This window comes from Carettochelys insculpta, chromosome 10 (assembly GCF_033958435.1).
Source record: "Carettochelys insculpta isolate YL-2023 chromosome 10, ASM3395843v1, whole genome shotgun sequence".
NCBI lineage: Eukaryota > Metazoa > Chordata > Testudines > Carettochelyidae > Carettochelys > Carettochelys insculpta.
In genome coordinates, this window is record NC_134146.1 from 44,576,444 (window position 1) to 44,711,796 (window position 135,353).

The 135,353-nt window shown below is 41.0% G+C and overlaps 1 protein-coding gene across 4 annotated transcripts; it reads left to right on the forward strand.

The window, feature by feature from the left end:
- Positions 1-19,866: 19,866 nt before the first annotated feature.
- Positions 19,867-120,801, forward strand: ATP11B (ATPase phospholipid transporting 11B (putative)). Of its 4 annotated transcripts, XM_075004680.1 has the most exons (31): positions 19,867-20,134; positions 40,179-40,295; positions 41,262-41,351; positions 44,041-44,121; positions 51,149-51,256; positions 51,474-51,602; positions 52,502-52,605; positions 54,023-54,070; positions 58,894-58,958; positions 59,488-59,569; positions 61,342-61,492; positions 66,185-66,382; positions 67,181-67,339; positions 67,583-67,758; positions 69,498-69,566; positions 70,703-70,776; positions 70,861-70,964; positions 74,144-74,325; positions 75,217-75,420; positions 76,295-76,448; positions 82,049-82,151; positions 86,000-86,145; positions 86,759-86,818; positions 89,342-89,469; positions 89,892-90,030; positions 96,222-96,287; positions 96,583-96,686; positions 97,960-98,125; positions 102,824-102,909; positions 111,147-111,280; positions 115,650-120,801. In XM_075004680.1, exons 1-30 carry the CDS (start codon positions 20,108-20,110, stop codon positions 111,247-111,249), a joined length of 3,423 nt encoding a protein of 1,140 aa, XP_074860781.1. In that variant the 5' UTR covers positions 19,867-20,107; the 3' UTR covers positions 111,250-111,280; positions 115,650-120,801. The 4 variants fall into 4 exon arrangements, with proteins under 4 accessions (XP_074860781.1, XP_074860782.1, XP_074860780.1 ...); XM_075004681.1 differs by lacking the exons at positions 102,824-102,909; positions 115,650-120,801 and adding an exon at positions 99,028-99,104 and having other exon boundaries at positions 111,147-111,281; XM_075004679.1 differs by lacking the exon at positions 102,824-102,909 and having other exon boundaries at positions 19,869-20,134.
- The last annotated feature ends 14,552 nt before the right edge of the window (positions 120,802-135,353 follow it).

Consider the following 135,353-nt stretch of genomic DNA (forward strand, 5'->3'; position numbering starts at 1 on the left):
TCAAACCATCCTATATAGCTCTGATTTAGCTGATGTGAAGGCCTAGTACAGCTCTCTATTGTGCACTGGATCTGGGCCGATCTTCCTGCTCAGTTGTTGTAGATTCTGGAAAGATGCAGAGAGCCACTCTGAGCCTTTTAATTCTCTGAATCCTGCAGAGTTATGTATAAAGGCACAACTGGTTTTCATTCTCCACTGTATGTTTTCAGTTTTCAGCTGCTGAGAGTCCACTGCATTGGCCAGTGGCTGCCAGTGCAGATATTTCTTGGGAGAGAAATTCTGGTCCCTGTCCCCACACTCTCCTGGTAGAGTCCTTGTCTCTGTTTGTGTCCCTTTGACTGGAGGGTGTTCCCTTTCTCTGACCCACACACTGCATGAACCAGTGACACCAATGTAACCTCACACACCTTCTGGGTGTGGTGCACTGTCCCATCTACTAGGAGTGAAACCACTTACAGAGAGAAGAATAAGTTTTCCCTCCAGCCTGAGCTACTAACCATTTGGCTTTTAGCTCATGTGATAGAGGCTCGTATACTACTCTGCAGCCACCCTCCCCTGGAATTCCAGCCCCATCTTGGGGTCACAGGACTGACATGGAGCTCTATCTAGCCCCGAATCTTGGCTTCAGCAGCCAATGCCAGCTGTCCCAGAGGGAGGAAATAGAACACGCGATCATCAAGTGATCCCTCTCCTATCATCCATTTATAGCCTCTGACAAACAGAGGCTAGGGCAAGGGTCAGCAACCTGCGGCTCTGGAGCCACATGCGACTCTGTAAGGAGCCATTTGCGGCTCCGAGCGCTGCTGCCACTGGCTCCACGTGTGGCTCTGGAGGCTGCCGCCACTTGAACAAAACCCTCTGTTAAAATGGAATTTTTTTTTTTGTTTAAGTGGCAGCAGCCTCTGGAGCTGCTGAGCAGTCGGCCGCTACAGTGGGGAAGCCAGCAGGGCTCAAAGTGGGGGAACTCAGCCTGCTGGAAAGCTGGGGGGAGGGGCAGCTGAGCCTGCCCCTGCCAAAGCTGTGCAGCCACACGGAGAAGGAGGCGGCAGAGGGAAGGTCGGAGCCATGGAGGAGCAGAGGCAGCACGTGGAGCTCGTCAGCTGAGGCAGGTAAATCCTGGGGATAGAGGGACAGGTTTGGGGCCAGTTTGAGGATGAAGGGTTTAAACCTAGGGGAGGGGAAGGTTGGGGCTGAAGAGGTTAAACCTGGGGTTGGGGGTGGATTTGGGGGTTAAGGCAGGTAAAGCCTGGAGATGGGGGTAACAACTTTCTAACTGATACAAATCATGTGTTCTGTCCTTAAAATAGGGGTGACAAAAAGTATGGTTTGATGCTCTTTATTAAGGACTGTCTATATTCACATGAACTGCAGCTGTTGAAGTATTGATTTTGTAATTGAATTTGGCAATGAAAATGCTCTTGTCACTATGTCAGTTGCAGACTGCTGGGCTAAGGTCACCATTTCTATCCATCCTGACTAAGAGCTATTGATGAATCTAACCTCCATGAATTTATATACTTCTTTTTTGAACCCTGTTAAAGTCCTGGCCTTGACTACATCCTGTGGCAAGGAGTTCCACAGGCCTACCATGCACTGGGTGGAAAAAATCTTGCTTTGGTTACTTTTAGACCTCTACCCATTAATTTCATTTGGTGATCCCTAGTTCTTATGTTATGGGAACAAGTCAACAACTTTTCCTTAATCACTTTTTCCATACCAGGCATGATTTTATAGACCTTTATCATATTCTGCCCCACCCCCCGCCCAAGTCTCCTCTTTTCTAAGCTGAAAAGTCTCAATCTTTTTAATCTCTCTTCATATGGCACCTATTCCATAACCAGCATAAATTGTTGCCCTTGATGTAAAATATTTTCTTCCCCTTCCATTTCCCAAGCAAATGATCTGGAAGTGGGAGGAAGAAGTGTAGAGAAGACAGAACCATGGCCCTGCTGCCTTCCACAGTAATTTGTGGAGTGAAGCTAGCACACTAGGGAGAACAGTCTGCATCATCCTCATTAAAAGGCAGGCTATTCTCTGCTTCCATATGTCAAGAGACAGAGTCTCTCCTGCTGCACTGTCTGGGGAGGTGAACATTTGCACAACACTTTCTTTAGCATTTTATCTGAATCACGCAATCTAATCTGTAACACATGTATCAAGTGCTTCCAGTCATGTCATGTGATGAAACTATGCTTTGATGGGATCTGTCATACTACATTACCATTCTGAAACATTGATAAGTACACACAGAAAACAATTGTTGTACCTTTACAGATTTTTCAGTGAGTTGATCATCTCTTTATTTATTTATTAGCAGAGGTACCGACCTTTGCTTCGCTTTTTAACTGCCCTCTTGTGGCCTGCAGGCTGTCTGGGTGGAGAGCCAGGCTCCAGGGGCTGCCCCCCAGTTCCAGTGCCCACTGCAGCTTACAGGCTGTTGAAGTGGGGGCCAGGTTTGGAGGCAGTCCCACCCTCCAACAACGCCTCTGCAACCTACAGGCTGTCTCCCTCCAGCTGCCTTCTCCAGGCTGTTGGGGTGGGGAAACAGGGTCTGGGGGCTATCTACGCTCCAGCTGCCTTACATATTATGCAGGCTATCAGGCCAGGGGGAAAGTTTTGGTGGTCTGTCCCCTCAGCCTGCAGGTCGTCTGGGGAGGGCAGGCTCCTGGGATTGACCCCCCCCACTCCAGCTGCCCCCCATGCACCTCCCCTACATGGCCTCCAGCACTCCCTCCTGTGACCTGCAGCTGTCTGGGGGCTTCTTCTCCCCTGCCCTCTGCAGCCTGTGGGTTTGGGGCAGAGGTTCTACTTACCCAGTCTTTGTGGCAGGCTCTGCTGTTTTGTCTCTTGGTGCTTGGCCCCTTGTGCTACTTTCAATATCATGTCCATCCTGTCTGTGCCCCTCCTTTTTGTCTTCCTCCTCCTTCTGCCCCCTCCCTTTCCATGTTCTGGGAAATCCTAGGATTTCAGGCATTTCCTACTGTCCAGGAACAACCAAACCCTGACCTTGGTTTAAGTTAGGGTAAGAGGAAGATGCATACCAAATGTTGTGGTTGTATCTCTTACAGTTTTAGGAGTAGTTTTTGAACAAACATAGCGCAGGCAGACACTAAATATATATACATAAAGCCATTCACTTTTCCTTTAAATGCTGCTGTTTTTCAAGAAATACAACTAATTAAGAAATTAGGACAGTGAGAATAATGTGAGTTCTCGAAAATCTGCCTTACAGTGAAAGATTTAGATAGCTAAGTCTATTTAGCTGATTAAAGAGAACATTAAGAAATGACTTTATCACAGTCTGTAAGCAGTGTTGGAAAGACTAGATTTTTATCAGTAAACAATTTCACAATGAACACCAACCAATGAAAAATATTTCCATCAATAACTGAAATGTGCAGATAAACAAAATTAAAAAAAGATACTGTTAGAGTTTGATGTTAAAGACATTTACTTTCTATATTTTGATATTTAATGTTGATGATTTGTTTTAAGGATTATAAAGTTTTTAGTTTTTGAATCTCATCCTGGTCTGAAGTGAATAGGATGAAACTCAATAAGAGGAAATGCAAAGTACTCTGGTAAGGAAGGAACAATCAGTTGCACACATACAAAAAGTAAAAGACAAATGACTACCTAAGAAGGAGTATGGCAGAAAGGAATCTGGGAATATTAGTAGACCATAAACAACCTATGAGTCACCAGCATAGCACTTGCAAAAAAAGCAAACATCATTCAGGGATGTATTACCAGGTATGTTGTAAGCAAGACAGGAGAAGTAATTTTTCTGCTCTACTGTGTGCTGATTAGGCCTCAGCTGATATATTGTGTCCAGTTCTGAATACCACATTTCACAAAAGATGTGGACAAACTGAAGAAAATTCAGAGAGGGTCCACAAAAATTATTTAAATTTGAAGACACGTAACCAATGAGAGAAGATTGTGGGGGAAATGGGATTTTTAGTCTAGAAGACAGAGGGAAAAGGATAATCATTTTCTAACATATAAAAAGTTGTTAAAAGGAGGAAGGAGAAAAATTGTTCTTTTTGATCTCTGAGGATAGGATACGAAGAAATGGCCTTAAATTGGACTGTGGGTGGTTTAGGTTGAACATTAGGAAGAGCTTCCCAACTGGCAGGTTAGTTAAGCACTGGAATAAGTTGCCTAGGGAGTCTGTGGAATTTCCACCACTGGAAATTTTTAAGAACCGATTGAACAAACACCAGTGAGGAATGGTTTAGATCAGAGATGGACAACCAAGAAAGGTGAGTGAGCTGCATGAATGACCATCTTTCATTTCAATGCGTCTCAGCAGCCCACAGCCCACTGGAGTTCTACCTGCAACCCACAGACCTCCTGTCTGCTCAACCATCCCCATGTGCCTCTCATGCACTGGGGAACTAGAGCCCCACACTTCCTATGCCTCCCTCTCTCTCCCAGCACTTCTGGAGCACCATGAATCACCTGATTCATGCGCCAACCCCACTTCTTCTTCTCCCTCCCAGAGCCTGAACAGCTGATTTGTAGCATTGCATCTATGGTGGGGTGCAAGAGTAGCAGGGACAGACTGTGAATCAGTGAACTTGTGGTGATCCAAAAATGTGGGGACGGGAGAGGAGGAGTTTGGGGCTCTAGTGCCCCACTGCGTGAGAGGTGTTGGGGGGAGAGGGCAGATGGGGGTCTGCAGGCCATGGATGGAGCCCCAGTGGGCCACCTGTGGCCTTCAGGTTGCCCACCAGAGGGCTGGATAATATTTAGTCCAGCTGTGAGTGCAGGGGACTGGACCAGATGACCTTTTGAGGTCTCTTCTGGTCCTATGAGTCTGCATATAGCTATTTAAAGAACTGTTTGAAAAACTATCATAACTCCATAAGACATCTTTAAAAGAAACATACAGGCTGAACTGCTGAGCTAAAACATAAGTGCAGTTAATATAAGAAATAAGGGCTGGATTTCTTCACTCACCAGGCTGTTGAGAAACTCAAGGCAAAACAAATTAGGAACTATTTTTCACTTCTCCCCGCATTCTGTGAAATCATTTGCCACTTCCTGACTTGCTAGAGACACCCAGATGTGCTGGCTGTTTCTGGCATTTCTGACACTGCTTGGCCAATGAACCTAATAGTAACAATGATATCACAAAACAAACTTAAAATACAAGCTGCATGAAAAGCAAAAAGTTAAACAAGCAGCAGTAGAAGGTAAAAATAACTTGAGTCCAGATCATATCCCTCATCAAAATAGTCACGTGAAGACAGGAAACCCATCAGAGTCCTCAACCGTTTCCTTCAAATTCTTCCATTGAGGCTGTGAGGGATTTGTCTCCTGCAGAGAACAAATTCATGGTCCAGCCTGCTTCCAAGCCTCACATATCATCCACCTGCAAACCCTGGAGCTGCACCTAGGTTCTGAACCCTTGCCATTTTGTGCTCACAACCTGACATTGAAGCTCCACTGGAACTGTGCAGCCAAGAACTCCCCAGCTGGCATCTGCCTTTGGGAACATCCCATTAAAGGTCTCATGAGCACACAAGGGGTTCATCAAGAAAGTTAACATAACTTCTGCTTGCATTGTCTTTCTGTGAGGATTTGTGCCGAATATCAGGTTGAAGGCATCTCATAGAATCATAGAACCATGGAATGCTAGGACTGGAAGGGACCTTGAGAGGCCATCGAGTCCAGCCCCCTGCCCTAACGGCAGGACCAAGTACTGGCTAAACCATCCCTGATAGACATCTATCTAACCTGTTCTTAAATATCTCCAGCGATGGAGATTGCACAACCTCCCTTGGCAATTTATTCCACTGTTTGACCACCCTGACAGGAACTTTTTCCTAATTTCCAACCTAGACCTCCCTTGCTGCAGTTTAAGTCCATTACCTCTTGTTCTATTCTCAGAGGCCAAAAAGAACAAGTTTTCTCCCTCCTCCTTATGATACCCTTTTAGATACCTGAAAACTGCTATCATGTCTCCCTTCAAACTTCTCTTTTCCAAACTAAACAAGCCCAATTCTTTCAGCCTTTCTTCATAGGTCACATTCTCTAGACCTTTAATCATTCTTGGTGCTCTTTTCTGGACCCTCTCAAATTTCTCCACATCTTTCTTGAACTGCGGTGCCCAGAACTGGACACAATACTCCAGCTGAGGCTTAACCAGAGCAGAGTAGAGCAGAAGAATGACTTCTCGTGTCTTGTTCACAACACACCTGTTAATGGATCCCAGACTCATGTTTGCTTTTTTTGCAATAGCATCACACTGTTGACTCATATTTAGCTTGTGGTCCACTATAACCCCCAGATCCCTTTCTGCTGTAGTCATTCCAAGACAGTCTCTCCCCATTCTGTATGTGTGAAACTGATTGTTCCTTCCCAAGTGGAGCACATTGCATTTGTCCTTATTAAACTTCATCCTGTTTACCTCAGACCATTTCTCCAATTTATACAGATCATTTTGAATTATGACCCTATCCTCCAAAGCAGTTGCAACCCCTCCCAGCTTGGTATCATCTGCAAACATAATAAGCGTACTTTCTATGCCAATATCTAAATTGTTGATGAAGATATTGAACAGAACCAGTCCTCAAACAGACCCCTGCAGAACCCCAGAGTACACTTTTCCAGCAGGATTGAGAACCCTTAAGAACTACTCTCTGAGTACAGTTATCCAGCCAATTATGTACCCACCTTATGGTAGCCTCATCTAAATTTTATTTGCCTAGTTTTTTTTATAAGAATATCATGTGAAACCGTATCAAATGCTGTACTAAAGTCGAGGTATACCACATCTACCACTTCTCCCCTAGCCACGAGGCTCGTTATCCTATCAAGAAAGCTATCAGATTCATTTGACATGATTTGTTCTTTACAAATCCATGCTGGCTGTTCCCTATCACCTTACCACCTTCCAAGCGCTTGCAGATCATTTCTTTAATTACCTGCTCCATTATCTTTCCTGGCACAGAAGTTAAGCCGGCTGGCTTGTAGTTTCCTGGGTTATTCTTATTCCCCTTTTTATAGATGGGCACTATATTTGCCCTTTTCCAGTCTTCTGGAATCTCTCCTGTCTCCCATGATTTTCCAGAGATGATAGATAAAGGCTCAGATTCCTCCTCTATCAGCTCCTTGAGTATTCTAGGATGCACTTCATCAGGCCCTGGTGACTTGCAGACATCTAATTTTTCTAAGTGATTTTTAACTTATTCTTTTTTTATTTCAACTTCTAACCCTACCCCTTTCCCACCAGCATTCACTATGTTAGGCATTCCTTCATCAGACTCCTCAGTGAAGACCAAAACAAAGAAGTCATTAAGCATCTCTGCCATTTCCAAGTTCCCTGTTACTGTTTCTCCCTCCTCACTGAGCAATGGCCCTACCTTGTCCCTGGTCTTCCTCTTGTTTCTAATGTATTTATAAAAAGCCTTCTTGTTTCCCTTAATGCCTGTAGCTAGTTCAAGCTCATTTTGTGCCTTAGCCTTTCTAATCTTGCTCCTGTATTCTTGTGTTGTTTGCCTATATTTATTCTTTGTAATTTGTCTATGGTTCCATTTTTATATGATTCTTTTTTTATTTTGAGATCATGCAAGATCTCCTGGTTAAGCCAAGGTGGTCTTTTGCCATATTTTCTCTCTTTCCTATGCAGCGGGATAGTTTGCTTTTGGGCCCATAATAATGTCCCCTTGAAAAACTGCCGACTCTCCTCAGCTGTTTTGCTTCCCATGGGACCTTACCTTCCAGCTCTCTGAGTTTACCAGAATCTGTCCTCCTGAAATTCATTATCTCTATTTTGCTGTTTGCCCTTCTACCCTTCCTTAGAATTGTGAACTCTATGATTTCATGATCACTTTCATCCAAGCTGCCTTCCACTTTCAAGTTCTCTACCAATTCGTCCCTATTTGTTAAAATCAAATCTAGAACAGCTTCCCCCGAGTAGCTTTTTCAACCTTTTGGAATAAAAAATTGTCTCCAGTGCAATCCAAGAACTTACTGGATAGTCTGCGCCCCACTGTATTAGTTTCCCAACATATATATGGATAGTTGAAGTCTCCCATCACCACCAAATCCGGGGCCCTGCATGACTTGGTTAGTTGTTTAAAACAAGCCTCATCCACCTCTTCCACCTGAGTAGGCAGCCTGTAGTAGACTCCTAGCAGGACATCGCCCTTGTTTTTTACCCTTCTTAGTCTAAGCCAGAGGCTCTCAACATATCCATCTCCTACGTCCATCTCCACCTCAGTCCAAGTGTGTACATTTTTAATATATACGGCAACACCTTTCCCCTTTCTTCCCTGTCTATCCTTCCTAAGCAGGCTGTACCCTTCAATACCAACATACCAATCATATGTATTGTCCCACCAAGTTTCCATGATGCCAACAATGTCATAGTTGTATTTATTTATTAGCACTTCCAGTTCTTCCTGCTTATTACCCATACTTCTTGCATTTGTATATAGGCATCTAAGATATTGATTTGATCTTGCCTCCCTGTTTTGCCCTGACCCTCTTTTTACTCTGACATTGTTGCCCATGCTCCCTCCCATTTCTGACCCATCTTCCAGGTTTCCATGTTCTCCACTTACTTGCGGGCTCTGCTCCCCTGCCCCCGTCGAACCTAGTTTAAAGCCCTCCTCACTAGGTTAGCCAGTCTGTGTCCAAATATGGTCTTTCCCCTCCTCGAAAGGTGAACACCATCTCTGCCTAGCAGTCCTGCCTCGAATAGCAACCTGTGGTCAAGGAAGCCAAAGCCTTCCTGGCGATACCATCTTCAAGGCCAGGCATTCACCTCTAGGATGTACCTGTCTCTGCCTGGGCCCCTACCACTGACAGGCAGGATTGAGGAGAATACCACCTGCATCCCAAACTCCCTCACCCATGCCCCCAGAGCCCTGAAGTAAAGAAGAACTCTATGTGGACTCCCCCTGAGGGTTGTAGTGAAAGTCTAGATTTCTACATACAATGCTTCTGCAACCATGTTCAGGCTGACATTATACACAAACAATACCAAATGAGAGACAATCTCAACTATGCTAAACGCCATGCTGTCCACAGTCTCAAAAATAACCCAGACATCATAATCAAACCAGCTGACAAAGGGGGTGCTGTTGTCATCATGAATAAGTCAGACTATGAACAACCAGACAACTCTCCAACACCACATTTTACAGACCTCTGTCCGCTGATCCCACTTTGGAATTCCAAAGGAAATTACAACAACTACTTAAGGAACTCCCTGCTGCTACTCGGGACCTTATTCACTCAGAAACACCATCTGAGCCCCAGCCTGGATTATTCTATTTACTTCCCAAAATCCACAAACCTGGAAACCCTGGACGCCCTATCATTCTGAGGATTGGCACCCTCACCACCGGACTATCCAGTTACGTGGACTCCCTCCTGAAACCCTATGTCACCAACACTCCCAGCTATCTCCGAGATACCACCGACTTCCTGAGGAAATTACAAAACATCGGAAAAGTTCCTGATACAACCATCCTTGCCACAATGGATGTAGAGGCTCTGTACACTAATATTCCACATAAAGACAGATTACAAGCAATTAGGAATATGATCCCTGATGTCACCACAGCCAGTCTGGTGTCTGACCTCTGTAACTTTGTTCTCACCCACAATTATTTCCAATTTGGGGACAATTTATACCTCCAGATTAGTGCAACTGCTATAGGCACCCGCATGGCCCCACAATATGCTAATATATTTATGACTGACCTGGAACAATGATTCCTCAGCTCTCGTCCCCTATTACCCCTCCTCTACTTAAGATACATTGATGACATCTTTATGATTTGGACCCATGGTATAGACTCTAGAAGAATTCCACAGAGACTTTAACAATCTATATCCCACCATCAATTTATGTCTTGATTACTCCACGCAAGAGATATATTTCCTGGGCACTACAGTACTTATCAAGGATGGCCTGATCAGTACCACACTCTACTGGAAACTCACTGATTGCTATACTTACCTGCATGTTTCTTGCTTCCATCCTGCACGCATAACTAGATCCATTGTTTACAGTCAAGCTCTTAGATACAATTGCATTTGCTCTGATCCAACTGACAGAGACCAAAACCTACAAGATCTTTACCAAATATTCATAAACCTGAATTACCCACCAGGAGAAGTAAAAAAACAAATCGACAGGGCCAAACGAATACCCAGAGACCAGCTACTCCAAGATCGGCCCAAAAAAGCCAAGAACAGAACACCACTGGTCATCACCTACAGCCCCCAACTCAAACCACTGCAATGAATTATTAAAGACCTACAACATATCCTTAATCAGGATTTCACACTCCAGAAGGCCTAGGTGACATGCCTGTTCTCCCAACCTTATGAGAATCCTCACCAACAGCCACAGTCTATACCCCAGGAATACCAGTCCTGGAACCTTTCCTTGCAACAAAGCCCACTGCCAGCTTTGTCCACATATCTTCTGTGGAAATACCATCACTGGACCTTACCAGGTTACTCACAGAATCACGGGCACTTTCTCATGCTCCTCAACTAACATCATATATGCCATCATGTGCCAACAATGCCCAGATGCTTTGTACATTGGACAGACTTCTAACTCCCTTAGACAAAGGGTTAATGGGCACAAAACAGACATCAAAACACTCCAGATCCACAAACCAGCTAGTCAACATTTTAATGGAGTGAACCATTCTGTTAATGACTTAAGAGTATGCGTGTTACTGAAAACAAAATTTGTGCACCACTTTTCAAAGTGAAACAGCCGAGCTGTCTTTTATATTCAAATTCAGCACATTAACGTGGTTTGAACTGGGATGGGAATTTTCTGAGTCACTATAGGGGCTCGTCTGCATACTTGGCTTAATCTAATTCTTGACCTTTCCCCCCACCCCTCCACTCTCTGATTTGCTCACCTTGATCATTTTTTTCTGATTTGTCCTCCTTGATTACTGGTTTTGGTTCTCTGTGCCTTAAATATTGAGTCTGTTCTGGTCTGGCTATGGTCTGAAGAAGTGGGTCTGTCCCACGAAAGGTCACCTAATAAATTATTTTGCTAGTCTTTAAAGTGCTACTTGACTGCTTTTTGTTTTGGTAGTATATAGACTAGCACGGCTCCCTCTCTATTACTATTTGACCTGCTCAGTGTCATTAGCTCTGATCCTAGCTTGCATCCTCTTGCTGGTCCCTTCATCATGCACTTCTCCCTGAACCCACAAAGAACACGCCATGGATACAATGAAATGAGGCCACAGAGGCAGAGCATACTTGGTGGTTGCATGGTCTCTCTCTCTTTCCCCTCCTCCCCCTCCAGATCCAAACAATATGATCTGGCCTTCATTAATACTGAAATAATTTTTCAAAGAAAAACTAATAATACAGGTATGCTTATCTCTCTGTTGCAGTTGAGTTTTTAAATATGGTAGAACATTTTTAACTTGTCGTAATCCTTATAGTAGCTACCAGCATGGACAGCTATAAAAACACAATCCTCCCGCCTCAGCAAACCGATCTCAGAAGAAGGTACAGTCTATCCATGTACTAATTTGTAACCTGTCCAAAGTGCTATTCTGGCAGAAGCTTTCTCAAGTGTAAAATTACATGTCTGACATTTAATGATAGATCTACTAATACAGTACATGGCATAAGGAACTGCAGAATACATTAAAATCAATTACCTTCTTTGGAAAACTGGATGATATTTACTCACCCTATTTGTGGTTAGACTAATGCTGATATAACTTTAATTATGTTTGTGGATATTTTATTTTTCTAGTTTCTATTTTTGATTTATTTTTGGTTCTGTTGAAAGTTTAGGACTTTTAAAGGGCATAAAATGCTCTTTTCTGTTTTCTGTTTCTGTTTTATTGTAACATTTAAAATTCCTTACCATGCCATAGAATTTGCATGCAAATTGTTCCACAATTTGCAGGTGTTCAGAATCCCAGGTTTTGGTTTTGCTCTTTATATAGAAGCCAGATACAAAATTTAGACCTGGATCTGAACTGCTGCTATTTCAGATATGTCAGGATATGGTGTTTGGGTTCAAGCCTGTTTCAGCTAAAATCAGTCCTGTTAGGTAAAGAAAAAAATGTGTGTCTGAAACCTATTATAAGTTGAATAGTATCAGAGAGGGAGCCGTGCTAGTCTATATACTATCAAAACAAAAAAGCAGTCAAGTAGCACTTTAAAGACTAACAAAATAATTGATTAAGTGAGCTTTCGTGGGACAGACCCACTTCTTCAGACCATAGCCATACCAGAACAGACTCAATATTTAAGGCACAGAAAAGCAAAAACAGTAATCAAGGTGGACAAATCAGAAAAAAATTGATCAAGGTGAGCAAATCAGAGAGTAGAGGGGTAGAAGGGGAGGGGGGGTCAAGAATTAGATTGAGCCAAGTATGCAAACAAGCCCCTATAGTCACTCAGAAAATTCCCATCCCGGTTCAAACCACGTGTTAATGTGTCCAATTTGAATATAAAAGATAGTTTGCAGTCTCTTTCAGGAGTGGTGTGAAAATTTTTCTTCAGTAACATTCAAACTCTAAAGTCATTAACAGAATGGCCCACTCCATTAAAATGCAGACTACCAGGTTTGTGGATCTGGAGTGTTTTTATGTCTGTTTTGTGCCCATTAACTCTTTGTCTAAGGGAGTTTGAAGTCTGTCCAATATACAAAGCATCTGGGCATTGTTGGCACATGATGGCATATATGGTGTTAGTTGAGGAACATGAGAATGTGCCTGTGATTCTATGACTAACCTGACTAGGTCCCGTGATGGTATCTCCAGAAAAGGTATGTGTACAAAGCTGGCAGCAGGCTTTGTTGCAAGGAAAATTTATTGTAAGTTATGGAAGTCAAGTCTAGTTTAGTGGTTAGCATATTGGCCTTGTAAATCCAGGCTTGTGAGCTCAGTCCTTGAGAGGCCTTTCCAGGTTCTGGGGCAGGTTAGATTTAAAAAAAAAAAAATCTGTGAGAGATGTTGATAGGTCCTGCTGTGAGTGCCTGGGAAGGGACTTGATGACCTCTTGAGGTCCATTCCAGCTCTACATGACATGTATGTAAAGTATCAGTGTTATGGGGGTCACACAGAATTCCTTTTGTTTTAAAAAAAAATGGGAGCTGGTACTTAGCCAACTCCCCACCCCCTCACCCCTGCTGGGGTTTTGCACTCCAGCCAGCTCCTGCTGCAGGGTTGCCAGGGACCCCTACCCCAGCAAGGGTTCCCATGGTGGGGACTGACAGCAGGGCAGTGGGGGCTCTGGCTCCCAGCCACATGCTGCTGCAGGGATGGCAGGGGCACAGAGCCCTGATGGCAGCCCTAGCATTGGGAACCTCTGCAAGGACGTGGGGGGTGACCCCACAGCCCTATAGCAGGGAGACAGCTGGGGCACTGAGCCCCACCAGCAGCCCCAGCTGCAGAAACCCTGTCTGGGGGAGGGAGGGACTCAGCAGCCCCATGGCTGGGAGCTGGCTTGGAGAACATTGATGTGGAGGTGCCAGTACACACTAGCAGCACGTACCGCCATAAAAATACTTTGGAGCCACCAGACCAATGTGGCACCTCCTGCTGGTCACACTGGGAATTAGCTCCGGTTGTTGTGTGCCACCTTTTGGATGGTGTCTTGCCCATCATTTCTCCACTGTCTCCACCTTCTGCCTCTGACCTGTGTTGTTCCCTGGACTGCAGCACCCTCTTTTGGACACAGCCCTCCAGCAATGTCCACCACTACATTTTCAAGGACTTCCTGAGGTATCAGCAGTCGTCAGTCTCACACCTACCAGAGCAGCCATATTTACTTGCTATTGCAAAACACTTCCATTTAATTTGTGTCTTTAGTACTCCCTTGGTGTCTATAAGTATCTTGGCTATCAGTTCCAACTGATGCCATTGTGTCTGTATCATGAAAAATTCATCTGTTGCAGAACTCCATCTCAATTGTTTTTGATTTAAGCAGCTCAGGAAGGTATTTTGAAAGCAAGGATACGTTAAAGTTTTTTAAAGACTGGCACGTGGCTAAAAACAGAATGAGGAACATTACAATAAAAGGTTTTAAGTTCAACTTGTATGCCCACAGTTCTGGATTGAAATATTTGCATTAATTTAACTGCTAGTAATGGAATCGCTTAGTCAAATCTGGCCTGTGTCAGTTCATGATCAAAAGGGCTGCCATCAGAAGTAGCTTGTGATATTCTCTTCCCTAGTTTACTCAGGAATGTTCCCATGATGGAAAAACCAGCCAAGCTATTGTCAGGTGTATGACTTCATCTTAAAGGCACTCAGAATTCAAGTAATTCTGATAATTTGACAGCTTGACTGGGACATGATGCTGTGAATTAATCTATCATGACAATCTGTTGGTGAATATTTAAATAGGTTGGTAGTCAACAGTAGAACTCTGGAACATAATATACATGGACAGCAGGAGAGAGCTGGTAAACTTGATAGCCAAATTAAAGTGTAAATTGCATTCTTATTTTCTTAATCACAGTATTAAAATTCATTCCTCTCATAAAATGAAATAATGGTAATAAAATGCTTTCCACTTATATAGAATTTAACAAATAATTTTCAACAGGAAAAGAAGGAAGTCTATTTGGTAACCTGCAGATTAAGTCCTAGAATCATTACTCAAGCAAAACACCCATTCACTTAATCAGCAATTTTACATGAGTAAGGATTTCCACCCTTATTCACATGAGTAGTCCCACACAAATATTCGATACTCAGTTATTCACATGAATAAAGATTTCAGGACTGTACTCATAGTTTGTAGTTATTATTATAGAACTGTGTTGTAATTTCGAATAGTCCCTACATCAGGAAGCATAACATGGGATGTTAACCTCTAGATTCCTGGTTGTTCCAACCCAGCTCATGCCAGTAATGTCTATAAGTTTTTGGCATGAGATGGCTGTTATGTGAACTTGCTAAGTATCCAGTTTACAGCTGTCTCCATCACAAAAGTGATAGTTACAATATATCTTCTAGTACTTCTGTTGGTCTCCCTGCAGTGAAGCTAATAGCTGACCGGAAGCAAAGACTAAGCAATCTGTTCACCAGAAAAAATGGTCCCTGTTAAACACAGTTGAAAATAGCGCATTTCAATCGGGTGAAAAATGTTTTTTCTAGATGAAAATGTGTTTCATTTTAAAATTATTGGAGCTTCATTAGAAATAAAATCCATGATTATTTTTTTTGAAACCTGACCCCAAATTTTTGTTTGTCCTGTAAGTTTCTGAGGAAAATATTTTCACAATGTGATAGAAGCCCAGTTATCAAAAGTATGTATTTATAGACTAATAGTTCTAAGTCTACAACTGTAAACTGCTTATTCAAATCAAAGGTTGTATTTAGGCAGTGGTGAGATATATTTTCTTAAACTCAGAGATGGCACTGTGTTTTTGAGTTCTGTTTAGTTCTGCAACAAACCACACCGATGAAAGGGAATTCAAAACATTAGTCTGTTGAATACTTCCCCTCCCTCTACCATCTTTCCATCCATCACAATAAACACCAACATTTAACCAGAAAAATTATGATTTTCAGCTGTTTTTATTGTTGTGGTTATAAATACTGATAAAATCCCAGGAACAAAATAAATAAAACTGAAAACAAAGGGGCCTAAAGATATTGAAAGAGGAACAGCAGCTGACAGAACAAGAGAATCACATGATTCACATACCTTGTTAGTTTCATGGTTTTAAAGTTTTTTTTTATTTTGTTAATTATCTTAAAAACCACTGAGTTCTCAATATAACAAAATAAGTTTCCTTCAAAAATAACTTCAGTGTTTTCTGAGGTACATGGGACTTTAGTTTGGCAAGGGAACGACTCAGTGACAATATGGATGATGCAATTGTTGATGACCTGTGTTACCCTTTGTTAGGATTTTGGACAAGTGCCATATGAAAAACTTGAAACTGATATATCAAAATGCATTCTCTATCTTGTACATTTTTAATGATGTACTTTCAGCTTCACTTGTGTGGTGCCAGGTGAGTTAGTCTTTTTTGAATATTGCCAGCAAGCTACCTGGTATGACCTTGTTTTATCCATGGGTTTAGATTGTATATATAGTAGCTGACACAAGAACTAAGTCAATCATATTTACGTTTCCTTTTTCTAACTTTATTTTCTTATTTTTAGCAGAACTAGTATCAAATTGTGGGTCCTGGAGTCTGCTGAACTCAAACAGAACTCAAAACACAATGCCCTCTCTGAGTTTAAGGAAACAATATAATTTCCATTATAATAATTGGTTTACTGGTATAGACTTAGAACTATTACCCTATAAATGTTTACATTTAATAACTGCAGCATACCATTTGAAGCACATACACTCAGCTTCATTCTTTCCTCCTGTTGTTTTGCTTTATAAATTTTTTTAATATTTTCTTGTGTTCTCAAATTTCTGGGGACCCACAATGGGGGGACAGACCACAGTTCACCACCTGCACTTGTGAGTCATACTCCCATACCTGCCCAGCCCATCCTTGTACTCCTTATCATACTTTCCCATCCATCCTCTCTACCCCCCGGAACTGCCACCCCCATGTCTCTCACCCCCAGCAGCCCTGCATTCCATTCACCTCCATACACTGCTGCACTCCCATTATGTCACCATACACCCCTGTGTTCCCCACATCCTCATACACTTTGCAGCCTTTTGCATCCCCCTGCGCCCTCATCCACCCCATCCTATCTCCCTCATCCACCCCCATATTTTCCCCTTCAGCCCACCCTCATCCCCTCCAAGGTTGAATGATTTAGGCAGTCCCTGGAAAAACGTATGAAAAAGTCTCTGTGTAGGCATGTGTGTGCATACATTGTATCTGTGTAAGAGAATGTGTGACTTTATGTAGGAAAGCGTGTGCATTACTGTGTGAATAAAATTTGCAGCCTAATTCTCTGACTTTTATTCTTTTGGCTGGCTTGTGCACCAAACAAAACAAAACAAAACAAAACAATAATGACATAAAAGATGTGTGTATTAATTTCATAACCAGTTTTTAAGAGAAGGAAACTCTAAAAGAAATGTATTTCTTAAAAAATCGAATTTTGTTGATTAGAAGTGCACAAGAGCCAATGTATCGAGCATTGTTCCCCACCTTTATCTAGCTACATTATAAACTCTTTGTTGCAGACTCTCTTTTTATTTAAACAAAAAGCAGTCAAGTAGCACTTTAAAGACTAGCAAAATAGTTTATTAGGTGAGCTTTCGTAGGACAGACCCACTTCTTCAGACCATATCCAGACCAGAACAGACTCAATATTTAAGACACAGGCTACGTCTACACGTGCAGCCAACATCGAAATAGTCTATTTCGATGAATAACGTCTACACGTCCTCCAGGGCCGGCAACGTTGATGTTCAACTTCGACGTCGCTCAGCCCAACATCGAAATAGGTGCAGCGAGGCAACGTCTACACGTCAAAGTAGCACACATCAAAATAGGGATGCCAGGCACAGCTGCAGACAGGGTCACAGGGCGGACTCAACAGCAAGCCGCTCCCTTAAAGGGCCCCTCCCAGACACAGTTGCACTAAACAACACAAGATACACAGAGCTGACAACTGGTTGCAGACCCTGTGCCTGCAGCATAGATCCCCAGCTGCCGCAGAAGCAGCCAGAAGCCCTGGGCTAAGGGCTGCTGCCCACGGTGACCATAGAGCCCCGCAGGGGCTGGAGAGAGAGCATCTCTCAACCCCCCAGCTGATGGCCGCCATGGAGGACCCAGCAATTTCGACGTTGCGGGACGCGGATCGTCTACACGGTCCCTACTTTGACATTGAACGTCGAAGTAGGGCGCTATTCCTATCTCCTCATGAGGTTAGCGACTTCGACGTCTCGCCGCCTAACGTCGAAGTTGGTGCCGCTACTTCGAAGTAGCGTGCACGTGTAGACGCAGCTACAGAGAACCAAAAACAGTAAGTAAGGAGGACAAATCAGAAAAAGATAATCAAGGTGAGCAAATCAGAGAGTGAAGGGGTGGGGGGGCGGAGATCAAGAATTAGATTGAGTCAAGTATGCAGATGAGCCCCTATAGTGACTCAGAAAGCTCCCATCACGATTTAAACCATATGTTAATGTTCCGGATTTGAATATAAATGTCAGTTCATCCACTTCTCTTTCTAAAACGGAGTGATAATGTCTCTTCAGTAACACACATACCTTGAGGTCATTGACAGAATGCCCCATTCCATTAAAATGTTGACAAACTGGTTTGTGGATCTGGAGTGTTTTGATGTCTGTTTTGTGCCCGTTGACCCTTTGTCTAAGGGAGTTAGAAGTCTGTCCAATATACAAAGCATCTGGGCATTGTTGGCACATGATGGCATATATGATGTTAGTAGAGGAGCATGAGAAAGTGCCCGTGATTCTGTGAGTAACCTGGTTAGGTCCAGTGATGGTATTTCCAGAGAAGATATGTGGACAAAGCTGGCAGCGGGCTTTGTTGCAGGGAAAGGTTCCAGGACTGGTGTTCCTGGGGTATAGACTGTGGCTGTTAGTAAGGATCCTCATGAGGTTGGGAGGTTGTCTGTAGGAGAGAACAGGCATGTCACCCAGGTCTCTGTCAGTTGGATCAGAGCAAATGCGATTATACCTAAGAGCTTGACTGTAAACAATGGATCTAGTCACGTGTGCAGGATGGAAACTAGAAGGGTGTAGATAAGTATAGCGATCAGACCAAAAACTACAACAACTTTACCAAATATTCATAAACCTTAATTACCCACCAGGAGAAATAAAAAAACAAATCGACAGGGCCAGACGCATACCCAGAAACCAGCTACTCCAAGATCAGCCCAAAAAAGCCAAGAACAGAACACCACTGGTCATCACCTACAGCCCCCAACTCAGACCACTGCAAGGAATTATTAAAGACCTACAACCTATTCTTAATCAGGATGCTACACTCCAGAAGGCCCTGGGTGACATGCCTGCTCTCTCCTACAGACAACCTCCCAACCTCATGAGGATTCTTACTAACAGCCACAGGTTCAGTTGGTGGAGGCAGTCGGTGTTGCCTCCCTTTCATCCCACCACTCACAAGGCCAGTGGTGGGAATGGCAGCCTGCCCCAGGCTGCTGGGCCATGCCAGGCCACCCTCTCAACACGCTATGCCTTCCTTCTGTGCAAGTGGCAGGAATTGGAGAGGTGCTCTGCTTCCCACCACTTGCGGAGAAATGAGGCCCCGTACGCTGGGAGGCTGGAGCATGCTGATGCTCCTGCTGCGTGTGTGGCTAGTGGTGATGTGGCGGGGGACACAACCCCAGCTGCATCACCAGCCTGACCCTCAGCCCCAGGTAGTCCTGGTGTAACCCACACACCTACGTGTGGTATCCAGACCACTTCACAAAGAATGCATCCTCTACAGCTTAAGCTCAGAGCCAGCTGGCCTTCAGCTCAAGCTGTACCAGAGGCACTTGCACTAAGCTCCTGAGGTCTCAGGTTTAAGTCCCCCTATGGGCAGGTACCCAGTGCCTGAGGATAAGCCTGTGGCATGGGGGAGTTTGTCTCCACCCTGGACTTGCAGGGGGGCGGGGGTTGCCCTGTGTCCCCTTCAGGATGCCCCTGCTTCCCGCTGGGAGGATACACAGACACAGGGAATTTTAGGTGCCAGGCTCGGCCTGGGCAGTAGTCTCAGGCTCGGCCTGGTAAGTGCTTTGTAGACATCCACGCCCAGCAGGCTTCTGCGGCAAGAGCTGTTGTACCAAGGGGGTTAAAACGAGAGCAGCGGGGAGACCCGCATACCGTAAAGCACCAAGGGACGGGCTGGAATTTTTCCCTCCGCTCCTACTTTTAAACCCCCTCAGCTCACCCCGCCCCCAACTGTCCTTCCGGCCCCTCCCCTTTCGCATTCCTGATGGCGTCACTTCCGGGAGGTGGAGCGCCCCTGCTTGGGTGACAACGGCGGCTGGATGATGGCGGCTGTCCGGCGGCTGCAGCGGCTCGCGGGGCTGGGTGGGCTGCGCCGAACCTAAGCAGGGTCTCTGCGCCATGGGGAGGCGCAGCAGCGGCTGGCGGCTACACTGAGGCGGCGGCGGCGGGCTCGAGCGGCGCCTTCGAGGGGAGCCTCCACGCCGGGCACTGACAGGCCGGGGGGATGTTACGGTGGATCCGCCAGCAGCTGGTAGGTTGCCCACCCCCTCAGCCGGGCCGTGCGGTGGGGCAGCGTGAGAGAGCGGTGCCGGGTAGCGCCAGGTCATGCCCGGGGACTGGCCCGAGGGGACGGGGCGCCCCTCCTTCTGTAGGGCCGCGGGGCCCCCCCACTGCTCTCCCCGCAGGGCAGCCCCATCTGAGGGGGGTAGCTGCGCAGCCGGACCCTCTCCAGGCCTCGCCTCCCGAAATCCCGAGTTTCGGCTGAACCCCACCCACTCCTTCCGTCCTCCGCGGGAGCGCCCTGAACCCGGCGTCTCCCCCATCGAACGAGGGAGGGCAGGTGCAGGCTGGGTTGAAACAGTGGGAGACTCAATCTGTCACGCCGCGGTCAGGCGGAGCTCCCCCGACCCCAGCCGGCAGGTGTGAGCCAATTTGAGGGTGAAACAGGCTAGTCTTTCCTCCTGGACGTGGAATCTCTGTCAAATAGGGTCGAGGGAGGAGAGAGAGTGTGGCAGGGCGGCTGACGTCTCAGTGGACTTTTGTTTTGTCTGGAAAAAAAATATACTCCTGAAGCTCGGGGGGGGGGGGGGGTTGGTTTTGTTTTTTGGGGGGTAAAGGGGTTCTCCCACTGTTAAGAGAAGAACGGCAATGCCTTTTTTCATTGGGTGCTCGGTTCCGGGACTCTGCTTTCTGCTTTTAACACAGGTTCTTTTGAAGTGCCTGTTTTTTAATGCTTTCCTGTCTCATTTCTCAATGCTGTACATAGGCTCTTAAGGGCTGAGGTAATTAAACAAACATGTTTAAATCTAATTGGTAACAGCATAAAAACAAAATTTCCCACTTCAAGTCAGACACTGGGTTAAAAGCTGCTTAGTGTCAGATTACTGTTGAAAAGAGACGACTTCAAATGAGCAAGAGTTGGTATACCTGTTGAACTGCATACAGTAGGGACATAATGCAACTGTACAGAACCATACTGTCCCTGCCATTCCAGAAATAATCATATATTGAAGTTTGCTGTTTCCCTTTAAATAATTTGTCACTGAAATAGCCATGAACAGCACTTGAATGCCTTCCGATTCATAAAACAAAGTGAAATACAAAATCTCAATTAAAGAAATGCTTACAGAGTGTCCCAAAGATAGATATTTCCATTATTTAAAAAAAAAAAAAAAGTCCTGTGTCAATTTATAGCCTAACAGGTATTTTGGACCATAAGGTTTCGGTGGGCAGAGAGTCAGTTCATCAGATGCATCTAACAGGGCTACCCCTCTGATATATGATTATTTTTAAACCCTTTTGTTTTATTTCATTGCAGTTATGGTTGATATGTTCTGTTTTATATAGTGTGTTACTGTAAATGGCACTTTTCTCATTATATATTCTAGTTTAATTGCATACCATCACTTCTTTATAGAGAAGACCACAGCCAAGGAGTGGGTTTTTAAGAATTTTGTTCCCCTGACTAGATTGCATGTGTTTCCTACTGTCCTGCGGTAACCTGAGGTGGGTGCCTCAGTTTCCCCTAGGCACAGCATCAGTACACAGTGCTAAGGGGAGTTTCCATGTGACAACTTCTCACACATAGGACAGGCCCTCCATGCTCTTTGTAACCTGGACAAGCAGGTAATGCCTTTTTTTCGCAGGGAACAGGACAAAGGAGGGAGGAGGGCTGGCTGCTTTGAATTAGAACTGCACTGTGGAGTGGGGCAGTCTCATTGGTCTGGAGAGGAAGGACGGTTGCCTAGGGTCCCAGCTCAGGGACACCCTCTGGGCTTCCTCTATCCAGAATGAATTGTAGTGATTGCTTCAGGTTTCTGTGTGACAAGTCTGTTCTGCTTGGCATCCCTGTCAACTAATAAAATCTTAAGAGTGACATCTGACTGTGTGTGGGGTATGGAGCCTGGTGAGCCATCTCCCACCCCATGACTTTCTTGATTTTTGGGCATCTTTTGCTTCTTTTGAACTAGTTTATGGCTGTGACAAGACCTGTAATTTAGGTTATTTCTGGTGTAATTAGTTGAAGCATAGAGCTGGCAGGGACAATGCAGCTGCTAGTTTTGACTATTTTCATATCTGTGGTATGATGATGAAGTTCTGTGTCCCTGGAAATTAATTGTTTTATCTCAGATATGGCTGTACACTTCTGCTTTATTGCATCCATGCCCCAAAGAGTTGCTAATCTGATTGTGACATCAAGATTGAAGGGTTTTATACAGAGCAGCTCTCTTCCTTGTTTACCTTGAAGATGGGACTGTAGAGCCCAATGTCTAGTCTCTTTCTCACAAAGTGTATCTTGGAATAGTATGTTCAGTTCTATGAACTTGTTTATGAGGTGTGGTTTTGTTCTCCTATTGCACTATAACACTGGACAGCTCTTCAAAGATCTGTTTAATCTTGGAATAGAGAGGTGTCATAGTTAAGGCCTACCAAATTCATGGCCCATTTTGGTCAATTTCATAGCCATGGGATTTCAAGTGTCATAAATTATATGATTTCAGCTATTTACATCCTAAGTTTCATGGTGTAATTGTAGAGGTTCTGACTCAAAAAGGAATTGGGGTAGGGGCTAGCAAGGTTATTGTGGGCAGAGTTCTGTTACTGCTGCCCTTACTTCTGTGCTCCTGCTGGCCATGGTGCTTTTCTTCGGATCTGGGCAGTTGGAGAGTTTTGGTTCTTGGTTACAGCAACGAAGGGTCCTGTGGCACCTTACAGACTAACAGAAGAGTTTTGAGCATGAGCTTTCGTGAGCACAGACTCGCTTCATCAGATGACGAAAGCTCATGCTCAAAACTTTTCTGTTAGTCTATAAGGTGCCACAGGACCCTTCGTTGCTGTTACAGATCCAGACTAACACGGCTACCCCTCCGATACTTGGTTCTTGGTTAGTAACCCAGCTCTGAAAGCAGAGCCCTCATTTTCAGGAGCAAAAAATGTGAGGATGGCAGGGTATGGTATTGCCACCCTTACTTCTACACTACTGCCAGTGGACTGTCGCCTTCAGAGCTGGGTGCTTGACAAAGACACGCCACACTCTAGCCCCCCAGCTCTGAAGGCAGTGCAGATGTAAGGGTGACAATACTATGACACACCCAAGCAGTAACCTTGTGATTTCCCTCCCACCTCCCTAGCCAATGTGTCTGATAAACTTTTCCATCCATATGTGGGTTTTTTTTCTTGCATGTACAGAATAATTTTTTGTGCACTGAAGCATGTGTGAATGTGGACCACCAGCAGAAACGAAAAACATAGCTCTGCTGGTCAGCTGGGCAACATCTGAATCTCTTCTGAGCATCCACCCAGGCACGGAGCTTACGGGGAACTGCCTACAACTCTTTTGGGTCTGGACCCCCAATTTGCAAAACACTGATGACTTTTTTGAAATCTGTATAGGGTAAAAGCATATAAAAGATCAGATTTCATTGCAGGGAGGGTGGAAGGGAAGGATGGGAGCAGATTTCACAGTCTGGGATGCTTTTTTTCCAAGGCCGTGAATTCAGTAGGGTTCTAGTCATAGTCTGCATGCTCAGGAGAATTGTGGCTAGAAGAGTGACTTAATTTGCAAAAATGCTGTGGCATAGAGCTATTCTAGATTTTAAATGACTTAAACTGCTGTTTATTTTTCAAGTTAGAGACTGAGTTGTCTGAGTCCACAGCTTATCTGTTGCTGGTATTGAACACCACATGCAACCTGACAATGGCAATTTTTTTAAAGAGGACCTTAATTTATACATGTAAAATAGTGCAGCTAAAAATTTAGATGAATATATTTTTTTAGGTAATATGAAGAAGCTGTGATTTCTCATAGCTATAAGATTAACAAATTACCCCAGGACTCTTTTTTTTTAATAGTTTTTGTCAGTGTTACTATATTAAAATTTTATTCTAAAAAGTATAAACATCTGTGGCATAAAATTCAGCATAACAGATACATTTTATAAATGCTTCTGAAGAAGAGAGGGAGTGATTAGTTAAAGTTGCTTTGGGCGTTTTTCCAAGCATATGGGTAGTGTGAAAAACACAGGAATGGATTCAGGGAATATAGGGAGCAGTTGTAAAAGGTTTTGTCAAAGATGGGGATTGCAGTGGATTATATAAGAAAATAGAAGCAAGTATAGATTTATAGAATTTCAGAGGCGTGGAAAAGATGCTAAATCTGAATTTGGAAGAAGGCAGCAATTAAAGGAAGCAGTTGGATAGAGCAAAAGGAGAGGAATATAAAATTAGTACCTGTAGCAATGCTTTTTGGAGAAAAGATAAAAGGAGCTTATGCTGTTGAAGGTGAAGCCATGGAAACATTGAGAAGTTTAAACAGTGGAGGAAATCAGGATGCAAGGAAAAATCAGGAAAAGAGGAATTGAGAAAGGAGTATGTTGAAAGAGGGTCCTTAGAAAACAAACCTAGTTTTTTGTCTGTGAAGGTCTATGCACACCTCTGAATTTGTGCAGATAAGTGATTGGCCTAGATATCTTTTGTGTTGGGAGAGCTCTGGAGGCCTCATGCATGGGAAGGCTGTAAATAGAAATTAGCAGTAGTTTCTCAGGGGGACTAGATTTGAAAAGACTGATGATAATGTTTGGTTTTTAGTTTTTTTACGTAATAAAGTGAAACATGTAAAGCAGGAGGAGCAACGACTTTAAAAATGAACACAGTATGGTGCATAACAAACATATTAACAGTCACCACCATGAAGAGTAACTGGTCTACTCTGTTCCTCTGTTCTTTCAAGGAATTAAAATACACACATACATGCTAGAAGACTTACTCAGCATTGCTTGGGTCCTTCAGGGCAGAGGGTTGGCAATGTGGGTAATGCAGGAGTCAGAGAAGAAGCTTGGGGATGGGGGGGGACTCAGGGCAGGAGGCTGTGGGTGTGAGGAGTGCAGGAATCAGGGCTGGGTGTGAGAGGGGGCTCAGGGTGAGGGTGGCTTCTGGCTTCTTCCCAGGGCTGGCCTGGGAGTAGGGGGCCATGCACTAGGGGGTCGTGCACTCTGCCAGCCTGAGCATGGCCCAGGGATGGAGATGGGGCAGGGCAGCAGCTGCTGGCCAGTGGCTGCTCTCTGGGGCTCTTGCTGCCTCCCTGCAGCGATTATTCTTCCTGTGTTTGTTTACCTTCCTACCACCCCCCATGATCTTGGGTGGATGTAACTGTCCCTGCTCTCACACCCATCCCTTTCCATTTGATATGAAACAGTCACATTCTACACACATCTAATCCTGGCACTACCAAATCCTGACCCGACTTAAGTTACGATAAGTGGAAGCTGTGTGCCAAAATTGGTGGTCCTAGCTCTTACAGTTTAGTTCTTGAATAAACAGACTCCCAGATGGACAGATAGGCACATTTCTAAAATATATAAATGTATAGTCTTTCATTATGATGTGTGAACATATCTGTTACCATTTTGCTGCACATGAACAAGTATTGGGGGGTATAAAATTAATCTGCAGAACTTTTTTCAGAAAAGGAGAGAGAATACAATTTGAAAACAGACTTTTGTTGTCTGTGTAATCTAAAATCGCTGTTTTTTAAAAAATATAGTTTTCCTTGAAGCTAATGTATATTTCTTACACTACTTAAAGCACTTTTCAGAATCGTAAAACTCTTCATAAATATTTATACATTATTTTAAATACTTTTTTTCCAGTAAACTAGTCATATAATATAACTGTTTCCTTAGAGATAAAATCATGGCTGAATACCAAGCAAGAATGTTAATAAGAATAGAGGTTTATGTTCAGTGTACACCCATGAATGTGTAATGACAATCACTTAGTTTCATTTTGCTAGGTGCAGTACTATATTTATTTATTAATGTAATGCTCATAACTGTGTTAGCTTAAGTTGGAAAACTTGTTTAAAAATGTGGTATTCTTAGGTGTCTTTATTTACATACTGCCAACCTGTAACAAGTCATAAAATAGTTTAACCAAGTTGTCCGACTAGCTCTCAGTTAAAGTTTATGTTCATTGCAGTGAGAGAGAAGATGAATGAGGGACCAGCACGCTCCGTAGTGTAAGAACAGTGTGTGGCAGATGAAATGTGCTTTTGTAAATTAGGAGTTTGGGGGTTTTCTCTTTATATATCCTGTAATAAGTAAGCGCTTTCTAATGTTCTCTTATGCACATTAATGCAGTACTCTTTTGAAGTACACTAAGGAGTTGTCAGTGGTTTCTAGCAGGTGCTGTAACCTACATGGACAAATTAACGCCCAAAACACTAGCATGCTTTAGAAATCAGACTTCATTAGTTCTATTGCTGCTCCGTGTAGAGACAAAGCCTTAGATCAGTTGTTTTCATTTTTCATTTGGTCTGTGTCTACACGGGCACAAATCTTCAAAATAGCCATATTTTAAAGATTACTAATGAGGCGCTGAATTGAATATTCAGTGCCTCATTAGCATTAGGATGCTTCCGGCCGTGGTGCTTCAAAAGTGCTGCTCAGCACAGCTACATGGGGATCCTTTTCGAAAGGACCCCGCACCTTTTGAAATCCACTTATTCCAATCGGGATAAGGGGATTTTGAAAGGTGTGGGGTCCTTTTGAAAAGGACCCCTGTGTAGCTGCACTGTGGCTGGAAGCATCCTAATGCTAATGAGGTGATGAATATTCAATTCAGTGCCTCATTAGTAATCTTTGAAATGGCCATTAGCATGGCTATTTCAAAGATTTGTGCCCGTGTAGACACACCCTTGCAGAGCCCATTAGAAGTCTTAGGGGAAGTCTGCGGACCAAAGGTTGAAAATCATGGCCTTAGGTACAGGTTACCATTGCTAATATGGGTTTTTTTTTTGGTGGGTGTTTTATTTTTGTTTAAATTGCTGATGTTTTATCAGCATTTATTGGTTAAAACCAAAAATCAGAAGCCCTCTTTCTAACTGTATGGCAAGGGGGGCGGCAATAAGCAGTGTACAGGCTTGATGTGGCGCATCAGGGTTAGCTCCTGGTGGTCCACTAAGTGCTTTGTTTATCTGTGCATCCACAGGTATGGCCGCTCACGGCTCTCATTGGGCACAGTTTGGTGTGGATCAGGCCACCACTTCCCATAGCTCCTAATGGCTGGGAATGGCAAACTGTGGCTAGTGGAAGCTGCAAATGGTTCTACCTGCAAACATTAAGGTAAATGAAACATTTGGCCCTTGTCCTGGTGAACTTCATTCAACCTGCAGGCCACTTATTACCCACCCCGATGTATGGCCTGATTTGGCCATAATGCTATTTGGGCAGCATTTATTCATGTTTGTTTGGCTAATAAAGATTGAATTTAAGTCATTGCACTGTCACCAGATGAAAGGCATGACAAATTTGCGATAACTAATGTCTTTAAAATAACATACTTTCATTTGTATGACTGGTAGCTGGACTATTATTTTAGTTCTCGGAATAGAAAGTGGAATGTATGACAAACTCCATGTACCCAGCTAGGTTAGTATATGATCATAAACAGTATACTGGAGTTTACTATTTATAAAATTACTGTAAGATTAAAAGAACTACACAAGGACAAAGGAATATGTTTAAAAATGTGAAAATATGACCCAACTAATGCAAACCATATTAATTTAATGTTACTGCAGTCTGGATTACTCTGAAATCCAGGTGGTGGTCTTTGCATTGTTATTTCTCCCTATCGTTGGATGAGATGGCTGACTTCCTTGTAATTTTCTTCCATTTTAAATCTGGTTGTTTCCTTTTATAATGGAAGTAGAAGAAAAATACAGAATTTAAAATAATTTTTTATATATTTTAATTAAAGCATCAGTCAGTAGTGGATTACCTGTGTCTTGTTTCTCTTTCCTCTATGTCCTGTGTAGTCTTGATACCACGTAACTAATTCTGTAGGAACCTGGCTTTAATCTCAATGCTTAACAAGACACAAAAAATCCTTAGTTGAGTGAATGGGTATTGGAGAGCCAGCAGGTAAGAGCAGTAACAAAATTGATTTGACAAAGCAATTCTGGAAACACAAGGTCATTTCTGCTAGCAAAGCCCAGGTGACACATTTGCGACTAGGCTATATTGTTTATGTAACATGTTTCTCTTCCAATGAAAGATTTTTAGGAAAAACTGAAACTATGTAATGAGAATAGATTATAGGAATGACAGCAACACTATCACTTTCTTATTAAAAAAGTCAGTTTATCTGGCCTTCAAAATTCATCAGTTTTGTTATGACTTTTTGTGCTTTCTTTACAATCAGTCCTGGTTACCAAGAGGTCTTTGTAAACAGAAGCAGTCACCTTCTTGCTTAGATTGCTTTGCTTTTCCTTTCTTTTTTTAGTAATATCAGAAATCCACTGTGTTTAACATCAATATTGCTTCCACATAGATGCTGCATAGTAAAATGCAGCATCACTGAATGGCCATAATGAAAGAAGGGTGGATCTGAAAGAAGGCTTAAAGGGTAACTTAGGCAGGCAGTCAAGTTCCACTTAAATTGGAATTAATGCAGGGCATTTTGGTTAACACCCTTTTTTTTTTTTTTTTGGGGGGGGGGGGGGCACAAAACCTCATGAGAGCAGTACATTTTCCCAAATATCATGCATAATTATTGTCCTCCTTTAGAAGAGTGCTTGAATTTTTAGCCTCACTTGGAACATGTTTTCCCATCACAATGCTGTCTGATCTTGTGGGCTACAATGTGAATTGGTGGTTATTCCTATTTACCACATTTTGTAGAGATACAGAGGAAGAGGAAATTGCAGAAAGACTACATGATAGTTAAATTTTCTTTCTTCTTAACATTGCACCAGAGCATCTTTTAGAACTGGAAGGAATATAGCTGCAGTACTTTAAAAGAACAGGAACAAATTTGCTTGGAAACACACAAACCTGAAGGTACCTGGATTTCTTCACTCTTTTTAGTTAAAGTGTGCTTAAAGCTGCAAGAAAGGTTTCCTCTAACCTATGACGTGAAAAATTTTGTTTGCCTTTAGTACAGTGATCAGCCTAGAAGAATAATTAGCTGGCTGTGAGAATACAAATTTGTGAAGACTTCTGAGTATAAATTGTATATGTAAGCAACTACTTTTCTGATACAGGAAAACACGTCATCTAAACAAAATAGTTTTCAGAAGACAGATTTTCTTAAATTAATCTGACTAGGTTCAGCAGGCTATCTAGCAGATCAGTGGATTTTTTTTCCCCAGCGGGTTGGGGTTCAGATTCCATTCATCCTGGATATCAGAATCACTCTCCTTCCCTTCTCACTACAGGGAAGTGGCCTCTTGTAATGGTCTCAGATTTACTCACTTTTTGTCAATACATGGTGGTGGTAGTGGGCTTGAGAGGGAGCTCTCTTTCCTTGGTTAGTGTTGCTGGTGTGCATGCCTTTTGAATAAAGCAAGAGTTTCCAAGTCAGGTTTTGCCCTCTTCTTTTTTTAACCCAATTCACTGAAAAATCCACTTACTCATTAAAATTTTAAATTGACTTGCTTCTTTTCTACAACAAATGATAAAGCCTTATACCTTTCTCACAGAAGTTTGAATGAGAAGAATTACAGATGGAAAGTGGGAGATAATGTAATGTGCATAATGTTTGTATATCACATAATAAATGCTAATGCAGATCATAAAGTTACTGTACAACAGCAAATCTGTAAATATTCCCATATATATTGTAATAAATTTTTGGCTGGGGATTTTATATGCCATCATTTGCTAGCTTATTTTCTTCATGGGTTTTTTAACACATCTTTTGTTTCACAATGCTTATTAGAGTCATCATTAGTCTTCTTGCTAAAGAAGAAATGTCAGTTTCTTAACTTCAAGATTTACAAAACCACAGCTGAATAGTTTGGTGAAATCAATGTAGAGTTCCATCTTGTGGGGGTGTTTTAAAATTATGTAACACATTAGTAAACTAAAAGTAATAACCAACTGCCTTTCTTGTTTATTTTAAAAATTGTATGTCTTTGGCTCCTCTTTCAGCGATCACTGGTAATCACAGAAGATTAAAATTAGGAGAGAGCTCAGGGGGATATCTAGTCCAGTCCCGTGCTCAGAACAGGACCAACCCCAACTAAATTATTCCAGCAAGGTCTTTGTCAAGCTTGGTCTTAAAAACCTCTAAAGATGTGGATTCTGCCACCTCCCCAGGCAACTCATTCCAGTGTTTCACCACTCTCCTAGGGCTCGTCTACACTTGCCCCCAACTTTGAAGGGGGCATATTAATCAGGGCCATGGGATATTACTATTGAAGTGCTGCAGTGAATATGCAGCACTTCATCAGGCTAATTTTCTCCCATGGCAACTCTGAAGCTTCAGACTTCAAAGTGCCAGCATGCTTGTAGCCGCGGGCACTTTGAAGTCCCTTTACTCCTCAAAAAGTAGTGCTACAAGCATGCCAGCACATTCAAGTTTGAAGCTTCGAAGTTGCTGCAGGGGAAAATTAGCCTTATGAAGTGCTGTGTATTCACTACAGCACTTCATTAGTAACCTCCCATGGCCCTGATTAACATGCCCCCTTCGAAGTTTGGGGGCAAGTGTAGACACAGCCCTAATGAATTAGTTTTTTTCCCCACTAAAATACAACCTAGACCTCTCCTATTGCAACTTCAGACTATTGTTTCTTGTATTGTCATCTGCCACCACTGAGAACAGCCTAACTCCTTACTCTTTGGACTCCTCCTTCAGGTATTTAAAGGCTGCTATCAAATCCCCCCTCATTCTTCTCTTCAGACTAAATAAGCCCTCAGGCTCTCCTCGTTAGTCATGTGCCTCAGACCCTACTTTCAAGAGCTGCAATGTGCATGTGTATGAGACAGTCCTTAATAAATACATAAAAAATAATAACATCAAGCCATACTTTTTGTAACCCCTATTTTAAGAACAGTGCATACACAATAATTTGTACCAGTTAGAAAGTTAAATTACTCCCATCCCACAAACCTGCCCACAGCTCCAGGTTTAACCCCTTCAGCCCCAGACCCCCGCCCCGCCCCAAATCTCCAGGTGTTACCGGCCTCAGAGCCTGAGTGTAGCTCTCCTTCATGGCTGCCACCGCCTCTCCCTCACTGCTTCCCCTGCTTCTTCATTTTCTGCTGGGCTCCAGCAGGCTCAGACAGCTCTCCTGCAAACTTCCCCCATGTGCCTGGTGGGCGGTGGCCTCTCCTGCCAGTTTTCTCCTCCAGTGTCCCTGCCTTGCAGGCTGAATTCTGTGCATGGCCCCCTGACCTGCTGGCTTTCTTCTCTACGTCCTTCTGCCGTGCTGGCTGACTTCTACAGGACTCCCTGCTGCAGCTGACTGCTCAGTGGCTCTGGAGATTACTATCACTTAAACAAAAAAAGCTAAATTCCATTTGAGCAGCGGCAGCCTCTGCAACTGCAGGAGGAGTCAAGCCGTGGCAGTACTTGGAGCTGCAAGTGACTCGTTAAAGAGCTGCTTGTGGCTCCGAAGCCACAGGTTGCTGACCACTGCTGTGGCAGAAAGACAACATGGCACATTCTGTGCAGATCACAATAGCTGAATGCTCAGTGTCCATATTGTACTCCTAGGAGCCGCCTCATATTTTTCACTTCTCACAAAACCTGAAAGACACAAAATCTCTGTGAAGTATCGGAGGGGTAGCCGTGTTAGTCTGGATCGGTAGCAGCAACGAAGGGTCCTGTGGCACCTTATAGACTAACAGAAAAGTTTAGAGCATGAGCTTTCGTGAGTTAACTCACTTCTTCAGATGCTGAAGAATTCTTAACTCACGAAAGCTCATGCTCTAAACTTTTCTGTTAGTCTATAAGGTGCCACAGGACCCTTCGTTGCTGCTAAAAATCTCTGTGGAAACTTTTGCCCAGGCAAACTCTGTTTGCTACTCATTGTTTGCAACTGGCTGCTTTTTTTATAAGGCTACTGGCTCAAAACAGTTGCCCCAGTTCAAAGCCTTCCCTCCAACCAATCATTCAAGGTCCACCTTCTCTCCACTGGATGGTTCCCAGGCAAACTCCATCTGTTTGCCTGTCCTCTGTTACTTATGTTTTTTGCTGTGGTGTTTAATGGCAATAGTCTGCTTATTTCTCTGTCTGAGAATTGTCTATACAGTGCTACTTAATTGAATTCAAGTTCCCTAAATGAAAAAGAAAATCAGTGGCAAATAATACATCAGCTACTTGTGCGGGACTTGTATGCCATTACATGTGTGCAGAATTACTCTTCCCCACAATTTTATTTGTTTCCCCACAGAAAAATGACTTTGTGATGCAGAAGCAAAGGAAAGCAAAAGAGCTCCTCCCCATCAGTGTGGGCATCTCGTTTTGGATACCCAGAGCAGTCAGTGGAGAGAAATCATTGTGAAGAGTGAGGAGGGCAGGACAGGAGTAGGAACACATTGGCTGATGACTCTTGCCCTGTACTGGGCTCAGCTGCTAGTCCCGACTGGAATGGTGGTGCAAGAGGACAGAACTTGCTGTTCGCCTGCAAGGAGCATCTGGTTTGGGAATGAGTGTGACCCATTCCCAAAAACATCCCCCAGTTGCACAAAGCCCCATGCCCCTCTTCCCCAATTCTTGTGCACATCACTCCTCAGCTGCTTAGGGGAGTGGTAACTACGAGGAGCTGCTCCTCATCTACCCAACCCCTGAGCACTGCGACCTTGCCATACCCAGTTTGTCCTGTCAAGCCTCACTAACGCCATGCACCCAGAAGCGCCATTCTGCTAAGTCTTACCTCCTGTATTTGGAAGCCCCCTGCACCCAGACCCTTAATGACCACCCTCAGTGATTTCACACACACACTGCCACTTGAAACCCTACCCGATGAGTCCTATCCACTTTACACCTGAATAAACCCCTGCAAAAGGACTCCCACCCCACTAAGCCAACTCTCACAGCATCTGAATCCTCCTGCTGAGCTCCTCACATTCAAACCTCTCTGCTGAGCCTCATCCACCTTCACCTGGTCCCTCCTACAGAGTCCCATTTCCTCCACTAAGCTGCGTGTATGTAACCAGATTCCCTCTCACCAACAGCTGTATCTCTCCACATGCTTACATCTTTCCAGAGCCAAATATTGTGGGGGAGATGTTTTAAAAGCATTATGCAGCGTTCAATGTCTTACTTCCCTTGTGGCTTTGATCTGTTCATCTCATTTGGGAGTTTGTTTGTTCTGCCGTTCCCTACTCTCAGTATTTCTCAGTGAGAAGTTTTGATTTACAAGCTCCATTTATCCAAAATGCTGGTATTATAAAAGCATTCTTCTGTCTTTTTTTCTGTCAGCAAAGAAAAATCCCTTCGTTGTTATTAAATATTTTAGCACTTCAGCTTCATGTTTCTCTTCTCCCTTGCAAAACTCTGAGCAGCTTCTTTCCCTCTTTAGTTTCCTATATGTGTTTCCAGTCCTTTCTGCTAACTAAACCCTTTGTATATTTCTACACTACAAAATAATTGTGCTTGTCCAATAGAGCTAAAAATGGCATTGTATAAGTTTAGGCTCTGGTGAATGCCCAGGCTCTGAGACCTGCCACCACACAAGGTTTCAGAACCTAGTCTGTCCTGAGCCTGAATATTTACACTGCTATTTTTTGTTTTACTGTAATAGCCTCACAAATTAGTTGACCCAGCCTCTTAGAGACTCTGCCACAGATTTTTTTTTCTAGTGCAGACATACCTTTTGTGCTCTTGTCCCAGTTTTTTCTTCGTATCTTCTTTCTTGCCAGCATGATAGGGTCCAGGTTTGCTGTGTAAACTATTCTGTTTGGTACCATAAATAATTTCCCAGCTGCTTTATATTTCTCATTGCTGCAAAACTTGCCTACCCCTGAGTATAATGCTTTTAAGATCAATGAATGAAAAGCCCCATGTAACGTATGAGAGAGCCCTTTAGGATTGAAGCATTTTATCCATGTTTTGTTGCATTTATATTTATCACATTGTCCATCACACGTTTTTGCTGGCAATCAATTTCATGCTTATAAGTTGCCTGTGAATGGATGCGTCTCTGATGGGTTTTGTCAAGCATTGAAAGTAATTTTAATGTGACGGTTTTCAATGTGCTTAACATTGCTGCTTTAATTTTAAGGTCTGCCTTTATTACCTATGATTATAATTTTTAATCAGTAAGGATTCCTCTTTTGAGGTTTCTTTTTTATTATTATTATTATAAAAGCCAGCTTTATTCCCTCTAAAGTTTACAAAGCGGAAGGATTGAGCTTTTTCAACCCTATCTGTTACTAGTAAGGCTTTGAAAAATGTATCCATATTTAGTAGACATGAGAGCTAAGCCAACAAAAAGTGGAAAATATCTTATCTAGACCTAGACTCTGACTTTGAGGAATGCCAAAGGGAAAAGATAATAAAAAACTTAGCACGTATACTTAGATTTTTTGCTATTTCTTGTTCTGTCTCGTTGGGTTTTTAATTTCAACACTTTGTGGCTTTACTGGGGGCTGGCCTTTGCAGATTGTCCACTTATTTCCCCAGTTCTCGTTTGGCGTTGGCTTTTGGTAGTTCTGCTGAGTTTGGATTAACGAGTTGTTGCAGTCATTTCTTTGCCCAGTTTATTCTATGACTTTGCAGATGATAAAGCTAGCTTCGGGTCATATGCATTCTCTAAAACCTTGTTTGTTACCAGTGACCGTCAGAGTTGTCTCCTGTTATCCATCAGCTGAAGAATTCACTCGAGTGGTCTGACCTAGTGGCACATATGATAGCTGTGCTGCGTTGTTCCCCCGCCCATGTCCATCACTGTGTTGCTGGTTTTGGTCAGTTTGTGTCCTCAAAACAGTTTGGTCTCCTTTCAGATTGTAAGATTTGGCCACCAAATTTTAGAGCATATACATCTTTCTTGAAACATAATACTTGCAGTTTCCCTTCTCTAGCTCCTTGTGAGAATGGGCAAAAATGGCAGAGCAGGCAAGAAGCAAGCTTAATTCCAGAAAGCAGGGTAATGGTTGTGACACACAGGGACAGACAGGGTCTCCTATAGTACTTCAGAAGTCTAAGAGCAAGATTGTAGCAGATGCCTGGTACTTTCCCTCCTTGCCGTGTTGGATCCTGTTGCACTCAAGCACTGCTGTCCTCTCCCTCCTCCACTCACATTTTTTGATAATGACTGTTTTTGATCTACCACCAAAACTAGGGCAGAGGCAAATACTGGTGTGGTTTTGCTGGCTCTGATTCTTGTGCAGCTGGCGGCGTGGCTACATTCGCACCAGAAGTAAAAAAAAACAAGTTCTCAGGTGCAATATCTGCTCTTCGACAAGGCTTTGTACAGCAGGCAGCATTATGGGTTTCGTTTTTCCTCCTAAGATTTGTATAACTCTGATCAGCAGATCTATGAAACACAGTACTCCTATGATTTAAATCTCCAATGGAAAAACACATTGATTTAACTCAAGTTTCCAACTGATACTACTTCACATATTCTTAAACAGTGGTGCAAATGTGATCACTAAAACATGTTAATTTGCAGCTCAGTACAGCATTTTACAACATCTATAAAGGGTATAGTTTGTGTAACTCTTCTAGACAATTTGATTTTTATTAATTCAGAAAATCATAATACTCATTACCTGTGTCAGGCTGCAGATGCTGCCATAGAACATTAGAAATGGTAGAAACTAAATCACAAAAACACAACACTTTTATTGTATTAAACGAAATCTCAGCTGTTACATTAATATGTCATATTTGCAATTGCAGTAGTCTCCTGAGTTGCCAGCAGACAGCTATCCTTAAATTTTTTAATTTCAAATTTTAACTCTGACAGACAAATCCTCAGAACACTGAGGATATGGTGTCCTTAAAACTTCTTCTAGAAGCTCTCATCTTCCTGACACCTCCTATCATTTTGATTCATACGCTGAAATAGAAATACGAGTTTCCCTGCTTTTTCAACTCCTGGTTGATTTCTTAGATTTGTGTGACTAATTCCAGACTATGGAAATATTCTCTCTTTGCCTGCAGAGGAAGCTACTCCTGTGGATAGTTGGCTCAGCAACTGAGGGAACTCTGTTTAAAGGTCCTTGGCTAATGATTCCCCCCAGTTCAGGGGAGTGACTTGGTTCAGAACATCATCAGTACGTAAATACTGATTATATGTTTTTGCTCCAGCCCTGAAATTTATTATGACTGGAATAACTGAGTGATTTTGAGATTGCAATGCAATGTCAGCAGCAGTATCTTCAAAAGTTCAGCATCTGCCTTTATATTTGATGTTAAGAATGTTCACAAGAAATGAGGTGGAGTTGTTATTTGACCCATTCACTTCTTTGTTGCTTGTAGTTTAACTTTTTGGTGAGGTATTTCTTTCATCAATGCCTCCTGAAGTGCCTTCCAAATTTCAACAGCATCAACAATGCAGCAGCAATTTCTCTGACATTTTGTTTAAAGCTATGGGTAATAGGTTTCAGTATATTGAGCATATCCTCTGCATTCCTTGTCAGTCCAATGTGAGATATTTCCATTTATTTAATTACGGCGTTCTGCACAAAGTTTTATGAGACTAGGCCAATTCTGAATAAATTGTTCAAAATGATCAACCACCGATTTCCATCAAACATTTTGAGGGAGAATTAGTTTGGACCCACCTTCTCTTTCGTGAAGCTGAAGCAAAACGTTGTGGAAGAATTTTGCAACTTCAACGTTTTTTTTATTCCTATGGAAGATGTACTTAAGTCTTTCCCTATTTTAGCCATTAAATTGGCACCACAACTATATGCTGTTAACCAGCATACAGGAAACCCCCTCTGTACGCAATTTCAACATACGCGTTAATTGTATTAATGCAAATGTCAAAATCCTGAGCTCCAGATGAATGCTTCCTCCAGCTGGGGGGGGGGCCCCCCACCCTCCCTCCTCTCCCCTCTCTCCTGCTGAGCCACCACAAACAGTGGGGGAGTCGCAAAGGTGACCAGGCTGCTCCTGGCTCCAGGGGCTCGGAGAAGGTGGCAGGGACTCCCCTCCCCCAATTTGTGCAAAATTTGAGTTACGCAGGGGTTGTGAGGAATGCAACCCCTGCATAACTTGGGGGTTTTACTGTAGTTCTGTTTCTTCTTCTAAGTATCATGCCGTCTTTGCCACCTTTGCAGCGTTATTTGTGTCAGAACTGTGCCTGTGACCATTTAATTTTTGTGCACGGGTTATTACAGCTTTCACTGCCACTTCTTTTAAATAAGCTGTTGCGGGGGCATTTCCCAGTGTGTCATGTTTTGAAAGATATGCAACCACATCTTCTGTTTTCATACAGGCCAGATATTACTGGATCATTTTGTACATTGCTCCACCTACTAAAGCTTAAACTGGCAAATTTCCCCTCAGTATTTCTTGCATACTGTTCATGTTCCTCCCCATACACAGTATGTAGCAACCTTCCATCAGTGTCTGCTCTACCAGATGGAATGTAGCTTGGTCATAAGGACTCAACCATGTCAACAAAGGTGTTTATTATTAACAGTGTGACAAGTAGAATTTGTGGCATAAACAAACAGAACAGTCTTTTCATCTATGATATTCTGATATTTGCTTGTCCTTACTACAGACTCATCCAGGGTGATGGTTTTTACTGGATGATTGAAATTTTTTGTTTGCTGCTGCTACTTTGCTGTCTGAAATGTTTAGTTGAAGTACTGGTGCTAAAAGTTCCAACAGATAGCTCTGAAGTTGTTGCTGATAGACAATTTAAGTCTCTTGCAGTTAAATAGTATCCTGGAAGAAAAAATCAGAAATGATTTTGAATAGACTTTTTCTGAGTTCTTCTCACTCTGGCCATTTCTACACATGCCACTTTCTTCGAAAGTGGCATGCTAATAAATGGCCCAAAATATCTAATGAGGTGCGGATGCAAATTCCCTGCACCTCATTAACATAAGGTTGCATGAATTGGAGTCTGGAAGAGATTCTTCTGGATTCCAAAATGCTGTTTAGAAGCACAGTCTCCGGGGAGGTCCTCAGGAAGGACGTCTCTCTTCTGGAGGTCCCTTCTTCCCAAATATTTTCAGGAAGAAGGGGCCTCCAGAAGAAGGACTTCCTTCTGGAAGATCCCCTGGGGGGGCCGCACTTCTAAATGGCATTTTGGAGTCTGGAAGAACATCTTCTGGACTCCGGATCACGTGACCTTATGCTAATGAGGCATGGGGAATTTGCATCTGTGCCTCATTAGCATATTTTGTGCCATTTACTAGTGTGTAGAAATGGCCTCTGTTGTTCAGTTAATAATTTACATTTTTTTCAGCAAGGATGCAGGTCCAATTCCAAGTTACGAAAAACCCTAAGTCTGACTGCACTTAGAGTCCACTTAATTTTGGAGTAAGCCCCATTGAACTCCATTGACACTTCAGTTTTTTTGAGAAAACAAGTATGGGATGGGATTCTCTTGGGAAGGGTGAGTTACGCTGAAGTAAAATAGGGAATACAGTCATGGCATCACCATTATGGTCTATGGTCATCCAAAATAAAGGGCATGTATTTCAGAATATAAAATAAGAAAATGACACACAGTAGCAACTGGCAGCTCTAGATTTGTTACTGAAGCTTTCTGTAATGTATATGTGGATGATAGGTTCTAAACCAAGTTAACTAATTAAACAAGTCTTAAAGATTAGCTGAGTTAAACATATTTTCTAGCAACATCCAACAAAGGAAACAGCTTGGGAATTTACTTGTTAAATCACACTTCCACTGAAAGGCAGAGAGAGAGTCTCAAAGAATGATCCATTGGAAAGTGAATTTAAATTACTAACCAGTCAATTCCACATTGTTTTTAAGACATAGCCATGTCTTCATCGACCTCAATAAGCAGTTTTACTTACAACGTTTCGTTCTTGCAGTGAGGTCCCACATCATCTCCTTGCGCTGCTTACACTTGACACGTTTTCCTTCTTTATCCAGGGAACAAATTTCTTCAAAAATTTTTCCATGACAGTTTTTCTGTGGCAAGTTTGTGGGGGAATATAGGAAGCTGTGTCTGTGCTGAGTACCTTCCCTGTTTCCTTCCAGTCCATTCCATTGTTCCTTTCTATGCTGCCATCATCCTTCCCTGTATATTTTCTCTGTCTTAAGACAATGTCTTAACTGCTCTGCTATGCTTGACCCAGATATACCGCCACATAAGCATAGAACAAAAACTATCCTATCCAACCTATCTTTGCATATCAAACAGTAAACTCTTTCATAGCTGACAGCCCTGGGATTGAGAGAGTGCCAGATATTCAAACATCCTGTATAATGGAGAGGTATACCTAGCAATGCATAACACTAAAGGAAAAACAAAGTTAGATATTAAGAAACAAATACTTTATTTACCAACCACAGTAGTATTATACACTGTAAAGTTATACTATATTTGCTGCATTTATTTGTATTTACTTTCACTACACTGTACTTATGGAAAACATAACTAAGCGTAATGTAACTAAAATTTACTTATGGTTCAAATGCTGGTTATTTGAGAGTTCCAGGTAATAGAATGCCAGATATGAAAGAGTTTACTGAAATTTAATCTGCTGAGAAACAGTAATTGAAGGACCAGAACTTTCAGGAATCAAGATCTGGTGTTTAGGTTGGACAGATTAGAGCTATTAATTCATCTTTATGAGAATAAATGTAGATATAGTATGTTTGTGATTAGATTTCATTGGAACTGTTATTTTTAAATGAGAAACTTAGTATTTTGATGATTTAAAAATGAAAAAAATTATTTAAATAAAAAAGCTAATTTAAATCCAATCAGATTTCTTTTTGTTCTTTAAAATAATTGTTGGTTTTTATCCACCTTGGCTCCTACTATTGTTGTAATTGATGGACCTGAATTAGTGGGGAAAAATGGGAACTTTTTTAAAAATAAAGTCTTCAAATGTAAGCAAGGTTTACTTATTACTTATTTAAGGTTATTATAAGGTTTACTTTATTTGGGAAAGAGGGAAAATAACCAGCAAACAAATAAAAACAACCACCAACTTCCTGTCTCAAATATATTAATCTTTGTGTCGATTTCATAAGACATTTCTAAGACTTTTGTTAAAATTTGGATCCCAATTTCAGCTTAACCACAGCAGAATTTTGTGTGCTGTCTGTGGTCCAAAACTACAGTTTTGATATAAAATGTCCTGCATGTTGATCAACTGATTTTTACTTTTGCCTTTCAGGGTTTTGACCCACCACATCAAAGTGAAACACGAACTATTTACATAGCTAATCGTTTTCCCCAGCATGGCCATTATGTTCCTCAGAAATTTGCAGATAACAGAATCATATCATCGAAGGTAAGTACCAATGTACTTTGTCAAAAAAAAAATTGATAACAGTAAAAGTGGTGATCAGTCTTTAAGGAGTATCTGTGCATCTCGTGTGGGGGGGGTGTATATGTATATTTATGTAGATATTTATAAAAATTGTAAATATATATAATAAATCTTTAAAGTAAGTGTGTGTGTATCTATCCTAGTTAGGTTCATGGTGCACACACATAATTTAAAACAGCAAATGACTTCAAAACCAAAGTTAGAAAAGTGAGGCTCCTTCTGTTCTTCCTCTCTGTTCCCATTACCCAGCCCTGCAAAATCAAAACCTGATTGCACACTGACCAATCCTCAGAAAAGAGATGAGCCTTGAACCATTATATCCCCTGGCAATTTTCTGGATCATTTTCATGTATTTACATCTCTGTTTAGATAGGGCATCTCTCAAATTGCTAATCTCAAGCCTGTTACATGAAAAAGAGCAAGTTAGTGTGCAGAGCATTGATGTGCACCCAGTCTCTTTCTGGTGCATAATCTGACCATTGGTTGGGTGTATGGGCGTAGTTAGTCAGGGGAAATATCTTAGCTGGCTAGAGTGTAAGGACAGAAGGCAGCAACAAGCAATGTCTGGTGCAACAGCAGCCTCAGTAAATCTTCCCCCTCCGAATAACCTCCACTTGGCAAACCACTAATTGGCTCAGTGAGAAGGAGAAAACTGTCCCCAGGGAACCATTTTGACATCCGCCCCCAACCCTAAACACCTACCAGTAGGTAGGAAAGTGTCTTCAGCTGGCGTTGCTGCATCTAGCGGAGTTACCTCTGTGGCTGGGCTTCTCCTAGCTGCTAGCCCATAAAGGACCAAATTTTGGCTCTGCTTCACCCCAAAGACAGAGAAGACTATGTGATGCTTAGACGGAGGAATTTTGGGGAGAGAAACTAGAGGAGAATGCAATATCACATTATATAATCAAATTTCTCTTTTCTTTACAGTACACGGTGTGGAATTTTATTCCAAAAAATTTATTTGAGCAGTTCAGAAGAGTAGCCAATTTTTATTTTCTTATTATATTTTTGGTTCAGGTAAGTTGAATAAAACTTAAAATTTCATGAGAGACTTTATAGTCTGAATATAGAGCTGTAAATCAGAATTTTTCAGATTGACTAGCATAACTGAGAATACATTGTGTACCTTGAGCAAGTCACTTAAATTTTATCTGGTTTTTGCTTGTTTTGTTTTTTAAAGGTGCTGTAACTACTTCACTGGGGTTTCGGAAGCTTAGACTGCTCAAATTTAGGCTCAGATTTGAAATATTTTCAGTATTTACAATTTTTTAAACATTTTAAATTTCCTTAATTGAATGTGCATGCTTCAATCAAAGTCATTTCCAGTGTCTGTAATATAGTTGTAGCACTGCACTGATTGTTTGAAAAGTTGTCACTGAAGCTTGACAAAGAAGAGAGGCTGGAGGCATATGTAAGAACATAAATTAGAGGCCCCTTCTTTTGAGGTCCCTGGAGGAGGCGGCAAGTAGTTAATTGATTAAAAACAGGGACTGAGGATAACTTTTACCCAGTTAGGGTGCATGCAGGGGGCCCAAACAGAATTGCCAGGCTTCCGGGCAAGGTGTGTGTGGGGTAGGGCTGGCTCCACCTTCCTGAAATGTATGGGGGCTCTGGCAAAAGGTACGGCTGAGGACTGGCCTCCCCTTCCAGTCCTTCAGCACCTTATGGAGTGTGCTGCCCTAGGCTCCAGAAGCTGTTCAAAAGGCCTAGGGCTGCTCTGGCTGGGAGCACTGTGCTCTTTTAAATTTCCAGGCCATGGAGCAGTTGCCCCCTCTTACCACCTATCAGCTGGCCTGAGTCCGTGATTTCTTCGTCCCCATGCACTGAAAGAAATGTATTGGTAGGATAATTATTTCTTTAATACATTTCAGATGAAGGTCCTTCTCAGTTTTATAGAAATCAGTAGCATATGAGATTTCGGTGGCAAAAAATTTATATGCTGAGCACTATCTTTGAGGGTCTTTTTCAGTCACCAGATATACAGTTCTAAAATCTCCAAATTCATCGTTTTAGGTACATGAAATAAATGTCGAGAAATTTACAGTTGACAGCTTGTCAAAGTATTCTGTTTCAGTAAATATATACATGAAGACATGAATTAAGGTCACTGTCAAAGCAGAGAGCCTACTTTGTAACTTGTTGGGGGATTCCCTAGATTCCTAATGCTGCTACCTTTTAATATGTAAGGCTTCATTATTTTAATGAGATCTCTTTGCAAACAACTCCATAATCATATAATGCTTTGGGTATTCAAAGCACTTTATAATAACTAGCTACAATTATATTGCCTCTGGGAGCTATGTAAGTGGTACCCCATGTTACAGATAGGAAATCTGAAGCATTTAAAAGACTTGACCACAACCACAATGATTGGAACTTGGCAATTTCTGACTGTCAGTACTGTGCTTATTGTTACAGGCCATTCTACTTCTCCTTGCACCTGCTCTTGTGAATTCAGAAAAAGTAAACTGGGACATTTTTGCTTTTGTATTAAAATGCCTATATGTAGCATCTGTATGATTTAAAGTTGTTCCTCTTCCTAGTGAACTCTAATGTAGTCATAAATGCTTTGTTCAGTCTCTCTGCATAATTCCAGGAATACTGATTTCGCACTTTTCTTGGCAGTCTATTCTGTTAAGTTACTAGAAATTACCACGAGGAATTTTTTTTCCTATTTTCCAATAAAGCATAAATAAATATAGATAATGCTCAAATTTGGCATTAATATTAAAACCTTTTAAATATGCTTTTGTGACATGGTCCTCACAAAGTGTTGCAGGTGTAGCTTAGTCATTAGCTCAAACTCCAATACACTAAAGTTCTCTTGAGTCAAGATGAGTGATTGTGCTGTCAGCCCACATTTACATTCATTTGTTGCGATTCTCCACATGAACAGACTGAGATTTAAAATGTAACCATGATTATATTTTGCTTGTGATTTTAAACCCATTTCCTCTCTTGATAGCTAAAAGTGCATGAACCCAGTGGATCACGTTTTTATAACGCTAATTTTTGTGTTTTGCAATATCTCAAGGTTCTGTCCAGAATGCGGTGTTAGCAAAGATGATTTTGGAGTAAATTGATAAATTAAATAGCGATAAGACACCATAGCTAGATGGTATTTGGCCAAGAGTTCAGAAGGACTCATGTATGTGCTATACGTGATAGTATACATACTACACTTCATATCAACTTGAGTACCAGGTTCCTGGAGAATAGTTAGTGTGATACCAGTTTTTTAAAAAGGCTCAAGAGGCAATATCATCAATTACATGTTGGTAAACCTAACTTCAGTACCAGGCAAATTCGTTGAAATGATAGGAAGGAACAGAATTATTAGGCATGTAAATGATTTGTTGGGGAAGAGTTGACTCGGCTTTTGTAGTGGTAAATCTTGTCTCATTAATCTGCTAGAATTTTTGAGGGGGTCAGCACATGTGGACAAGCGTGATCCAATGGACATAGACAGAGTTCCTTTCCTAAGGCTTGTAAGGAGTCAGGATAAGAGGGAAGGTCCTCTTATGAATCAGTAATTGGGTAAAACACAGGAACAAAGGATAGGAATAAAGGGTCGGTTTTCAGAAAGAGGAGCGACCCTCACTGCCTTACATAATTGTGCTCATGTGGTGTAAAATGTTACTGCCTTTGGTTTTATAAAATTTTAAGAATTCCCTGGTACTAACATTCTCATTATCTTTTCCTACAGCTTATGATAGATACACCTACCAGTCCTATTACAAGTGGATTGCCATTATTCTTTGTCATAACTGTAACAGCCATAAAGCAGGTATGAAATTAGGCTTTATAGCATGATTCTTTTTAAAACATTTTCTAAATCTTTTCTTTAAATAATGTAGTCAGGGTTTGTTAGACACTCTAAACAATAAAGAACACACAGTTTCTTGAAATAAATTAGTAAATGTGTTTTAAAATATAGCTCACCCAAAGCTTAAACTGAGGAGCTCTCTATTTAGCTGTCAGGTGTCCAATGGTTCAGTGTAACACTGTACAGGAATGACTGTCAAAAGGCATTTTTCCGCAGGCTTTTAATGTCAGTTGTTATAAGACCATTTCCAAATGCCTCTCACTTATTTTCTTGGCGCCCCTCGGTACGTATTAAAAAGGAATTTTTGTACATAATACAGACGAGAGAAGAGACTTTAGGATGGAAGATGTATTAAAAACACCTGCATAATGCTCAACAGCAGTTGAAGACAGTCTTAAGAGTAGGATAGAGAGCTTTTCTTGCCAGGGTAGAATGGTGCCCAAGGCAGAAAAACTATAAGTCTTCCTCTGGGGCAGAAATATAGGTGTTTACATAGGCCACATCTACACTAGCAAGTTCTTTCAAAAGATTTTTTTGAAAAAAGGGGCTCTTTTGAAATATCCAGCAGAACATCTACACGCAAAAAGTGTTCTTTTGAAATTAAATTGAAAGAATGAGATTCTCCTTTTGAAATTGCTCTTCCACTCTCAGTTCAGGAAAAGTGCCTTCTTTCAAAAACTTCTTTCAAAAGAAAAAGTGTGTAGATGCTCCACAGGCCCTTTTTTCTGAAAGAGCAGTCCTCATGGTGCCAGATCTTTTTGATCCCTGGCCCATTCTTTTGAAAGAGCAGGGGCTGTGTGCGTGCTCTTTTGAAAGAGCAGGTCACTCTCTTGATCTGCTTTTTTGTGTGTGGACACACACTTGCGAAAGAAGCTTTTTCAGAAGAAATCTTCCAGCAGGACTTCTTTCAAAAGATTGCTGTAGTGTAGGCGTAGCCCCTCTGTCAGATGAATGGGGTCAACCACTTTACAGTTGTATATTGATTAAAAGTAGACATTCAATTATATGTTCTAACCTTACACAATATTTATAATCTAAGCAGAAATATGACTCTATTTCACTATCCCTTAAGAATCTTAGTGGTGGTAGAGCATTTGAGAAGGCCTGATGGTTACCTGTAAAATAGGATTAATTGAAATTCAACAACTTCAGAATTGTATGCAGAATTCCTCACGTGGTAAAGGTACGAAGATTATTCGGGGTACAAATTACTGAAGAGATCTTTTTCTGTTTGTGACTCCCCAGTGTTCACTGCACCAGTTTCAAGATATATCACAGAACTTCATAACTCTGTTACAATGGAACCATTCTATAGCAATGTTGCAGTGACCAGGGGAAAAGCAAGAGAAGTAATAGTAGTAGTATTAAGCCTCTTCCACTCCTACATTTTGGAGCTTAGGCCATTGATGAGTGTCCTCTGTCTTGGGCAGTCTTTTCCATTTCCGACCAGGTGCATCCTGGTTTTTTTTTAGTATCTGCCTTCAGGTCTCTACACCAGGTGTTCCTTGGACACCCTCTTTCCCTTTTTCTTTGTGGGTTCCAACTTAAGACTTGTCTTGTGATATTGGTGATTGATTTTTCTAATGGCATGCCCAATCCATTGCTATCTTACCTTCCTGATTTCTTCTTTGGCAGGAAGTTGGTGAGTCAGTTGCCACAGGTCTTGGTTGTTGGCGGTGTATGGCCAATGGACCTCGAGGATTTTACAGAGGCAGTTTTTGACAAATGACTGTCCAAAAAATCCAGACTTCTTTATTGTTCTCCAAGTTTCTGCTCCATACAGTAGGGCTGATTTGACATGGGCATTGAATAACCTGATCTTAGTCTGAGTTCTGATCTGCTTAGAATTCCATGTTTTTCATAAGGGAAAAAGCTGTTGTTGCTTTCCCAATCCTCACTCTCATATCAGCATAGGTACCTCATACAATTAGGGTATTGAAAATGCTGCAAGCTGGCATGACATTTTAAATCCAAGAAGTGTTGTTTTGACCACAATAAACTGTCCTCCAGTAGGATTCTGTAATGGCGTGTGGCATGATCATCATGCTGGGATGTCACTTGGAAAAAAAAAGAGTTGAAGTCAGTACTTTATAATCAAGAAGGTAAGCTTTAGGTCTCTTCCAAAGGCAGATTAAAATTGTGGTCTAAATTCCTCAAGGTCATCGTATTTTTGTTAAATACTTCTCTGCCAATCACTTTTAATAAGCAATACTGTACATTGACTCTTACCTCTTTTTTTACTTTCTAGGAAGTACTTTTGTAGCTCAATACTTAAGTGTTTTACAACTGTGGCTTTACCTGTATCATGCTGTGCAGTGCTACCAAACTTCCATTTCCTGTGTTTGATTTTTGATACAGGAAACAGCCATTTACAAATATTGCTAAACAGCAAGTACTGTGCCTTCCTAAGCACTGAGAATCTGCAGTGTGAAGCTGTTTCATAACTTTTAAAACCTCTTCTTTACTGTTTGAACTGGTGTCATTAACTGAGCAAATATCAATGACTAGTACCTTGCACTTGGCAAGCAATTTCACATTTTACACTGGAAACTCTCAAATCTAATTGTGCTTTATAACCAGGTGGATAAAAATAGATTGGATTCCTTTAAATATATTAAATATTTTAAATTAAATTAGAAATTATGACAGCCCCATTAAAGCTTAAAATGTTATTAAAATAGAAATCATATTGAGTAAGCAGTACAGTAAACTCTCAATTTTACAGACCCCAGTTGAGTGGACTTTGGGGAAAAATGGACCTCCCCCCATTCCTGAAGTCCACTGGGGGGTCAGTAAAATCCTAACCCCCCCCCCCCCGCCCCCCGCAAAAACAAAGGGTGGGGGGATTACCTCTGCCATGGCCTGGAGGAGCTGCCAGCTCCTCTGCTGGAGCCACCACACAATCCTCCCACCAGGGGCATATGCAGACAGACAGCACTTGTGCCCCACCCTGGTGGGAGGAGCATGTGACAGCTATGAGAGGAGCTCCTCCAGGCCATGCAGTGACCCCTCCAGCTGCCCGTGGCAGGGCAGCAGCCACGCAGGGGATTCAGCGGCTCCTCCAGCAGAAGCAGCTCTGGTAAGTCAGGTTTTTTTGTTTTAAGTGGCAGGGAGAGACTAGAGATTGGGAAGCCTGGCGGGCCAGTGAATGTTCGCATATAATGGACCTTTGGGAACAATGAACAGCCCTTCCCACCAAAATTAGTCTGTTGAATTGAGGGTTAACTGTGTATGTTTACTCTCAAGGTTTTATAAGCCAAACCACTGAGCTGGTGGACATACCTGGCTAGGCATTACTAATGAGTGAGTTTTCATTAGGAAAATAGCACAAGATGTATAGATGCAAAACTACAAATAAAACTGATTCATATTCATTGATTTAAGTCTTTCCTCTGCCCTGCTTTTAATTGCACAGTGTGGGAATGTATCGTATTTTCAGCTTTCCATGCCTGTATACTGTGTGACAAGTTAGGCTATAAATTAGTAGTTGAGAAATCTTAAGCATACTAAAGTTGAGAAATTTGTTAGCACACTCTTTAGATAGTCCTTCTTTAAAAATCCTTTTCTTAATCCTCTCTTCCATTCCCTCTTCATTGTTCAGAAATTTTGATCTTGTATTGCTTCCTAATGCTTATTCTTTTTAGCAGTTGTGTTGCTCAGAAACAAGGATTGTAATTACACTGATTTACAGGACCCAAATAATCCTTTTCTTCTTTCTTCGATTCACCTCCCCAGAGAATTGGGTTAGCCTTTTGAGTAGTAGAAAAGTATTTGTAGTGTAAGACTGTCAACTTGGATACACAGAATATAGTCCTTCATTTTATTCTCTTATTTTTTAGTCATCTATACAATTGTCCAATTTCAAGTAATTTTTTTAAATGATGTTCTGTAGCCAGGACATACTTCAATCCAAAGGGGGGAAAAAAAATCTCATGAATTGACTACATTAAGAGTATAATGGGGCAAAATGATTGTATTTTATGTGTAAGTAACACCAGGTATGGAGGTGGTATAAATTTTATGTATTAAAAACCACTTGATAAATTCAAAACTTTGACTTCCTTAATACACTAGCATGGAAATATTTCCCCTTTCAACCTCCCCCAAAATTAAAACAAGATTTAGTTTTGTATCAATAACAACTTTGTTGTACATGAATGTAAAAACATTCAGGTCCAGTGTATTGCAGCATTTCAGTGCCACAAACAATCTCATTGGGGTGGTTCTATTCCCAGCGTTTCAGTGGGATCCAGTACTCATATCTAGGCAGTGCCATTGATGGGGAGTAGGGTGGAGAAAATGGGCAAGCTGCCTGGGGCACAGCAGTTTAAAAGGGTTTGGCACTCCAGGCTGCCACTACCTCGCCAGTGGTCACATCTCCAACCCTTAAAAACAGTGCTGGAGCCCTAGCTCCCACACCATTTCTACATGAGTCCCTGCCCCTTCCAGGCCCAGGGATGTTCCCTGCTCAGTCCCAGCAAAGTCCATTCTCACTCCTGCTTCTAGGCTCAAGGTTCCAGGAAAGCAGACTGCTTTGTCAAATTTTTATGTATAGAAAAGCAATTCAGATTGCATTCCAGGTTTGTTTGTTTTTTTAAGGCTGCTTCTGACTTCTATACAGTTGAATTCAGGGTAACTGATGTCAGCTTTTCAATGGAGAGAGATGAAAATACCCTGTACATATAATAAGACTTATAAAAATCCATCTAAAACATTGCTGAAATAGATTTCTGTAATATTGTGTATGGCAAATACAGAATACCTAAAATATTTTAGCATCATGAGTCTGGGATGATCTGTGTAACTCAGTGTCTCGGATGCTTGTGATTTATAAGGATTTTCCAAAATTATGAGTGTTGTGGTGCGTGGGGCTTCTTACTCATACATCAAGGCTGGGTCTACACTTACCCCCAACGTGGAAGGGGGCATGTTAATCAGGGTGACGGGAGGTTACTGATGAAGTGCTGTGGGGAATGTGCAGCACTTCATGAGGTTAATTCTCCCCAGCGGCAGCTTCAAAGCGTCGCGCATGCTGGCACTTTGAAGTTTGACGCTTTGAAGCTGCCGCTGGGGAGAATTAGCCTCATGAATTGCTGCACGTTCCCTGCAGCTCTTCATTAGTAACCTCCCGTCAGCCTAATTACCATGCCCCCTTCAAAGCTGGCATCAAGTGCAGACTAGCCCCAAAAGTCTTGTAAGTTAGTACTTATTTTATGAAGGCATTGGACTATAGCACTTTAGACTTGGTTGGCTGCTGTGTCTATTTGAGGCAAAGTAAGGTAATGAATCTGTTTCTTAAGTAGCAGTGGAAAGTGACTTCTCCATGTTAAATGAACATATCCTTGAAAATTTGTCATTGAATTTAGTATGTTATCAAAAATACAGTAGATCTTCACAGAAAACTATGATCTTTTGCTGTAATTTTTAGAGATTGTTGATGAGTACACTTGTAGTAATGAGTAGCATTAAGCTTTTTATATAGAAATGATCGATATAAATCTTCTACAGTCTTTAATTTTTATCAAGTCAAAAAACGATAAGTGTGTGTGTTTACTCAGCCACTGGGGCTACTTTTGTACCTTTTCAACTGAGTGTACACTTGACTGCTTTTTTGTTTTTACAAAGCAGGATGTGTATTCTGCTTTCATTTTTGAGTATCTATAGAAAAGTCTGGTTGTCTTCACTATTAAAAAATTGAATGTGATTAGTTACTATAGATCAGGGGTGGGAAACCTCTGGCCCATAGTCTGGAATCAGACCACAGCTTGTCTGAATCTGGACCCTGAGGCTTGGGACTCCGCTCCACGGTATTTGGCCCATGCTGTGGTGAAGTGTTTGGAGCCCTGAGCCTCGCAGGCTGGATCAAGCAAACTAGGACCAGATCCTGACTGTGGGCCCTTCTGGGGTCTGGGAAGGCTTCAGGCTCTACAGTTGCTCGCTGCTGTTCCCCCAGCCAGTGAAAGGGGAGTGGGGAGCAGCAGTGGCCTCAGCAGAACTGTCCAGGGGCTTCTTACCACTGCCGTGATTGGCCAGAATTTGGTGCCAGGAAGCAGAGCCATGTGCATCCAGTAGTGCTGCACCCTAGTCTCCCACACCCCGTGCCACTTCACTCTCTGCTTTTACACTCTTCTTCCCTTCCTGTGCCCTGCTTCCCACCCCTATTCCCCAGCTGTCCCCAGCTCCTGTCCCATCCCACCCAGACCCACACCCCCAGTCTGCTCCTCCTCCCCCTCTGCCCAGACCCCCCACCTTGCTCCTTCACTCTCTACTCCCTTCTGTCCAGACCCTGCGTCTCACTCACGTGTCCCCTGGCTGATTTGTTTTGAGTATGTGGCCTCCAATCTGAAAAAGGTTCCACACCCCTCTTCTACCTCATTGTTTTGTATTGTACTAAAACTTGGTACTTGTCTGTTTTTCTGACATACTGTCATCTCCACTTGCTCAGATAAACATGAATGTCAGCTCCACACTAAAATCCCTTTGCCGAGAGCAGGTGTTGCAACTGTTGCTAGAGCAAGCTCTCTGAGAATTGTATAGTTCGACCAACAGAAAAGGGAGTAATTTTAGTCTGATACTTCTGCTGTTAGTAAGTTAGTGAATGAGACTGTGAGAATGATTATCTATTCAGCTGTCTTAATCCTCATAGATGTGGTGAGGTTCTCAGGTTGTGTGAGAAGTTCTTTTTTTTTTTAAACTCTTCTTTAAGACCTTTCACCTCAGGTGTTTGTTTTTAAAATGTAATAAGAGTCTGTAATTCTAAACTACATTAGCTACTTTTTATCCCTTAACAAATCTGAAACTATTGAAAACAAAGGGTGTTCTAATTGCACAATATGTGCAGCAGAACCTGACTAGTGACATGCTCAGGGACAAACAGCCAGTTGTTTGCAAAGTCGTCATGCCTCAAACTATTTTCGGTTGCTTAGGAAAGTATATAGCTCTTAGGTTTCTAGTTTAAAATACAACTTTCAGTCTTGTATTTTTTCAGGGGTATGAAGACTGGTTACGACACAAAGCAGACAATGAAGTAAATGGAGCTCCAGTTTATGTTGTTCGAAGTGGTGGCCTTGTAAAAACTAGATCAAAAAACATCAGGGTATGTATCTAGTAACTAGCAGAAAAATAGTGAATTTTTTCTTTAGAACTGTAATTACTCTTGTTAGTTCATAAGAAATAGCTCATTTGCTGAATTGGAATTTTATATAAACCTGTTGCTTTATAATTCTGAATAACAATATTAATATGAATTCTAAATCTGTTCTTTTTTCAAAAGTAGTATCTATATACATCTTGTTTTGTGTTCATCTTTTCAGGTGGGTGATATTGTTAGGGTAGCCAAAGATGAGACTTTCCCTGCTGATCTCGTACTTCTGTCCTCTGATAGAGGGGATGGTTCATGTCATGTTACTACAGCTAGCTTGGATGGAGAAACTAATCTTAAGGTTGGTAGTCTAACCACATGCAGTTTGCTGATATGAAATGCAGCATAGAAACAAAAAAAAAAAGTCAAATGCACTTTGAGCATTTGCCTAATTAGTAAAGGCCAACTTCCTTACCAGAGAAGTTGCTCAAATGGAGGTGTTTTTTGTGTCGAACTACTTTTTAAAAAAAAAAAAAAAAAAATCTCATGGCCCCCACAATGTGCAAAGTTTCCCTAAATATAAAGAAAGTGTGTCTAGGCTCTATCTTTATCAAAAATAGTTGATGTCTTTTTATCTTGTGTGAGCATATAACAAGGCTATGTTTAAAATCAGTGTCTCATAATCTGTTCTTTAACTTGCTGAGCTACACATAAGATCGTGTTCTGCCACCTTTAGTCAAACCGTGTGCCACCCAACCCCCTTGAAATCAATAAGCTTACTTTTGAAATAAAATGTACTATACGTAGAGAGTAAGAGTAACAGAATCTCACCTTTAAATATGTTTTAAGATATCATAAATATGTGTTAAGATATCAGAACTTAGTATGCCTATTTATTTATTTGAACTGCTGTTTTATTAATAGGACCAAGACTCTTCCTTGGTCTGCTAATGTTAGTGTTATAAAATGGTAATTAACATGGGTATTCGGGCCACGTTAATCATTTTTAAGGAACAATATCGCAGCATTTTAAACGGTGGCTTTCAGTGTCACAATGGTGAAACATCTGCCATTATTCAAGATGTGACACTTCTATTTACAAAATCTACAACCCATTTCAGGGGTCTGGAACCTTTTTTGACTAACAAAACATAAATGGATATAGAAAGGTACTATTCAGTGAGAATTTCTCATTTTTAGAGATTCTTTTCTATATTTCTGAATAATGAAATTGAATGGAAAATGTGTGGGTTTTTTCAGACTCATGTTGCAGTTCCAGAAACAGCAGTATTACAGTCAGTTGCCAACCTGGACACGCTTGTAGCAGTTGTAGAATGTCAACAGCCGGAAGCAGACTTATACAGGTGTCATTCCATTCTTAATTTCCAAGTTGATTTAAAAACAAAATCTCTGGTGCCTGTTAATAATTATGGATCTTGTTGAGAGTAAAGTTTCTTCCCATGTATTGTGGCTTATTTCGTATTTTATTAAACAGATGTAGAAGTGTGTATATATAAATCCCTATCCTACTTAAAGCTGCAAACTGAGAAAGAACCTTCTGATTTTGTTTATTTTAGTACCAGTATAGTTCTGCATCGTTTCATAAGCAGAAAATTTTTTTTCAAATTTTAGAAATAATGATGCTTGAGCAGGAATTCTGTAAAAACGAGTAGAGCTGTATGTGGTTATGCCAAAACACTTCGGTCCTGAATAGTCAACACACTTTCCTTTTGTTCTAAATTTGTGTCTGAAATTATCTTTAATATCCACTAAGAGCATATATCCCAAAACTCCTTTTCATGTACAGCATTAACAGAATTTTTAATGGTTTTCCAGCAGCAAAAGATTAGTTTGGTAAACTATTGCCACATCTTAAATGTCTCATTTAAAAACTGCAAGCAGTGTGATAGACTTTCTTTTAAAAAGGATATTTTCATAGCTAATATGTGCTGCATGTAGGTGTATGGCCCTGTAAATATTTTGATTCATAGCATATTAATATTGCATGATTTTTTTATTTATGGCTAGATTTAATAGAAACCAATAACTTGAATATACATTAGTTTTAGTAATCATACTATATGGACACTAGTTTATTTTAACTGAGTATTTGGATCTTTCTGTAAGTTAAAATTCATAACTTGAATGTACATTTGCTTAACTAGTTATTGAACACTGGATCTCTTAGGTGAATTGTAATGGTGTCTGTGGGGAATGACTAAACCAATGATAGTGTTCTTACAGTCATTTCAAATCAGTGCGTTATATGACATGCAAAATATATTTGACGTTTCTCACACCTAACAAATTGAAAATTTTGTTTATTCATCTCTTTTGTTAAATGTGAAATTAGTGTTCATTTCAGATGAAAAGTATTGGTATCTGACTTTTTTTAAAGGAATTTGGTTTCATGGTTGGAACCATGTAATCCCTGTGGGGGTGTGAGATTTTCAAGCAAATTAAAAAAAGATGTATTTTTTTACCTGATTTCATAACTGGATTTGTATGGGTTATTTCTAAAACATCTCAGTTCATTTTCTTGAACAGAAGATGGTTCATAATTGTTGTCGATGACTTCTTGAAACATACATGAAAATTATAACCAAGGTTGATGTGTAGCCCCTTAATAAAAATACTAAATCAAGGATGAAATAGGCCATCTGAGACATGCTATATTTGTCATGCTTTCTTTGTAAAATAAAGATTTTTTTCTTTTAATATTGGAGTTTATACACCAGTATTTTTGAAGAATTTGTTTTTAACACAAGCACTTTTTTATAGATTTGTTGGAAGAATAACTGTAAGTCAACAAATTGAGGAAATTGTCCAGTAAGTAAAATGTTTGTAAAGCTATCTTAATGTAACTTAAATGCTAAGTTTAAGGTGATAAAACGTAACAGTAATAAAAGAGCATTAGTCTGGAATGGAAAAGGGTAATAATTTATTATTGAAATGCTGGTTTTGACTACATAGGTAAGGTTGAACCAAGTAAAACTAAGATAGTTGAAATATTTAAATCCAAACTTACTTGATGTGTAAAGCGTAGCTTATAGTAGTTGTGTTAGCTTCACCACTTTGGTAACTTTTTGTAAAGTTTGCATTTGAATAATTTTAAAATGTGTTTATCTAGTTAGATTGTCAAGTTTTTGAGAAGAGTTGTAACTTACAATAATGTGTCTCAATGTAATAAGTACCTGTGGCGTAGTTATCAGAGGCTCTGAGTGCTCTCAGCTCCTGTTGAAATCGGGGAAACTATTGCCTAGTTATACTGCTGGGACTTTATGTAAAGATTAATGTGCACTTTCATTCAGTATTTAGCTACTTAAATGTTGCAGATCATATAATCCCATGTGTTACAGTACAGTAAAACCCTGAGATGCGTGCGTTTGAGTTGGGAATATCTCTGGTTAATGCAGCCGCTGCCCACGACAGGCTCCCAGCTTCTCTCCACTGGCAGGAGCTAGAAAACAGACCAACACCAGGACTGGTCAGTTTCCTGTGTCCTGAGTGTGTGGGGAACTGTATGCCAGGCTCCAGCTCCCCACAGCTCACAGGAGACAGGAAACTGATCTGCGCTAATGCACTGGTCAGTTTCCTGGGTCCCGGAGTTGTGCAAAATTCAACTTTAGGCCATGTTGCCAGGAACACAACCTCTGCATAAGTCGGGAGTCCACTGTAAATGAACATCACCTGTGGTAGTGAACATGCCTGTTGTACTAGGTTTTCCCATTCCATTGAAATCAATGAAATGCCTATTTAATATACAGCAGTAAACATCAAAAGGGACATAGAATCATAAGGCTGGAAGGGACCTCAGGAGGTCATCTAGTTCAGCCCCCTGCCTCAAGCAGGATCAACCCCCACTAAGTCATCCCAGCCAGGACCTTGTCAAGCTGGGATTTAAAAACCTCTAGGGATGGAGAATCCACCACCTCTCTAGGTAACTCATTCCAATGCTTCACCACCCTCCTGGTGAAGTAGTTTTTAACTAATATCTAAATTACACCTCTCCCTCTTCAACTTTAGACCATTACTCCTTGTTCTGCCATCTGACTCCAATGAAAACAGTTTCTCACCCTCCTCTTTAGAGCTCCCCTTCAGGAACTTGAAAGCTGCTATTAAATCACCCCTCAGTCTTCTCTTCTGTAAAGTAAACAAGGCCAAATCCCTCAGCCTATCCTCCTAGGTCTTTAGTTCCAGCCCCTTAATCATTTTTGTTGCCCTCTGCTGAACCTGCTCCAGCAAATCCACATCCTTTTTATACTGGGGGGCCCAAAATTAGACACAATATTCCAGATGTGGTCTCACCAGTGCCGAATAGAGGGGAATAACTGCTTCTCTAGATCTGCTCAAAATGCTCCTCCTAATTCACCCTAGTATGCTGTTAGCCTTCTTGTCTATGAGGGCACACTATTTACTCATATCCAGCCTTTCATCCACCATAACCCCGAGGTGCCTTTCCATCATACTGCTGCTGAGCCAGTCGGTCCCCAGCCTATAACAATGCTTGGGATTCTTCTGCCCCAGGTGCAGGACTCTGCACTTCTCCTTGTTGAACCACATCAGATTTATTTTGGCCCAGTCCTCCAATTTATCCAGATCACTCTGGATTTTCTCCCTACCCTCCAACATATTTACCTCTCCCCCTAGTTTTGTGTCATCTGCAAATCCAGTCCCTCATTCAGGTCATTAATAAAAATGTTGAATACCACTGGCCCCAGAATCGAGCCTTGTGGCACTCCGCTTGAAACTGACCGCCATCCAGATGTTGAGCCATTGACTACTACCTGTTTGGCCTGACCATCAAGCCAGTTTTCTATCCATTTTATGGTCCAAGGATCCAATCCATATTTCCTTAACTTATGGACAAGAACGTTGTGGGAGACTGAATCAAAAGCTTTGCTGAAGTCAAGGTATATCACATGCACTGACTTCCCCATGTCCACAGAACCTGTTACCTTGTCATAGAAGCTAATCATATTGGTCAGGCAGGATTTGCCCCTGGTGAATCCATGTTGGCTACTTTTGATCACTTTCCCCTCTTCCACGTGCTCCAAAATGTGTTCCTTGAGGATTACCTCCATTATTTTCCCAGGGATTGAGGTAAGGCTGATGGGTCTATAGTTCCCTGGATTGTCCTCCTTTCCTTTTTTAAAGATAGGCGCTATGTTTGCCTTTTTCCAGTCATCTGGTATCTCCCCTGATCTCCAAGAGTCTTCAGAGGTAATGGCCAAAGGTTCAGCAATGACCTCTGCCAATTCCCTCAGTACCCTTGGGTGCATTTAATTCAGACCCATGGATTTGTGTACATCTAGTTTTTCTAGATAGCTCAGAACTTGTTCCTTTCCCACAGATGGCTGCCCTCCACCTTCCCATACTGCATTGGCTAGGACCATCATGTGGAAGTTGACTTTGTCCGTGAACACTGAGGCAAAAAAAAGCATTGAGTACTTCAGTTTTTTCTACAGTCAAGCAGTAGAGGAGTTCAGAGGTTTAAGAAAAATTTTCAGCTGATGATCACTCCCATATAGGAACCTAAAATTATTTAGTATCCAGATTTCAGTAACAGCTTGTGGGTGTTGAGACCTGTTGAAAAGTTGATTCTCCTTATCTTTAAAATGTACTTTTGTACGTAATAGATGTATTAATTAATAAAGCAGTTCCTTCCTGTGACTTGTTTGATATTATAATTACCCAAAATTTCATATTTAATTGTTTGTTTTAGTTAAGGCATAGATCTTGGGGCTGAAAGCTCTGTCTTCTTTCCCCACATTTCATACAGGAAAATCACATGAGCAAATCATTTATTCACGCAGAACTTCAATTTACATATCTTTTAAAACAGACATAATATTTACTGAGTTTACAGTGGTATTGAGAGCCTTAACTCATTAACTGAAAGATTTTTATATTTTCACATGGGAGGCAAGACATACATAGTGAACCACAGACTTGTTAATGAGATTATTCAGTTAATGGAAAGAGGCTAAACAAAATCATCACCAGTTTGATATGTTAATACTCAAGAAGTTCATTTTTAACTGGTTCTGATATTTTTAAGCCCTTTTTCCACTTAACTTGAATGATTCTTTAACAAATTTATAGTTGAAGGCATATATACTGCCTTTTATCTCAAGAGATAAACATACTTATAAATGTGAGTGAATTGATACTTCACAGATAGAAGTGTTGTAGTCTAGGCTAGCTACGCTGGTTTTTTAGATTGCAAAATGGTTTGAGTCCAGTGACGTGTGTAGGCATCTTAGGGGAACATAGTTTACCTGAATACATAACATTTTCTCTGCTTCAAGTATACTATATTGAATTTTTATTTTTTAATACAAATTTCAAAATTTCAAAAGAAACATTTACTTTTATTCAGGCATGGTTTGAATTCTTTCTGATAGTTTATATATGTATTTATGCACATGTAAATTAAAGCACATACAGTAAACTCTTCCATATCCGGCAGCCTCAGGATGGAAGGTTGTCAGAGATTCAAATTCAAATATTCTGGATTACGGAGAAGATCCCTTCACCCTCTGGGGTCTGCGCTATGCCAACGCTCCCCTCCCCAAAGATCTGGGCATCCTAGCTCTCAGAGCATCGCCTCCAGCAGTGCAGCCTGCTCTGGGTTTCCAGCAGCTCAGGACTCGTTAAGAGGAGTGGAGGGTACTGTGCTCTTGCCTCCCGTTCTTCTGCAATCCCTGCTGACCGCCAGGATTAAGCTACCCCCAGCAGCAGGCCCCAGTCTGTGCTGCTCTGTGTGTATGTGGCTTTCTGTGCTCCAGCCACCTGTCCCCGCCAAGATTAAGCTGTTGGGGGGGAAGAGGGGAAGCACTGGACAGGTGCTCTGGGCTGCTGGGGGGGGCGGGGGCACAGATGGGTGCTCTGGCCACCTGTATCTGCGGTGTTTGCACAGCTCCTCTGGAAGAGGAGACCCAGGTGCCAGGAATATCACCAGGTGTCGGTGCTGGTTATTTGAGTACCAGTTGAAAGGGAGTTTACTGTATCACAAAGTAAAATGTATTATTTGCTTACACAGGTACTGTGGTTGTAGCTGCAACCTGGCAATTGTGTAGCTACAGTTAGGCTACTATTAAAAGTCTGTATTTTTTGTGCATACAGCTTTTTAAATCTGAGTTATGCTTTCAGGTGAACTTGAAGGCTAAGATAGTTTGTTTATGTGAGTGGTAGTTACGACATATTGTTGCTACCGCTTATGAAAGAATGAAGAAAACACCAGCATGTACAGGGGACCAATAAGCTGTACAACTTAGCGTTTTAGTTTTTAATTCTGTTTTCTACTTCTAACCTAACACTTTTTTGTTTCATTTCATTTTGTATGAGAACCACTTCAGGCAAAATAAGAAAAATTTACTTTTTTTGCATGACTTCAGACTGACCATTCTGACAGTTTCCAAAGATGACACAGTTACAGGGGTAGAACATATGCATATAATGCTTGCCTTAAATTAACCTTACTGGTAACTATAGCTGTACTTTCCATAGCATTTCAGCTGATACAAATTGTTTTAAAGGGATCCTTGGAATTCAAAAGTTGGTGATGTTCTAGATTTTAAAAATAGCTATTCTTCAACATTGCACTTTTTAAAAAGAAAGAAATTCTTACATTATCTATTTCTTTTTAGACCTCTTGGGCCTGAGAGTCTCTTACTTCGAGGAGCAAGATTAAAAAACACAAAAGAAATTTTTGGTTGGTAGACATCAAAATATTTTTATAAGTGTGGTGGTCTTAATACCTGTTGATTAATTGTAATCTATTCCCTCCCACCTCATCTCAGATTAAAATGTCTTCAGCACTCCTACTGGGGGTTACCTGTACAGGGGGTCTGATAGTGACTGAAGGAGAGTAGACTGAGCAGAGAGCCCATGGGATATTGAATTCTGTCTTTTGGTTTAATTATGGAGTAACTAGAATCCAATATATAAGTGGCTGTGACACTGCTGTCCATTTCTGACATTTTAAGACTTACTCTTGGGTATTTATATTCTGACCTATGTTTGTATATCAGGGAAACAGTGCAGAGCTAACACTAAGTAGGATTAACATGCTAAAATTAGTTCCAGAATCTGCTTTGTTGACATGGAATCTCTGAAGTCTTACTTGCTTCAACTATATAGTGTCTGAAAGTGCACATTACAAGTAACACCCTCTCTAATTTTCATAGAAAATACCGGTATATATCTGAACAGGAGTTAAAGTATGGTTTTGGCTTTTTCAGGTGTTGCAGTGTATACAGGTATGGAGACAAAGATGGCATTAAATTACAAGAGTAAATCTCAGAAGCGATCAGCAGTAGAAAAGTATGTATGTGTTACACTGTCTTACCTTTGTGTAGAATCTAAACTCAGTGTTTCAGCAACAATTAAAAAATGAATTGCCAATATTTTTAGTAATTAGATAAAGGGCACTATTGTAAATGCAAGGCCTTCTGCAGGCTTGCACAATTGTAACTTAAATTTCATTTCTTAATACTGATCATCTAATTCGATCACTTTATTACTTAGTTTTGTTTTGCAGTAATGTGCAAAACTAGTTTGATTGTTTGCTTTTACAAGGAAGGATTGGAATAATAAAAATGAATCAGTTTTTCCTCCAAGGCTTTGCTTTTAGTTCTCAGGCAGAGACTACCTAAGGTGATTAGGCTACTCTAGAGTAGCAGGAGAATGTTATTCAAGAGATGTAAGGTGCTCCTTTCACCAGTGGTATAGAGTCTGTTTTTTACTGTAGTGCCAAACTTTGTCACTCTTTTGACAGATCCTTTATTAGGAGGTTACATCCTGCCCTTACAGTGGGTTGAACTAGGTTGAAGTCTGTCACCTATAAGTTCTGTTACGTGAATGCTGATTTTTATTTCCCTCATTTTTATCCCATATGGGTGTTTGTCCCTGTTACATTGTCTGTGGTATTGGTAGAGAAGACAGAGATTCCAAAAACTGTGTCCCCTCAGGTATATATGGAGCACTAGCTATCTGAAGATTCTGGAAAAACTATTTGCTTACATTATTTTTTTCTGAAAATAAGTATCTGGAAACATTCCGTAGTGAATGTTAATTAAATCCTTTTACGGGTTACAAGTACTATTTTTAAATTCTTGGCTTGTTGTCATTCTGGTCTAAAAGGCAGTTAAATGTACTGGTATAAGTCTATAAATGAAATGCCTTAAGTATTTTGGAAACAGATTATATATAAACAGTTAGACGTCCTGTGGCACCTTATAGACTGATAGATTTTTTGGAGCATGTATCTGGCGAAGTGGCCCACAAAAGCTTATGCTCCAAAAAATCTGTTAGCCTGTAAGGTGCCAAAGTACTACTTCTCAGTGTTTTTGCGAATACAGACTAATAGCTGTCCTTCAGAAATTAGATATAATGCGTTTTTGTCTATGCAAGTTGTTAGAAGTGCAGGTTGGCCTGCTGACATTCTTTTACAATCAAAGACGTAATTATACTGTGCAGTCAGACACAAACAAATCTGTGGGATCCACAAGAAGCTGCTATATCTTTTCCTTCCAGTGTTCTATGTGCTATGGAACTGCCATTTCAGCTGGTTGGATTGGGTCTCTGTATTGGTCCTTATTAGTTCCTTAAATGGTATTTAGAAAGGAAGGTGTCCTTGGAGTAATAGCAATAAAAGTTAATCCCTAAAACTCCAAACATATCTGTTACAGGAGACAGATGTTGATGCTAGGTATCAGAGGGGTAGCCATGTTAGTCTGTAGCTTTGAGAACAACAAGAAGTCCTGTGGCACCTTAACTGTTAGTCTATAAGGTGCCACAGGACTTCTTCTTGTTCTCCGATTTTGATACTGTTACACCTTAATTTAACTTTAATTCACTATAATTTAAGAAATCTACTGTAATTTATCATATGTTCTAGTCAAATGCAGTCTTCCTTTGTTTGCCATTATTGTTTGTATTTGTCATATGGAAACTCCTTTTGTTTAAAACGGACACTGAAAATATTTGTCAACAAAACATTTGCATAATCAACTAAATTTTAACATTGTTTTTTGTACATTAAGGAAAAACTGAATAAAAGACACTGAAATAGTATTTTTGTGTCTTCCTTCTAGGTCTATGAATTCATTTTTGATTATCTATCTAATAATCCTCCTATCTGAAGCAATCCTTAGTACAATCCTAAAATATGCTTGGCAAGCTGAAGAAAAATGGGATGAACCTTGGTATAATCAGAAAACCGAGCATGAAAGGAACAGCAGTAAGGTAATATGTAGTTGTGTAAATCTGCATATTGAGGAAACAAGCCCATATATATTTAGTAGTAGTAGTAGGCATCCTTCAGTCTGCATAGACTATGGATCGCGCCCTTAAAAGTTTCAATTGAAGACTTCATTTACAGCGTCTATTGTGACTATAAAGACCCACACGAGAGTGACAGTCCTTGCTGCATCTCTTGCAGATGTAGTGGGTGTCTGGCAAGTCCTTATTGTGCTTTCTATGCGCTCGCTTCTCCTCTGCTAGGTGTCTGATCTTCACCTCGCCCTTCTGAAGGCCCTTGTGTAACCCCTGCCTCCATCTTCTGCTGTCGTCTGCTAGTTCTTCCCAGTTGTCCAGCTCGATGTCTACCTCTCTGAGGTCTCTCTTGCAGACATCTTTGTAACGCAACTGGGGGCGTCCGGGGGGTCTTTTGCCAGAGGCTAGCTCACTATACAGGATGTCTTTTGGAATCCTTCCATCGTTCATCCTGTGGACGTGGCCAAGCCAGCGGAGCCGACGCTGCCTGAGGAGGGTGTGCATGGTTGGGATTCCAGCTTGCTCGAGGACGGCTGTGTTGGTAACTCTGTCCTTCCATGATATTCCAAGGATGCTCCTGAGGCAGCGTAAGTGGAAGACGTTCAGCCTCTTTTCCTGGCGGGCATACAGGGTCCAAGTCTAGCTGCCATAAAGGAGGGTGCTGAGGATGCAGGCTCTGTAGACTTGCATTTTGGTGTGAGTGTACAGCTTGTTGTTATTCCACACTCTCTTGCTGAGTCTGGACAGAGTTGTGGCCGCTTTTCCGATCCTCCTATTTAGCTCAGTGTCCAACGACAGGGTGTCAGTGATGGTGGACCCAAGGTAAACGAACTCGTGGACAACCTCTAACGTATAGTTGTCAATGCTGATTGATGGGGATTCAGCAACATCCTGACCAAGTACATTCGTCTTCTTTAGGCTGATGGTAAGCCCAAAGTCCTTGCACGCTTTGGAGAACTGATCCAGCAGTTTTTGAAGCTGGTTTTCTGTGTGAGACACTACAGCAGCATCGTCTGTGAACAGCATGTCTCTGATGAGGACTTCTCACACCTTAGTCTTAGCTTTCAGCTTTGCAAGGTTAAACAGTTTCCCATCAGATCTTGTGTGCAGCAAGATGCCCTCTGTTGAAGATCCAAAGGCATGCTTCAGGAGGAGTGCGAAGAAGATCCCAAACAATGTCGGAGCAAGCACGCATCCTTGTTTGACGCCGCTCCTGATTCTGAAAGCATCCAGTAATGCGCCGTCGTATTGGATGGTTCCTCTCATGTCTTCGTGGAATGACTGGATCATCTTGAGTAACCGTGGAGGACAGCCTATCTTGTGGAGCAGCTTGAACAGACCATCCCTGCTGACCAAGTCAAAAGCCTTGGTCAAGTCGATGCGCAAATACCTGCTCGTGAACAACTGTACATCTTGGGTGACTTCAATGCAAGAGTTGGAGCTGATTGGGCCTCATGGTCTTCCTGCTTAGGACACTTCAGTGTGGGAAAAATGAATGACAATGGACAGCTTCTCCTTGAACTGTGCACGTACCACAATCTGTGCATCACAAACACATTCTTCCGAACGAAGCCACAGCACAGAGTGTCATGGAGACACCCACGCTCGAAGCACTGGCATCAACTTGATGTGGTCATCACTAGGCGTAATAACCTCAAAAATGTCCTTCTGACATGCAGCTATCATAGTGCTGACTGTGATACAGATCACTCGCTAGTTAGCTCCAAACTCAAGCTGAGACCCAAGAAGCTGTACCACTCTAAACCTGCTGGAAGGCCCCGCATTGAGGCCAGAAAGACGGCAAACTCGGAGAAAGCTGTAAAGTTCAGAGAGACCCTCCAGGAAAATCTGCGCAGCGGCCCTTGGGGCGTCGATGCGACATCCAAATGGCAACATCTGAGGGATACAGTTTACAACACGGCCTTGTCGGTGTTTGGAAGAAGAGCTAGAAACACGAACAACTGGTTTGAAGCTAACTCTGATGAGATGATTCCAGGCATTGAAAAGAAGCGCGCTGCACTCCTGGAGTACAAGCGCTCACCGAGCCAGAGTACCCAGCAAGCACTTAGAGAGGCCAGAAGAACAGTACAGCAGACAGCCAGGCGCTGTGCCAACAACCACTGGCTCCAGCTATGCAGCAGCATCCAGACCTGTGCCGACTTTGGTAATCTCAGAGAAATGTACGAGGGTATGAAGAAGCCATTAGGACCCACCCAGAACAAGATGGCACCTCTGAAATCCAAATCTGGTGAAGTCATCGCTGACAAAGCCAAACAGATGGAGCGCTGGGTTGAGCACTACTCCAAGCTGTACTCACGCGAGAATGTTGTGTTTGACGCAGCCCTCGATGCCGTCGAGCTCCTATCAGTAATGGATGAACTGGATCAAGAACCGACTGTGGATGAACTGAAGAGAGCCATTGACAGCATTGCAGCAGGAAAGGCCCCTGGTCAGGATGGTATACCACCAGAGGTAATCAAATGTGCTGCGGACACACTCCTGGAACCCCTGCATGAGCTACTGTGCCTGTGCTGGAAAGAGGGTGAGGTTCCACAGGATATGCGTGACGCTAACATTGTAACGTTGTATAAGAACAAAGGAGACAGAAGCGACTGCAACAACTACCGTGGAATCTCCCTGCTAAGCGTCACTGGTAAACTGTTCGCTCGCGTCATCCTTGGCAGACTCCAGAAGATTGCTGAGAGGGTGTACCCCAATTCTGCACAGAGAGGTCTACCGTTGACATGGTCTTCTCTCTAAGGCAGCTGCAGGAGAAGTGCAGGGAGCAGAGAAAGCCACTCTACATATATATTTATAGTATGTGTTAGGCTTACAGTACTTACACTGTTGTGTTTTGACATGGCAGCTGCTTTGTTTTGCATCATTATATTTGAAAATCGGTATTGCTTTAATTTAGCCTTTGGAGGAATCCAGATTTAGTTTTTAGTCCAGTTTCTGAACTAGTTTCTGAAGTAATTTCCTTGAATGTTTCTTTTGGCAAGGCCCAGGTTTTGAAGGCTTAGGTTTCTAGAATGGTATATTCACAAGGCTCTGTTACAGGCTTCTGTGTGTGCATCTCCCATTGTTGGAGGATATTTAGCCCATTCATTTTTGTTTTTAAAAAAAAAAAATTGTTTGCAATTTTGCTTATCCTGTAGTGCCTGTTTTGAAGAAATTGCCAGACAGAATTCACTTACCCACCCACTTTCCTTTAGAGTTTGAAGGTATACTTTGAAGAAATGTTCCATTGGCTATCACAGTCTATCTCTGGAGGCTATCCCTACTTAGTAATTTTTTACTTTAATTTTGTTTTAAATTTTGGACTTGTTTTGAGGGGCCATCTGCTTCCCATGCAGTTCAGTACCTTATAATAAAGTTTGAAAGGGGGGTAAAATTCTCAGAGGTACAAAGTGGAGTTCAATGCTCATTTCCTGTTGACTTACATTGAGAGTTAGGCACCTAACTTACCTTTTATAATTTAGGTAATCTGCTCTTTCAACTCTAAACCAGTGGCAGTAGGTGTACATTCACTAGTCACCATACTGAGTTCAAATTTATTGGACTGATGAGAGTGCTCCCAAGTTTTAACACAGCTGCTATAAAATAAAATATATGAAGAGCTCTCATCGTTTAGTAACCTACTGCAAATGTTGTATTGGTACCTTACACTCTTAGGAGAGTCATGTGATATAAATGTTCTTCGAGATTGAACTGGAAAAAACCTAAACATAATCTTCTTCCTGGATACCTTTTTTTTGTAAATTACATGTGTAGTTGAGTGTTAACTTGTCAGAAGTTCTTGTACTAGCTTTAAAACAATCTTAATTAAAATATTAATGAATTGAAGATGTTTCAGATTGTGTAGTGATCCTCTTTTTAGTACCTGAAACTATTTTAAATCTCCAAGTTTTTGAACTAGTCAATCAAGTGAAGGTGTAGGGTTTTTTTTCTTCATTGGTATGAAGTAGTTACTATATAAGCAAGAAGTACTTCTGGACCCACTGCAGCATACTGGGGGTGGAAAAACAGGATAAGCATTTCACCCTTGATTTACATCTTTTTCAAAGTATTATTGCATTGTCATCCTTTAGTATAGGCATTTCTAGTTTTTGTTACTTAATTTGTGTGGCTACTTCAACATGAGCTATGTCAAATATAAATTATGAATGTTGTGTATGAATAGGTAACAATATGGAATATCTGTAGCTTTGCCTTGATAACTTGTTTTGCCTTTATAATTTGTGGATTGTTAGAAAAGTCTGTGATCGTCAATTTGATGCAGTGTTTATATCAGATAGTCATCTCAATCCAAATCCCAAGAGAAAAGTGTTCGCATAACAAAACCATCAGCACACTTAAAATTAATTGGCACACTCCTTTCTGGTCTCAGCAGAGAAGATATGTATAGATGAGCTTGAAAACTGAAATATCCTCTCGTCACTAAAGGCAACCTGCCAGCACCAGTCTTTAAGACATATTGCTATGGCACTGTGGTGAAGCTTGCACTGCTACTTGAACTGTACCACTTCTGAATGTGTGGAAGACTTGAGTCTCCTTGATCACACATAATCTGATACCTTTCATAATATTGAAAAACACTTTGTGAACATGTTTCATCTAAAGTTTCTCTGGTTACTGTTTCCATCTCTTTCTCTCCCATAGATTCTGAGGTTTATTTCAGATTTTCTTGCTTTTCTGGTGCTCTACAATTTTATCATACCTATTTCACTTTATGTGACTGTTGAGATGCAGAAATTTCTTGGATCTTTTTTTATTGGCTGGGATCTTGATCTCTATCATGAAGAAACAAACCAGAGAGCACAAGTAAATACTTCAGATCTCAATGAGGAGTTGGGACAGGTAACAATATCCATTTTTTAAACTTTTTGTTCAAATGCCAATGTTAAATAGTCACAAAAAGTATTACTGACTTCATATGGACTCTATTTTGAGCAACTTATAAGAGTGTGAAGGTAAGATCTGCATATCCAATTTGATGAAAGAAATACATATTTGAAGTCTTTTGATACAGGTTGAACCTCTCTTTTCCAGCAGCATCCATGGTCTGGCATGATTTTAGTTAGCTGGATGTCCACTTACCTTGGGAATAGCCAAGTGTCCTGTGGTCCCATAAAGTTTCTTTGCAGGCACTAGTGTTTTGTTCTCTTGTTTAAGCTCAGATTTACCTCAAATATTTTCTAAAAGCCCAGAGAGGTAGCCATGTTAGTCTGTACACCAACAAAACAAAGCAGCAGAAATTTAGCACTTTATAGACTTGAACAAAGACTAACAAAATGATTTATTTGGTGATGAGCTTTCATGGGACAGACCCACTTCAGATGAAGTGGATCTGAAGTGGGTCTGTCCCACGTAAGTTCATCACCGAATAAATCATTTTGTTAATCTTTAAAGTGCTACAGTTCTGCTGCTTTTTTTCCCCCTAAAAGCCCAGTTAGCAGTGTAAGTGTTAGTAGTGCTGCTAGACAACATTGACCTCCCATGGTCCGGTAAATTCTCTTGTTCAGCACTGGTCAAGTCCAGAGGGTGCCGGACTAGAGACAGTCAACCTGTAGTAGCAAAATATGTGATATATAGGGAGTTGATAATTTTTTCTGTATTAAATTTGCATAATTTCAGAGTTTTTTAATATTTCTCTAGGTGGAGTATGTGTTTACAGATAAAACAGGTACTTTAACTGAAAATGAAATGCAGTTTCGAGAATGCTCTATTAATGGCATAAAATACCAGGAAATCAATGGCAAACTAGTTCCAGAGGGATTGACTGAGGATTCCCCAGATGGAAACAGACAGAGTCTTGTAAGATTTTATTTTTCTTAAAACTGATTAGATGTTGATGAACACTTCAGTTGAAATATTCATTCCTGATGCCTTATTTAGAAGAAGCGGAACTTCTGTAAGGATTTAAGAAAGCATGGTGGATGTAGGGCAGCTTGAGGCATTTGATTTATTTAAATGTCCGCTTATTTGGTGGCACTGTAGAGTAGTACATCTTGTTTTAGAAGGATAAACTTTTGCTTCTGAACTGTTTTGTCTTTATAGATGAAAGAGGAAGAGCTCTTCTTGAAAGCAGTCTGTCTCTGTCACACAGTACAGATCAGTGCAGATCAAACCGATGGTATTGGTGAGGGGCACAGGCATACCAATGGAATACTGTCTCCACTGGAGTATTATGCTTCTTCACCAGATGAGAAGGCTTTAGTTGAAGCTGCTAGCAGGTGAGTTTAAACCCAAAATTGTGACAGGAGCAGTGTGGCCAACAGCAGCTTCAAAAGTGAAGAGGGCGATTTCCCAGCCTTGTGAAATTACTACCGATTGCTACAGTTTACTCTCTTTTTCTCTCATCCTCCCACACCCACCACATTGGTCCCGGCACTTTGTTTAAAAAAGTTTTACTTTTGAGTCAATTGATAGAAAGGAGGCAGCCCCCGGATGTGGATCAGGGTTGCACTGGTGACTTGTAGCCAGCCATGTTCCCTGACTTGCTGCTCCATCTGTTTTGTTATAACTACTAGTGCCCAGCTGCATGAGTGACCTGGGACAATATTTTCTCCCCTCCCACATAGTTTCGACAGGCAAAATAAACTGAGAAATTACTTTTGTGTATTGTGAATATATAGCAGTTCTACACCCTTGAAAGAGAAAAATTATGTGTTCATTTCACTCAACTAGGTCAACTGCCAGGTTTGGCTACCTGACAGATTTCTCTAAAGGATCTCCATAGAAGTGAAAACAGTGAACCAAAACAGACGTTTCAAAACCAAGTATTGTTTGATCACAAAAATAGTAACAAAGCATGAGAGGAAAAATAAGCTTTTAACTATGAGTTCTACAGACAGTCTCACCTGGACTCCTGGCTTGTTCCAGCTGCTCATACGTCTGAGGACTGGGGTTCAGTCTGCTTCCCATCAGCCTGCCTCCCTCCACACTGCCCTTCAGGGACCATCTTTTTAATCACATTTCCCCCTTGCCTGCCCCCCCCGCCCCCCACCTACAATCCAAAGTAAAACTTCAAGAGTGACACCTGCTTGCCGTTTAAATTCCACTTAATGGGGAAATAAAGTGATTATCCCTTTTCCTGCATACGTACAAATAATCTTTGCTTGAATTAATGACTTGTAATCATACAGAAAACAACACAATAATAATCAAACAGCTAGGTTTGTAGTATTCATAAAATACTATAGGGCAGCTCACAGACAGTGATTATTAGCCTTCTAGCTCAGTGTCAGATTAGATTAATAATGAGGCATTTGGACATAGCAGAATATTTTAATAACTAGTACAGGTAAACACTCTGGCTGCAAATATTTAATCCTCTAGTTTATAATACTCCAAATTTAAAATTCCATTGCTGTTTTATAGTTTCATCTGTTACTTTAAAAAATAAATTAATATATATTACCAAGGTTTGTGAACACTTAATCAGTTGATCAAGCTTAAACAAAGCAGATTATTTTAATTGTCATGTGTTTTGTTAATGTTCGTGAAGATGCAGCTATTGCTGAAATCCAGTTATAATTAGATTTAGCAAATTAAAATCTGTTATGGGGCATGTAAAGTATGTGTTTAAAATGATAAAGCACACAACATACTTTTAAGTTAGATTATAGATCTGTAGAAGATGTAGAAATCTCCATCTGATGTTTAATATTCGGTGGTTAAAAACATATATAGAAACTTTTTCATGTAGTTGATAGATCTTCATTCCATTTGTAGGAACTACTTCTCTCCACACTTGAGACCCATGTGCGCGTATTACTACGTTTCACACAGTATTGGAATCATCTTTACTATAAAAGAGGCATAGAAGGACTGAATATTTTTAATTTTCTGAAAATTAAAGTAGCTTTTTTCAGGTTATGCAATAATTTGTATTTAAAATTGGCTCTTGCACAGAATCTCATGGTAATGAAAATAACAGGCAAATGTCTCTGTTTTTCACTGCAACATTTAGAGTTGGTGTTGTATTCACTGGAACTAATGGGGAAGGTATGGAAGTGAAAAGCCTTGGAAAACCAGAAAGGTGTGTCCATCTTATCACATTTTTTATGTTTCTTAAACAGCAATAAATAAATACAAATTAGTATAATATTCTACTTTTATCTTTATACTTCCTGCCTGGAAAGTGCAGAATATTTTGTTCCTTTTGCTTTCTCCCTAACTCTCTCTTTCTGAAACTTGTGTCTATGATGCCCTTGAAATAAGTAGTATTTGGTCTTTTTAAATGAGAATTAAATGCATGTAACAATGAAAGATGTATATGTGTATAGCCTATTACAGGTTGACCCTCTATAACCTGGGACACTCTCATCTGGCAACATTGTATTCCAGCATAATTTTAGTTAGACAGCTATCACGCATGACCAAGTTTCTCATTGTCCCATAATGTTTGTTTACAGACACCAGTCTAGAGACTCAGCATTTTGTGCTGTTTAGCTGTAATTTACCCCTAAATGTCTTCTAAGAGTCCAGGATGCAGTGGAAGTGTTGGTAATGCTACTACATAATATTGACCTTCGATGGTTCAGTAAATTCTCTCTTTGGCACTAGTCAGGTCCCAAGGTTGTCAGCCTAGAGCAGTTCAACCTATAGCATACATGTTTGTACTTGTCCTCCTGTGCCCAGTCTGCAGAGGATCTGAGCTTTGTTCCAGCTCTTAGAGAAGTTGCTTCTTTTAGCCCAAATGTTAGCATAACATGTTTTAGCTCTAGAGGTCCTCAGTTCAGTTCCTACAATCAGTCAAGGTGGCAACCATCATACTTGCACAAAAGTGACTTTTACACTTAGAATTCTAAATCTTACTGAAAGTGCATGGGTCTTAATTTTCTAAGTCACTTAGTGCTTTTTCAAATGTTACCCTGTAAATTAATACAAGTTAAGCCAGGAAGCCAGCAGCTAATTGTAATGTCCAGACCCAAAACCAGTATTTAGTAAACAAGTTTCCAGTAGGAAAACAAACACAATTAAGCCTTGTCAGACAGAGGCTACCAATACAACACCGCTGAAAAATAGCCCATGAGAGATCATGTATAATAGTCTCCATATGTACATAGTATAGTTTTTATATGATGTCTGCAGCAGAATAGGGGTTTGGGAAACTTTCATACAGGTATTTTGTTCTTACAAAAAGCTGCTTTCCTTTGTCCTCCATCTCCCCAGGTATAAATTACTTCATGTTTTGGAATTTGATCCAAATCGTAGACGAATGAGTGTCATCGTAGAGAGTCCTTCAGGTGAGTAGCCAGCTCTTGCACAAAGTTGTAAGTGTTAACTGCAAAATTACATGTCTGCTCAGTTTTTACTCTGTTTATTCTTAGGAGAAAAGCTCTTATTCACAAAAGGAGCAGAATCTTCCATTCTTCCTCACAGTAGAGGTGGAGAAATAGAGAAAACAAGAATTCATGTAGATGAATTTGCATTGGTAAGTCAAAAGGTTCAAGATCTGATCCTACTAATAGATCTTGGTTCCTTGTGTTACTGCTCAGAAACCATAGTGGAAGTGTACAGAAGAACTATGGGTTTCTTCTTTTGTAGAGAGGGTATTATATGTACATGGCACTGCTTCTTTAAGAGCTAAACCTGATACCACCAAATCAGAACAAATTAGTCTATCTTCCAATTTGGTTTGATTTTTAAATCAGCATAATTTACAAAAAACAAAAGAACAAAAAAAAAGTGTAATTTAAAACTCATTCAGATTTACATTTGACATTTACATCCTAAGAATTAACTGTCACTTAAGACAGTGGGGAACCCGTTCAGTCCTTTTCTGACTGCTGCCTTTTGACTTAAGCTACCTCTACACTACGAAATAAAGATGAATTTATTAAAGTTGACTTTGTAACACTAGATTTTATAATGTTGAAGTTGAGTGTCCGCATCTACTCACAAAGTCAATTTAGTGCAACCCCACTAAATTGCCTAAATTGGACTGTTGCAGCAGAGCATTATGGGCATGTGTCCCACAGTTTCTTCAGCCTCATTGCATTCTGGGTTTTTTGCCAGTGTGTTTATGGAAAAAAAATGCCCTGCAAGTGCTTGTGGATGTACAAGGTCATCTTCCCAGGCTGCGTTGCCCCCATTCACCCTGATGTTGAAAACAAATGGCCATTTTTCAGAAGTCTCTTTCCCCAATGAGAGAAATTTTGTCTGAGTTGTCCATGTTATGAAAAGTGTGCCAGCCTCATGGTGGCAGGAGGTGGGGAGGGATGAAAGGGGCTAGCCTGCCAGGCACATAACACCTTGAGGGGGGCCAGACCCTGTAAAATGTGAAAGGGAGAAAACAAGTTTCTCACAGGGAAGTAGCCTTCATCCCACAAGCTCTTTATGATTTTGTTGCTTTCATGTCAGTAGTGAACTCTATCAATTATACATAAGATTCTCTGCTGCACTCCATAAAAGGCATGGAATAATTAACAACCAGAAGCAGGATATATGGGTCCACAAAAGGAAGGGTAAGTCAGCTGAGACTGGGGGTACACACGTGTTTCCTCTGGCTTTCCTGCTAAATCCTATGGAGGGGAAATGCCATCTCAAGCACTGAAACCCCATGCAGAGCAGGATATGTTGCTATCTGTAGGCATGGTCCACACTACCCAGCTGCCACATGGTGTACTAGCACGGGGGCTAGCCCCTAGGCACATGGCACCGTGGCGGGTCCAACCGCATAAAATGTTTGTGGGTGGCCACTGTAAATTCCAGAGTTTAAAGCTTTTAAGATAAGTTGCAAAGTCTTTATGATTATTTTGCCCCCTCCAACACTGAAGCCCCTCACAGGGCAGGACATGCTGCTCTCTGGAAGCATGATCTGCACTGCCCAGGAGCAGCATGGTGGGGAAGAGAGGAGGCCAGCCATGTGGTAAGCAGGGAGGAGGCTAGCCTGCCAGCCACATGGTGTCTTGGAGGTATGGTGGGGGAGGGGAAGCTGTAAAAATGTGAAGTGCAGAAAACAAGTTTCTTGGCCTTTCCCGCTAAATACTGTGCAGAGATGGAGCCCACACAAGCATTGAAACCCTATGCAGTTCAGGGCATGCCAATATCTGCAGACATAGTCCATGCAGCCTGGCAGCCATGTGGTATGGGGGGTGGCTTGATTTTTCACCTGACACTGCTGACCATCCCTGGTGTTTGCCCAGCAGAGATTCATCCACTCACACAGAAGTGAGATCCTGGATCTCCTGATGGCTCCATGTTGGGGCTCTATTGTAACCCTGAGAAATCATGGCTAGATGTAATCGCCACACTGGCCAGAAGGAAAATGAATCAAATTGCCTGGCTTCCTGTTTCCTACTTCATGCACAGTTGCAGAGCAAAGAAGGTGAAAGCAGCCAGAATGGACACATTTAGGGCATTGTGGGATACCTCTGGAGGCTGATAAAATCAATTTAAAGTAACACTGTTTCCACCCAATCATTTATGTGACCTTGGTGTTACATGATATTGGGGGCGGGTTGAGAGAGTCTGTCTTAGCCCCCGTTAAAATCGACTTAATTGTATTTGCAGTGAAGGTAGTCCCATTGTAAAATTGAGTTAAGTACCTTAAAAGTGACTTTGTGATCTAGTCTAGACATAGGTTTAACCCCTTGAATCTTTGGTGAGCTCTTTCATTCCCTCTGATCACAATATCTAGCATCTTAAAGCTGCATCAATAGCTTAAAACAACCAAAAGCCTAATTCTTGAACAGATTAAACCACAGTTGTTAAGGCTTTAGATTAATTTAAGAAGCTTATGTGGCTTTAAGGCCTTAGATAGGTTTAAATTAGGGAAAATGTTCAAGAAAATACAATTTAAGGAGACACTTATATAGGGCAAAAATGGCAGCAATTTGCAGTTGACACTGAGCTCTACTATTAACATTTTTACACCACCCTTCCCCTCCATTTATCCCAGGGTCTGGGTGAAGAGGATTTGACTGAATCTCCACTCTGTCAAGGTAGAGGTTATGTTCTCGGGCAACAAGAAACACTTAGAAAAGCTTCTAGCCACACAGAGCTCTCCTGTCGAGGAAATTTGTTTCCAGAGCCTCAAAACAGACCACAGTCTTAGTCTGTAGGGACTCCTCCAGAATACCGAACTCTCATGTACCACTGGTTGTAAAATTGTAACTGACTCTAAACCCTACCCTTTCCCAAGACAACTTTTCCTTAGCGAAACAGTTTTTATGCCCCCACCCTTGTTACCACTATAACCCAGAATGTATATATGCATGGGGATTAGAAAATTGTATTTCCTGCAGTGGTGTTTCACTGAATGAATGGCATTTGGCCTGCTCGTACTTGTAAAGTCAAGTACTTTCTTTCTCCCCTTTTCATGCTTTCTGATATGTTTCTTTTCCTTAATATCTTCTAGTTATTTTTTTGTTTTGTGTGATGCTGAGCCCATTTTTGGCACTTAAATTTTAGGTTGGTAGTGGTAACTTGCCTTATCTAAAGCAACTGGTGAGTTTTTAAGGTGTCCATTATGTGTTTTTCTAGGATAAAAGTATTGTATTTGTAGTGCCCTTTTTAGTGCCTTTCATATGTTTTTAAATCATTTTATGAACAGTGTGCCCACAACACCTTTCAATAAAGAATGTGCTACAATGTCTTGTTTTACTGCAGAAAGGATTAAGAACTTTGTGCGTAGCCTATAGAAGATTCACAGCCGAGGAATATGAGGAAATAGACAGACGGCTTCATGAAGCTAGAACTGCCTTACAGCAACGAGAAGAACGACTGACAGATGTGTTCAACTTCATAGAAAAGGATCTGGAATTACTTGGGGCTACAGGAGTAGAGGACAAGTATGTTTTGGGCCTTCTGCTGATTACTCTACAAAAACAAAACTAGCTTTGATTTTCATCCGTGGTGGTGTGCCCTTTCTTGTAAAATTGTCCCAACAATTCATGAATATATAGCTACTTAAATAAATGCAAACACACGCACTCAGTGAAGTCTTAAATATGCTAAACGTGTTGGGCGGCAAGATATTTAATTGTTCCTGTATTTGACAGACAGGTTTCAAATGTCTGTCTTGTAAAGTGCATGAAACAATCAGACTGACTTAACATATACTTTAAAAACTTCCAGATGACTCCTAGAAAAAACTCAAAAAATAGATACTCTTCACACCATTCTATTTTTATGCTGTATTTTTTTTTAAAACTATTGTAATTAGTCTCTAAGTTCTGCCAATTCCCAACTTCAATTCATAATCCAACAGTAGAATGATAAATAAATTACTGAAATTTGTGTAAGTTTATAATTTCCAGGTGCAGGTAAAATTCTAAAAGTTTTTTAATGTAATGTATGTAAATATTATTAAAAGAAAAATAGAAAAAAATACTGACTATAGGAAATCAAAACATGAAAAATTGCAAATGTATTTAGAAGATCTCAGTTTAAAAGGACACACTGCTGCAAGTTTGAAGTTACTTCATTTGTCAGAGCTAAATTTAGGTTGTGCTTCGCTGACATCGTGATCGGTGGAAACAAAATTGGCTAAATTCGTTTTTGTGTAGTGTAAGGAACACCCTTATTGTATCCAAATAAACGAAATTACAAGTTAAATATCCTACTGTATCACAACTACCTATTTATCATACGTTTTGTCTTTAAATATGAGGTCCAATTATAAGGTTAACTGTTTCATTTTAGTGTGCCCTATCAGTTAGTGAAGATGTTCTTGTTTTCAGACTTCAGGATAAAGTCCAAGAAACTATAGAGGCACTCAGATTGGCTGGTATCAAAGTATGGGTGCTTACTGGAGATAAGCATGAAACAGCTGTTAGTGTGAGTTTATCATGTGGACACTTCCACAGAACCATGAACATCCTTGAACTTGTACAACACAAATCGGACAGTACATGTGCAGAACAGCTGAGCCAGCTAGCAAGAAGGTAAAGTATCACATGTGGCAATCTGAATTATGTTACTAACTCTGGATGTTTTTCCTCAAGTTTTAGGTTTGCATGTCCCATATATAAACTTATTCTGACGCTAATAAAGCTGTTGCTCCTGAAAGTCTAATACCACAGTGTATCCTAGCTTGACAAAGTCCTGGCTGGGATGATTTAGTTGAGGTTTATCCTTATAGAAGCAGGGGGCTGGACTCGATGTCCTCCTGAGGTCCCTTCCAGCCCTATGATTCTGTGATTCAATACATTTGCTACTTGCCACATATGGCGACCAGGACACTGCATTGTGGTGAATATGGGGGTGGCCAATTTGTGGCTCTCGAGTCGCATGCAGCTTTTGGAGCCTTTAAACGTGGCTCCACCTGAGAGCCACGCACAGGGAGTGCCATCAGCCCACTCCATGCATGCAACCCACCACTTGGTGAGAGAATTGCATGGTGGCTCCAGTGGCTCTGATGAGTTGCCAGCATTGAATTAGAAAACAGGGCTCGGGGTGCCCATCTCTGGGGGCATTCCGTTAAAGCGGGTACAGGGGTGGGGAGCTGGGGGTACCTGTCTCTGGGGGAGGGCATTTATTTTTTGGAGAGGGCTGGTAGTGCCTGGTTCTGGGGGATGGGGAGGGCATTTATTTAGAGTCATGGCGGAGTGGCTGGTGGCTGTGAGTGAGAATAATGTGGCAAATATGGAAAGCTGGCAACCACAAATGTGGTGGTACTTAAATTCCTATTGGACACCACTGGTCTTAACAGATACTATTCTTCACCTACTTATGTGATTATGTGTTGTGAATAGGATATTTGAATAGCGTATAACTAAAATAAAATACTATCAATATAATATTTTTTTCTCTGAATAGAATAAAGGATGATCATGTAATCCAGCATGGGCTGGTTGTGGATGGGACCAGCCTCTCTCTTGCACTCAGGGAACATGAAAAACTTTTCATGGAAGTTTGTAAAAATTGTTCTGCAGTGCTATGTTGCCGCATGGCACCACTACAAAAAGCAAAGGTAAATCAGTATACAACGTCCATGGTTCTTTTCAAATACGAGCATGTTTACATTTGTAAACTATATTATTATGTTTAGTACACAGACATCCTGCACTGCAAAGCTTATTATAAAGCTAAGTAGTGTGAACTTCTTTTCAGAAAAATAGTATAGCTGAAACCGGAGACATACTGCATCATAAAAGGCTTGGTTCTCTAGCACTGGCTTAGCAGTTTGGTCATCTAACAGATTTCTCTTTACTATTTACCTGTTAAGTCTGCATCAGTGGTGGTTTGTCATTTGGGCACGTGGATCACAGTGCAAAATGAAAACATGAAATCAGTGTTGTAAAATTTAATTTCCAAATATGTGCACTATTCAGACCAGTGTAATAAACAGTTTCATCTGTTAGTAAGGGTCTGTATGTGGCAGCTTTTCCAGTGCTTCACACTGTACAATACATATTCCAGTAGGTGGTTTCAGACCAGCAGAACTTTTTCAAGAGACACGTAGAGGAACATGATTTGTTGAGCAAAAGTCAACATGGTTTCTGTAAAGGGAAGTCGTGTCTTACTAATCTGTTAGAGTTCTTTGAAGGGGTTAACAAGCATGTGGACAGGGGGGATCCAGTTGACATAGTATACTTAGATTTCCAGAAAGCCTTTGACACGGTCCCTCCCCAAAGGCTCATATGTAAATTAGGTGGTCATGGGATAGGAGGAAAGATCCTTTCACGGATTGGGAACTGGTTAAAAGACAGGAAACAAAGGGTAGGAATAAATGGTAAATTTTCACAATGGAAGGAAGTAACTAGTGGCGTTCCCCAAGGGTCAGTCCTGGGACCAATCTTGTTCAACTTATTCATCAGTGATCTAGAGAAAGGGGTAGGCAGTGAGGTGGCAAAGTTTGCAGATGACACCAAACTGTTCAGGATAGTCAAAACCAAAGCAAACTGTGAAGAACTTCAAAAAGATCTCAGCAAACTGAGTGATTGGGCAGCAAAATGGCAAATGAAATTTAATGTGGGTAAGTGTAAGGTAATGCACATTGGGAAAAATAACCCCAATTATACATACAATATGATGGGGTCAAATTTAGCTACAACAGATCAGGAAAGGGATCTTGCAATTATAGTGGATAGTTCTCTGAAAACATCCACGCAGTGTGCAGCGGCAGTCAGTACAGCAAATAGGATGTTAGGAATGACTAAAAAAGCGATAGAAAATAAGACAAAGAATATCTTACTTCCCCTATATAAAACTATGGTATGCCCACATCTTGAGTACTGCGTGCAGATGTGGTCTCCTCACCTCAGAAAAGATATATTGGCATTAGAAAAAGTTCAGAAAAGGGCAACTAAAATGATTAAGGGTTTGGAAAGGGTCCCATATGAGGAGAGGCTAGAGAGACTGGGACTTTTCAGTCTAGAAAAGAGGAGACTGAGGGGCAATATGATAGAGGTATATAAAATCATGAATGGCGTGGAGACAGTGAATACAGAAAAGTTATTTGTAAGAACTAGAGGACACCAAATGAAATTAATGGGTAGCAGGTTCAAAACTAATAAAAGAAAGTTTTTCTTCACACAAGGCACAATCAACCTGTGGAACTCCTTACCAAAGGACTCTGTGAAGGCCAGGACTCTAACAGAGTTTAAAAAAAGAGCTCGATAAATATTTGAAGGTTAGGTCCATAGATGGCTATTAGCAAGGGGTAAGGCATGGTGCATAGCCTTTTTCGAAGGCAGGAGATGGATGGTAGGAGACAAATCGCTTGATCGTTGTCTTCGGTTCACCTCCTCTGGGGCACCAGGCATTGGCTACTGTCTGTAGACAGGATACTGGGCTAGATGGACCTTTGGTCTGACCCAGTATGGCCGTTCTTATGTAAATCCCTGTGCATGCTCCACTCGTTGTCTTGGTGCTGTCTTGGCACCTTGGATCTGAGAGTTTCCTACCCGTTCCAGGGTAGGCTGCACATGCGTAGTGCCTGCCTTATGTGCCATAGTCAGCTGAAGTATAGGGTGTGTGTGACCCAGACCCTGCAGTTCCTTCTCAACTGTTTCCCATTGGAGGCAGAGCTCCATAATCCTCTAACTGGAAATAAGAAATTAGTTTAACCTAGTTTGTTCATTCATAGTTCCTTAGTAAGTTTGTTATACCAAAAATAAAAATTGTTCTATATATTCCTGTTAGCTGCTAATTATGCCAGGTTCACCAGGCTTTAAACACTGCCCCTCAGTGTGTCTGCTGCCTTCGGGAGTTCCTGTACCCCCAGAATGTCCCCACTGTAATAAGTTCAAGGCTAGATCTTGCAGGTACAGGGAGAAGGAGAAGTTCCTCAGCTTAGTCTCAGATCCTGGGGACCAACCTACTTAAGGTCTTTCACTGCCTCAATCAGCACCGCACCCATTTATGCTGCGTAGCAATTTGACAATCACCTCCATGCCTCAGTCTCTGCTTTTTGACACAGGTGTCTCCCTGCAAACCTCTGCAACATGCAGTGTTTCCCCAACACCAGTACAATTGTCCTTTAACAAGGATGATGGGGTCAAGGCAGTGTTCTCTCCACATTGCCACTCCCGCAGCAGTAATCATTCATCTCCAAGGTCTACCCTCTGAACTGACCACCAAGACATGCCACAGTGGTTTGATTTACCAATAGATGCCTCCACCCATGCCATACCCCAGACACTGGCGTTACTGGAGCCTATTGGAATCATACAGAAGCCATTCTAGCAAACATGCCAGCCCTTGGAAAGAACGATGCCAATATTCTCCACAGCAGTCTACACAACAGCAGCATACCACAGAAGGAACAGTAGCAGACAACATAAGAATAGCCATACTGAGTCAGACCAAAGGTCCATCCAGCCCAGTATCCAGTCTGCCAACAGTCATCAATGCCAGGTGCCCCAGAGGGAGTGAACCGAACAGGTAACGATCAAGCAACCTCTTTCCTGCCATCCATCCATCCCAGCCTCTGACAAACAGAGGGGAGGGACACCATTTCTTACCATCCTGGCTAATAGCCATTAATGGACCTAACCTCCATTAATTTATCTAGCTCTTTTTCAAACCCTGCTATAGTCCTAGACTTCAGAGGCTCTTCTGGCAAAGAGTTCCTCAGGTTGACTGTGTGCTGTGTGAAGAAAAACTTCCTTTTATTTGTTTTAAACCTTCTGCCCATTAATATCATTTGGTGTTTCCTACTTCTTATGCTGTGGGGAAAAGTAAATAATTTTTCCGTGTTCACTTTGTCCATACCACTCATGATTTTATACACTTCTATCATATCTCCCCCTTAGTCACTTCTTTTTTTTTTTTAAGATGAAAATTCCTAGTCTCTTTAATGTCTGTTTATATGGGACCCGTTCCAAACCTGTAATCATTTTAGCTGCCCTTTTTTTGAACCTTTTCTAGTGCCGATAGATCTTTTTTGAGATGAGGTGGTTACATCTGCACGTGGCTTCAGTGGAACCTGCCCCAGACAACTTACCACAAACCAACTCCTCTTGTTGCTCACAACAATGCAGTAAGACCTCCACCCCCAACATCGGTGGGCCATGTTGCTTGTTTCCAAGCTCTTATCAAAAGGATCGCTGCAGGACTTAAAATTCTGGAGGAGTTGTCAGAAACTTAGCATACGCTGACAGACATCATCCGAGCTTCCCCCTTAGCTAAGATAGCACCAATACCCCTTTGCTCCAGCATCATACAAAAGATCCAAACAGACAGGGCCAGAGTCATCCTAATAGCTTCTGTTTGTAGAATATTGAAGTGGCTCTGACTCCCACAATAAGTTGTAATTTGTGGTGTTTTGAGTATCTCGGCTCTTCAGTGCTATTTTAGCAAAGACATAAGACTTTTTCAGTTATTGCTGAAAGGAAGAGAATCCAGGTTTGTTGATCAATAAAACAGGTTAGACTCCTTCAAGGAACTCATTTCCATCTCATTCCAGTAACTACATGGATTAAATTGGAGACGCTTTATGGGGAAAGTAAAGCTGTAGTTCTGAAAAGGTGGAGAAAACTTCGAAGTTTGCATTTCGGGGAAAATGATGCCTAGCATCTGAGTTGTCTAGCGGTAGTGTGCTTTCAGGCTATCTTGATTTTTTTTTTTTTTTTTTTTTTAACCTCTTCTCATAATTAGATCTTCACTGAATTTTTTCAGCAGTTTTAATAAGTTTCTAGATATCCCACAACACTGGGTTATTGGTATCTGTCTGACTTGTTCCTATTAGGCAGATTACTGAAGTTTGAATCCACTATGCAGAAGAAAGTGGTTGCAGAAATATTTGTAACTTGTTACCACTGTCCCATACAGAAATTCAGACAGATCTTCAAAATTATTATCTGAGGTGAAATTTCATGTTTGCCCTTGGCCTGTGAATGATCCTCTTTGGAATGCTTTTTTGAGTAAGTAGTCAGTAGCATGGCTAATCACCAAGATAGATCTATTGCTCCTAAGAGCTGCTTGATGTCATGGGACTGAAAACTGGTGAATAACATACTTAAAAATTGTTGTCTAAAGAGCATCATATGTACCTTTCCAACAAAGAACTTATTGCTGGGATCCCCACCAACCTGTTATCTGATATTGTGCGTATTAAAGGATACATGGAAATCAAAATAATTATGAATCTATTCTAATAGCCCCTGACATCGGTGGGGTGGTTCTTCTATTCAAGTTTTTGAAATTGCAGGAGAAGTTTTGTTTCTTGATGATACTGTTCCCCACTGTTAATAGAATTCCTGGCCTGATGACAGTAGTCATATTACATATTTTGCCTGACTTGAAATTTGTCAGCCAACATCCTGAAGGTGGAGCTGTCTTTCAGTTCTGGAACAACATCCGTTTAGTTGCTTGTGCATCGTATTCTTTGCTGCCAAAGAAAGCAAGTGGCAGCCAACAAGAGCAATTTTTCATGTCCTCTAGTTTGTTTCATCTCCGAAAAGTAAATCTTCATTTCCTGCATTTTATCATAACCTACATTAAAGCAGCTTCTGATGGAACAAGTTGGGATATTTGTAGCACTAGAGGATTCCTGTTCAGAATGTGTTTTTTTTTCTGTGTGCGGCAAGGATTTTGAGGACTTCTATTCTCAGGAGTGCACACAACTCTTGCAACCAGAGATACAAGAGTGTTTGCATTTTTTGCACTTTACTTCTGTCGTTATCCTTCCTAGTAACTAGATTGGGACCTCTCAGTGGCAGTAGATTTACTTGGCTTTGAAAAATAGGAAGAACTATTTTTGTCAGTGTCATTCTTAATTGGAATTCCTGGTGACTGACTTTCTCAAATTATGTTGATGGTGGAAAAGCTTGTGTTGCTATGTCTTCGCAGTTTTTATGCCTACCTAAGCTGAATATATATATGATTGCAGTGTAGACATATCCTTTAAGTTGTATTAAAAAACAAGAGGCTTTTCTAATAGAGCTGTGGATTTGTTCCACTTACATGACATGCTGGGGTAGTCTTATCCAAGTATGTTTATGCCTAGGGTTCACTGATGGTTGCATTTATTTACAGGTAAGTAACTAAGCTGTTCATGAATTAGTGAGAGATTTTTAACCTGAAAAATCTAATTTTGACCCTCCTCCCCCTTTTTTTTTATTTCAGGTAGTACGGCTGTTAAAAACTTCTCCCGAGAAACCAATAACATTAGCCATTGGTGATGGGGCCAATGATGTAAGCATGATACAAGAGGCACATGTTGGCATAGGTAACTGACTTTTTTCAGACCTTTCACTAAATATAAATATTTAAGTTTGTGTTCTTAATAAAGCTTATTGTTTGTAGAATTAATCTGTACTTGTATTTTTAAACTGTTTTACTCTAGACATTTGATACCTGAAAATGATTATTTAGCAATATTCTAGTCACTTTTAAACACATTTGGAGTTGCATTTTATGTCAGGTTTTCAGTGGACCCTTAAATGGAACATCATTTCCTTCTGAAGACAGTATCTTAAATATCAATAGATTGTCTGTCTGTTATGCAGCACCTCCAGACCCTAGTATACCCCCATAAATGATATTTTCTTAATTAAGACACTAATAAGTGTCCCTTGACAGAGAATTGCAGTTATTCTCTTCATATAGGGAACTAAAATTTTGCTACCCTACGTCTATCTTTACTACACACTGAACATTAATATTACATTCATTAGTCACATCAATGAATTCTTTCCATATGTCTTTTTCTTCAATTGCCTTGTTGAAATTCTTACCCAATGCTGAGTGAAAAGCATCCAAAATTTTTAAAAAATTATTTAATTTTATATTGCACTGTAAAAAAAGGTAATTCAGCAAAAGCTGAGTTATCTGGAATGCAGGTAACCAGCACCTGCCCCAGCTGGCTGTGGCTGGCGGACTGGGTCTGGTTACTAGGGGGCCAGGCTGTGGGAGTAAGGCTGGTGGCCTCATGGTCAGGGTGTCCAGCTACCCGGATGAGCCATCTTCTTGGCCAGCACTGATGCTGGGGGCTGGCTTGCTGGTTAGGGCCAGCAGCAGCATGGCTGGGCCTGGCTACTTGACCAGGGTCAGTGTCTCCAGGGCCGGCTCTTTGATCAGTTGTTGATGGCTGTTTTCTGCTTATGAGTGAGGATAGCCCTACCTGAAATGTTTAACTTCCTGATTTCTGTTCCCTTTTCTAGCTATTTCTTGCTCTGTAAGCACCTGAGGAATAGTCCCTAAGGCACTAAATTGTTGCAGAAATGGAATTGTTCACGAGATGTGAAAAATTATCTTTAGTCACATTCACAGGTGCTCAGCATCCATAAGTGGGGGCATATGTGGAAGCTGAGCTCCTTCAGGCATAAGGGGCTGGTGACAGGAACTTTTTGCTGACAGCGGCATGTCCACACAGCCTCTTTCTTGCTGGCACCCCCCTCTGCTGAGACCATGCTCTCTCGCAGCTGTACTAATGAGCTGTGGGTCCATGCTAATGATCAGCCTTTGCAATTTCAAGGCTGTTCATTAGCATGGACCTGCCAGGAAAGCCACGCTGTGTAGACCCAGCCATATTGTCATAGTGTGTGGTTAGTTAACATGGAAATGATGTAAATAATGTAAAATGATGTACACTAGTCCAAATTCCATTGGTAATTTTTGCAAATCTAGCAATTATCTTTTAAAACCTGTTTTTAGGGGGAAAATGTCATGATTTTATAACATCTAAGGACATTATCGTCCCCCTGGGCCAGGGAATACATGCCTTTGGCTATGAAAAATCAGTGCAGGCACATGAAAAATCCAAAGTCTCACAGGCTGCCATTTGGCAGCATTACCAACGGTCACTTTTTGACAGTTGGTTTCACCGGTAACCTGAACTCATGGATAATTCATAATCAGGTATTTGAATTCCAGGCCTCCTATTGGGCGAAGGTAAGACCTTCGAGAACCTTCTATGCCCAGGGAGGACCTGGTTGAAAACCTCACCTTCAGATCATGAATATGTAAACGGAATGATGAATAATACATGAGGACACAGAATATAAGCAGGTGCTGCGAAGCACTCTGTGGCCCCTGGAGGTGCAGACAGGACTCTGCACTCCTCCATAGGGAAGCGTGGCTGTGAGAGCAGCGTCCGTTGAGTCCCTTAGGCCAGCCCTCGGGGCGAAGCACCTAAAATCACTGAGAGCTGAGGTGAAATCACTGAGAGCTGATAGAAATCACCTCAGCACTGCTCTCCAGCTGCGGCACTGACCTGAACTCATGCGGTCCCACCGCTCGCAAGCAGCCCCTCCCACCTGCGGCACCAGCGGCAAGTGGCCTCTGAGGAGCAGCAGCCGAGTGTCGAACTGGCCTGCCTTTGGCAGGTACTGCGCGCTCGGCTGCTTAACCCAGAGGCCTCCATCTTGTCACCTCTCCACCTGTGGCACCGTCGGCTGTGACTACCTATCTGACAGGACACTCTCACCGGACTGGACTTTCTACCAACTACGACCTTCTTCTGCAGGACACATACCATTACTTGCAAACACATATACCGACTCACACCTGGGACATTGGGGCCCCCAACGGGGGTGTAGGGTTTGCACCCCTGCAGTGTGCCGACCCAACAGGGTCAGCACAGAACCCGAGGGCCTGACCCTCAGGGCCAGGCCTGTGTGCTCAGGGTTATAATACAGCACATTTAATTATTCATTGTTTACTGCTTTAAATTGATAGTATTGTTGTTGTTATAGTATAGGTTTAACATTGAATCCTTTATTAATAGTTCTGTTAGGAAGGTTTTATCCCCTACCTTGTGGTACCTATATTCTTCCACATATAGCGAGTGAAGGCCCAGCCTCCTCGCCTCCCGCAAGCTACCAACACAGTGCTTCCTGAGGAAGAGCTGAGGCCTCCCAGGAGCACATCATAAAAAGTGCCCACAAAGGGGGTATCGGAGGGCCTCCCACAAATAGAAGAGCTACCCTCAACTGACCCCCAAGGGCCTATCTTTGGGGCAGGCATAGCGCCCCGGCCAGGAGCGGGGGTTAGCACCCCTCGCTCCTCCTCTAAAAGTTGGTAGCAGGGATAATATAAATTCCTTCACCCCTCTCACCGTTCCATCACTAATAAACTGAATTTTTGCCTTCCGGAGAAATAAAAATTTATAACTACACCAAGGAATCTACGATCCAACAAACAATGTTCATCGTAAGTTTATAGCTATAGTTATTGTTTAGTTCAGTATAGTTAGTTAGTTATTTAACAGTGTGGTTTAATAAAATAGTTAATTTGTTTCACCTATTTCTGCCTTGTCCTTGGTCTCGCTTTTCCTTGCCAGCCACTCCCCACTGGGAGGCTTGGGCGGGGTCTAGTGCACACTGGAGTGGGGCTCTCCTGCCTGGGTTTGCAGCAGGGAACTGGTCAGGTCCTGGGAACTGTGCTTAGGAGGCTTGTGACCTCCTTCTAAGGGCTTATTTTAAATTACCACCTGTCCAGAAAAAAGCCCGGCAGAAAAAAAATCTAAAACTAGAGTTAATAAGTAAATTCAACGGTTGATGGTAGATTTATTTGCATATTTTTAGTAAAAGGATTTTGTGACTCTTTGTTGGTGTATATTCCTTTAACATGCTTTGTTGGCTATAAATCAGGAGCGGCAAGATGGGCAAACTTTTGGCCCAAGGGCCACATCGGGGTTTTGAAACTGTATGGAGGGAAGGTTAAGGGAAGCCCCACAAATGGTGAGGTGTAGCCTGGCCCCCTGGGACTTCTTTGACCCTGTACTGAGCCCTGGAGCCATTTACCCCCAGCCATCCTCTCCCCATCTCCATGCTCCCGACTCCTTTTTCTGGAGATGGTGGACCTACAGCTGCACTGCTCAGCCAGAGCTTCATCAACACCATCTGGACTTGTGATGCTGCTTGCAGCTGTGTTGCCTGTCTGGAACTCAGCAGCGCCACCTGGAGCATCAGATGATTGTCTAATTGTTGAAGGATTGCTATCAATAGCTACTAGAGTCTTTAAAATGCAGAAGTGTGTAGAAGATAATTGGTTGTTTTCAAATGTGTAGTTTAATAACTTTTTCTGCAGGATTTACTCTAATTTCATTTATATCTTATGTCCCAAATATTATAGGAATCATGGGGAAAGAAGGAAGGCAAGCTGTAAGAAACAGTGACTATGCAATAGCAAGGTTTAAATTCCTCTCCAAGTTGCTTTTTGTTCATGGCCACTTGTACTATATTAGGATAGCAACCCTTGTACAGTACTTTTTTTATAAGGTAAGTCCATTCAGTGTGACAGTGAATTTCAGTAAAACCAAGGATTCTTCTTCCTAGCAGTAGATATATTTCAGGTTTAATTCTTGCAGTTGAATCACCAGAGTATGAAATATTTCCCCCTGGGGAGTGTGTTGTCTGGATATTGATGTACAGCAGAGCATGCCCCAAATGAGAAACAAGTTTTGCTTCAGAATTCATGTGGAATTCTACACACTGGAAGCATCTTTTGTGATTGTGACAGAATTCAACTAAACTAGTGTACAGCTATTGTTAGTCTGTTAAAGTAACACTACCAACTAGAAATCCAAGCAAATCTTAAAAAGAGTTAAGTCCTCTTGAGTATTACCATGACCTCAATTTCTCTGTCAGGTTTTTTTCATCTATAGTCACCTATTCCTATTTAATTTTTTTAAAAAGCACATAATTTGAGCCTTAATTAAAAAACACAGTCTGGTGCAAGATGAGTCTTATTTCACTTTACAAGGCAATATAATGAAATACTTTTCTCTCCTACATTTTCATGTCAGCTTCATAGAAGTCGTTTTTTCAGGACAGGATGTATGGAGGTCTACACATTAGAGGACTAACTATCCGTTTCACTTTTGTTTTTCAGAATGTTTGCTTTATTACACCACAATTTTTATATCAGTTCTCCTGTTTGTTTTCACAACAAGTAAGTACTGAATGCCTAACTTCTTTGTGCAATGGAGCAGTGTTCAGTGACTAGACACGTGGAGGAAAGCAGTGTATTCACCTCCTATTTAAAAAGAAAAAATATTTTTAACAATTGCTTCATTATTGGTGATAAATTTCTTGTCTTATTCTCAGTGGCCATTTCTACACAGGCCACATGGAGCAAAAGATGCTAATGAGGCGTGGCTGCAAATTCCCTGCACCTCATTAGAATAACATCATGTGATTTGGAGTCCAGAAGACCGTTCTTCCGGATGCCAAAATGCCATGTAGAAGCATGGCCCCAGGGGGGGCTTCCGGAAAGAAGTTCTTCTTCTGGATGCCCCTTCTTCTCAAAAATTTTTGAGAAGAAGGGGCCTCTGGAAGGAGGACTTCCCTCCGGAAGCCCCCCAGGGGCCGCACTTGTACATGGCGTTTTGAAGTCCGGAAGAATGGTCTTCCGGACTCCAAATCACGTGAGATTATGCTAATGAGGTGCGGGGAATTTGCAGCCGCACCTCATTAACATCTTTCGCTCCGTGTATTAGCAAAGTGGCCTGTGGAGAAATGGCCACTGACTTTATAAACGAAAAAGAAAACAGGAAACTTTCTGAATAAACTTTTGTGTGCAGTTGGCAGCTGATTAAGATTTGTTTTTCTTGTAAATTGCATATTCTTTAGTCTGTTTTCCCCCTCCCCCAGAAATGCAAAAATATATTACTGTTGTTAAGGCTTTTATTTCCTTTATTAAAAAAAAAAGACTGCCATGTATTTCTTAAAGTGGCACTTTAAAAATAGCTTTCTAATCAGAAATAGCATCAGCAGTATGACTCTTGTTTTGTTTTTTTCCAAGAACTGTGAATCAATAATGGAACTTCATGGGTATTTTATTTTTCTTTTCCACCTTCCAGTTTTGTCACTTTCAAACTGAATTGCTGCGCTAGTTTTTCCCATGTTTAAAGAGAACATAATTATGAAGGGAATAAAATGACATTATTGCTTCTGATTTTTCTGACCAAAAACATCTCATTTTTGAGGGCATTTGCCAAATCATGGACAAATCAGCATCAGCTGTAGAAGTGGTTGACTTCAAGTGGGTGACAGATTTAAATATTAAAAATAATCAGCTTTCATTTGAATATTAATGATCAATAAAAGGAAACATGGTAGTTTTTCAATACAAAATATAAAAATTACATTGTCAGGACAGGTACACACTAGACCTGAAAGTCAATCTTAGATACTTGATTCCAGCTACTATAGTTGTGTACCTGCAATCGATGTATCTAGGACTGACTTATCAGACTGTCCATATAGAGGGAGGTCAACAGGAGAAACTCTCCCATTGACCTCCTTTAGGAGTACCTGGGTCGACTGAGCTCTGATGGTTTGGTTTAGTGCATCCCCATTAGGTAAGTACAGTAAGGTCTCAGAGTATGCGAACCCGCTCTTATGCATCTGATCCTGACCCCATCCCCCATCCCGATTTTAAACCACCTGCAAGCAGCTCTGGTTCAAGCTACCCCCATCACAACATGTGGCTCCAGTGCAAACCCCCGCCCCCCCCCCCCCCCCCCCCCGGCCCTGGCCGGCTCACCACCCAGGCACAGCTCTGGTTCTGGCTCAACTGTCCTCCCACCAGAGCCCAGCTCACCACCCGTGCTCAACTCCACCCCTCACCCCCCTGCAACCCCACCCTACCGCCAGGCTTAACCCTCCCAACTGCCCCCCCAACCCCAGGACTTACCTTTTTGCTGCTTACCCGGCTGCAGAACGTGTTCTGCCAGGGAAAAAGCCAGACCCCAACTTGCACGAAATCCGGGTTTACGCGAGGGTGCGTGGAACGGAACCCTCGCGTACTCTGAGACCTTACTATATAGACGTACGCTCAGTGAGTTACTATTTCCCATCTCAATTAAATCAGTTCTGCTTATGTTGTAAATTACTGTATAGCTGTACAGAATTTATAAAATAGCAGTTGCTAGAGAGTGGGGATCCAGAGATCTCATATATCCCTCTTGAGTGTGTAAATCCCATTCATAAAACACCATTCCATAGTATCCTGAAGGCTGAGGTCAGTTATACATTATAATCTTAAATCATTGTAACTATATCACTCAGATGAAAAAACCCACACACCTCAGAGTGACAGTTATGCTGACCCACTATAGACAGCATTGTTGGTGGGAGGGTTCTCTGAGCAACTCTCTCTGACTGCATGTCATGGAAGTAAGTGCTATATTAGCACAACTGCAACAGCTGGTGCACTGTTGCAGAGATTTAGCTGTCAAACTTCCCAGAGCCTAGAAGATTTTTACATTTGCAAAGAAAAGTTTTTCACAAATATCTGAACTAGAACACATTCAGAATACAAATTCTTTGTGGCAGAGAAATGACTTCTCTTTTTTCTTTTCCTGTTTATACAGTGTCTATCCCATTTGGGGATTGATCCAAGATAGGAACTCTTTGGCTGTACAGTAATACAAATAAAGTCCAAACTAATTAAATATATTTCCATTTACAGACCCTCTATGACAGTGTGTACCTGACTTTATACAACATTTGTTTCACTTCTTTGCCTGTTCTCATGTACAGTCTTTTTGAACAACATGTTCACCCTCATGTGTTACAGAGCAAGCCAACGCTTTATAGGTATGCATATACTTTGCAACTAAATATGGTTGTAGTAGAAAGTCAGCAGTAAAACTTTTATTGTAGTTATAGCTTAATGTGCTAGCATTACTGCATTTGTTTAAATTCCTATGCATTTGTATAGCTTCTCAAAGTGGTAAATAAGAAACTTTTGTAAAAACGAGGTTTCCAATATTAAAGGTTCATTTTGAAAAATATTTTTGTAATTCAGGAGCCACATCTGTTATATCCAACCCCATGTCAGTACTGGAAAAGAATGACTACTTCAAATTATTTCTTTGCTTTTTTTAAAAAAAAAATGCATTTCAGCAAAGTTGCAGAATGCATGCCTGTTTATTGCTTTGAGTCAATGCAGCTTCAGTAGCTGGCTGATTTGTGGTTTGAAGTAAATTTGAAACATAAAATTTGTTTTATTTCCACAGAGACATTAGTAAAAATGCGCTCTTGGGCTTTAAACCCTTTCTTTACTGGACTATTTTGGGGTTCTTGCATGCATTCGTTTTCTTTTATGGCTCGTACCTTCTGATGGGAGAAGACACTTCTCTTCTGGGAAATGGCCAGGTAATAGTGGTTTGTTTGTTTTTTTCATTTAATGTACTCTGCACAGTTTCTGTAAAGTTAGTGTGCTACAGCAGTCCCAAAGTCACACTGTGTTCAGTAATTTAAACAGTAAACTGGTAGGCTTCTTTTTCCATGACATTTGAGAATTCCTTCTATACTGAATGTGTACAAAATGTGCTTTACCATTATTCCCTAATAGGTAGTGAAAGATTTTAAAATTAAGGAAATTGAGTGGAGAAAATGCAGCAGAAAAGGTTATTCATGTGATGATGTGTTGCTCTTTGATAGTGCCTGAGTGTTTATCCAAAGTAAACACGTATCTTAGATTCCTATTAAGGGATTAGATTCTACCTACTTTATTTCTAATATAGTAAATAATTGTACTGTTTAATCTTTGAATAGTGAATATGACTGTTCTGTGCTATTTACTGAAAATCTGCACACTTTCTGGTTACATATATTATGTTTTTTTTCAAAAGTTTTCAACTGAATCTTGACAAGACAATGCTGCTTTTTAACTGTCTTGATGTAAATGAAACAAACAGTTTCCTTACCTCGTCAAACCTTTTTTAATTTTTCTTTTTTTTAACTAGTTTATATTTAATACAGTAACGTACTCTGTTGGATTCCTTTCGGGGAAGAGGGAGTGGAGGGAGGCTTCTATTTGTCTCTGCTGCTGCCTGATTGCATATTTGCATTACAAGTCAGACCAATCAGTTTATAACTCGTGTTCGTAATTCTGAGGTTCAACTGTATAAAGCAAATATTCATAAAAAGTTGGGTCTTTCAATATTTGCATTGTTTTGTGATTAACTGAAAGCTGAATAGCTATTGATAAATTGTACCAAAACACGACTCCACGATTTTTCACATCCATTGAGAATTTTTCATTAGAGTTTACAAATCTAAAAATTGTGATGTTGAAACTTGGGTTCTCTTCAGCATTTAAGGAGCTGTGTCACTTACTGTATTTACTGAAGCCTGAAACCAGTCCTCTGAAAAATCATTCATAATTCTTTGCCTTCGTATATTCTTATTTCCATAGGCAAATTGTAAGTTTTTACTACAGTTTTATTTGTATTTGTGAAAGTCAGCTAATACAGGCTACTTATTCAAACGTACTGCTTAGCTCATTGATTATTCTATAAGGCTGCATCTACACTAGCAAGTTCTTTCGAAAGATTTTTTGAAAAAAGGGGGCTCTTTCAAAAGATCCCACAGAGCATCTATACACAAACAGCATTCTTTTGAAAGTAAAGCAAAAGAATGCGGCGCTCCTTTCGAAAGCTCTCTTCCACTCCTGTTTCAGGAAGAGCACCTTCTTTTCAATGAAAACATGTAGATGCTCCACAGGGACCTTCTTTTGAAAGAGCAGTCCTCGTGGGTCCTGATTTTTTCTATCCCTGTCTCTTTCTTTTGAAAGAGTGGGGACTGTGTATACACTGTCTATGGAAAGAGCAGATCACTCTTTTGATCTGCTTTTTTGTGTGGCTGTACTCTTTTGAAAGTATCAAAGAGGTAGCCAAGTTAGCCTGTAGCTTCAAAAACAGCAAGATGTCACAGGACTTTTTTGTCCTTTAAAACAATTCTTTCGGAAGAGACCACTTCCAGAAAGACTTCTTTGGACAGATCGCTGTAGTGTAGATGAAGCCTGTGTGTATTTAAGATTTACATTAAAAGTACATATTTGATCAGGATTTTTTACAAAGGAAATTTATATACTGAAAATAAAAATAAAATTTCATTTAATTAATTGTTCTAAGTATATGTGTCCTCGTTTCCCCAACTTTGGGGCATAGTGAAACTTCTTGAACCAGATAAAGTTATATAGCTTATTTTATTCCTTATCTTGCTGTACACTTGCTTCCTAATAAATATATATTAAATAATTCCTTTTCAGTATGATTAGAGTAGATTTCTAAACACATCATCAGCTACTACAAATATGTTTAATTTTTAAATGCACTAAAGGTATGCCGTCAACACGTTACTTAAGTAGTCTTATCAAAGACTGAAGTACCACAAAGAAATGTAAAACCCAGTTAAAGGGAGGCTGTGGAATTGGAGTTCATTTGCAAATTCAGTAAAATCAATTTTAGTATTGAATAAGGATCTTAACTGATTAACACAGTACAAAAGAAACTTCCTCTTTCTCGATAGTCTCATCTCCACAAGAAATGCTAAGAAGGCGCCATCTCTAGACTGACTTTATTAGACTCAGTAACACTGGTCCCACACTTGACAAGTATTAGTTTTTATGGTTCTCTTACATATACCTCTTCCTCTGTAATTTCCATTCCATCTCATCTGATGAAGTGGATTTTACCCATGAAAGCTTATGCCCTAATAAACCTGTTAATATCTAAGATGCCACACGATTCCTTATGGTTTGTTACAGACACAGACTAACACGGTTATCCCTTTGAGACTTCAGGATTTGAGTAACGCAGCCAGAGCTATTACAGGAGTGGGTTGGCAAGGTTCTGCGGTAATGTTCGGGAGTCAGAATATATGATCAGGATGATCCCTTCTGGCTGGGATGTGTGAATCTAATAGTCCTATTGGTTTTGTGTCAATAATAAAATTTTAGGCTGGTTTGGTGACTTAATTTTTCATGCTCTTCTGTTCGAGCTTGTCTTTTGTAACTGATGTCAACTGGTTTGATAGTCTGTCTTTAAATTTAAATTAGTAAAGTGTAAGTGCGGATTGAACCTTTAAAGTCTGGCACCCTGACCTGATCAATTGCTGAACCACAAGAGGTCAATGTTGTCTATCAGCATTACTAACACTGCCACAGCTTGCTGGGCTCTTAAGATATTTAGGGGTAAATTAGAGCTAATTAATAGCACAGAACACTAAGAGCCAGGATGGATGGCTGTAAACAGATTTGATGGGACCACGACACTTGGCCACACCCATGGCAAATGGACATCTGTCTAAAAGTATGCCATCATCACCATGGATGATGCCAGACTAGAGAAATTCAATCAGTAGCTTGTTTTCAAATAACATGAAATCTTCAGGAAAGATACAGCTGTGTTATTCATGATACGCTCTCCTTCAGGGTCAAAAAATGGGCTTGAAGAGTCTAATTTTGAATACATGAAAGTAAAAAATGTATCAGGAAAACTAAAACTTTAGTTTTAATACAGGTTGAACTTCTCTCATCCGGCACCCTTGGTACCTGACTGGTGCTGGGCGAGAGAATTTGCTGGACCATGGGAGGTCAGTATTGTCTGACAGCATTACCAATTCATCCACTGCTTACTGGGCTCTTAGAAGACACTTAGGAGTAAATTACAGCTAAATAACAGCACAGAACACTGAGAGCCAGGACTGGTGGCTGTAAACAAACTTTGTGGGACCATGGGAAACTTGACTGTGATGAGTGGTCATCCAGCCACCTAAAATCATGTTGGATTATGGATGTTGCCAGATAAGGGCGATCCAGATTAGAGGTTCCACATGTGGTTGTATTTAATCTTTAATCTTTTAGAATTACAGGACATAAATGCATGAATTCTTTGGGTATCTTTTTTACTGCTTGGTCTTGTTTAGACCAAAACAAGAAAAACAATGGCACTGTTCTATAATCTCTCCAGGGTCATCTGGCCATTGTCCCATTACCGCTATCATTACTCAATTTGCAGTATATTTGATACTAGTGGACAACTGCTGCTTCTGTGAGGCTAGAGTTTAGCATCAGAAAGTACAGGTTTTTTTCCTACAGGTGGCTGTACAGAATAGCCATTCTTCCATTTAGTTACTTACTACATTGTCTTCAGTGAGATATTTGCCTTGTGTATCTTACACTTGAATGCCAAATGGCAGGAGAATTAAGTCCTTTCCAAAAAGTTAATTATTTTCCCCTTCAGCAAATAATTTCAAAAAATGTTGACTTCATAAATTTGTAATGGAGTATCTCATCTCTGTGACAGGTTTAAATTCACCTTATCTTGGTGACTTTTCCATCCAGTGGCCTATATTAAATAAGTTGAAGGTCTCTTTCTGTGATGATGTGGGGAAACTCCACATTTCCACTATCCACATGCTACATAGTCTATAAAGAAAGATCTCATTCTGCAAGACTCGTAATCCAGCACCTTTCACATATATATTTCATAAAATGAATATATTTCAGTGAATACAATAATTTTATGTTTAGTATGACAGATTTTTGTTTTCCAGATTAGTCTTGTCACTGATAAACTGTTCTATTCTGTATATTTCTGCCATAAACTCCTCATTCATTCTTGCTTAGACTTCAGTAAAACTTCCCTTCATAACTTCCACTTACAGCAGTGAGATTTTTTTTAAAAAAAGGCATATTTATTGTTCCCGTAGAGCTACAAATTCCCTACCAAAAGAATGTGAGCAATATTCCAGCTTCTTAAGAACATGAGAAATATTTTCTGGTGAATGGACAGTTGCCAAAAATGTCTTGTGCAGTTAAAATCAGAGAGAGCATGAAATAATTGCTATATTCTGTTTGGAGAGAGAAGAATTTAGATAAGGTGCAAATTGAAAAGTTAATAATAATAATAATAATAATAATATCTCTAGGTAGAGTACCTTTCCACTTAAGAGATGTTTGATGGAGGCATTAAAATAGTTGAACCTCTCAGCAAAATATCCTTACTAATAGAGGTATGTGCTTTCTCCTCTGGTGTAACATAATAAAAGTTGTATCAATTTCTTCTTGTGCATTCATAGATATCTTGAGTTTGAACTTTTGAATGGAAAAAGTTTTCCAATATAGCTTTTCCCTTCTGGATTAGTCCATTTCTGAGTAGTTATTGGTTTGGGTAAAAAATTCTTTTAAAATCAAAGTGCCTAGGTAGAGACTTTCACAACACCAAATAGAACAATTTAATTTGCAAATGAAAGGTTAGCTTGTAGAGCACATTATGTTAATGTGTGTTTGAGGTGAATTGCCTTACATCATGTACTTCAACTTGATCTTTTAGTTCTACTTTTTTCCCCCCTCTTTTCATGCTGTGCATGTCGTCAGATATTGAAACCTAACAGGCAAATGGTAAGACTTACATCAGAAGAAGAGAAAGCGATACAAAATGTTGTATCTGGTATTCCACAAAATTAAAGGATGCAGCATCTGTTCTCTGTAAATACTTTCAAAAACAAAAATGGTGGCAATAATTTTTTCACATTTTGCATTACAGATCTACAGTCATCGCGAGTAATATAAATTAAGACACTTTCTTTCATGGGCCATTCATAATAGCAGTAGTTTAACCTCATGGTTAACAGAATAAAAAATATTTTTCTCATTCATATTCTCATGGTATAGCAAAGTACCAGTTGTACAAGGTACAAATAAGTTTGGGTGTTTTGTTTGTAAAGTCAGTCCTCAATGACAAGGGCTACAACCCTGTTAATCTTCACTTGCTGCTTGATGAACTAAACTATTGAATACCAAGACGATGAAATTGGTTGCATATCTGCAGGGATTGCCTTCCTGCATTACCCATGCTCGTTGAAACAAACACAGAATCCTTGCCTTTTGTTTGAGTTAGGGTTTTAACACTGTTGGAGAATTTGTTCTGAGATCTAATAATTTAAAATAGTGGGATGGAACAATGAAAGTGGTAGACACTTTAGAAGTATTTGAGGGTTGGGATTAAATTTTCATTTTATCAGCCTTGAAAAAAGTGTCTTTTTTTTTTTTTTTTAAAATCTTCTGTTGGAAGAACATAACCACACCATTATTTTTGAATTCTGAAAACTGTGGTTTGGAAAACCTAAGCCCTCCACTGATGCTGCATTTTAAAAATAACCTTTAATGTTAAACTTCATGATTGAGGAGTTTCTGCTTTTACGCTAAAGTGGAATACTTTCTCATTGACTGTCATGGCTAGCTGGATAATTAGTTGATTAGTAACTTCATTTTCTAAACATCTCATTTTATGGCTTGGGTTTTGCCATCTTCTGCTGTAGATTTGTGGTGGTAAAGAGAAAAGCCTCTTGCTAGTGGGATGTAAATTTTGTGACTTTCAATAGAATTTATATTTTTCTTTATCTGTGGTTTGTGTTGTGCCTTTCTTGGTCTGCTAACTATTCTTAGTGAACAATCACAGATTTCATTAGTCTAGCAGGCTACAGTAGATATTATTCATTACAACTGCTATTCAATTTATTTTGTACAGTGACTTCTGGTTTTGTTTTTCATTTAGATGTTTGGAAACTGGACCTTTGGTACTTTGGTCTTTACAGTTATGGTTATAACTGTTACAGTGAAGGTACAGTAGATAGCTTTCATTTTGGGAAATATAGTCAAATACAGAATAATTTGTCAGTTTAAAGTTGGTCATGGTTATACCTGAGTGTCAAATAATTCCTCTCTTTAAGAAGTTACTGGAGTTAATTTGTGATGGATTAAAAAGATAAATTTCATAGCTTCATATGTCTTGAAAGATGGTTACAGGTTAAGTTTGAAAGTAAATCCAAATAATTTGAAAGCAGTATTGTTTTTCATATTAATGAAGTAAAACAGTATATTTAGTTTAATATTCTAAATGTGTTTTTTGTTTTTAGATGGCTTTAGAGACTCATTTCTGGACCTGGATTAATCATTTTGTTACCTGGGGCTCCATTGTATTTTATTTCATATTTTCCTTGTTTTATGGGGGAATTATCTGGTGAGTGATTTTTTTTCCATTTGTCTGTGTATGTGCACTTTAATACATAAACCAGTAGGAAGACATAGTGGCCCTGTCTACACACAAAAAGGTTCTTTTGAAATTAAATTGAAAGAAAATGGTGTTCCTTTCAAAAGCACTCTTCCACTCCTGTTTCAGGAAGAAGCTTTCAAAAGAAGTCTCTGTTTCGAAAGAAAATGTATGTAGACATTCTGAGGGACCTTTTTTTTTTTTTTTTGGAAAGAGCTGTCCTCATGGTGCCTGATTTTTTCAGTCCCTGGCCTGTTCTTTTGAAAGAGCAGAGGCTACATAGATGCTGTCTTGAGAAAAAGCAGCTCACTCTTTTGATCTGCTTTTTTCTGTATGGATGCTCTTTTTAAAAAAAAAAAAAAAAAATTCTGAAAGATCTCTTCCAAATCTTCCTTTGAAAGAGCACTGCATAGATATAGCCAGTATGAATGCTGAAAAATGAAAGTTTGTATTTACAAAGAAAACATACGCATTTCATTTTGCTGCCCAATGCAAGGCATCAAACATGCAGTGCTTTTTTTTTTTTTTTTTTTAAAACAAAAGAGAGGAACGAGCACTCAGCCAGCTCCCTGCCCCCATCTCCAGCCCATCCTGTGGCTGGGGCTGCCAAGGTGCCTGTATTGGCACAAAAAGCACTGCATATATGAAAGATGAACTGATTAGATATTTGCCAGTTAGTTCTTCATAGAATTTAAGGTTCTGTAGCTTTTAGATAATGTTGGTTTAACAGTCAGAATATTGTCAAGGACTAGTTTTGTTAATCATGTCTCTTTTAAAAATCCTGCACTGTTTTCGTTTCTGGTTCTACCTGGATGTGCAGCTTGCACATCACTGTATCAGTATGGCACTGTGCACAGCTGTGAGAAATCCAAGATGTATGGGGAGGTGATGTTTCTGTGATGCAATCCTCATTTGTTCTGATGAAGGCAGCTTTAAGGTGTCCCGGGCACCCCAAAGGAACCCTTCCTTTTGTAGAGGCTGCAACAGGGATGAATTAAAATAGCACTCCCCCCAAACTTCCCAATGCGCACGCTCTTCTTCAGTCTACACCATTCACTCTTTTGCAGACCAGTGCCACTTTCAACTACTAGACTCCCCTTAGTGAACTTGCCTGCTACTGGGGCTCTACACTCAGACTTTTTCCTGATGGACAGCATAAACCAGGGATGAATTTAGCAACTTAGCTGTGTTTAATGTGTACTTTTAATATTTTCCTCTAACTACCCTTTCTCTAATTTTTCAGGCCATTTTTGCATACTCAGGACATGTACTTTGTATTTGTTCAGTTGCTGTCAAGTGGTTCAGCTTGGTTTGCCATAATCATCATAGTTGTCACTTGTTTGTTTCTTGATGTTGTGAAGAAAGTGCTGTGCAGACATCTACAGCCAACAAGTACGGAAAAAGCCCAGGTAATGCTACGGTTTTAGATAGAATGGGGTCAATAAGAAGAATTTTGTTAAATTCAGTCTTGTCAGTGGGTGACTGAATAGTCCTTCTCTGAATAAATATTACAATACCGCTTCCTCAGCAAGAATTTAATTTGCTCTGATGCTTCTGTATGTAAAATAGTGCTTTCATTTGAAAAGGTTATTAGCATTAAATATGTCTATCTAGTTTAAATTACCATCCAATATAAGTGTAAGTGAGACTATTACTCTTACAAACATGATAACTTTTCTGAATAAAGTGAGCCCACAGACTTGCTGGCATACAAACTATTCAGTCTTTAGCATCTGAGTTTCTAAAAGCATGCTAGGATATGTGTTAAAAGAGTTGAACTACTTTAAAGCTAATCACAAAATTTACTCCTTGTTTTGAGAGTAAACAAAATATCTCTAGAGCTATTATTAGTGTTGAGTGGTGGTTGTAGTATGCAATAGTTTAAATAATTTCACTAGCATGTAGTTTGGCAAAATAGCGTAATAGCAAATATTCATTAATATTACCAGACGAAAGTACTTGCTTCTCTATTGTATGCTGATAAAACATGCTCCATAATCTAACTAGGATTTCATAAAACCCTGGTTATGATTTATGCCTTATATAGACTATTTGACAAAAGGTTATCGAGATTAAGAAAACTGTGTGTTATAATGTTAGAAGGGACCACTGTTGTTATCCCGTATGACTTGCTAAATACAGATCATAGGACTTACTGAATTAATCCCCGTTTGAACTACAGCATCTCAGCATCTTTTAATTCTAAAATGTCCAGTGACAGAGAAGCTACTAACCCTTGATAAATTGTTCCAATGGTTAATTACTATCATTGTTAACTATTTGCACCTTATTTTTATCTGAATTTGTCCAGCTTCCAGCCAGTGGATCTTGTTATACCTTTGTGTGATATATTAAGGTGCCCTCTGTTATCAAATTTTTGTTCCCCATGTAAGTATCATAAATTGATCATCACCCCTTAATCTTTTTTTTTAAACTTACTAGATTGAGCTGAGCTTCTTGATTCTTTCACTATAAGACATGTTTTCTAGTCCATTAATTATTCTCACTTCTCTAGTCTTAACTGTCTAATTTATTAACATCCTTTTTGAATTGAGAGTGCCAAAATTTACATATGGCCATATTGAAACACACATTAGTTGCTTGCTCTGAGCTTACCAAGTGATACAGATTGCTTTGTATCAGTGATCAGTCTTTATTTACATTCCCCTAATTTTTGTGTCATCTGCAAACTTTGTCAATAATCATTTTGTTTTCTTCCATGTCATGGATAAAAGTATTGAATAGTAGAGGAGTAGAAACTGAGTCCTGAAAACCCCTAATGGATTAATTCCTACTTGCCAATGATTCTCTATTTACAGTTACATTTTTGAAACCTCTTTCATAGTCAGTTTTTAATCCATTAATTTTGTTCAAAGTTGACTTTTTATCATTCTAGTTTCTTATTAAATGTCTTGATACTAAGTCAGATGACTTACAGAAGTTCACGTACATAAGCTCTATTGCCTTTATCAACCAAACTTGTAATCTCCTTAAAAAATCAAGTTTGACCAGATAAACCTACGTTGATTGGCATTAGTTGTATTACCCTTCTTTAATTCTTCCTCTTCATTAACCCTGTATCCACCGTTGCATTATTTTACCTGTGATCAGTGTCACAGGCCTATAGTTATCCAGGCTGTCACATTCACCCTTTTAAAATATTGGCATCACGTTAACTTTCTTCCAGTGCTCTGTGATGGGGAGAGAGAGAGAGAACTCTTGGATGCAGGTTAACTGGATGTGTTGATTTTAAAAATGTCTGACTTCAGTAGCTGTTGTGTAACATCCTCCTTAGTTAGTGTTGTAATGGAAAATATTCCTTCATCGTCATGTCATCATCATGTTATGACATCATCTGGTTTTTCCTAAATAGAGAACAAATATTTATTGAATACTTCTGCCCCTCTGTATTATTGGCAGTTCTACCACTGACATATAGTGATGCACCAATTCCATGGTTTACAGGATTCTATTAATTTAAAGGCTTTAAAATAAAGTTTAACTCCTTCTTTTCCTTAACTTAGCTATCCATCAATTTCTGCTTATGTCTTTATTTTTTCTTATCAATTTGCAGGTGTTCCTAGTTTCTGGATTCTATTCATTACTACAAATCTATCTTAAATCTCACTTCATGTTTCAGTAAAATGGTGTTGCCATTGTGATTACATGCATATAGGCGCAGCCCCTCATGTAACATAAGGAAGAAGTATGATTCTATCTCATGTTTTTCCTGTGATAGTCTTTAGGGTTCTAGATGTGTTTTGGTTAATGCAATTTATTTTGCTTTCTCTCTTAGTAGTGGGCAGTTTTACCTATCTGTGCCACTGCATTTTACAATATCTGTTCCAGAACATAACATATTAGTGCCACTGCATTCTGTAGAAGTACCTCTTGCTGAGAAAACTCAACTCTGGTATCAATTGCATTTGAGCAGCAGTGAGCAGTAAGCAGCCCATAGGCCAGATGCAGTTTGCCAGGGTTAGTCCCTGCCAGGTTGCCGTGTGATTTATTTACCTGCATGTCCACAGGTGCAACCACTCACAGCTCCCATTGGCCACTGATCAAAGTTCCCAGTCAATGGGAGCTGCAAGATGTGCTGTCCTGGTCTGTGACATTTCCTGCAGCTCCCATTGGCTGGGAACAGCAAACTACGTCCAGCATAGTTGCAGATGGTCATTCCTACAGGCATATGGGTAAATAAAGCATCTAGGGGCCCACCAGGACTAACCCTAGTGAACCAAGTCCAGCCCATAGGTCGCTTATTACTTACCCCTGAATTAGACAGTCAGTTAAACTTGGAAAAATATCCATTAGCTGTTATGTAACTTTTAATGGCTTAAGAACCCTCTAGCTACTTTTGTGTGTGCGTTTGTTTCTTTAAAAAGGTAGAAAAGTAAATTTGCAGAAGCAGGACCTTACTGGTTAATGGATCTCTTCCTGCATACATTCATATGTATACTTGCCTTTTACCACATTTTCAATCTCAGGGTCAGATTCTGTTACTCTTTATGAGCGGTTCTTGAGACTACTGTGAGTTCATTAAATGGGAGTTACGATGGAATAAGGAACTGAACATGAGAAAAGGGTGACCTTTTTTTTTTAAACTTTTAGTTAGCTTTGTCACCATTAAAGTAGTCTGGTATTGGATTCTTTTCATCTTTGCACATCACTGTGTTTCTTAACTAAATTAAAGAATTTATTTACTGATGATATCAAAGCAAAGAAAATAATCTAGTGTAACTGTCATGTTGAGTGCGTAGGGCTGCCAGCTGTGAAAAGTTTTTGGGGGTTTGTTTGTTTTTAAACTAAGCAAGTGTTGTATGGAAGCTATTGAGAGAATAAGTGGAACTCCACATTTCCATTGTAAGTTCACTTTTCACAATATACCTGCATCTTACATTTGGCTGAATTAATTCCCATATACTTCATTTAAAAAACAAAAATCTTTACTCACTGAGAATAACTGAGCTAATTGAGACTAGCTGACTGAGACTCTGTGTTACAGCAAATTCAAACTAATTTTAGGGCAGGTCAAGGAAATGGTATTATCTACAGTAATCTCTTAATAATTAAAAATGGAGCTATAGGGCTTTTGTCACCTTCTGTCTTTCACCTTTAAAGTCTAAAGTATTTCACTGGGAGAACTAAGGAAGCATAAAATACATTTTCTCAACTTGGTATACAAGGGATATTGGTTGTCTCAGTAACTCTGAAAATGAGTCAATAGCTTGTCTCCACCTTTTTAAATAGAGATAATAGTTTATTTTGCAAATTATAAATACTACTATCATCAAAATAATCCTTTCCCAAAGACCAGCTCTTGTCTGCACATAGTTAAGACATCATGCAAGATGAGAGAAATAGCTGAAAAATAACATTATACATTGTTTTTAAAAGCTATCTTAAACGTAATTGTTAAGGCATTGTTATCAGGAACTACTGTTCAAGAAACGGTTAGTCTTACTGCATACTGAGAGCCCAATTAATTAAAAACTTAGTAAAAAAAAAAAAAAAGTGTGGCTTGAGAATGGGCTTTCGGAGTGGGACAGACATGACTCATTTTCCCCCTTCATTCCCCCCGCTGTACTCTGAATGTGTTGAAACTTTTTCCATGTTCCAAGATTTTCTGCCTGATACTGCAATGAAATCATAATTCTATGTTTGATTTCTGTTACATGCCATAAAAGTATCTGTCATGAAGTTTTGCATTTATAACTCTACTGTGGGATCATAAAGGGAGAAATGTCTGCTGCAGGTACAATCCTAGTCAAAGTATAAACCTTTTGATAAACAGCAGAAATTGCAGTGTTAATGGGATGGCAGGAGAGTCTTAGGACTGCTGTAGAAGTACGCCTCTAAGTATTTCCTGAATTCCCTCTGCCCTCCACCCTTGTGAAAGTTGAGGCACTTTTTAAACATGGTCACAGTAAATGATATTGGTGTCAGGAACAATCCTGCAAATATCCGTCTCATATATGTTGTGTGTGTGAAGTTATAGTCCAGTATATAACAGAATGTCTTTTACAACCCTGTCCTGTGTCTTTCTCTTAGAAAAATACGACTTCCTACTGACTTATATGTTCCATCCCTTCTATATCCACTTATAGATGTACTCCACCAGAGTTGCTTTAAGTGACGAGTTCATCGCACTACAGCCATTGTCCAGGGCAAGGAATCAGCTGAGCAAAATTAGGTAGAGTAGGAGGGACAGTTCCTCATCAATTCTTATGCATGTTCAAGGTTAACTAACCAGCACTGATAGAAATGGGATGAGGCATGAATATTTGAGTGGGATTAGAGGCAATATCTATAGTGGAGATTCATTCTATTCTATTCGGCGTTTTTCTTGGCTTTGCTCTGTTTCTTCAGGCCAGTTGCTTCTTATAAGTAGCATGTATTAAACATTCTTGTAAGAGACAATTGCTAGCATGATGCTCAATTGAGAGAATACAGTTCTAGTCTTTCTTGCATCCATTCTTAAAATAAAAGTTTCTAGCATGGTTGTAATTCTGCTTTGTGTTATCAAAATTAACAGTGCTTTCTGCATGTTGGATGACTATGGCTTCATAAGGCCGTAACAGCAAAATCCTTGTATTTTTTTTACAGCAGTTTCTTGCTAATTGCCCATTTTAATTTGCTTTCTCTTGTGCCTTAAGAGCACAGAACATGCCTTTTGCTTTGGTATAAAAATGCAATTGAGCAGCAGCTAAGATTTGTTTCATGCTATTCCTTTTGTTTAGCGTATCAAGTGAATGTTGTTTATTTTCAATGTATTATGGATGTCTTTGTCTCAAAAGATACTTCGGTATAAATTCTATGCAATATTCAAAAACACTGGAGTGCACCTCTGTGCTGTCCAGTTAAAGTACCAGGATGCTGAAACATTTATAATGCACTCAGTGTTAGTATATGAAATGCTATAGGATGAAACATGCACAAAAATAAATGTTTCAATGTGCAAGAAAAGATTAAGGGTCAAACCTTCATCCCAGCCTTACCCAGTTCTCCTCTTTTTCATCAACAGACAATTGAAAGTACAGTTTTGTTCGTGTAGGCCGTTTCTATACAGGCCACTTTCTTCAAAAGTGGCATGGTAATACACAGCCCGAAATATGCTAATGAGGCATGGGTGCAAATTCCCCATGCCTCATTAGCATACAGTCATGTGATTTGGAGTCCAGAAGACTGTTCTTTTGGACTCCAAAACGCCATGTAGAAGCATGGCCCCTTCTTCCCAAAAATTTTTGGGAAGAAGGGGCCTCTGGAAGAAGGACTTCCTTCTGGAAGCTCCCCTGGGGGCCGCGCTTCTAAATGGCATTTTGGAGTCCGGAAGAACGGTTTTCCGGACTCCAAATCACATGACCGTATGCTAATGAGGCACGGGGAATTTGCATCCATGCCTTATTAGCATATTTCAGGCCATGTATTACCATGCCACTTTCTTCGAAAGTGGCCTGTGCAGAAATGGCCATAGTGTTTGATTGTCTAAATCTGGGATGGTACCTGTAATTCAGAACTAGGACATCCATGTGACCTACATTGAAGGAATGAATGTACATCCTCAAAATAGGAGAAATAGGAGAGGAAACTTGACATACGTAAAGGTAATGAGTGCTATATTTTAAATAATTTAATATAGTCAGCACTTAAAAACCTGAGAAGTTTCAATTGCAGACTCTATGGTTTCTCTGCCAGAGTGAGTGACATCACTTCTTAGAGAAATTTGAAATAATTCCATTATTTTCTATTATTACTGTGTGCTGGTACTTGTAATGCCAACACTCAGGGTTTGTCTTCCGTACAGAGAAGATCGACCCTTCCCTGGTTGATCTTCCAGGGTTCAATTTAGTGCATATGGTAGGGACACATGAAATCCAACTTGCAAGGTGCCTGCGTTGGCACTGGTACTCCTGTCCCTCGCTGGGAGTAAGGGAAGTTGACGGGTGAGAATGCACTCATTGACCTCCCTTAGTGGGGGTGGCGCAGAAGCCCAAATTAAGGCACGTCAACTCTAGCTATGTAAATAACATAACTGGAATTGCATACCTTAATTTGACCTTCCGTTTTAGTATAGTCCTCCCCTCAGAAATATCAGGAAGCGTGCAGCTCAGATTTCTGAATTTCATAGGGAGTCAAGGTTGTTAAACTCAGCACGGAATTAACTTTTAAAGAAAGGTAAGTTTGCAGTCCATTTTTTCACTTTAGTAATTTTACTAACACTTTTCCTCCTCAGATGTGTTGGAATTTAAAAATTCTTGGGCAATTAATATATGTTAACACTTCAACTTTTTAAAGTCCAGGTAAAAAACATGTTTTCAGTAAACCTGCTTTTTCCTCAATCAGTACAAAGAGTAACGTTGAACGTATATTGCAGCTTATTCTACACACAAGGAGTAAATTTATTGTCCTATGGCTAAACAAAATATTCATGAGTTCTTTTTAAAACTGAGTACACTGGCTTTCTTCTTTCAAAAAAGTTCTTTTGAAATTAGAAGATGCAAATGAGGTCCCAAATATGCAAATTTATACCTTATTTGCATTTTCAATTTAACTCATTTGCATCCCTCTTTTGAAAGAGGAATGCAAGTGTAGACGCACCCAAAGAGTACAGGAAGTTTCACAGTACTCCAGCATCAGCTGAGAATAGCTGCCTTTAGGGCATTGTACAGTGCAATTGCAAGATGCAATATAATAGAAAATCATTACAAAATTGCATGGCAGACAATTGTTTTTCTGATGTGACAGAATAGGTGATTTTTAACAAGGAAGAATGAATTATATAGCCTTATTATGCCATGTGAGATAAGGTTTTGATTCTACTTACTGCCTTGCTCCCCAGGTCAAGGGGGCTTGCAGATGCTGTGAAATAGGTGCCAATCAAGAGCCCTTCCCTGGTCCAGTTGCAGGAGTTCAATGTCTTTGACTTTTGTCTGTGGCCCGCAGATGGGAGTTTGGTAGCTACTTCGTGGACATTTACCATGGAACAGTAGGAGGAGAACTAAGGAAGCACATTTTTTTAAACAAAAAACATAATTTAGAAAAAATTCAGGCAGGTGGTGAGTTTCATTGGAGTCCAGTGAACCCATCCCAAACGAACTGGGAAGGGGGAAAAAAAAAATCTAAAAGTGAACAACCAGTGCTTTGCTGTAAAATTAATTGCTAATTATCATATATCATTAACGTTACCCACCTAGTATTAACTTTCAATTCTTGTTTGATTCCATGATGGAATTATAATATATTTCCATAGTATACACTTTTGGAAGCTAACCGGATTCTACTGCAACTCACTTTCTAGGGTGTTTCAATGTCCTTGTTTTGAATGTGGTACCAGAAGTTCAAAGCAAGTTGGCATACATGGTCCATATGAATAGTGCAGACATCAGCAGGTCTTCTAGGTAACTCCTCTCCTATAGACCTCACACTATACATGAAAGTGAAGTGCAGTGGGGGCATTATGGTTGGGTGACAGATTGTACTGTATTATACAACAGAGGGGAATCTGAGATACTGGAAAGGGTTTTATACACATGGAATGCAAATGCCTGATGTTTCAAATCGAAGAATTAAATGTTAACACTTCTCTTTAATGTGAATAAAGCTCTGTCCTTCCATTATTCTCTGCCCCTCACCCTTCGCAAATAACTCCACTGCTACCCCTTGTTTCCTCTGTCTCCATGCATGTCTGCCTTTCATAAAGCCCTTCATTCCAAGACTACAAGAGCATGCCTGTGGAGCCTCAGGCTTTCATGAACCAGGACCGCTGCTGATTTTCTGACTCCTTTATGCTGGTTTTCCTATTCTCCATTATGTCTGGCTCCAATTAGCAATTGTTGCAGCAAAACCTGAGGGTGGGAGGAGGGCAATTTTTATTACATTTTTATGTATGTTGCAATTCCACTAGTAGACCAGCCTTTTCCTTACCCTGCAATGCCCCAACCACTCCCCCCCACCTCCAAAGGGCACCAAATCGTTTCTTAGCACGATGAACTTAGATTGTATGCTCTTTGGTGGCAGAGTTTGTTTTGTTTGTACTGGGCCTACCACAGGTGGGCCCTGATCCAAGACAGAGACCTTTATGTGATGCCATGATACAAATAACAGAAATTATTTGGTGTTTGTATGTAAACTCTTTTTGGAAGTACGACTGAGCAAAAGGTTAGAAAAACTTTATTTAAAAAACAAAGTGCCAGGCAGACTTCTGAAATGCCAAACTTCAAGGTGCCTTTTCTAAATTTTGCAAAACTTTCTAGAATATCTAGCTGAGGATGAGAGCTGTGGCCTTTGTAATTTCAAGGGGATCAGTATCTTGCTGGGGTGATTAGGAGAAAGTGAAAATGGGGATCACAGTGGGAATTCACTTTTAAAGCTTAATTGTGGTATAGCAATAACTATCCCATAATCAATTCTAGCTATGTAAATAATGTTAATTATTTTAGTATCTAGGGCCCCTTTCCAGCAAGTGCTTGAGCATGTGCTTAATTTTAAGCACATGCTTAAATTTTTTTCTTTTTGTAGCGGACCCATAAGCAGATGCTTCCATGAGATGTAAGTGCATTGTTGAACTGGAGTTTGCAGATGTAATTTGAAACACAGAAGACCCACAAAATGGGAAAAGAATTGGAAAAATTCTTGGGACAAAAGTGCAACTTTTAGACCCTTATTTGGAGGGAGGAAGGAGTCAGAATTGAATATTACGAGCAGAAGAAATGTCTGTCTGTTCTTTATATAAGCCTTTAATTTGTTGGCAAAGTGTACTCTGTGGTAACATTTATGGCATTAATAATTTATCTGTATAACCTGAGAAAATTCTCTCTTCCCCTATAAACAAGCGAGCACTCTTCTATCAAGAACAAATCAGTAGATGAAAGATTGGTTTAAATATTACTGTTTAATTTAAAACTGAGTGGTGTTCATAAGATTTGTTGCTTTTCTGTCCTAGATGGAAGAGGATAAGGGTTCAGTCAGCTCAGCATATGACTTTGCTGAAGGCAGGCGCAGAGGGGAGGACAATAGGCAACTGCTAGCTGATCCATCTAGCCAGCAGGACAGTTCTTGCATTCACTAGGTAGTAGTACTCCCATTGTACCCTGATGCATAGTCAGTCATGGAATCATCTTTGAAATTTCCGTATTTTTTATATTTACAAGGAAACTTACATGATGACATATTTTTTTGTTTGGGTTTAACAGATTAAATCTCTAATTTTAATATGTAGTATTTAAGTTTTTATTATTTCATTCCATTACGGTTATCCATTACCCTTGAAAACGCTTTACATTACAGTAATTTAAGATCCTGAACCCTAAGCTGTACCTTTTTGAAAACTTCTTTGCAGCCTCGAGCTTATTGTTAACGTTTTTCTCTATATGTCAGTCTTAAAATATTGGCTCTTCCTATCAGTGGCAGCGCAGGTAGGGATACACTTAGGATTTCCAGAAACTTTTTATTAACTCTCTGTGTTCAGTGCTGTCCACCTCACAGCATTCTGCATTACTGTCTGACCTATTTTTGCCAGGCCTTAGTTCAGTGTAATACACAGCTATGATAAAGCCTATGCACACATCTAAAACTGAAGAGGAGGAGATTATGTACCAAAGCTAAAATCTCTCTTTCAGGAAAGGAATATAAGGAAAATGGATCCTGAACCAGGCAGCTGTTACCACATTGAGTTTTTTTCTGTTGTCTCCTTAAACACTTTCCTGATATTACTTTAGATGTTACAAAGAGATAGTTGGTATAGCTGACATCAGGAAGGTGTGGATTTGAGGTTACAAAGGGATCTCTGATGTTCACGTTTTACTGTGGAAGTACTACTTGTGATGCTTCCAATCAATTTTTAGTCTTTAAACTGGAAAGTGCCTATGGGTTTAAAATAGCAAATGTCACTTCTTTGAATTTATCTACATACCAGATTCTGTAAGGTTAGCTCTGTTGAATCACGGTGAAGAATTGACTCCTTATTAAGTCACTGCAGTATTGTACAGACGGTAAAGACAAAATTGGTTTTAAGATAATTGGAAATCAAAATGTTTCATTCAATGTAGATTTTTTCCTATTTTTGCTTGTTTTATTTTTCCAGACTCTTCCTTTGCATGGCAGTCACCACTTCTCATATTTTTATAGGCATTCCAAAAATATATGGTGCATTATACATTAAAGGTTGCACAGACAGAGCATAGGATTTTAACACTGAGGGAGGCAAAGATAGTTTTATTCAGCTTTATACAAAACTTCTTCCCAGATTCTGGTGCCATCTGTTTCATCCCACAGGTTCAAATTTGTGTAGCCACTTGACTAGTTCCTCTTTGTGTTATAGTGTAACATCCTACAGTGTTCCCCAGCCATTATTCCATCAAGGAATTGTTAAAGTGCAACTGCACCCTGATTACATCCCTTATATGCATCTTCTGTGATGGGCTAGGGAGAGCATATCCCTGGCTCTGCACCATCTGGCTATATTCCCTCAGCTGATTAATTGAAGTCAACTGTGTGACCCCGGAATACTGGAGGAACCAGATCCTGCTTCATACAGTAGATATATATATTAAGGAAAGAATTAACTCTGTTTATAAAGATCAAGATTATGGAACGTGGAGTTGGCTTGTAACTGACCTAAAATGAGGGGTTGCCTGAATCTACTACTAGTAAAAGAACTTTCCAGAGGGAGTACAAGACAAAAATGTAGTGAGGAAAGGTACATGTATCATGCATGAATAATGGAGCACTTTGATGTGTGATCGGATATTATAGAATGTTTCCCAATAATTTCTTTGAGAGAGAGAGCATTTGACACAGTTTGAGCCAACTTATGAACTGAGTTTTCTACTGTTACTACTTTTATGAGACATTTTAAAGTCCCTCTCCTGTGATTTACTGAAGCACCCTCTGAGAGGTTCCTTGTCCTCAACTCCTGCTAATGTCTGTTAATTTCTGTATCTAAACATATATATAAATTTATTCCGCTCACTTTAATGTCCTTTTTTGAAATTTGTGGAGCTTCAGAGTTGCTGATAGATATCATCCAGTCCATAGGTACACATCTGTACATAATTCATCCCATTGCATTGTATTTGTTACGTTAGGTGACTAGTAAAGTTGATTGTGTTTTCCCCACCTCACTGAATTATAACTGCTTAACAATTAGTTTAAATTGAGTTATGTAGATAGTTTTCCCCCATCACCACCATCAATAGAGTTGTGTACCGTTTTAAAAGCAGACATTAATTCAAAATATCCTCTCTCCAGTCTTATGTAGTGCTAAATATTTGGAATTTTATCTGTACTACAGTGAAAAAGTACTGAGGGGAAATGTAGTATGAAGAAACCTGTGAATTGGTGAATAGTGATTTAAAAAAAATCTTCCTAACCATTCAATGTAACCTCTCTCAGTTTATTCTGGTCTCTTTTACACATACTAATAAGCCTTTTTGTGTTCATTCATAGTTATACTAACATTCAGTTTTTCCTTATTCTAGTATGCATATGCCTTATGGTTCTTCATGTTAATTCTGTGTTTGAATGTAGATAGAAATCTGTAAACAACATTTTTCCCACAAAAGTGAAAGGTTAATTCAACTCCGTTGATGTTTACAGTGTGTCACAAACATTAACAGCATCCCCACGTTCCAGTCCATGTACTGTATTTTGTAAAGGGAGGCTTATCTGGCATTATAGATGGCAACCTGGGATAAAATTCAGAGCTGTGTAAATAAGACAAAAGGGGTAGCTAGAAAAATTTACCCGTGACTTTTTTTGTACATGCTTTAATGTCAGCTTTACACAGCAATAGTGTTTCTGTTGCTAGTCATGGAACCTGACTTAGTTAGGAAAATTATGTTCTTCAGTTCTTTTTAAATAGATGAAACTGTTACTTTTAGGCAGGATGCATATCTGCAGTCTCACTTATTCTAAAATCCGCCTCCTCTCCCCTCCGCCTTTGACTGGTATATTTTGAATGGGGAAATATCCTGAGCTGGTATAAATTGTCATCATTTCTTTGAAATCAGTGTGGCTTTGACAATTTATACAAACTGATGATCCGCCCCATAGGCATGTCAGGTAGAGTACAATAGTAGATGATTTGCCAGTCAGGTTGCTTACAGCAGTAATGGGATCTAGACGTATTTTTATTTCTTGGATGCTTGTGTGGGGTCACTGGTAAATGATTGCCATTTGTCCATTAAGTCATTTGTTCAAATCCTGGTAGGACCAAACAGCATCTAGATCTCCGTCTGTGTGATTCACATGGAGAAGACAAATGATGATCTTAATACAGTATCACAATGATTTTCCTATAGAATAGAACCCTATTCAGTTAATAGTATTAAAATTTTAAAGCTAGCATTCTTTAAGCAGTACCTGTGATAGCATTACATTTTTGTCACTAGAATCTAAAAATACTAATTCTCCCTTTTTTTTCCACTCCAGCTTGCTGAGGCAGGTTCAGGTATCAACTGCTTGGACTCCATGTGCTGCTTCTCAGATGGGGAAACAGCATGCACATCTGTTAGAAGAATGTTGGAACGATTAATGGGAAGATGTAGTCCAACCCGGGTCAACAGGTGTGGTGGAATTTCTCTCAATAGCCTTTGCTGCAGACCATTCTCCCATAAACTGGAACCTGATGAGCCTGCAGCTATAGATGTCTAGCAATCCAGTTGCAGGTTTTGATTAAATAACCTGGAAATGTTATTCTTTATAGTGCTCTTTTGATCCTAAAAGATCCGTTTCTTCCTTACTGGAAGTGCTTTTGTTAGAAAAAGGAAGAAAACAGTTTTTCAAGAAACAGAACTGTCTTCAAACTTTGCTTTTTCTAGTATGAGATCTTGTGTTGTATATATGGTATTTTCTCTAAGTTTATACATCCTCATACACCTTTAGAAAAGTAAACCTCACTGTGCTGTTTGTTTTTATGATCCAGCTTTTTGCCTTCACAAATCAAGTGTAATTTGTAAAGTCAAAGGGCTTTTCCTTTGCTATTTAATGTATGTCCTCCAAAAAGTCACATATGAGCTTGCATTGCTTCTAAAGATATACAAAAGGGTCATATTTCCCCCCAGACTGTGACTCCATCATTAAAAGGAAAGTCCTAAACTTGTGGTGGTTGCTGAAATTAAATATTTTTTGTAATATAACTTTTCTATACCCTATTTCCAATTAATTTAAAACACAGCCTTCAAGTTGACTTAGATGTGATGGTTTCTCTTTGTATGAAAAATGTCAGCAAAACTGTAAGTGCCATTCAAAACTTTGTACTAAATATCTTGATTTACATACACTAATTGGTGGAAGAAAAACATAAGAATAATCAGAAATATTTGCAACAAATAATGCTGACTGACTTTAAAACAAGCATAGCTGAGAAAGAGATCTGGAACGTGGTTGTCGAAATCTACTGAACTGAATATTTTCACATCTTCCCATTTCCAAAATCTCAGAGACTCAGTAACAAATATGGAGGGCTTTGTGGGTAGAAATAAAAACCCTTTTGTATATCATATTCTGTCCTTCACTGAATGATATCATAGCCCTCCATTATTCAAAAGCCAAACCTGGAAAAAATGCACTTCTCACATTTACATGGGGTTTCTTTTAATATGTGAAGAATTGTCTCGTTTTAATTTACAAGGGTGTGGTATCATTCAGAAAAAATAAAATCTTGTATCGGTAATTTATGCTGACATGCCTTTTCAGTTCTGATTTTACCTTTTAAGTGTTGACTTGGTACATGATACATTTCAGTTTTAAAATTCTTATGTTAACACAGTGTCTGTGATTCTAATAATCTTCTTTATTCTGGCTTGCTTGTGAAATTTTGTTTATTAGTTACATAAAGCTAGGGTATAATTATGCAAAAGTATCTTATTCTGTATAAGAAGGAACAGTTATGACCAAGTAAATTTTTTTAATCAAAACTCTTGCTGTATAGAAAGCAAGCATGATGTATAAAATAAACAGTTGAATAGAATTTTTAAACTACAGGATGAGCATTTAATTAATCTAAAACCAACATTTCTGTACTGGGTGCTTGAGATATATTTTCACTTATTGGTATCTTCTGTAACAAATGACAGCTATGCATTGCAAATTAGAAACTTTCATTTTCCACACCACTTTCTTCTTTTTAATGTCACCTAATAAGGCATGCTGCTTTTGGACAAAATTTTTTATTGTGCATATTCTCATAAAGATAGGTATAATTGCTTTTTTATTCTGCTAGCTATCTGGATTGTTTTTTACAATTTCTTCTCCTCTTCTGTAGGATCTTTTCATAATAAAAATTAAATATCACATTTGACAGAATATAACACTTTTTCAATATTGTGCTATTTCTCAGGTTGCTTGTCTGTTACCTCTTGTCATCTTTTTTCCTAATGAGTATACTAAATGAATAATTTTAAAACCTTAAAAAGCTGTTAAAGCATTAGAATTAACATAGCTTTGAACAAATGAATATGCAAAACTATCTAGGTGCTAGTCAAAGGGCTTTAAAAATTCCATTGTTGCTGCTGCGGTTCTAATTCTTATATTGCAATTGCTCTTCACAACTATTTCATTTTCACTTTATAAATTAAATAAACCAAGCATATTCTTTTTTACTATTACATTTTTGTTTTCTAAGTGACTCCTGCTCCTTCTTTCCAGCATTTCTATTTAAAATGTAGCCTAAAAGTCATAGGAGGTTATATTTAGCCTGTCCCCTCGCTTCATTTGCAATATGTGAAAGTCACTGAATATTTTTGTTCAACATTCTACTTATGTAAGTCACATAAAACAGTTAACAGCTGTGAAACACTCAAGGTACAATTAAGTACTTTTAACCCCAAAATGTTTTACTTCTTAGTATTAGGCGTAGATCAGGTTTGGGTACAAATGCACTTTAGGTTTTACTAAATAGCTCTTCTCTTTAAGAAGATGCATGCAGTGTCAAATGTAATTAGTAGACTATTGTGTGATGTTACTGATAATTTTAAATGTCCAATTGCATCCAAGAGGTAGCTGCATATCATTGATGAACGAAGTGATACCTGTATATATGTAGTTTGTAAAAGTGCTTTGTAATACTTTGTAACAAAAAGCACTTTCCAGTTCTATTTTTATAGATAGCTTGTGTTTATACACAATATGTGTACATAATATTCTGTCAAATATGATAATGTGATGTGAAATTAACTATGCTGTTAAATTTTGGATGGGACCCATTTCTTTTGATCTCAAGATGTACAAATGCTTGGAGTAGAAGGCAACTGATACATAATACTGCCATTTTACTGTTTTTAAGATGTAATCAGAATACATTTTTCATTGTTTCATTCATTTAAAATTGAAATACTGCATATTCTTTGCACATTGGTAAAATGCATTTCTGTCTGTCTCTCTTCCATTACACTGTCTGTCTACTTATCAGCTTATAGAATATTAAAAAAAATTCTGGATCACACATAAGTTCTTATGGTAGAACCCATTACTGAATGATCTGGACCTGTCATTAGCCAATACACTTGTCAAGGTACATGTGTGTAGTATTTCTGTAGAAACAGCAGATTTCTGACAGAGGTGGGTTTTGGAGCTTAAATTGTTTCTAGTTGTGGCCCCCTTCCTTTCTACCCTTTATTTTCAACTTTTAATCGAACATGTTGACTTTAGCAATCCTGCCAGAGCAGTGGCCTATATACAGGATAGAATCCTCTTGGGAAGTAACTTGCTCTTAGGGTGAAAATTGTTAGATTGTATCAGAATTAAAAGAAATAGTAGTTGGGATATCTTTTTTCTTTTGACATTTTTGTTTAAATCTAGCACAGCTAATAGTAAAATTCTGAAATTATTAGGTGAAACTGTGAGTTAAGTAGGTGACAGCATCAGGATTAAAACATAAGTAAAACACCACTATATTAGCATAGTGCAATTAGCTATTTATGGGATGAGAAGATTTATTAGAATGATTTTACTATGTCAAAAATACACTGTAGTATTCACTGTGCCTGAATTTACATATATAATACTGCAGCTGCCACAAGGCATAAATATTGAAATCTTAGTTGCATAAAGAAGCATATATTTATAGCAGATTAAATAACATTTTAGTCACATTAACATAGGGCCCTTCCAACTTCATGCTCCATTTTGGTCAATTTAATGGTGTCACAATTTTTAAAATGGTAAATTTCACAGTTTAAGATATTTAAATCTGAAACTTCCTGCTGTTGCAATTGTCAGGGTCCTCACCCAAAAAAGGAGTTGTAGGTGGCAGGGGGTCACAGTACTGCTACCGGCAAAGGTACTGCCTTCAGAGTTATGACTTCTACGAAAAGCCTAGATCTGAAGGCAGATCCACTGCCAGTATCAGTGCAGAACTAAGAATAACATGCTGTGGTGTAGTGCCACACTTTAGTACTGTTGCTGCTGGCAGGGTAGTGCCTTCAGAGCTGGGCACCCAGCCAGCAGCTACCACTCTCCAGCCACACAACTCTGAAGGTAATGCAGAAGTAAGGCTGGCAATACCAGGACCCCTCCTAAAATAACTTCATAACACTCCCTACCCCACACTTCCTTTTGGGTTAGGATCTCTAATTTGAGAAACACTGGTCTCCCTTGCGATATCTGTTTAGTATAGGGTAATAGCACACATAAGACCAGATTTCACAGAAAGGAGACTAGATGTCAGAATCTGTGACTTTTTTTTCATCGCCGTGAATTTAGTAGGGCCCTAGTTGTAATGAATTTTAAAAATAAACACTATCTGTTCAGCAAATGCATGAAATAGTTCTTGCAGCATTTTTGAGGCTTTGAATGAATTACAAAGGTGTCAAGATGGAATTAACTGAAGTTTTAAAGAAAGAAGTAATATGCCTTATGCTCTTAGACATTTTTCCTCTCACCTAAAATTATAGGTTCCTAGTCAGCCAAACTTTTCTTTTATTGTTACTGTAGATCATGGAGCTCATCGGATCCCTACTATACCAACGACAGAAGCATCTTGACTCTCTCCACAATGGACTCACCCACTTGTTAACAAGGACATATGTTAATACCTGGTGGAAGCCATATGGTGCTTTCATATTGACAATAGACTATGAATGGGTTCAGTGCTGTGTTCCCAGTCCTGAAAATGTGCTAGCACTGCAAAAACATCCAGATATAAACCTTGGGGTCTGTCCTGTAGCACAGCAAAACATACATGTGAAGGATAATCTGTTCCATTTAATTTTTTTATTTTAAACCAAATTGCTAAATATTTGAATGCTTTCTTTTCCCTACCCATTTCCTATTCGTTACCTGCTAACAAGTTGGAATCCTGTGTATGACAGTGGAGTTCTCAAGGTGAGGCAGTGATCGTATTTTTTCAGCTCCCAAGTAAGTGATTTGAGGGTATTGGCTGATTGTCTGATTTTGTAAACTAGGCTGATTTTTTTCCTTGAAAAAAATTATTCTAAATTTATATTTAACCATATTGTTACGCGAACCTCTTAATCTACAAATAAACTTTTGTTTCTTCCATTGGCAAGTCAATTAATATACCACTTTAAAAAACAGTATGATGAATCAGCTGTTAGATTGAAATACCATACACATATCTGTACTGCTGTTCAAATGCCAATATACTATTAAAACACAACATAGCCTTTTCCAAGTGGTGACAAAAGGGCAGCATTGTGCACCTTTCAGGTACAATAAGCATCTCCTGTTCTTCACGGGTAATATTAAAGTGCCAATCATTCTCCATAACCGTAAAATCTTACATGTTTTAATAACTATTATTGATCCTGATAAGGAAGAATAGAGGGATTGTGCAGTTGTCTCACTGTTGAAAATTTGAATAATCTTTTAACATTGTTGGGGAGATTTGCGTGTTTTATTCTTTTTAATGTATTTGGTTGCCTGTACTGTACTGTGAAGATTTAATTCCAGTGTTATTTTCATACATTTGAGGGGTCTGACATGTCAGTGGCAATGATTTGAAGAATCTCAATAAAAAGAAACTGCACCTGTGCTACCTCAGACAGAAGTATAGATTTTGCAGATACATTTTCTGTTTTACATAAGTCTTAAGTTCTTGGGGCTGAGTAGCAGCTGTTGCAAAATCATGTATATGTCAGATACTTACTAACCATGCAGAGAGAGAAAGAAGAAAGATGTGAGGGATCCATTAGTGAGGTACATAGGATAATTCTCTATAGAATGTTGCTAGTCGGCTTTTTGCCACCACAGCTTCTGGGCTGGTGGAAGGTGCTGTGCCCCCAGGTCACTGATTGGAGATGTCATGGTTTAAATCAGTCTCTGGCTACTAAATCCCATAAACAAACCTTCTGCTCACCTAAAAAGGTCAAGGAGGTAGTGGGAAAACTGCATCTGCACAGGCAGGTCTTACGGATGTAATTATCTATGACTGGTAGCACTGGTGAATGCTGTAGTGTAGGCAGAGGGCACAGACTTTCCTACCAGTGTCCTACCTAACCCAACCTAATGGTTTAAATGCCTGCCCCCTGTCTACGTTGCAGCTTTCATTATTGTATAGGCTGCTGCAAGAGACTGCTGGTCTCCCTTATTCGGCTCCTCCCAAGCTTTCCTGGATTCTATGAACTATAGAGGAAGAAGCGTTAAGATGTCTCCACTGCTGTTCTCCAACTTCTAGGGCATCTACACTGCTGACAACTCCGGTGTCCACCTCTGCTGTGGTTCATGACTTTTCCAGTAACACATCAGTTTTGTTTATTTCTTGAATCTTCATTTACTCAAGAATAAAGACAAAAAACTTAACTTTGGAAAATGAAAGCTTATGTTCTTCTGCTACTGAATTTATCACTCTCAGTTGTTCAGAAAGTCTGAGTTAATACTTGCATGGGTTTTCCTGGTGGCCTCTGCTTTTAAGACTAAAAAAAATATAATATGCAATGGTTATCTGTGAAATAATTAAGACCTCCTTATCTAAACAAATTCTCATCAGATATCTGCTGTTTGTAACTATGTATGTTTAAGTCATTATGCTTAAGTTCTCAAAAGTAGCCATGTCTGTCAGTCATTCATTCCTTAGCCATCTCTAAATGGTTTTCAGTGTTGCCAATTAACTTTTTATTATAATATGTCATTTTGAAACCTAAAGTTGTGGCACATGGTTTATTTAAAAAAAAAAAAAAAAAAACAACTTTGAAAAATACCCTGCTCCAAGCATTTCTAACAGTTTCCATACCCCACATGTTTTGATTTTTGTAGTATGAACAAAACGTTGTGAATACATTTGTGCCAAACAAGTACAGTTTTCATATTTTAAGAGTATTTTACCTCCATTATGGTTTGTTTGTTTTTGTTTGTTTGTTTTTAAATCTTCCACCTTTTCCTGCTTTTTTTTCTCTCCCCTTCCCAGTGTCTAAGGTTACTTTAGAAATAAGTATTTAAACAATTCAGGAAGATCTTAGGAATTTGTCTACCCAAAGTACATTTTTTCTGAAGCAAAACGTTATCAGTAATATTTTTGTCATTGATGGGAATGTATAATTGATTTGCACAGAATCCAGAAATTTTATGTAATGAATACTTAGGAAGGAAAACAATAGTATTTGTAATGTACCACATATAATGTAGCATCGATTTTACTCAAGAAAGGTTGGTGCAGGTGGAGAGGGCTTTTTTTGTAGAAAAAAGGAACTGGCAGAGTTCCTTCCTCTTGGTATCCTGTGGCTGGGGATGCCAAGGTGCCGCTATAACTACTGGCGCACAAAAAAGCAGTCGCGCGTGCACACATACATATTCTGACTTACAGTATATGCAGTATGCCAGTTAGATTCACTGGTATGTGGAATTTTACCTAAAGCAAAAGGTACCCAAGTATGTCATCTTCAGTTATCCAACAGTAACTATTGGCCTTTCTGATTGACAACATGAGGGAAAAGAATGTGCATTATATTATTATTACTTTTGATTTTCCTTTGCTGCAGTAAAGGCTGCTCCATACGTTTTCAACTCGCTGAAATACTCATTCTTATTTTACTGTGCAGCATGTGAGTCGACATGGATGGAAAGAGAGCACTTTGTCCATAGGCTCCTTTTGAAATGACCGAATTCTCAGCAGATATTAATACCTGGTATGGAAAACAGATTTTTGAGAGCATAAATTCTTCCATATAGCAGTGAGGGTCTGATGGATAGCATGTAGCAATTGGGAACTGGAAATGACATAAGTGTGATCCTATTTCAAGCTAAAATATAAACATTACTTAAAATATTCCACTTAAATAGAATGTTATAGCAGGAGGCCGCAAAAGCGAAAAGAGGGAATATTGAAAACATGCTCGTTTCAAAATGGTCTTTGATTTGTGGCCAAAAATTATTTAAGAGATCATACCATTTACAATGCACAACATCCAACTGTCACTTCTTACTAGAAATAATTGGCAATATTTTCAAATCCTTATTTTTGCAATAGGATAAAACTGTGTGAAGAGTCTCTCATTTCTTGTTTTAGAAATCTCACATCATAAAGCTATTGGTAAACAAGATTAGGCTACAGAATTTTTCATTTGCAAACTCTATAAAGATTAGACTTTATGTACTACAGGTGTATTTGTGAAATGCAGTATTCCGAAGTACTTATCAAGTATGCTATCAAAAGTATTTATTCAGGAAAATAATCTATCTTACTATATTGGTTTTTCATATTACAATATACAATTGTAATGTAGCTATTTAACTGTTACTGCATTATCATATGATCACCATGGTTTCTAATGGAATGACATTCCTAGAACTGGATGAACCATTCATAATTAAAAGGTTGATTGTTACCCCTTTTTCTGTTCACGAATTACCTACAGACTTTATCAGCCTTTTTTCTATTTTTTACAAATTAGTGGCTTTTGCAAAAACTTCACTCTACTAGTAGTTTTTGAATTCCTTGCTTCTACTGTTTTATCCAGAGATACATGGTTTATCACCTCAGTCTCCTATCTGGTTTCTCCTCCCTGTTTTTAATTATTATTTACATGAACAGGGGAAGAAAAATTGGAGATTTTAGTATAACTGTAAAATACTCTGCCACTTATTGAAAACATTCACAAAAGCACTTGCAAATTCCAGATCTTTTCACTCCTGCAGCTAAATATCATTCGTACAGACTGCAAAAGCAGTCAAATGAAAAATACACCCCAGGTGCTATCCATGCTAATCCATGGTTCTCGGGAGAAAGTTCTCTTATCACTTCCTTCACCTAGTTCTAGCTGTTACCATGGTATAATGCAAGTGGTTTTGCAGTAATTGTACACAATTATCATCACGTGTGTCTGTGTGTGACCCCCCCATCCCCAGAATCTATACATGCATGGAACTTGAATAAAGTCTGACAGGCTTAGAGCAAAAAGGCATCTGATTATATGAGAAAAGGTATATGGGAGCACCCCGAAAAACATTGCTAATTATAACACTGTGTGAACTGTTGAGATGCATTTTAAATCTCTCTTAAACATGATCTAATGTAATTGCAAATAACATTTATAGTCAACATTTTTACAGAAAATTGTTTCATATGTCAGAGGAGCCTGATGGGTTGTATTTTTCTTATCTTGGTAGTGGGATAAATCATAATGCATTGTGTGTGTATATATTTAAGAACCATGAGCCGATTGTTTTATAAACAAGGCTGTTTCAGGTATAAATAAAACATCACTTCTACATAAGAGTATATATATTTTTTAAAAAGTGCTTAATTACAATCCCATTAAAAGTTTGAGTTCTGTGTATGTGCAGAAACAGTGAATCATATGAACTCACCCTCACCTCACCCCCAAGAAAAGCATGAACAAGTGCTGTTTGTTTTGGGGTGGAAAAAATTGAATATGAGAAGTACTAGATGCACCAAAGAAACAGTGTTGAAATTGATACTCTGAGATGTTGACAGGCATTAATAACTGGAAACTATAGCAATAATCAGTACAAAGAATTTTGGACCTCAGGCACTGTGTTGCCTCTATTTTTCTGTTCAGCTCCTCTGACAGCAGAGTTAATACGGAGTATTTATTGTACAGTTCCGTTGGTGAAGTTGTTTTAAAAAAGTTTATGGAAATTATATTTGTTAAATAAAGCATTCACTTTTAGCTAAGTTGCTTTGTTTTTAATTATGTAACTAGATTTGATGCATGTATTTTGATGCATTTATACCACTCCATTGTGTATATGCAAACAGTGGTGCTTTAGTGTGATATCCTGCATTTAACTGCCTTTGAGCTAGTGTAAAAGTTACATCTAACTCTTTGATGCCCTGTAGGATCCTCCCAGACTTGGGAGTTTTAATGCCCTCAAAACCTCATTGGTGTGCCTACTGCTCCACCCCTACCCCACCCCCAAAAAATCAACACACCCTTATGCACCCTTCAACTTTGAGCTGCTAATTTTTCTGGTCGAAATTCTTGGATGCCAGTGTGTGGCAAAATAACAAAGTTTTTATTCTCTAACAGAGCATTTATTTATTTATTTTTGGTCAGCGTTTTAGAATAAATTAATTTGGAAAGTCAAGTTTTAAAACTTTATCTTCAAGGCCACTTTAGAGTTTGCAGACCCACTATGCGTTTATTGTGTTTTGTTTGTTTTGGTTTCTTATGCTGAAAATTGGTCAGTGATATATGGTGGGCAGGCAGAGCCAAATCTTCAGACTCGTCATCTGCATTTAAAAAATGCACAGCTCGTTGTCCAGTTGGTGTTGCCGCTTTCAAGTAAGAATATACTGTGCCTCAAATAAGGAATTCAATTTAACCTTATTTTTTCTTCTCTATCTTATGCAAATTATTCTTTTGTGTTTTGGACTAGTCTCCCTGTGGTCAAGAACTGTAGATCAGAGAAACATTATGTCAGGTTGAATTTACAATGCATACAAAGAGAAGAGGACAGACATGATAACTTCCAACTGACACTTGCTACAACTCTGACATTTTATTTGCAACACTTGTGACAGGTTTGCAGAAAAGACCAGTACAAAATGATCACAGAGAATCAGTTATGATACCTTCAGTGAATTCACAGGATAGGCTTATAAAGCAACCCAGACTGCTGTGAATTAGAGCATCAGCTGCTTATGGTTCGGCCTCCAGGCGAGTCTAGGCCAGATTGGTTGATGAACAGCTCTTACACCTCTAAGCCTATGCCATTGGGGATAGGGGAAACCTACTTGCAGCAAATGCCTGTGTTGTGTCTCTCCCCCCCCCCCCCCCCCCGAAAGCTCAGAGGCCTGGGTAATGTATTTCACTAGGGACAAGATTTTTGTGTAAGCAAATTACACAAGGGAAAATTGGACAGTATTAGAAATGTTTCAGTGGAGGGAAACAGCAGCAATTCTTTATTTTTCAAAGCAAAACTGAAGAATCTGTTGTGAGTTTTCCAAATACAGCCTCATTCTTCTATAATGTTAATGTAACTCAATGCTGGGAGTGGTAGTTCATGAATTGTGTGTAAATAGAAAAAATTATGGCAGGAGTATTCTATCTGAATGGGTTGGGGTGGAAAGAAACGTGTGTAAAGTTTTATTAGGTTTAGGATTTGTCCCTGTACACACACACACCTGGGAGTGCCTGGATGTATACCACCATGATGTGCTTTCACTTTGCAAAGGGGGGGCAATAGGGACAGAACCCTACACAGAGATGGAGAAGGGTACTAGGCATCCTAAATTAGGTAATAAACTGGATATGTACATGATTTCATAACTACAAGAGACACAAATTAACACGGGGGGTGGGGGAATGTCATTTTCTCACACTTGGGCAGAGGCTGCTCAAAGTGTGTTTACGTTGGAGTCTGGGCTGCAGGAAGTGAGGTGGTTTTTTTTTTGTTTAAAAGAGTCAAGACTTGGGGAAGGGATCTGAGTGGGAAAGACAAAGGGGGACAAAGTGAGAGGTGAGGAAGAAAAAGGATTTGCAAGATCTGCAAGTAAAGGAATGAGGCTGGCACCAGGGAGCTCAGGGACTGGGACAGGGTCATGGTCCTGGAAGAATCTGAATGGTGCAGGCCCTAGAGATGGGGTGGTTGCTGCTCCTCTCCCAACTAAGCAAGTGGCTGTTGTTCCCTGCACACCTGCTGCCTGCCACTATTTACTCCATAGTATGCAGCTGCTGGGTGCTGGGGACTAGGGGTGAGAGGCAGTGGGCACATGGGTCTAGGTTCTCTTACCAAGGTTTCAGGGCATGTGTCTTTAAGACTTGTGCCACCAAACGCTGCCCTTGCCTTATATGCTGAGAGCCCCACATGTCCCTTTCTGACATGCTTGGTAAAGAGGAACCAAACACATGGGCCAGTGCAGTGGGGCCAGCATGTGCATCAGCAGGTGGAGCCTGAATACTTAGCCCAAGCCCAGGGGTGGCTATAGTACCCCCAGAGGCATACAGCAGCAGGGATGGAGAGTGGGTGAAGAGAGGCAGAGCTGGGCTCTGACGGGGGCACTGCCGTTCCTCGGCTCATTGAGCAGATCTGGTGGAGGGACAGTCCTGCTGTTTGGGCCTTTGTATTACACAGCTGCCTATTAACCTCTTCCACTCCCTGTTGGCCTTTTCCCCTTTGCAGGCTGGTCACCCTTGCTGTGGATTTGTGCAATACCTGCCTTCCCTACACATGCTGGGGAAGGGTCAAGTCCCCCTAATGCATGGTGGTGGAAAGGGATGCGGGGGCAATAGTACCCCTGGAATCCTGTGCCCCATGCAACCACTGTTTGGAGGCCCTCACCACTTCCCCCATTTAGTGCAAACTCACCCAAAGCTGGTCACCACACACCCTAACTGGCCCCCCATGTCTGGTGCTGACTGGCAGTCTCGACATGCTGACCTGAGCACTGCCCCACCTGACCTCAGACCCCTTTTGGGGAGCGATGGGCATTTGCTGCTTGGCTGGTACAAGGAAGTGGGACAAATGCCCACTTCTGCTCAATGCCTTCAGCCAGCTGCAGCAGGGCTGAAAAAGGGACATAGAGGCACTAGGCTTCAGTAAGATCTGCCAAAGATACTCCACAGCTGCCACCTGCGGTGGGTGGAGTGGGCCCAGCCACCAAGAAGAAAAATCAGGCTTGGTGGTTTGGGTTCAGATTGGGGGGGGGCATGGAATTAATAAGCCAAAGCTTCAAATCTGTGGGCTGTCCCTATAAAAATCAGGCCATCTTGTCATCCTCAGCCCATCTCCCTCCCACCCACCACCATGTAGGGAGCACCTGTGGGGGGTGGGGTTCCCACTGCAGCTCAGTCCCCCTGCACAACTCTCATTGCAGAGCAGAGTCTGGCTAGGTTGAGGGGCAGCACCTCTGTGGCCAGGCTATGGTCTTAAATGGCCTTTACACCCATGGCTTCAGGGAAATTTAGCCCATTTCCACATGCACAAACACCAGACAGAATTTATAAGCTACATGAAGGCAGAGCTCCCGCACCACTGCCATCCTTAGGGTGACTATATTTTCCCTACGAAGAATATAGGACACCTGGGTAATCTGGCAGGGGTGCAGGTTCAAAGTGCCATTCAACCGTAACCTCCTGAAAGGGAGCTCTAAAGAGGATGGAGACAGACGGTTCTCCGTCATGGCAGCTGGCAGAACAAGGACCAATGGTCTGACATTACAGAATGGAAGGTGTGGGTTGGCTATTACGAAAAACTAGTTCAGGAGGAGGGTGGTTAAGCACTGGAATGTGTTACCTCAAGAGGTGGGGTGATCTCCAGCCTGAGAGGATTTTTTAAGTCGCAGCTTAACAAAGTCCTGGCTGGGATGATTTAGTTGGGGGATGATCCTGATTTGGGCAGGATGCTGGACTCAATGACCTCCTGAGGTCCCTTCCAGCCCTAGGATTCTGTGATTCTCAAGCTCAAAGCAGGTGGCAGATTTAAATACTTACTAAAGTTTTTTTGGCCTTTGAGAGGCTAGAAAAGCATTGGTTAAATAAAAAAAGAAAAAGTATTCCAATTCTGTCTCATGCCTTTTTTTTTTTGGGAACCTTAATTCCATTGCTATTTTTTTATTTGTATTATGATGAAGGCCCACAAAAACTAGGTGTGGTGCTGGCCTCTGTCGACCTGTGATAAGCCCTGCTCCCAACATGCTTTAAAAACTCCAGGGCCTGAGGGATGTGGACCAGGCAGGGCATGAGGGGCATCTCAGATATAGCTGTAGTCTGATTTCTGTTGTAGGGGCGGGGCCTAGCAGGCTCAAGCCAGCTCCATATGGCAGGCCCAGGGAGGCAACGCTACGTCCACCCCATTTATGCCAACAGACACCCAGACTGGCTTTGCTGTGATGATAGGGCGGCTCGTTTCAAAAAGCTTGAAAACAGCTCAAGGTGTCATGTGAGGTAGACCAGCATGTGGAAAGTAGCATGGCCAGGGTCTCTGTGTGGGCAGCTGAGTGTTCAGGGAAGGCTAGTTAGGGCCTCTGTGTGTGTGCGGGGTGGGGGTGCAGCTAGCACCGGATGCAGGTAGGTGTAGCTTAGGATACAGACAGGACCCAGGTCAGGGACGTGGCCAAGGATCATTTGGGCCTATATGTGCTGGGCGGGGGGGCTCAGAGAGAAGACAATGGGCGGGGGGCTGTGTGGGGGCAGGGCTAGGGTAGCTAGAAGTTGTGTGCCAGCAGGAATTAGCTGGGGGCTGTGGGCAGACAAGCGTAGCTGGAGATTGGGGGGGGGGGCAGGGATGGGGTAATCAGCAGCTGTATGCCAGACAGGTTCCCCTGCAGCATTCCCACCCCACGCTACCCCGGGGTCTGCCAGCTATAGCGCTGCATCCCGGACCCCTGCAGCTCTATGTGAAAAAAGGAGGCTGGGAGCTGTTCAGAGGCAGGAAGAGTGGAGTCTCTGGGCTGGTCGTAACTTGTTTACATAAGCTGGGGGGGGCACCAGAGCCCAGGTATGCAGACCTCCAGCGCCCAGCTTCATTGGCAGAAGAGAGGGGAAACAGCAGAGGTCAAGGCATCAGTCTGGCGCGGGGGCAGAACCAGGCTGCGAATTGGGGGGCGGAGGGGGGGGGGCTGGTGCACTGAGGAGCAGGTCTTCCTGCCCCCCCCCCTCCCGTGGGGCCCCCAACATGGGCCTTCAGCTCTGAAGCACCCAGCTTCAGTGGAGGGTAGGTGGGGGGGGGGAAATACCAGGGATGGGGGCTCCAGTCCCCCCCCCCCCCGCACACACACCTGGAAAGGGCTGGCAGACGCCCCCGCCCCCCTTGACACCTGTTGCATTAGGGTGCGTATGGAGAGGGCTGACACATTCCCTCCCCTCCGACTGGCTGCGCGTGTCGGCCTCGGCGTCTGCCCTGACAGCGCCACCTGCTGGCCACCAGGCTTCCGCCAGCCACAACAGGCGACGGCTGAGCTAAGGGCGCTGGGGGGGACGGAGCCGAACAATACGGGCTCATGGCCTTTTTTTAAAAAAAACAAAACAAAACAAAACCACCCTCAGAACAGTTGCGTTAAATCCGGGACTGTCTCGGCCAAAAGCCCGGGACAGTTGGTCACCTGGGTGCACTCCAGCGTGGGGGCGGGGCGGGGCGGTGCACCGACAGGGCCCAGGAGCCCCGGCCTTCCGTCTTCCCGCTCAAATCAGCCGAGCCTGCCCCGCGCCCCCCTCCCCCGACAACCGCCCAGTTCCAGTTCAAAGCAGCCAGCGGCCCGCCCGGTCCCCGGCGCCTCCTGTTTTCGGGGGGGGGGCCGGTTGAGAGAGAGAGACACGTGACGACTCCCTCTCGCCAAGCCTAAAACAAGGGAATAAGTTGCCAAGGGAGGTTGTGGCATCTCCGCCGCTGGAGACATTGAAGAACAGCTTAGATAGATGTCTGTCAGGGGTCCTGTAGGTAGTGGTCGGTCCTGCCACTGGGGCAGGGGACTGGACGCCGGTCCTAGTGTTCTATGAAGGGCGTGAAGGCCCAGTGAGCACATCATAAGGCACCTGCCATTGCAAGCTGTGCATGGATGCGCTGCCCAGGGAAACTGAGGTATTACTGTGGGACAGGAGAGCAACATAACCCGGGGGGGGGGGGGCTAAAAGCCTCAAAGACCCCACCGTGTTGTTACATCCCCCCGCACCCAAACTAGGTTGGGGGGGGCACTTAGCCAGTGACCTGGGGAAGGTCTGGACCCTCCCCATATGCCAGGCCATTGGCACTGCCCTTACCATGGAATACTGTCCGAGCCTAATCCTGCAGGCGCAGCTGCCAGTGCATGGACAGTCTGTGAGGTGATGCAGCAAAAAGTGTGTTTTGCAACCACCTAGGGCTACAGTTACTATAGCCAGACATTCCTGCTCTGTGGTGGCATAGGTCTGTACCCAGGCCAGCTGCTGCTTGCGCGTGCGCGCACGCACACACACACACACACACACACACACACACACAAAAAAGGTGGCATGCCCCCCTTTTCATCCACTGGCATTAGCAGCACACCCAGCCCTGTGGGTGTAGTGGCCGTGAACACCCTAAAAGGCTTGTCAACTGCTGGGTTGACCAGCACTGGGGCCTTGACCAGGGTCCCCTTCAGGGCATAGAATGCCCGTCCCTTGCCCGCCTCCTCCTCCTCCTGCCCCCCCCACCCCCATCCCCCAACCTCCAAGTTGCCTTGTTTGGGTTACTCAGCTCAGTTTTGTGTGTGTTTTTTGGCCGGGGGGGGGGGGGGGGGGGGGCACTGCAAAGGCACTAAAGTGGGGCATAACCCTCCAATAGTTTCCTGCCATCACAGTGAAGGCCTGGTCCTTCAGCTGCGGCTGGGGCACTGGCCAACTGCTGAGGGCTGCAACATCAGTTGTGTCTGGTTTTACACAGCCACTGCCCACCTGGTGGCCCAAGTCAATTACCTTGGCCAGCCCCTTCTTGCATGTCCCCTCTTTGCTGGTCAGCCCAGCCTGCAATACATGGGCCCCCTCCCCTGTGTTTGACTGAAGACAAAAACTGTCATCAGTGTGAGCAGGAACAAAAACTTGCCAGCCCTCACAGGCACTGGGCCTGCAAGCACTGAAGGACAACAAGTGTCCCCCCCCCCCCCCACCCCCTGGGGCACATTGAGCCCAACAGGCAGGACTAGGACCCTAAAGCATGCCAAAGGGTGCTAAGGGCAGCTTTTTAATATAACAGCTGGCTACAAATGCACTTACCAGTTGCTACTGGTGTGGTAGTGCCCCCCCACCCCCAACCATGGCCCCAGCCCCCTGCTTGTCAAGGAGGTCATCAGGCCTGGGCATGGGTCAAGCACTGGGCATGTTGAGCGCACTGAGCTTGCGCTAGCCCACACACACCCCCAGCTCAACCTGGGAATACCTTACCGGATGCTGGGCACCTGGCTCCATGCAGGGCTCAGCCGGGTTGGTGAGCCCTAGCCAGCTGGCGAACAGCTGCTGGTGTGCCTGCAGCAGCTCTCTGCTCTTGGTCTGCTGAGCGGGTATTACCTGGGCATCAAGAGCATTGTAGGCCAGCAAGGAGTCAGCTCTGAGCCCAAAGCACAGACCCACCAAGGGCTCATTTTTGCCCTGCCTGGTGCCTGTGCACAGCCAGAACCAACTTTGCGCTGTTCCAGTACATGTTCCTCAGGTTGGCATGGCACAGCTCATGGCCACAAGCTCAGCTAGATGGTGCCGCCACATCGGTCAGCTGTGTGGTGAGCATCAAGGGGAGGTTCAGCCCTTGCAGCTTGTTCCACCACAGGGGTAGGAGACCCACCACCTGATCCCCAGTGGTATAGGGATGGGTGGTGCAGGCATACCAGATCTGATTTTCTTGGGCCATGGCTTGTTTTCTTGCACCCTGGCCAGGCCCATGAATGCAGCGAGTGGTTCTTGGAAGGCCAATACATATGCCACTGTGCCCCCACCCCCAACTCATCTCTTAGCACAGGAGAGAGGAGGCAGGGGAATGCCCTCCCCAAGCTCCTCACCTACAGCAGCTCAGTGACCACTCCCCCCCCGGGCACTTCCCTGTATGGCCACAGCAACTAGGCTAAATACTTGTCCCAGTCTTGGGGCTGCTGGCGCATAAAGGTTTTCAGCAGCTGTGTTAGCCTCCCATTGACCTGCTCCACCAGCTTTTTGGTCTGAGGATGATAGGCTGTGTGCAAGACCTTTCTCCCACGAGCACTGGCGCAGGGCTGACGAGATGTTACCCTACCACCCTCTGGTCCACAAGGACCACCTTGGGCGGGAGGAGGGGGGAGGGGGGGGCGGGTCAGCAACCTGCAGCTCCAGTGCCGCATGCAGCGCTTAAAGGAGTCACTTGCAAAATGCTGCTGCTGGAAGCTGTAATGCTGACCCTAGCCTGCCACTGCTGAAACAATAGCAGCTAGCCCCAGCCTCGCCAGCACTCGACTAGCCCTCCTCCCCACCACTCCCATCTGGCCAGGTCAGGGAGTGGGGCTGGCCAGTGCTCAACTGGGCAGGGCAGCAGGAGTGCTTGCTGGATCGCTGTGTTGGCCAGGCTCAAGCAGAGCCTGGTGCGCAGGCTGCAGTGAGTAGGGTCCTGCTTTGGACAGGTACAGAGCGGTTTGGGTGTCCCTCCCCCAGCCCGGTTCCTTTTCCTGTCCCCAAAACTAGGCTCCTGCTGAATCCCACGCCCCTTAGCTGTGCTGCTCTGTCCCCAGCAGCAGCGTGCTGATCCTCATGCCTCCGTGTGAGCCAGGCCAGCAGCGTCTGCCACTTCGCTTTAGCTCTGGGCTCCCTGGGCATGTGCCAGCAGCAGCCCGTCCCCACCCCACTCTGGGCACAGTTCATGCTGGTTCTGCAAAGCAGCGGCTGCCCACTGGGCTTGTTGCTGCCACCCAGCATGAGGAGGGTGCAGAGCAGAGCCCCTCGCCCTGGGTGTGCCTGCAGGCTATGCACACAGAGCCTTAGTTGGTACATAAGGCAATGCACTCGGTGTTGTCTTGTTCATAGGACAGTGCAGCTCAATGACCAGTCGATGGCCCGGTGTTGGTCACTGTGCTCTCCCTGACAGTTTAAGAGGGCAGCAAGCCAGCCCCTGGTGTCCAAAAGGCTGAGCTAGGAGAACGGGCCATAAGGTTATGCAGCCCTAATCCTGCCACCAACCAGCTCTTTATGATTTCAGCCAGTTCCAAGACAATACATTCTGTGAGCTACAGGAATCTTCCTCTGTTTGGGAAACACTGTTTGCTGCTACGTGTGACCTGAGTAGTAAGCATGGTAGTAGACGGCAATTATGTTAGAGCCCTAATTCTACAAATGTCTTTAAAAGTATGTAGCGTAGATGGGGCCACGAGCCTTTGTGCAAAAATATCGCATGCTGGTGTCATGGGTGACAGACCTCATTTTAAAATGAGTTTAAAACTTTGACATTATTTATGAAGGACTGTCTCATATTCACATGCACTGGGGCTCTTAAGGTATTGATTTTGCATCCACATTTTTAAAAAAAGGGCTCTTGGCGCTATTTTCGTTGCAGAGGCCTGTCCTTGGGGACCCACGTGCTGCTGAAAATGGCCAGCCACGCGTCTGCTGAGATAGAGGACAGAGCCAGTATTTCAAGGTAGAGAGTGGCAAAACCTCCCCAAGACTGGAAGGTATTTTTTTCCCAGCTTGGGTTGCCTTACGGAAGGGCCCCGCTATATCCATAGCCACCTTCTGGAAAGGCTTCTTTATGGTGGGCAGTGGCCTCAAAGCTGCTTTCTCCTTGCCCTGGGCCTTCCCCACCCTTGAACGGGGGGGTTGCAGGACTGGCAATACCATTGGACAGCAGCAAAGACTCCTGGTCAATAAAAGTTCTGGAACAACCTCTGCCTGGTGCACTGAAGCCCCTGGTTTCCTGTGAGCAGGCCCTCGTGGGCCAGGAACGGCACCCTGTAATGATACTTTTGGGAAACCAATAGCTGCCTCCACCCACCCTTCTTCCCACACACACAAAACTCTGCTTTCCCTGGGGGAACCCATTCCCAATATAGGAATCCCTTCTTCCATGGGAATCTTCCCCCTGCAGCCTTCTCCCAGGGGTTGGGCTGTGCTGAGGCCATTCAGGTCCCTCAGTTTTTGCAAGGAGGGAGCTTTCTGAAACTTGGTCTGGAAAGGCATGGGAACCTGTTCTCTCTTTCTGCCTGGGTCCATGGTCACAAGCCTGGCAAGCCCTGCTCTTGGGACCACCCCTCCTTCCCAGGATAGGACCCTATGGCTCTGGCCAGGGTAGAGTATCCCTCATGCTCTCCGTGTATAGGTCAAGACCAGGGCACTATGGCAGACAGTTCTCAATGTCAACCCCCATCAGCACCTCAGCAGGCAAGGTGATGCACCCCTCCCACCTCCTTTGGGCCCTCCTTATCTGCCCATTTCAGCTACACTCTTGCCCCAGGCACCTTGAATAAGGTCCCATCTGTACCCATCAAAGTCACGTGGGACTAGGGCATCAACCTGTCTGGTGCCACCACTTCAAGCCCAGCCAGCATCACAAGGACCCATGTCGCAGAACCCCTGACCTTCCTCCCATCCACCTCCAAGGGTGTGGGGCACTCACTCCACAGAGGCAGCCCTGCACTCACCCTGTAAACAGGGAACTTTGCATCTGGACCCACAGAGGAGATAGCCTGCGGGGCTGCCTCCTCCCAAGCTGAGGGCAAACTGCCAGCCCCTATTGTGTAGGCAGCCTGCCCTTCCTGCAACAGGACCCTGACCCAGTTAACCATGAGTTTGCTGTTTGCTCAGCCTGCCTAGGAACTTGTGGCATGGGCCTGCCTGTGGCCTTTCTGCCCATAGTGATGACAGATCAGGTCCTGTTGGCTCATTTCAAAGTTGGTCCCTGTTCCTTGATTAGCGGCTACTATGGCAGTACTAGCGAATTCAAACAAAGTTATAGAAGCCTGCAGGAAAAGGCCTTGTCTGTAACATGCTTCAGTGTGAAAATGCTTGATGTTAAAAAGCTGTGCACCCTACCACCTACAAATTAATTATTCATAAAATTATGGCCAAAGTAGAAACATGGGTTGAAGCGCCACCCACCTGCAGATTTCAATCATGTCAACAAAGGGAGGAGGAGTTAAAAAACAAAACTGGCAGAAAGAGAATTTTCAGTTTGAGGGCAAAACAGAGGCCTGGCAAAGGCAGCCTTGTCAGCCAGATACAAAAGGTAATTCAGGACCTGTTAAAATAGGTCAGAGGAGCCTATTATTGAGATTGTATGTCAGGTCTACGCCTGCAGCAAACATACACAAAAGTTGTTGTCAAAGGGAATTGTTACAAGCAGAGCTTCTAGGCCCTGCCTGCAGTGACACACAGGGGCAAGAAGGGAGCTATCTAACAGAAGTAAGATATTGTGTGACACTGACGAGAGAGGGGTATCCACTTAATTTTTGGCTAATCACTATGGAGGCAGGAACTGACTGTTTTGTTGTTTGTGCAGTGCGCAATAGAGAGAAGCCCTGGCCAGTAACTGATATTCCTAGGCACTAGCACAAACACAAATAATTTCTGACTTCCTGTTAATATTATTTTTCTAGGCCATCATTTTACCTGGGACAGACAGGAAAGCAGGGAACCTTGCCCTTCAAACCTCCCCTCCCAGCCAGAGTCTGAGCTCTGTCCCTGCCTTTCACAATGGGGCACCCTCCATTTCACAGCCTTTCCAGACTTTGGTACCCTTTCATGAGTTTCTCCTCACCTAAAAACTACTTGCTTACAACAACAAAAATAGAGAAAAAAAAAAGTAAATGCGCACACTGAAAAAATGCTTACTTTCTCATTTTAAGCATATTATAAATCAAATGAAATATAATATTCTACTTACATGTCACTGCATAGTATATAGAGCAGTATAAACAAGTCATTGGTATGAAAATTTAGTTTGTACCAACTTTGCAGGAAAACTAGGCAAATAACTTGGACTATGTCTACACTAGGCAAAGTCAGTCAACTGCAGGTACACAGTTCGAGCTATGGCAATTGCATAGCTAGAATTGATGTATCTGCGCTCGGCTTACTTGACCGACCTCACTGAACTAGGTTGATGGGAGAGTTTCTCCCATTGACCTTCCTTATTCCTTGCACCTTGCAAGGAGTACAGGGGTCAACTGAGACCCAAGTGGTCAATTTTGCATGTCCCTGCCAAATGTGCAAAATCGAACTCTGGAATATTGATGTTGAGCAGGTCAATCTTCCGGGCTAGTATACACATAGCCTTAGATGAGATGATGTACCCACTGGAAGACTTCCAAGTACCCCCAGGTGTACAGGTGCATCCAGTTGAGAGCCTCTACTGTAACTGCAGACCAAGTCTGAAACCCTGCCTCTTTGAAGTGTCAATATATTATATCGGGAGATGTCAAGCTTCTCAGTCTTTAGGCCAAATGATCTTTGAGAGAGGTGCAGAAAGGCACGTGCAGTAATATTGGTTAAAACCTGTATCCTTGAAGCCATCTTGGCAAAAGGGACCCACTATTCCAAACATCAGGACACATTCTGGAATAAGATCACACCCTGGGCTGAGGGAGAAGAAACTTCTGCAGGCATCTCTTCATCAACCTGTACTTGCCCGATAACTAGGTCTTCATCAGTCCAGTTTCAACCATTAAGCACCAAGATCAGTCACCTTCAACTAAACTCCCCATTCACTCCATTATATATTCAACCCATTTATTCTGATTATGCCGTAAGCTAGAACAGACCAATGAGTTTTGTTTAACCCGTACAGAACGTAGAACTAGTGTACATGCATACGCAGTCAATTACTGCATGCTTTTTACCTATTTAGTGTTGTTTTTAATTAAACAGCAGACCTCAATAAGTCAGACTGTACCTTTTTGACATTCTTTTGTTGCGGGCCATAAAAGCTTTGTTAGGCACAAACAGGAGAGAAGGCAGAACTACAAATGTTAAAGATTTTTTTTTACATGCCATTTGTGTGATGCAACTCACACATATTTCTTCATTCTCAAGGGTTTTTTTTAAAATACATTTCTTACTGACACTCCTTACACCTGGAAACAGGGAAAACCAGTTACCCCTAAAAGCAGGGCTCGAATCATTCTATAGAGGAGATAAAGGGTGGAATATCAGTGGCTAAAAGAAGAAGAGACTGAGAATTAGAAATAACTTAAGACCAACCAAACTTTATTTACACCGAGGTCTTTTATGACTTCATTTGCAAAATGGACCCAGACTCCTAGTGAAGTGCATTCCCAGCTCATGAGAACAGAGGACAGAAAGGATCACCTTATCGTAACCCATTTCCCTCCCATTGCCACCACTAGCTAGGTTCTATTAAAGAAATTATTCATATTATTGTAGTACCTCGCCTACTGATGAACTTCTGGTCCCAAAGCACTTATTGGTACCTCAAACTAGGAAAAAGAAATGTATGTTTCAAGGATTTGAAGACACTCCTATTCCAAAGCCCCATTAATCACTGCTAAAAACTAGTACCATCAAAAAAAAAAAAAAAGTATTAGGATTTTTCTTCTTTACAGCATCTTTTTTAAAATAAAGAAACCAGCACAGACAGTGACCATTCGTAAGATTTGAGAGAAGGTTAAGAAGTGACTTGATCATGGTCTGCAAGTGCCTGCATGCAAAAGAAATTTCTTACAGTAAATGGCTCATCAGAAAAGGGCATGAGTTCAAAGGCTTGGACACCAAATTAGACAACTTCAGAACAGAAATAAAGAGCTTTTTTTTAAAAACATAACCTGTTGGAAACACTGGAAAAACTTATCAAGTGATGTATGGATTCTCCATCACTTGAAAATCTTTAAGGCAAGACTCTCATTCTAAAAGATACCCTCACACAGAAAGCCTCGGTGCATAAACGAGGTTCTCTGACCTGTGTTATGCAGGTCACAATAAATATATATATGGATCACTACAAGGGTCCCATCTAGTCTTAAAAATCTAGGGGCAATTAACAAATTGTAATTTAATTGTAAATTAATAGCCAATGGACACTTTCTATTTAAACACTGGAGTGTTCTCAAATTAAGTGTTTACTAGTACTAACACCACCATACTGCTTTTCAACTTTTCCAGGTGAAATCTAACTTTCTTCCAAGTATGCCTTTTATTACATTTCTGCAGAGGTCAGATAAGCTAAAGGTACCCAGAGTTTAAAACCTAATGACAGTCAATATATCATGTTCAAATAAAATCTACAGAGACTTCTTGCAAAATTATATAAATAAGTGTGAATGACAAAATTTTATTAAACGTATTTTTAAAAAATTATATCTTTCTTAAATAAGGATTTCTCAGTAAGGATTTCATTGTAAAACAATTTTGAAGCAATTCATAAGTTACTTTATTTAATAACAGGTTGCTCAATAAAAAAGTCATTAACTTATATACTGTAGTCTTCAAACCAGCCAGTATTTAAACAAATGCACTGCATGTACTTATGGTATTGTCCATTACACACTAGTTAATATCAATGCAGCATAGCTGGACAAAAACAGCTCCATTTTGTAGTTGTAAACATTTAGATTAAGTGGCAGGCAAGATGATGCATCAGTTCTTAGAGCTTTCTTCCCCCCCCACCAAAAGCTTGCCATTTAGTGCACGTTTTATTCAGGCCATATGCCATATTTTTGAAAGTCTGGGAATAAGTTTTACAAACAATAGATTAAAACAATGCATGAGAAGATTTAGTCATGGCAATTTCACTGGAGCTTTATTGCCTCTGTTGGTAATGAGAGGGATTTGTAAGAAATTACATATGAATTTACAGAGA

Coding starts and splice junctions, on each gene's coding strand:
- ATP11B (XM_075004678.1), top strand. CDS start 20,108: ATGTTACGGTGGATCCGCCAGCAGCTG. Junction 40,296..41,261: donor ACAGAATCATATCATCGAAG/GTAAGTACCAAT, acceptor TTTTCTTTACAG/TACACGGTGTGGAATTTTAT. Junction 90,031..96,221: donor CTCTTCTGGGAAATGGCCAG/GTAATAGTGGTT, acceptor TTTTTCATTTAG/ATGTTTGGAAACTGGACCTT.